Source organism: Canis lupus, chromosome 1 (assembly GCF_048164855.1).
Source record: "Canis lupus baileyi chromosome 1, mCanLup2.hap1, whole genome shotgun sequence".
NCBI classification, from domain to species: domain Eukaryota; kingdom Metazoa; phylum Chordata; class Mammalia; order Carnivora; family Canidae; genus Canis; species Canis lupus.
Window position 1 is genome coordinate 28,184,409 of NC_132838.1, and position 144,179 is coordinate 28,328,587.

A 144,179-nucleotide genomic window follows, 5' to 3' on the forward strand; every position below is an offset into this window, starting at 1 on the left:
TCTCTTGAAATTTTTTTATTTCTAGGTCTGGGGTAGGACTGGGCACATATTCCACAAGAAACCTGATCTAAATCTGAAGGTAGAAAAAAAAAATGTGTTTTTAAAGAAAATGTTCACTGAGCACTTAGTAACAGGCAAAGCAATGATGGCAAGAATATCTCAGGATGTTTGCCAGGCTTGCTGCTGATCAAACCTTTGTGAATAGCCTTTTGGGAGCCTATGCTCTTAAATCCTCAAGCTGAAAATCCGAACCCCATGAGCCAGGCTCTTCTGCAGCCTGTGACCAAGTTCTGCCCATCAGGTGCCCCAGATCTGAAAGGCGGAGTGAGAAGCAGGAGCATGTGTCCCACTTTATTTATTTATATTTTTTTCTGGTAGGGATCACAGTGACAGCTGGAGCTCCTGGCAGCAGAGGCAGAGCTTCCGGTGTCTGGTGTCAGCCTGGCCTAGGGTTGTGTCTTCCCTGGAGCAGCCTGTGGTGTTGTTTGGGGCTGTGCTCCTGGCTGCAACCTCTGAGCTTGGTACTCTGGCACTCCTGCAGCAACTTTGAATGCTCCTCAGTTACTCTGCTGTGTAAATAGGCCAAATGAGTTCTGTTATTTACAACTGAGTGCCTACATTCCTCATTTCCCCAAGCCCCAAACTCCACCCGTTTCCTCATTTCATTGTGTGGCAATTTGGTCCTGGTTGCTCAGGCCCCAAATCTTGGTGTCATCCTTGACCTCACTCTTTCTCTCAATAATAACCTAATTGGTTTTTCTACATATATTTCAACCCCCCATGGCTTATTGCTAACCCAGCTACCAGCGTGATTTTCCAAAAAATATGTCACATTATATCACTCCTCTCCTTAGAATTTTCTGGTGGCCTCCACCTCCCTGAGTAAAGTCGAATCTTATGTCCTTCTAAGGGTATCCTTCTAAGGCCCACTCCTGTATTACCTTTCTTATCAAGTAGCTGTTTCCTTCTTCACTCACTGCCCTCCACACACTCTGGCCCCAGGTCCATAAGATCCCAAATGACCCAGCTGCCTGCTTCAGCAACTCCCACCACACTGCCTTTTTGCTAGTCTCAGAACATGCCCAGACCTTCACTACCTCAGGGACTTGTCACTGGCTCTTCTTTTGCCTGGAGCCCCACCTCCCTCTAAAACACATCTTGCTTCCCACCCCATTTCCATATTGTTTAACCCCTTATTTCTTCAAATGTCTTTCCCTAACCTCCCAAGATTTAGCTGCCCTTTACACCCAATCCCTCAGCTCCTGATCTCTCTCCTCTTTTATTTCTTTGCACAACATTGCTTATTCTCCAAATATACTTGCTTATTTGCCAATTGTCTGTCTCTCTCCCCACATGAATATAATCTCCATGAAGGCCGGGACTTTGGCCCCTGCTATATGCTCAGCATCTAGAATGTTGCTTAGCTCAAGAAGTACTCTAAAAATATTTGTCAAATAATTATATAAATGAAGGAATGAATGCATGAATATGAAGGCATATGGCATTCTCTCTTCTCTGAGAGTTTATAAGGGGGTTAATACACATCACTCAAGGAACTGTTGCAAAGGCAGCAACTTTAATGGAAATCAGTCAGAAGCCTTGAAGGAAATAACTGGTTTTACCTAAATTCTTCATTTTAATGAAAACAAAAAGCATTGTGCAAGATTTAGTAAGAGCTCTTTGAAGTCTTTCCTAAGTGTGGTCAGAGACATCTATGGTGTGATTTAAGGGGTATATAATGGAATCACCTGCCCAAACCAATATTCCCTGATCTATCATAGTGTCTAAAAATTTTTTGAAGGTCTTATTTATTTATTTGAGAGAAAGAGAGAGAGGACAAGCAGTGGGGAAAGGAGAAGCAGAGAGTGGTCTTCCCACTGAGCAGGGAGACCAGTTTGGGGCTCCATCTCAGAACCTGGAGCATGACCCAAGTTGAAGGCAGATGCTTAACTGACTGAGCCACCCAAATGCCCTCAGAATGCCTAATATTCTTAATAATCATTCTTTTATTTATTCTAGAAATATCACAGGTTCTGTTTTTCCCAGCTGGGACATAGCAGTCTTCGAATCACATTTTATTTGAGGACACCGGGCATCATGTGGTACTAAGTGCCAAGAGGAAAATGATAATGGTCAGGGAGAGGGTGGTGCGGTTGAGTGTGTGGCTTTTCAGATAGGACAATTGAGGAAGTTAATGTTAGGGAGGTGACATTTCAGTAGAGGCCTAAATGAGGTAGGGAAAGAAGCCTTGCAGATGGTGTTCAAGTCACTCCTGAAGATATCTCATTGAGCAGAGAGTGATAGTGACCTCTTGGCTGTCTAGGAGATCTAGCCAGTGATTTGAAAGTGTTGTAGTACTTAAAACACCATATATTACCTATCTCATTTCACTTCTGCCACAATGCTATGAACTGCAAGAAACAAAAATTATCATTCCCATTTTCTAGTCAAAGAAACTGAAGTGATTTGCACATGGTCAAATAACTAGTAGGTAGACAATCTGGAGCAGACAGAAATTCAGTATCTTTGTATGATGGATCCCACTCACGTGGACACGCAGACACAAAAAACAGTGCACAGTTTGGGAATAAGACAGACCTGACTCTAAGTTTTTCAGTCTAGCTCTTCTTGCCATAGACAAATTACCTACCTTTTCTTACCCTCATTTTGTTTATTGCAAGGTGGGTAGACAATATGTCCAGGAACTGAAATTCTAAATGAGAATTCCAAATGAGGTTCCTGAAGCTCCTGGTCTATGATCTGATATACAGTAGATTCTTAGTAAATAAAACTTCTATTGTGGGCAGATGCTTATCATCCCAAAGATTATTCCAAGGTGGGAATAAAGAAATGGAAAGCAGGGACTAGAAAGTTTACTTCACCTTGAAGTTTTATGTGTCTGTAAAAAATTTGAAATATTTTTATTTCTTTCGCATTCAAAAGACCAGATTAGTGGGTCTGGGAATGACTGAGTTTTTCTTTAGTCCTCTGAATATCTTAAAAGTATTTCTTTCTATCTCTATTTGGAAGGCAATGTCACAGAAAAATGACCTTTGCTTTCAAGCTCTTCAGAAGGCTCAAGAGGTAGGAAAGCGTCCATTCCAGACCAATTTTTAAATTTCCCTTAAAGGAATAGGAGTGGAAACTCATAGAGTGTGTTGAATTCTATCTCTCAAATACTGTTTCAATGCACTTTTCAAGTATGTGATGTTGGGTGGTTACCGTATAATAGGATTCAAAAGAGATTTATAAACTTCTAGAGGGGTCTATGCTTCATGAATTTCTTGAGTGGGCATTTGAGTCCGGATCAATGAAGCATTGATAGTTGATGCCCTCAACAAATCAAGTGAACACACCAGATATTATCTGATCCAGATTCTGGATTACGTTACATACAATCCAGACTACAAACCTGTAGAGGGTCGGAGTCATATGTGACTCTCAATTTGCTGTAAGATGCATGATATTTGTCAATCTGTCAGCAAGGATAAAGTTTCTTTTGTTTGTTTTCTCTTCTTCAGACTCAACTAGAGGAGAAAAATGTCATTCAAGCCCCTCAGACCTCCATGCAAAGTTGTTCTGATATACACATAGACACGCACTTGCGATAAGTTGATGTTGACTTTATTCCTGTTCAGTGGGTCAGACCAAGGAACCACACCATTTATTGATGCCAGCATTAGGTAACATTCATTCGATGGAAAGGACTCTGGTAATTCTATTTAATTTCAAACAACACCTTATGCTCTGACACGGCAGAAGGGCCCGGAGTGGCAGTTGTACTCCTCATGTTCCAGTATGACATTCCCAAGGTAGGATTTGATTACAAACAGCAATAGGGAATTATGGGGAAAGAGATGAAGCACAGAGACCAGGAGACATAAAGAGATGACAATAACAAGGTTGTGAGGCAATCTGTGTTACTTTATCAGGCTGTCATCAGGCAAAGGATCCTGCTGGAATGCCTCCTTGCCTTCAGGATAGACACTCAGACCTGGTCAAGTCAGGACACTTCACAGGAGCCAAACTGTGCAGTTCCTCTGAAATGCTCAACATCCCATGCAGACTCAAATGCAATTACGAGAAATTTCCTGAGAAAACAAAATGAGAACTAAGCTTCTGTGTATTTATTTATGTGCCATTTGGAGATGTTTGGGATACAAGACACATGTCTCCTCCTACAACTCAACTTCAATCACATTTGAGCAATTATTCAAAGCTCAGCATACTCTAATTAGTTCCTTATTCTATTTATTTATGTATGTATGTATTTTAAAGATTTGTTTATTTTTTATTTGAGAAAGAGAGAGAACAGAGCAGGCAGGGCACAGAGAGAGGGAGAGAAAATCTCAAGCAGACTCTGCACTGAGTGCAGAGCGGACTGGGGCTGAAGGCAGGGCTCAGTCTCACAACCTGGAGATAACAACCTGAGCCAAAACCAAGAGTCAGAGGCTTAACTGACTGTGCCACCGAGGCATCCTAGTTCCTTACTGTATTTAAAAGTATTATTTATTTATGCATGTTCTCCTTCCTCCATTTTTTCTCTTATGATTTATACTAAATTTGTTTACTGGTAGCTATCTTTTTTTTTTCTCAGATAACTCTAAGTTTCAAGAGTTTCTCTTTTGAAGTCTTAATGCCTAGGATCATATAAGCAATAGTAATCATCATCACCATCCATGCATATATATATGCATATAATAACATACACTTGCACATGTGTCATATTGTGTGACTTACAAAGCACTTTCACACACGTTATCACATTTAATCATAATTACAACAATAACATCCAGCCCTCTTTCTCTTTCTCCTGGTTACCATGAGGTGGACACTTTACTAAGAGCTCTCCATGCAATGTTTCCAGAGAAGAAAGAGTCAAGGAATTCGAAAGGCAATGAGGAAATCCTTGAAGGGTAGTTGAACAAGCACTTAACTAGGCAGGAGTGGTCCCAGGAGGAATGGTCACACTCTGCTGTTGGTTTCTACTTATTTGGCACCGGTCAAGTGAGAACCTCAGTGTGCTCATATGCAAAATTAGATTAACACACACCTGCCCTGACTCCTTACAGAGTTACAATGAGAATCAAATTAGATAATATGTAAGAAAATATTTTGTGGCTTGCCAAATGAAGAATACATATTTTTATTGATTTTCTTTCCTACACTTGACTTTTGCCAGCATTTGTAGCATTGTCTTAAACAAAAGCTTCTATTGAATAATAGAATAATAGGAAATTGAACATTAAGTAATAGAATTGGTTCTATTGAATAATAAAAAAGATGAAAATTTGTAGAATTGTATAAGCATGTTCTAATAGTCTTTTGGCCATTTTGCTTTACTTATAATCAATACATATAGGTATCTGTTTGGCAGCCAGATACCTGAATTCAATCTATGGGAGCTGAGCTCAAAAGGAAAATGAAATCTTGTTTCTTTTTTAAAATCTTTAAATTTTTTTCAAAGTGAAATCTGCAGATAACTTGCATACAAATCACATGGCATGATTATAAGCATTTCTGATTTCTCCACCCTACTTTTGTCTACTGAATTAGAAGCCGCAGGTATCTGCTTTGTTTAGAAAACACAGCATCTGAGACTTAGCTAGGCCCACTAGTCCAGGAGCCCAGAACATACTGGCTGAGGTTTGCAAGTTGTTAGAGGACATTCGTTGTTTCTTTTCAGCAGTAACAAGATTTTCCTATCAACATTATATTAAAAGCAGATACACATTCCTATGTGAAATAAAAGCAGCACTCCATTTGTGTACAAAACTTGACTTCACTTGCTTGAAAGCACTTTGAAGTCATGTTTTCTCAGCTTTCTTTAATTGGATGGTGCATTTATAAGAGAACTTTGGAAAGAGTATTCTATTTCAGTGTTATTTCTGGCCTCCATTCAAGAAACCAATAATCTCATAAGCAGTTAAATTGATAACCAAGCAGCAACTCTCCAAATTAGAAAGGGGTCTCAACTCATTTCAAGCTATGATATTAAAATCCACAAGATGTTAGCAGTCTGTACTATATGTTGAAATAAAAAAGTAGAGATTTTGCTTTTGGTCATTAGTGAATATGGGATGATAGAGTATTATTTCAGAAGTTACCAATCACCAACCAGCTTCATGAAACAGAGAAATAAAAGAGAAGAATCAATACTTATTCAACACACATTTATTGAGTAACAACTGTGTACCTGGCACTGGTCCAGGTCTAGAGCTGGAGGAGTAAATGAAGCAAATCAAGGTTCCTTACTTCTTAGCTCTAGAAAGGGAGGCAGAAAATAAAGAAAAAGCCAATATTTAATATTTCTAAGATCAAATGCACATTATAAGATGATAAGTGCAAAGGCCAATGGTTTACTCTGAATCTATTATGCTGAAATTTAAAATTCTGGAAACTGCAGAGTTTGAAAATGATATGCTTAATCACTCACATTTATAGTCATATTTACAGTATAGTCAAAATGCATATTTCATATATGATTGATCTTTTTTCCCTGAGGCCAGATCCTGTCTCCCTTGTCATTCCTGCCCTTCTATGATGATGCCCCAGAAAAGCAGCCAATCAGGAGACTAGTTTGTTTGCTTGTTTGTTTTCTCAGCACTTTTAACTCAGGAACCAAACCAGTATGAACTGGATAGAGCATCAGAGTCATGTCTGAACTGTACCCAGGGTCTATGCATAGTTAGCTAGTTTCAAAACCGCAAGCTAATACCCATACTACCAGCATGCCGTTCTTTTTTTTCCCCTCTGCTGTGTTATTCATATTTAGAGTCGTAATATGACCCCATCCAAAAACCCTGTTGCAGAAATTTCTTGGAAAAGAACATACAGTTTATCTGTGCCTATGAAGAACCTGTTAATTGGGGAAGGGAATGGGATGGGGGGTTGTAAAAACAAAATGAACCAAAAACCCGATGAAGAGCTATACATTTTCTTTGTATAACCTGACATCATTTTAGTCCAAAGTGGGAAGTCACCTTTTTTTTTTTTTAGAAATATATCAGCAGCAAGGAAAGGATATTGCTATTCTGATCAGAATTCGGTCAGTAGGTATGTTTTGGGTTTGATTTAATTTTTCCTATTTGTCTTTCCGCCTATATAAAAATTTCCTCTAGGGAAAAATATGCCAAGGTTAAACTTTACATGGATTAACCAATTACCTACGCGTCGTAGCCTTCAGCAATTTTTATAATAAGACACCATCCACTTCATGCTAAACTGCAAAAAGTGATCCCTTTTTCATAATATTAATGCTATTCCATGGAACAGCACTATTAGAAAAAATCCCAGAAGCAAACATGGTACAAATTATGGAGCAGCTGCGGAGAGGTGGCTTCTAATCATATTGAACAAGAATAAGAACAAATAAATCAAGAAAGAAACTCCTCCACTTCTGCTGACCCACGGATGTCCATTTTAACCCTGGGTAAATATCTAGCAGCTCGCAAGAGGAGGGACACGCAGCCAGCCGTGAGGGTGACAGTAAAGCTCACCTGGGCTCGGAACACTCAGAGGGTCCAGAAGCACAGGAACTTTATTTTGAAATCCAGCTTACGTAGTTGAAACTGTCGGTTCCCGACTTTAACTCCTTGGCAGAGGTGCTAGCTGAGTGTGCACATTGCACAGACACATGGCAGCAAACAACCTCTGGGCTGTGGGCGAGGGACTCACCTCACCGCCGCTGGGCCCTGGGCTGCTGCCAAGGGCAGGTCGGGCAGGCAGTGGCACCAAAGCAGGCAGACAGGCATGACTTTGGGACAGAGAAAGGGCTGGAAGTTCAGGGTTTTGTCATCTGTGTTTGTTAATATAAAAATAGATTGTTGAAAGGTGATTGGAATTGGATTTTCAGCTCAGGCCACGTTATTAGGAAATGGCTTTGTGGCAGTAAATGTCATCTTTAGCTAGAGACCTTCAGAAAGCTGAATCGAGGTCAAAATCAAAACTTGGCAGAGGTCCCCGTGTGCTGCCCTTCTCTTGTGCCTTTTTTTTTTTTTTTTTGGTCCTGAAAGTGCTTTGCCAAACACTCCTCTCTCAAGAGCCACTTCTAGGGGAGAAGAGGGCCTCAAATCAGCAACTTTTAGGCGTAGAACAGCAGATGCTCTGTCTCAAACCTAAACATCGTCTTCTTGTTGCTCTATTACCTGAGCCCCCCAAATACTGCTTTCCATCAGCCATTTAGTTCCAACCAGTTACTGCAATGATAAGACGGTGTCCTTGAGTCTGGGGTTATTTCAAATAGGTGACTGTGTTCCACCCACATGCAGAAGGCCTAAAAATTGCAGAATCAGAGCATTTGCTGTGCTTCTCTGTGATACTATCTTCCAGGCACAAATATACTAATCTGTTAAACAAAGAGTCTTATCCAGTTCTGAAATGCTAAGTGTGTCTCACACTGGAAGAAATAATTTACAGTCATCTTTCCCTAAGTTTCATTTCAAAGAAAATGTCTTCCATTATTTCAAGAGGGAAAACTAGGAAATAGAAGATTATTTCACAAGGAGCCATGGTCCTTTTACAAATTTACTCTTGCATCTCCATTTCAGGGAGGGATGCACGTCCCTTTGCCTCCCTGAGGTCATTGCCCTGGTTTGTGCCTTAGATGTGTTTATCCCATCATCCAGACAGTTCAAATCAGGAGTGAGGTGCATTCGAGCTGGGTTTCTCCTGCCAAGAGGATAATCCTCTACTGACTGGTCAGCATTTCCATCTAGCAAGTTTGACCTTTCAGAAGGAGATGCCGCTTTAAGTTTGCACAAAATAACCTTAGTGGTGAATGAAGCCCAAGTTTGGGGTGACAATGTTGTCCCCCTCACCGCCTCCTATTTCCAGCTTTCCTTGCCTGACGTGGACATTGCAAATACAGCGTCTCTTCAAGGCAGTATTTCGTTTTGAAAACATATAGAGTTAGAGCAAATTTTGCATAATTCTATTAAAAGGCTTATACCTCAGCTTTGCAAAATATTTGAGAAAATGTGATTCAGGGGAAAGAAAGTCTTATCTTCTGGCCCAGGAGGTGCTTCCTGGAACTAAGCTTTTTAATGTCAAGAGTGCATGGTAAGCACCAAAAATTAAAAAAAATTCGAGAGACTTGAAGGGCTTCTTTGATGTCCCTTCAAGTCCCCAGTGGTCTGAAGCTTAAGACAGAGATGCATTTTCTGTTTCTTTCACCACATTGCAAATTTAGACACTGGCGTCATATTACAGTATGGAAAGCATAGGTGTGTCTCTGTAGAATCTAGAATAAAATTTATTGGCTCTTTCCAGTTGAGGACAGTTCTTGCTTTTTGGTGTCATTGCAGACTTGAGAACATCTTCCATAGATCAAATGACTCTGTCCTCATGCTTATTTTGATCATATGATGCTGCCGGGTGTTCACAGGTTGACGGCCAGTTTGGCATCCATTTTTCATATTCAGCTTCTGAGATCATACTTACAGAACCAAGCACCTCCAACAGTGTAAACATTACAATGAAAATGCTTCTAAGTATAGAGCAGGTCTCCATTAAACAGGCTGCTGTTCCAGAAGCCAATGGCTATATGTTCAGATGATGTCATACAGTCAGGAACCCTGTAAGAGAACTGCACTCGTACTGTGAATGGAGAGTGCCCACAGCCCTCAGAAGCCACCATTCTAGAACTCTCTGGAGCCTTAAGCCTACCTTCTTCTTCTTTTATTCTTTTTTTTTTTTTAAAGATTTTATTTATTTATTCATGAGAAACACAGGGAGAGGCAGAGACACAGATAGAGGGAGAAGCAGGCTCCCTGTGGGAAACCCAATGCGGGACTCGATCCCAAGACTCTGGGATCAAGCCTTGAGCCAAAGGCAGATGCTCAACCACTGGGCCACTCAGATGCCCCTGAAGTTTATCTTCTATTGGGACCTTCTATTGCATTCTTGGGGGATCCCTGCGTGGCTCAGCCAGAACATGTACAGTCTAGAAACCTCCCCTGATATTTGTCTTAATTTTCACTTCCTATTCACCTTAACTGTTGCCAGGACCAGACCCTAGCTTTTTAAGCACATAAACAAAAATTCAATTTTATTTTTTGAAATTACAAAATTTATAAGTATGTTGACAGAACAACTTTTTTTTTTAATCCATAGGTGATTTTGTGATTATAAAGTTCTGGGTAGATTTATCAAAATGGAAATTTCCAAACATTTCTTTATCTGTGCTTCTAGGATTACCTAGCAGCCACTGCTGTGATAGCATCTAGTTAGCAGCCACTTTTGTCTCCACAGTCTCTTCTGCCTACCAGCATAGCAAGGTGAATCATACTTGATTGTCAATTTTGAAGATTTTATTGGGTCTTAATTGTATTTCATATCTAATTTAAAGCCTTTCCGGATGGTTTTGTGATTCTCCTTATCTAATTGACCTTAGGCTGCATTCCTCTTTCCTGCCAAGTGATCTTCCTTGCCATGTTTTCCTCCTATCTTGCTATCCACCTATCTTGCTATCTACCTCCAAATTATATTCAATCAACCTTTAAATTATTTAGATAAAAAACACTTAGGAGAGCTTTTATGTCATTTTAAAAAGCAACTTATATTTAATTCCTAATTGCTCTGGGAAGTTATATACATTTGATCATCCATTCATAAATGTGTATGTAGTGCTTTGGTGCTTATAAGTAAAATTCACATGCTGAAGATTATGCAGACAGAAGAGTGCTATTACCTAGAGTTCCCTTTTTAGGATTAACATTGAGAATTGTGTTCTGATTACGTAATTCATAGGCAAAGTTATGTTACTCTACCTGACATGGCACAAATATTTATAATATCCAGCCAAAGTTGCCACCTGGGGACACAAAGAACAAAGAAACAAAAGTCCCAATCAAATTAGAGTTTAATGAATCCATCTCAGGCCAGCTGTGAACTTCTGATGCCAAGGCATTCTAATGAATAAACAGAGGAAAAACTTGGAGAACAAAAGTCTTCATAATTATTTGCATTCTTGGGGATCCCTGGTTGGCTCAGCGGTTTAGCGCTGCCTTTTACCCAGGGTGTGATCCTGGAGTCCCAGGATCGAGTCCCAGGATCGAGTCCCAGGATCGAGTCCCACATCGGGCTCCCTGCATGGAGCCTGCTTCTCCCTCTGCCTGTGTCTCTGCCTTTCTCTCTCTCTATGTCTCCCATGAATAAATAAATAAAATCTTAAAAAATAAAATAAAATCTTTAAAAAACATTATTTGCATTCTTTTGGTAGCTGTAATCACAGAATCTTTTTTATTGTCTGTTGCAACCTACAACTACACTCATGTTGGTGTATTTTTAAGTTGTGCTTTATTCTCTGTTGTGAGTTAGCTATGATAATTATTAAAATCAGCAAAATCTCCTTCTGAAATACATGAAGTATAATAGATATATGTATTTCAACTTAACCAGAACTTGCAGATGAATAGCAGTTCCAGGTTGGTTTTTATATAATTTAGTATAGCCATTACTAGACTGAAATACACCACACACAATATACTATATTATAAAGTATGTAGCTAAAATAGAAATATTAGAAAATCTCATAGCTAATATATTTATATATTTGTTCTTTATTCTTAAATTCCAATTTCTAAGGTAACATTTTTTTTCCTGATTATTAAAACAACACATCCTTGTTTTGGAAGAGATGGAAAAGACACAAAAATAAAAGAAAGTCAATAAGAATAATATAATGCTACAACCCAGAGACATCCATTCTGGTATTTAAGAGTGCATGTTAACGTTATTAACTGTTTTTTGTAATTTTAAATATAAATATAGTTAATTTAATTACATATATATTTATTTATTGGGTTTTTTCCCCCTGCCAGTTAGTACTTTTCAAATCACATTTTTAAGAGCTGCATAGTATTTTGCAATGCATATACTAAAATTTTTAAAAAATGACCCTTATACCCAATAAAAATTACTGTGGGTACTTACAGCTTCAAGTCATAGTTGCAATGGCAGGTCATTTGGGCCTTCCGTTTCTTATTTAAGGTAGAGCTATTATTTTCTTTGATTTGCATGGATTACCATTAGACATTCTAGCCTTTTTCTATTTGTTCTTCTCCATGTGCGAGGTCCCACCATTGTCCATTGTCCTATTTCTGCCTATTTCATGCATTTCACCTTTCTGCCTGAGTATGCCACCTTTGGCATAGTGTACAAGAGTTAAGGTAAACATCAAGGGAATTAAAAATGATTGAAAGTGACTTTTCTGAATTAAAATGACTGTTTAAGTGAGAGGTACACTTTCTTCACTATTCAGCACAGCTGTTTTGTCCCATATAACTATTATGATTTTTCCTCTGCGGCATTAAGTAGATGGATATGTGCTATTTGGAAAGAAAAGAGAACAAGAAATTAGGACAGTATGTGGTGATGGCTTGGGCTCAGTTCTCTTGGAAGCATTTTACCCAGAAGTCATGGTTTCTCTTTAGTCTTGGGCAGGGTAGGCCATGCTGTAGTAACAAATTAATCCTGAAATCTTTGTGGCTCAGAAGAATAATTATTTACTGCTCACACAGAGCAATGATGGAGACTCATGGAGACTCCCCTTCATCCATAACTCACTGATGAAAACTCCGCCTCCATTTTGTGGTGATGCCATCTCAATATGCGGCTTCCAAGATTGCTGTTATAGAGAGAAGAGGGATGTAAAGTCACACCAGTTCTTAATGGTCTAAGCCATTAAGACACATTACATGTGTCTCTCAATCTCTTGGATAGAACTAGGAACATGGGAAGGGGTGGAAGGCTGAGAAATATCCAGAGTACATGGATATTTGATAAGTGCAGTCACTGCACCTTGTCACATATCAAACTACAGAAACAAATTTTATACTTCTCTCAGTGAACTAGACAGGGAATCAAAAGATTACTGGGATCAGAGAGTCTAGAGAAACCAGTAAATCCATTAAGACCTAAGAATCAGAACGGTCCAAAGAGTACTAATGGTCAAAGTGGGAACTAACTGACCAACATGACTACTGGATAGTAGTTAACCAGATAGAGTGAAACCAGAGAGAAGATGTAGCCCATAAAGCCATGACCTTATGCCTTGACTTGGATTCTTTGCAAGTGTGGTTCCCAAACCTGGTTACTTAGGTTTAGAAAACTTCAGAACGAGCTTTAGAAAATGTTGAGTTCTGGCCTCACTGGAGAACTACTGAATTAAAATCTCTTAAAGAATATCTGACATATATTTTAAAGGCTCTTCCTGATTAGTCTGGTATATCCAGGGTTTGAAAACCATTGCTTAGAGAAGAAGAAGAAGAAGGTAGATGATATCCTTAGGAGGAGGTTCAATGACAGAGTACTTTATAGAAAAGCAAAGGGAAAAGCCACACCAGAAGTGGGCCCAGTTTATGGTCCCATTATTGGGTGAAGATCTGTATTATAAAGGGAGGTATATTCAGCTCTGAATCATGGTAACCTGAGAAGAATCACCTCAACCAATTATCTAGTCAGATACTTAGTACCCACATGGATACCATTCTTGACCACCCAGTAGGTTGGAAGGCTTTTCACTTATTTAGTCATCTGTCTCTTGGTCAAAAAATTACTAGGTAGCAGCACTGTCAAACATGCAGAGGTGTCTAAAAACAAGCCAATGCAGGTAAGTCACCAGCTTCATACAAAGTAGGAGAAGAAAATCTGACCTTTGCCTGATGGCTGGAGTTTTTACTCATCATACCTGTTTTTGCATATGACTTTTTTTATATATGTCAGGAGATAGCAAGACCAAAGCCTAGGGTAAGTGCCTAAGTACTGAACAAAGTAGTAAGTAAATATGTTCAAAATGGAGAGCTGAGTACAGAGTTTGAGTGATGCTAAGGTCAATTAATGGATTCCAAATACAAGATCACATAGCTGAGTAACAAATGCATTAAATCAGAGTTGTGAAATGGGAATCAAAACCAGGACTGGACAAAGACAGATGAGTTAGCTGGAGTCATGAACTCAAGGAAACATGAACAGCCTGTCTTAATTACAGTGAAAGTCCAGCTAGTATGTAGTTGCTTTAGTGTCACCAAAGAATGCCTTCCTACTCCATATTTTTTAAGCTGCTGGAAGCACAACTGACTATAGAATGTGCCCTTTTAGACTTATGGCTTTTTCTAGAAGACCATTTCCATGCTTTAGTTATAACCACAGTCATGGTTCATTAAGACCACAGCAGTGGGTTTTGAAAGTAATTCATCTGTTTTCCTTTTACTCCATATCACTCTGCATTTGCTTAGAAGTCCTGCAGATGGCTGGCTGGTCAAACTGGAACATTAAGGTTTGGGAGATGGCTGCTTCTTAGCCATGTTCTAGGGCATTTGGATATTTCTAGACTAAAAGAGAGAAGCCCAATAGAAAACATGCAAGGAGACTTCTTCATCTACTTGAAAAGAAACAAACTTGTTCTGTGTTGCTCCAAAAAGGCCAATACTGGGATTGCCCAGGTGGCTCAGCGGTTTAGCGCTGCCTTCAGCCCAGGGCCTGATCCTGGGGACCCAAGGTTGAGTCCCATGTTGGGCTTCCTGCATGGAGCCTGCTTCTCCTTTTGCCTGTGTCTCTGCCTCTCTCTCTCTCTCTTTTTCTCTCTCAATCTGTGTCTCTCATGAATAAATAAATAAAATCTTTTTTTTTAAAGGCCAATATTTTTAAATTCCAAAGGAGCAAACTCAAAACAAAACATCCTAAACATTATCCAACAATTGTCATTGGCTTCCTAGGTATTATTGAGCTACTGTACTTGGCCAAGTTCTAAATTTTAGGGCTGCTCAGATTTTAGTTTGGGGATCTCTTTTCTTTCTACATACTTTTTCTTTAGCATGTTGTTCAGTTCCATTGCTTTAAATGCTTTAAATGTGATAATGAACCCATTACTTTCTCCATCAAATATCATCTCTAGCTTCACATATTCAGCTGTCTTTATGACCTTTCACTTGAAAGTTTCATGAACATCTCAAACTTAATATGTGAAAAATAGAATTCTTGATTTCCCTTCTTCATCCTCCACCCCAAAGTCTTGTCATCTTTGGTTTATTCTAGCTCAGTTAATTATACCATCATGTACCTGTTATTTAGCCCCCAAATTCCAGGCCACCCTATACTTATCCCTCTCAAGCCATGGCAAACCAGTTGCTTCCAAATGGACAGAGAACATAAGTACATTATTCATTGGATTCCCTGAGACCACTGATACACAGTAATAAATATTTGAAGAATGAATGATGCAGAATGAAAATCTGGAAGAAATAATAATGACCCCCCCCCTTTTTTTTTTTGCTAAAAAACGAGCTTTTTTTTTTTTTGCTACAACTTTAGATTGCACTTCCTAGCCCTCCACTTTAAAGACCAAAAAAAAAAAAAAAACTTTCTAAATTTCATAGAAAATCTAAAGTTGTTCTAGACCCACACAAAAATTTTACCGGCTATGATAAATCTCTCTCTCTCTCTCTCTTTTGGTGAGTTCTAGCACACAAATTCCACCTGAGGTGATGATAAAAATTTCCCTATTTTTATAAGTTTTGATACATTTCAAGATAAGATTCCCATCTTCTTAATATCCAGACTAAACTAAACAGCTTGGCAATGATTCCTGAAGCCATGCTAGCAGATAAACACCGCAGGACACCATCCCAGGACTGACTAGCCACACAGACTATCTAGTGACTCTAGAATATTATTCTCAATAATCCCAAATTTACTGAGAGCTATTTTAAGTACCCTTGAACAAAAAAGACCTTATTACAATTAGCATATCTTTCAAAATAGACACACCAATGCCAAAATTCTCTGCCAATCCATATATAGCTCTTTTGAGTCCTTGATTCTATTCCTTAGAGTTATACAATTATATGGAATTATTTCATGCCAACTCCACTATTCCACCATCATTTTTAAAAAGGAAATTAACAACGATGCCCCATTTGACAAATGTTTGCAATAGGAAAGGAGCACTGTCATAGTGAAATGATAATTGAAACAATGGGAAAGCAGTGTCAATTCTCAAAGCAATTCATGATGCTCAGATGCTTCCATGTGAAGTCAGGAGATTGGGGTTGAGGAAGAAGCACCAAGAAATATTGACTTCTTTTCTACATAGCTCAGAGAGTTTTGCAGTTCTTAAGCATAACTGTTATTTTTACTGTTTGTATATCTGCACCAGACGCCAAGCTAATCATGACAAATTGCTCTTTAAATTCACAAGGCAACACCATTCTGAAACATTTTCAGAAATTATTTGCACTCCCATAATGATAGCAGGTACTTACCCAATGCTTACCAGGTGCTGATCTCACTAGAGCTAGGGTTGGACCCCAGGGGGTCTAGCACCATAAAGTGCTCTTATCCTTCACACTGAACTACCTTCTCCAAGACAGGCTATTTTAATAAGACCCCTACTTAGAGGCCTCATCTGTTTGCAGCTCACAATCGTGTGAAAGCAAAGCCACAAATCAGATCATCTCCACCACTGACAAGGGGCTTTTGAGTCACTAACATCACTTACTGGTCAACTGAAATCCACAACTTTGAAAAGAATATCACAAGCCTGGCTCATTTCAGGGGTAAAGGGAAGATGAGAGCCTCCCACCCCACCTGTCCAGGTGGACAGAATTGCAGAGGAGAATCTTGAAAGAGGTGCGGTGTAAGAGGCTAAGAATTTTGACTTGTCCTCTCCTATTTTAGGGAGTGTTTCGAATTAGAATTTTCATAATTATATTATGCAAACAGTCTTTTTCTTCACTTCTCTAGATAGCACTTCATTACCCTACCACTTTAGAAAAAGTTGATTTTTAAAATAAAGTTGATGTTTAAAATAAAGGCACTTGCTTTATTTAAATGTTTGGTGTTTCTACTTTGGGCCAACTGTGTAGACAGGATGGTAACAGAAGGGTGTTTATCCCATCCTATGGCTTCAGTGGCTCCCATAACAGGGACAGGCACCTATGGAGTAGACCAAGACTCCCAGCCAGGGAGGTGTCTAACATACAAGAGTGCCTAAAAGGCAGAGCTTGGGGAGACTGAGCCTCCACCTGCCTCTACCTGCACATCAGAGCAGCACTTCTCCAGCTTCGAGATGCATGCAAATCACCTGGGGATCTTGTGAAAATGCAGGTTCTAATTCAGCAGATCTGGAGACAGGTCTGAAGCTCTTCAAAGCTCTGCATGTCTAACAAGCTCCCTAGTGAGGTCAAGGCTGCTCAAGGCTGCTGGCCTATAGACCACACTTCTAGTAGCAAGGAGCTAGAGGCCACAGTGACTGGGACGCAGAGGGATTTTGTACACCTGTACATGTATTTTCATTGCCCCTCCTTGTTTATTCTCTTGGTCTCATATCCAATTGCATTGGGAAGAACCTCCCTCCCTCTGGTCATATGTCCTGAGGGAACATTCATTCATAAAAATAATACTGAGGCCTCTCTCTGCCTATCACACTCAAGTCATCTTAACCAATTGCCTCCAGACTTCCACAACGTGAGTATATTCTCCACGGTTACCCTCAAACCACTGGCACAGAGAGAGGAAGACTGTTCCTCTTCTCTCTGCTGCATAGTTTGAGTCTGGGTGGATGGTACTTTTATGTGGCCCCAGGGACATCAGCTCCCTGGCCCTGGGACAGCTCTATAGGTTCTGTCAGCTCCAATATTGCTTTCCACTGCTATGGGTAATAGAGGATATGGCCTATTCAAAGGTGATGCTGGGGGGCGCCTGGGGGGCTCAGTCAGTTAAGTGTTTGCCTTCAGCTCAGGTCATGATCCTAGAGTCCTGGAATCGAGCCCCACATTGGGCTCCCTGTGGAGCTCTCTCTCTCTCTCTCTCTCTCCAGCGTTCTCTCTCTCTCTCTCTGTCAAATAAATAAAATCTTTAAAAAAACAAACAAACAAACAAAAGTGATGCTGGGCTCAAAGCTGAAGGAAGACTCCAGAACGAGTGGTTCTTTGGTCCCATTGCCCAGAAAGATCAATATGCTTCTGCAAGCACAACGCGGGTGAACCCTCTACTCTGTGTCTCTGAGTTTACCAAGGGAAATGTTTGTGGGTGTGCCTCCATATCCAACTTAAGTTCTGGTTAAAGGAATCATTTAAGAATCTTTCCCTCATTGAAACGTCAGCAAAGAGGATAATTATTTGCATTGTCCAAACTATTTTCATAAAATCTCCAATGGAATTAGGAAACCCAAATATAGATGAGGTGCAATGGAACTGTCTTCCTGAGAGAAAAAAGGTAATTATAGAAAGGCCCTTCAAAGAAAAGTGGTGGAAACACTTGCTAATTTTTCCTTGAGACCTTCACAGGGCCAGGTTACACAGAGAGGAAGCTGGAGGTCTGGATAACCTATTACTTCTTTTCCCAAGGCAATTCCATGACCCGAGCAACCACCTTAGAGAGCCAAGACAATGAGTGGAATCAGGCCATGCTGAAGGCCAAGATAAACTGGGCTAATGCTCTGACTGTTCTAAATGGCTTGGAACCCAGCTGCCACCCCTATGAACATTGGCCCCCCAGACCCAGTCCCACCTTCCTGGCAGGCAAGATTCCCCCACATGCTACCACCTCAGAGAACCGTAGGACAGAAACTTCTATATGTTGCCAGATTACAACATTTTTCTGTTTCCCTGGATCTTCTTGCATTTCTCTTCAAAATTTTTTTAAACATGGCTCAAAAATCAGAATCATGTAAGAATGTACACTGAGCAGCATTGTGCTCTCCTTGTCCACACCCACTCCTGCCCTCTGGTCCACTCTAAGTCGTCATTGAGTTTCTGTTTATATTATTTCATTATGCACATATGAATAAATATTCTCATCCTTTTTCTTATTAAAAAGATAGAATTTACTGTTCTTTATTTTGCTTATTTTTCACTTAATGTATTCTAGAGATTTCTCCATAGCAGTATGTAGAAATCCTCCTTACCTTGATAGATGCATGGTATTCCAATATATGAATGTGTTAGGGTTTTCTTTCTTTCTTTTTTTTTTTTTTACTAAGCAAAGATCTAGGAGTTTATTTTTTTAATATTAATTATTGAAGTATAGTTGACATACAATGTTATATTGCTTTCAAGTGTGCACTACAACAATTTGACAATTCTATACATTACTCGGTGCTCACCACAGTGAGTGTAGTCTATCACCATACACCGTTATTACAATATTATTGACTATATTCCCTATGCTGTACTTCTCATCTCCATAACTTCATTATTTTATAACTGGATATTTGTGCCTCTTAGTCCCCTTTACCAGTTCTGCTCATCCCTTGCCAGGCCCCCTCTGGCAACCACCAGTTTGTTTCTGTATTTATGAGTCTGTTTGTTGTTTGCTCTTTGTTCTGTTTTTGATTCTACAAATAAGTGAAATCATATGGTATTTGCCTTTCTCTGACTTATTTCACTCAGCAAGGTACCCTCTATGTCCATTCATGTTGTAACAAATGGCAAAGTTTTATTCTATTTTTTCTATTGATTTCATTGTACATACCTACACCCTATACATATACATATGTATACATTGTACATATATACACCCTGTTTCTCCATTCATCTACCCATGGATATTTGGGATGCTTCTCTATCTTAGATATTGTAAATAATGCTGCAATAAACATAGAGGTGCATTTATCTTTTCAAATTAGTGTTTTCTTTTTCTTTGGGTGAATGTGTTAGATTTTATTCAGTTTACTGGTTGCTGTACAGTCTCTTCTATTGCAAGCAATGCTGCAAGCAGCATCCTTTTGCATATGCAATTTTGTTTTTGTACTGTAACCAAAGGCCAGATTCTGAGACAGGTTTTCTTGACTTAAAAAGTAAACGTATCTGTAATGTTGATAGATATTTCCAATCTCCCTTCCTTAAGAGTTGTAATATTTTATTCTCCTCCAGTAATGTGTAAGAGTATCTGTTTCTCTATAACCTTGTCAAGTGAGTGTGCATCAAACATTTGGATTTGGCAAATTCAATAGAGGACAAATGTTATCTTGATTTTAATATTCAACCTCTTATCATGAGTATGACAATATATTGTCACATCTATAAGGGACATTTAAATTTATTTTTTCTGTGAACCTTTTGTTTATGTCCTCTTTTTATGGCTGAATAATATTCCACTACATATTTTATATATATAAATAGAAAATATATATCATATCTTTATCCACTCATCAATCAATGGACACTTAAGCTGCTTCTATATCTCAGTTATTGTAAATAGTGCTGTTACAAAGATAGAGGTGTCAAATATCTTTATATTTGCAGAAATGATTTATGGAGTTTCTCCTTAAACATCATTAAATTTGACAAATTATATTAATTTATTTCCTGATGTTGAGTAATCATGGAGCAAAACTAACTTGGTTATGATGGTGACTTTTTTTAATGTATTGTTAGATTCTGATTATAATCATATGTGATATTGATCTATAGTTTTTTTATGTTAAACTTTAAATTAGATTTTGGTATCAATGCTATATTTGCTTCATATAAAGATTCTGCTTTGGACAATCTCAATAGCATTTAAATTATCTGCTCTTTAAAGTTTTAATAAAATTCTCCTTTGAACCTGGCCTCACCCCATATGTTTTATTTTCTAGCCAGTAAAGGAATCAATATTGGCTGTTGTTTAGCATAAAGTTTTGTTTCTTGCCAAAGCGAATTTGCAGAAACAGATATCAGTAAAGTCAAAGTAATGAAAGCCAAATATAAAGAGCAAATCTAGAAAGTGGTAAGAGGGGAAAAGAACACTTTACATGTGAGAGAACTATTTAATTCAATTAATAGTCAATATCTTTGAGAAACTATGGAGGCCAGCAGAGAGTACAACATCTTTTTATTTTAGTTGTAATATATTTGACATATAACATTGTGTAAATTTAGTGTGTACAATATGTTAACTTGATATATTTGTATAATGGAGCATGATTGCCATTGTAGTGATAATTAGCACCTCTATCACATTATGTAATTATCAATTCTTGCTAGGAGACTAGAACTTAATTATTCCAACCAATTAATATAATGAGACAACATCTTTAAAGTGCTGAAAGAAAAGTTTCAACCCAAAATTCCATATACTTTATTAATGGAGAAATAAAGACATTCTCAAATGAAGAGAAATTAAATAAGAGTACATAGTCCAAGCAGATCTTCACAGCAAGAAACCCTTGAGGCTGGAGTTCTGAAGGAAAAAATGATAAGTGATGGAAACCTGGATCCACAAATAAGAATGAAGAACATCAGAAATGGTCACAGAAGAGCATCAGTCTGAGTAAACAGAAAAGACTTGATTTTTGCTTTTTCATCTTAATTTCTTTATAATCAATATCACTGTTTAAAGCAAAATATATCATTATCTTATGTGGTTTGTAACCACATACTATATATAATAACTGAATATATATAATAACTATATATAATATAGTTGTAATATATATAATAACTATAATATAAAGGATCAGAATATGTCAATATGGACCTTGTATAGTTGTACATTTTCTATATTTTATATGAAGCTTTAATGCATAAATGTATGTGAACTCTGACAAATTAGGGATATATATATTGCAATCCCTAGAACAACCACGAACATGAATAATGCAAAGATGTACAGCTAAAAAGCCAATAAGAAAAATAAAATGTGGGACGCCTGAGTGGCTCAGTGGTTGAGTGCCTGCCTTCAGCCCAGGGCATGATCCTAGAGTCCCAGGATCAAGTCCCACATCGGGCTCCCTGTAGGGAGCCTGCTTCTCTCTCTGCCTATGTCTCTGCCTCTGTGTGTGTGTGTCTCTCTCATGAATAAATAAATAAAATCTTAAAAAAGAAAAAGAAGTGTAATTCTGAAAAATAAGAAAAATCAGGAAGAGGGAACAGAGGAACAAAATACAGAAAAGACAAATAGAAAACAAATAATAAAATGACACATCCAATTACAAACATATTAATAAATAAAGGTCTAAGCACTTCAATTACAATATACAGATAGAATGGATTTTAAAAAAAGCATGACCCAAACATATACTATCTGGAAGAGCTGCACTTTAAATATAAAGACAGAAGTGGATTGAAATTGAAGAGATCAAAAGGAAAAGTACCATGAAAACAGAGATATAAGAAGGCTGCAGTGGCTATCTTAAAATAAGATTTTTTTCAGAATAATTCTATATTTATTATTATTGTGGCTATAAACTGTCTTCTTATAGTCAGAGGTTGTTCTGTGCTATAAAACAAGATGGCTTATGATTAAACTTAGCTAAAATTTAGTACAGGAAAGAAATAACAATGACAAATCAGAAAAAATAAAAGGGACCATAATAAATAATAATATAACACTGAAAGTAATGGCAGCTCTTTTTAAAAGATAAAATAAAATTGGCAACGCTTTAGCTACATTAGCTAAGAAAAATTAAAGAAGCCTCAAAAACCAAAATGGCTGCATTACTCAGCCATTAGAAATGACAAATACCCACCATTTGCTTCGACATGGATGGAACTGGAGGGTATTATGCTGAGTGACATAAGTCGATTGGAGAAGGACAAACATTATATGGTCTCATTCATTTGGGGAATATAAAAAATAGTGAAAGGGAATAAAGGGTAAAGGAGAGAAAATGAGTGAAAATATCAGTGAGGGTGACAATACATCATGAGGGACTCCTAACTCCGGGAAACGAATAAGGGGTAGTGGAAAGGGAGGTGGGCGGGGAGTTGGGGTGACTGAGTGACGGGCACTGAGGGGGGCACTTGGCGGGATGAGCACTGGGTGTTATCCCATATGTCGGGAAATTGAACTCCAATTAAAAAAACAACAACAACACCAGAATGAGAAATGGAAGAGAAAACAATACAGCAGATAACCGTAGAAATACAGAGTGATAACAGGTTACTATAAATAAATATATACTAACAGTAAGATTCTTAGAAAAAAAAAAACCCAGATAATTCTTAAAAATTTACAAGTTACTAAGATTGAATCATGAATCTTGGATCCAGGAAGTAGGAAGTCTTAGATGAATAACAAGAATGGAAGTTGAATTAGGAATTAAAAATCTGCCAGCACAGAAAAACCCAAGACCACGTGGTTTCATTGGTGGATTCTACCAAATATCTAAAAAAATTAATGACAACCTTTATCAAAATCTTGCAAATAATGGAATAGAAGGAACGCATCCAAAATTAAAATAAGATTTTAAAAAGACTTAAAGAGGGCAGCCGGGGTGGCTCAGTGGTTTAGCGCCTGCCTTCGGCCCAGGGTGTGATCCTGGAGACCCGGGATCGAGTCCCACATCGGGCTCCCAGCATGGAGCATGCTTCTCCCTCTGCCTGTGTCTCTGCCTCTCTCTCTCTCTGTGTGTCTCTCATTAATAAATAAATAAAATCTTTAAAAAATAAAAAAAAGACTTAAAGAATGTCACCAGAGATAAGAAGGACATTACATAATAATAAATCAGCCAATTCATCAGAAACATGTAAGAGTAATAAATGTTTATGTGCCTGATATCAAAATTTGCAAATACTGTAGACAAAAATTATAATTCCCCAGTCATCGTTGGAGATTTTAATACTCCTCTTGAAAATTTTTTTCAAAACCTAGACAATATAAAGTCAGAAACATACAGAAGATTTTTATAAAACTATCAACACCTTGACCTAATTGACATTTATAGATCCCTACAGCAGATATTTTAAAGAATATATGAGAAGAATCCTTTCAAATGTAATATGGCATAGTACATTTGTCAAGGTGGAGAATATATCCAGCCACAAACAAGTTCTATTCAGATTTTCAAAATGATGAAATCATACCAAATATGACAGAATTAAGTTAGAAACCAATAGCCATAAGGTATCTAGAAAAACTCCAAATATTAGGAAATTAAACATTTTAATAAGACATTAATTAAAGAAAATAATCACACGGAAGTTAGAAAATATTTGGAACTAAATGATAATGGAAATGTAATACATCAAAATTTGTGGTTGATAGCTAAAGCAGTGCTTAGAGGGAAATTTATCACTTTTAATACTTTTTTAGAAAAGACAAGACCTAAAAATCAAAGATCTGCATTCCAATCTTATGAAATTAGGGAAAGAAGCAAATAAGCAGAAGAAAGGAAATCATAAAGATAAAAGCAAAAAATCAATCAAATATAAATTAAACAGAAGAAAAAAGTGTCTCTTTGAAAAGATTAATATAATTTATAAAAATTAATACAATTTATAAATATATGAAACAATGTGTATAACTACAACTTATAAAAAATATAAAATTGTATACGAGATACAAATTGCCAATATCATAACCACGGGGCATGATTTTATATTCTACAATTATTAAAAATGCAAAACAAGACTACAATGAGATATCACTTCACATGTTAGAATGGCTACCATCAAAGTAGATAAGAGATGACAAGTGTTGGTGAGGATATGGAGAAAAGAAAACTCTTGTGTTCTATTGGTAGGAATGTAAATTAGTGTGACCACTATGGAAAACAATTGGGAAGTTCCTAAAAAAATTAAAAATAGAGCTACCAGATGACCCAATAATCCCCTTCTGGGTATAGAAATAAAACAACTATCCAAAAGAAATAAAACAACTATCTTAAAAAGCTATCTTACCTCCCTGTTTATTGTGGCATTTTTTTTACAATAGCCAAGACATGGAAAAAACCTAAGTACCCACTTATGGATGAATGGACAAAGGAAATATAGTGTGTATATAGTGTGTATAAATATATATATGTATATATATACACAATGGAATATTATTTAGTGACAAAAAGAAGGAAATCCTGCTATTTGTGATGATAACATGGGATGTATCTTGAAGGTATCATACTAAGTGAAATAAGTCAGACAGAGAAAAACAAATACTGTATGACCTCACTTATATGTGGAATCTAAAAAATCCAAATTTATAGAAACAAAACAAATTGGTGGTTGCCAGAGGTGGGAGGTGGGGTGGGATGGGAGTAATGTGGGAAGGCAATCAAAAGTTACAAACTTCCAATTACTTTTTTAAAAAAGATTTTATTTATTCATGAGAGACTGACAGAGAGAGAGAGAGAGACTGAGAGACAGAGAGAGACAGAGAGAGAGAGGCAGAGACACAGGCAGAGGGAGAAGCAGGCTCCATGCAGGGAGCCCGACGTGGGACTCGACCTGGGTCTCCAGGATGGCACCCTGGGCCGACAGCGGCGCTAAACCGCTGAGCCACCCGGGCTGCCCCAAACTTCCAATTATAAGATGAAAAGGTTCTGGAGATACAATGTACAGCAAGGTTACTACAGTTAACCATGTTCTACTGTATATTTCAAAGATGCTAGATGTGTAGATATTAAAAGTTTTAATCACACACAAACACATACAAACTATAACTTTATGAGGTAATGGATGTTAACTGAACTTGTGGTAATTATTTTGCAATATATACTTACATCAAATCATTATTTTGTACATCTTGAACTAATACAATGTTATATGTCAGTTATATCTTAGTAAAACTGGAAAATATCTGAAATAAATAAATGAATAAAAATAGTCATACTTTAAAAGATCATAAGACAGTGTTATGCACAGCTTTTGCCAATAACTATGACAATCTAAATGAAATAAAAAATGTTCCTAAGAGAGGCGTGTGGGTGGCTCAGGCAGTTAAGTATCTGATTCTTGGTCTCAGCTCAGGTCATGATCTCAGCGTCCTAGGATCAAGCCCTGTATTGGGCTCCATGCTCACTGAGGAGTCTGTTTGAGATTCTCTCCTTCTCCTTTTGCCCTTCCCCTTGCTGGTGCAAATGTGCTCTCTCTCTCTCTCTCTCTCAAATGAATAAATCTTAAAAAAATTCTTAAGAAACACAAATTACCACACCTGATCCAAAAAAGAAATTGAGAATTTAAATATCTCTGTATTAGCTACGGAAACTAAATTCAAAATTAAGAACTTTTGCACAAAGAAAACTTTAGACCAGAGGTCTTCACTAGTCATTCTTATTAAATGTTTAAGGAAGAAATAAGACTATCTTAAACAAATTCTTTTAGAAAACAGAGGAAAACGCTCAATAGTCAACAAGGTTAGCATTATACTGACACTAAAAGACATCACTTTGATATGCCATGTGAACAGAAATGCTAAATTCTTTAACACAATTTTGCCAAATTAAATCCAGAAATATGTAAAAAGGATCATACTTTATGACCAAATGAGGTTGAACTTTTGAAAATAAATTAATATATTTCACCACTAACAGTGTAAAGACAAAAAATCCAATTATTTCAATTGATGCAGAAAAAGCACTTCATGAAATTTCAGTACCAATTATGAAAAATACTGTTTTCCTAAACTTGATTTAATATCTATGCATACTTACAGATCACATCATATTCAGTATGAAAACAGAATGGTTTCTCTTAAGATAAAAAGAAGATAAGGATGTCTGACTACTTTCACTGTGTCTATTCATCATTTCACTTGAGTCTTCACCAAGGTAATAAGCAAGAAAAACTAATAAAAAAAAGCATACAGATTGGAAAAGGAGAAGCAACGTTCTCTTTATATATAAAATGATGTGTATATAGAAAATTTTGAAGAATCTACGAAAAGTTTCTGGAACTAGTAAATGAATCTGATAAAATTGCATGATACAAGTTCAATAAACCAACTCTATTGTGTTTCTACATACTAACAATGAACAATTGAATTTTTAAAACTATTTAATTTAAGATTTGCATAAGAATAGTTTGGGATAAATTTACTAAAAGATGCGTAAGATCTCTACACTAAAAACTACACCACCTTGCTATGAGAAATAAAAGCAGATCTAAATAAAAGGAGAGATATACATATTCATGGATTAGGAGATTTAAGATCACTAAGATGGCAATTCTCCCTAAATTGATTATACATTCTAGACAATACACATCAAGGTCCCAATAGGCTTGTTTGAAGAACTTAAAAATCTGCTTCTACAATTTACAAGGAGAAGCAAAGGTATAGAAGAACAATAATAGTTTTGAAAATGAAGAGCTAAGTTGGAGGCCTTACACTATCCAATTTCAAGTTTTACTGTAAAGCTATAGTATTTGAGACAGTATGGAAATGGTTTAAAAATAAACAATTACATCAATGGAATAGAATCAAGAAATAGAGCCACACCCACAATTTCAATAAAAGTGCCAAGGTAATTCAATATGGGAAGGATAGTCTCCTACACAAAATATGCTGAAACAATTGTATATCTCTATAGGCTTTTTAAAAATTAACTTTGACATTTGCCTCAAATTATAAGCAAAAATGAACTCAAAATAGATCATACATCGGGATGCCTGGGTGGCTCAGGGGTTGAGTGTCTGCCTTTGGCTCAGGGCATGATCCCGGGATCCTGGAACCGAGTACCACATTGGGCTCCCTGCGTGGGGCCTGCTTCTCCTTCTGCCTGTGTCTCTGCCTCTTTATCTGTGTCTCTCGTGAATAAATAAATAAAATCTTTTTAAAAAATAGATAACAGGGATACCTGGGTGGCTCAGCGGTTGGGCACCTGCCTTGGGCTCAGATCGTGATTCCGGGATCGGGGATCGAGTCCCGCATTGGGCTTCCCGCAGGGAGCCTGCTTCTCCCTCTGCCTATGTCTCTGCCTCTCTCTCAGTCTGTGTCTCTCATGAATAAATAAATATATCTTTTTAAAAAATAGATCATAGATCTTAATATAAAAGCAATAAGACTCATAAACACATAGAAGAAAAATATTTGTGATACTGAGCTAATCAAAGATTTTTTAAAAGATTTTTTAAATAAGTCACAGAAAGTCCCAATTATAAAAGGCAGCACTGATAAATGGATCCTAACAAAATTAAAACTGAATACCCTTAGAAAGACACAATGAGAGAAATTAAAAGGCAAGCTGCAGATTGAGAGAAAATATTTGCCAAGCATATGTCTATCAAAGGGCTTGTGCCCAGAATCTATGGAGAATTCTTGTGATCCAATAGTAAGTGATCCCAATGAAAAATTTGGCAAAAGATTGATTTGAACAAATTCTTTTTGTTTGTTTGTTTTATTCTATTTTGTTTTGTTTTCAACAGACAGTGAGAGAGCACAAGTGGACGGAGAGGGAGAAGCAGGCTTCCCACTGAGCAGGTAGCCCAACGTAGGGCTCCATCCTAGGACCCTGGGATCATGACCTGAGCTGAAGGCAGACACCCAACTGACTGAGCCACCCAGGTGTCCCTGAAGAAATTCTTCACATAAGCAGAGACACAGATGACAAGTAAGCATAAGAAAATGTACTCAACATCTTTAATCATCAGGGGAATGCGAATTAAAACCACAGTGGTATCCTACCACATACCCTTTAGGATAGCTAAAATTAAAAGACTGGCAATAGCAAGTGCTGGTGAGGAAATGTGGAACCATTGGACTCTCATGCAGTTTTACTGGACCTACAAACCATTACAGTATGTTTGGAAAACAGTATGGTAGCATTCTTGAAGTTTACACATAAATTTATCATCTGATTCAACAATCCCATTCATGGATATTGAAGTGATAAATTAAAGATATGTCCACATAGAGACCCTTATATGAATATTAGAGCAGCATTATTCACAGAAGTTGAAACAACTGAATTCCAATTGATGAGTCCACATTATGAAATACTCAGCACTATCATGGAACACAGTATCAATATACATAGCCTGAATGAGCCTGAAAACATCATGTTAAGGGAAATAAGTCACACCAAAATGCTATATATAGTATGATTCTTTTATATAAAATTCTAGAAAAAATAAAATTCTAGTGTCAGAAAGAACAGTAATTTCTGAAACCAAGAATTGAAGGAAGACATGAACTTCAAAGAAGCAAGAGGGACTCTTTGAGGGGGATAAACAGTGTATATTTTTATTTGGATGATGATTATATGATTATATAGAATTGCCAAACTTATCAAACTGTGCAATTAAAAGGGGTGCATTTATTTTATGTAAATTACATGTCCATAAAGCAAGGATGGGGTGGAGGAACTTCAAACTGAATTATATTAAAAGTATATCATCAAAATTTGTGGGTTTAAACTAAATAAGTTCTTGAGGGAAATTTAAAGCTTTAAAGACTTACATAAAAAAAAGGTTTTAAGTCAATAATCCAAATTTTTGTCTTAGAAAAAGAGCAAATTAAGCCTCAAGAGGAAAGGAAATACTAAAGAGCATAAATATATAAAGTAGAAAACAATACAGAAAACTTTACAAGCTCAAATTCGATTCTCTGAAAAGATTCTTAAAAATTGATGAAGTCCAAGCAAGACGGAAAAAGAAAAATACAATGAACCAAAGCTATGACTGAAAGAGAGAATATTCCTGAGATCCATCAGCCATTACAAGGATCCTAAGAGAATACCATAAATAATTTTATGTCAATATATTTAACATCTTAGATAAAAGCTAGCCAGGTGAAACAGTAGTGGAGACTATCCTGCAGAAGGAGCAGCTCGTGCACAGACGAAAATGTGGCCCTGTCTGGAATGGCATGTAATTTTGACAGGAAGGTGGAATGCAAAGGAATGAAAAGTCGGACTGGAGAGTTCCGTGGAGGTTGACTCACACGCTTGGTCCTGCAAGCTGCGTTCAGGTCTCTGAATTTTATCCTGGGACCTTAACATATATGTGTTTTGGAAAGATCTAGGCAGCAGGATTAGGGAGAAAGGGAGAGTCAAGCTTCTATTGCAGTTATGCTGGCAAAACAGAATGGGTGCCTGAAGCAAGATGCCGCAGCAGAGAAAGAGGAGAAAGGTGAAGAGAACCAAGTTGGCCTCCCCATCTACCTCCCAAGTAGTTTCTTACTTTCCTCTGCTGGTGCAGAAGAGGGTGTAAGGGGCATCAGTGAGTCGCAGGCTTGGACTGACATAGCTGATGGTGCTTCCTGAGAGGAGAGACCAGAGGAGCAGGGCTATGTGATGCTCCTTCCTTCCCTTGGATAGAACCTCAAGCGTGTGCACTTCATCTGCTCCTAACAAGGATGTGATGCTCAGTGGGTATCCACATCGTTATTTCACATGTAATTCTGTCGTGCTTCAACAGGAATATACCATACTCTTGTCTACTTCTTTGGTCAGACAATTATCCACCCAGGAATAATTCTGATATGAATTTGCAAATTAAGTTCGATGGACAGATGAAATTGACTGATTCTTTAACCAAAAGCATCTTCCCTGGCCAAATGAATTCTGTTAGTTGAGCTATGTATTTTTAAGAGCAAGAAAATATGCATGCACAAAAAGCCCTGTCCCTTTTTCTTTTTTTTCCTTTCTTTTTCTTTTCTATTTTTTTTAAAAAAGATTTTATGTATTTACTTGAGCAAGAGAGAAAGAGATAGAGAGCAGGAGCAGTGGGAAGGGGCAGAGGGAGAAGCAGACCCCCAGCTGAGCATGGAGCCCAACATGGGTCTCAATCTCAGGACCTGAAGACCATGATGTGAGCTGAAAGCAGATGCTTGGCCAACTGAGCCAGCCAGGCACCCCTCTTCTTTTCTTTCCATTCTTTTTCTTTCTTCTTTTTGATCTTCATCTCTTTTCTTCTCTTTCCTCCCACTATCCCTCAATTTCTCCTCCCAATTCCCTCTCTTTCTTTGTTAATCTGAGAGAAAAATTTCTCCAAACTGGAACTCTTATCATTGATTGGTTTTAGCACAAACATGAGCTCTAAAATCTGGAGTCAGGTAGACATGTGATACTGAGCTTGACATTTCCATGGGGAGTTCCATCAAATATCTCCTTCTTACCAGCTCCTGCTCTTCACATGACCCACAGTTTAACTTCTGCAGAGATTACATTGTCTCCCCCAGGTGATATGCAGATACAACCTCATGGAAAGAAGTTTAAAAATAATTGTAAGCTCATTAGACATGGCAGGATCCAGAGGAGAGGGAGCTGAATGGATGAGGGGAGAGTGGATTCAGGAGATGAGAAAGGGCACATGTTTCCACTTACAAGCAAGGGCTTTAACACTGTGCCAAACAAAGCTGCTGGTGGATCAACGTAGAGCAAGCACATGAGCACACACCACTGCATTGGACTTTGACAAAACAGTTTGGCTGAAGCAATAAAACAATTTTAAGGTAACCTTTGTGGGGACTTTCAATCATTGCTCCATTGCAATCAACACATGATATACAAGGCTGATGAAAAGAGCAATGTGCTGGGAAGCCGGCCATGAACTCAAATTATGGGTTTTCCATTGACTTGCTATGAGAATTAAAAAGACTTTTTAATTCGCCCGACCTTCAATGTCCTGAGCCATCAAAAAATAAAACAATACTTGCTACCTCACAAGATTTTATGAGAATATACTGAGATCTATCTTGTGAAAAATTCCCCAGTATAAATTATTTCTATTACCATTATTATTGAGAAACAATGTTCAGACAGAGAGTATTTAATTTTAGAAAAGCAAGGCACAAAAAAAATAATTTGTGGCAAAAAAAATTCTTCTGTATAAAATGCTGACCTCCTCCTAAAATCTGACATAAGATAGTGAGCATTTTAATACTCAGTGGAGACCATTACTACAATAAAATCTTCCTGCACAGCTAATTTTTGGTTTGGTTTTTGTGGAATAACCATCACATGGAGTATCAGTTAATGGAATAAAAGCTGGAACTATGAAAATAGATTTTAGTTTTTTTTAAAAAAAATATTGCAAAAGTCATTTTGGCAGTGGAATGAACTTCTTGGCAGATATGATAGTAATAGCCCTTTGCTGTAATTGAATTATAAGAAGCATTTAAAAATTTTAGCTTTGGAGGGGAATTCATTTTTGTTTTTTTCAGCATGTATTTAATTGCTGAAAACAATATTACCTAATTTCATTTCAGCTTCTGTAACTCCTAAGCAAAAATCACGATACTTATGTAAATTTACGTAAATAAGATACAGAAGGTCATTGGGAATCAAGACCTATTTATGCTTTCATCACCAAATTGGAGCTGTAGCTCCAATTCTGGTAATGAATTTGGACAACTCTCAAGTTTCAGTTTTTGCTAATAAAGGCTACTAAAATAAACCCAAAACCTCTGAGTAAATTCAGTACATCCTAGAACATGGCCTCCAGGCAGGCAAATCTGGTTCACTGGGGATGATGATTTGATCAATGATAAGTGAACAATTACAGTCCATATAACTAGACCCTGAACATAGTCATATTCAAATATTTAATGGAATAAATATTAAAACATTCCTTTCTAATAATGATGACTAGATCTCAGAAACAGAAATAGATAGCTAGGGTTTAGTTTCTTTAAAATTCATATGCAGAGATGTAGGTTATATTTTCCATAAGACATAGCAACCTACTTAATGTTAAACTCGCTAGAGAGATTAGTGTCTAACTTGACAATTAAAATGCAGACACACAGGCACGCACACAAAGAGTGTACTGCAGCTGCTGCCCTTTGTCACTTAGCTAGTTAGAGCAGAGGACAGTTAACTCCACACCACTCTGCTGAACTGAATCTGGCTTTCTGTAGGAAATACCACAGTTATGATCTTTACAATGAAGAGCTCAAAAGCAGGGAAATTAGTTGTTTTGTCTACTTCATATTGCCATCTTCTGATCAGCATTGCACATTTAATAATAATAAGAGAATTATGACCATGTTAGGGGCAAGATAGTTTTATTACATCTATTGTTATGGGAAAACTTAATTTAACCATCGTGAAAAGAGACACAGCAGCACATGAACAAAGCCTGGACAAAAGAACACAGGAAAAGGAAAAACAGTTGGTGCTGCAGTAATGCGGCTGGGAGTGAATTTCATTTTTGTACATTTTGTTGTTGTTTTTAATGTTTTTTGTATCTTTAAACCCCTAATAGAGTAAGTAGAAAGTGCCTTTCAACCTAGGATATATACACAGAGAATTTTTAGTTATGGAAGCATAAACTCGTCTTGTTTAATTTTGTACCAGCTGTGAAAGAAATGTTAACACAAATGATACATAAAAAAAGTTGTGTTTGGGGAGTAGGTGGTTAGCTTAATCTGAGAACAATTTATTTTTGAGCATTACCTTCATCCATTTCTATAAAAGCCTCATGGTAGGAACACACAATCTAAATTCTTTGCTTCAGCAGATTTGTCAGGATGGAAGGAGACAGTTATGTTTTAATCATGAGATCACATTATTCTAAGAACTTGAAAACGATATATTTGATTTTCTTTAAGAATCTCCTATAATTGAGGGTTATTTTAATAGCTCGATAACTTGCCTTACCAATTCTGGGCTCTCACTCTCCATTCCTCTTGCCTCCCGATGTAGCAATACAGGATACATCTTCTCGAGTCCTCTTTCCTCATGAATGCTCTCCTGCTAAACACTTGGGTGACTTCCCAGTGCCTGTAGAACACTTTTGATAATTGGTTTTTTCCCCCAAAAGCTTTCTATAATTTGTTCCTGCAAAAACTATACAACCTTCTCTTCTAGATTTCCAACAAAAAACTTCAATTTCTCCTACTTGAAAATCTTCCCACAACTTCCTGCTTCCTTAAAAACTACCCTGTCTTCCACTTTAATTTCTGGACCATCCAACATGAGTCTTACCAGAGAATCACAACCCAAATTGATAGTTCTTATTTCTGAATTTCATGAAAATGTGTACACTTTTATCACCATATAAGCATAAATAGCCTTGGATTATTTTTAAAAAATTAGTATGTGTTTTCTTATTACTTTTTTTACCAGATCAATGTTCCTTAAAACATCTGCTTTTTTATTACATTTATATTGTATCTTTCTAACAGCTATTATTTCCCAAGAGTTGTTAAATTGTAATAATGTGGCCTAAGTAGACACTCAGTGAATGCACTTTGAATGAATGAAGGTGAAGATACTGTACCCAACTAGCAAGAAGGATTCTGGCTTCAACTTTGCTCTATTTTAATCATAATGATGTTGGCCAAGTCAGTTACTATTTTTGGTTCTCCTTTTTTTCATCCCTGAGAGGAGCCAGGTGTAAGAGCTAATCTTTATTCAGGCCCGTCTCACTTCTAGTGACTATCTGCATAACTCTATCGCCAAGCCTTGTCTTACTCAGCTGACTCACCTTACTCACATGGGAGCATTCAAATAGCTGGAACAAATTTAGGGAATAGGTATGAAGACACTGACCTCAGGGACTCTGACAGTCTGGCTGTGTGGCCAAGGTAACAGGCACTCTGGGACCGAGTCAGAGATCAGAGTTGGAGGTGAAGTTTATAAAACAGATATAGGGACTTTAAGCTCGAGGGAGAGAGACAAGATTGAATTCTTTGGTGCAAGCTCTTCTGAACTTTGGTACAAGCCAAAGTTCAGACTTTAAGCTGCCTGGCTGCTTGGAGAGTGCCAGAGGTCAAGATCCATCAGAGGCTAAGGTGGGGGTGTGGTTATAGGGTGGGGGTGTAGGTGATACAGTTGAGGCTGCTTCTTAAGACCCAGAGATCCCAGCTGCCCTGACTCATGCATACTCTCGGAAGAATAAAGTCTGAGGGCCTGGGCATGCAGGACTCAAGCCCAAGCTGGCCTAAGGAGTCAGGGCAAGAATGGAGTTCAGAGCCAGCCCAAGCAGGCCCTGCCTTGACACCAGTGAGGGCCACCGGCCACAGCCACAGAGGCCCGAGCTTGCATCATGACTTGAGTTTACAGATAATGATTAGCAGGTAAGCAGCAAGATTCTGCTAATGCTGGAGAAGGCAAGGCCCTTTATATCCTTAGAGAGCTTTACTACATTTACCAGAGGCCAGGAAGGCACAACCGTCCCCCAAATTCCTTTACAGAGCTGTTATCTGGCGACAGGGATGTGCCAAGGGTGTGTGAGGTACAGTCCCAACAACTGCCAGGGCATCTTCAGCTAAGTTCTGGCTAAGCATTCCTTCCAGGGGCAGGGCGTCTCTGGTGATGATGGGCTCACCTCCTCAGCTAGCCGGTGGGCACACGCACACTAATGTGAATCAATGACCACCAAGGGTGCCCCGTAGTCTCCCTCTCCTGGTGACCCTCCCCTGCTGCCTGTGGGGAACTCTGGAATGGAAGAAATAGAGACACTGAGGGGGTGGAGAATGTGGCAGGGATCCTAACTTTTTGCTTAAGGAAGCTCTTAATGAGTACCCACCTGCCTTCAGGGAACAAAACATAATTCACTTTAGTCTTTCAAATGCAGTGCTCATGACCAAATCCTGCCACCAACAATCTGTGTCCCAATGCGTTCTTCAGCAACAGCATTTTCCTGTGGACCCAGTTTCAGAAGTTCTTTCCTACAGAATCTGTTGAAGATGACAAAGAATCCAGATACTTACTGACCACATTTTATTTCTTTAGTGAGCAATTATGACATTTCTTGAGCTATTTAAATATGTTCTCTGAGTCAGGTAAAGGAGATCGTCATAGTTAACCAACAAGTCATTCTTGGGTACTTAACAATATCCTAAGCACTTAATCATACTTAAAAGTGACTATTAATGAAGCTTATAAACCATTTGCAACTCTGAAAGTGAATTTCTCTGTAGGCTTAGAGAGTATTAAGCCATTTAGATTTTACCACACAAATATTATTCATGCTTTAATTCCTGAGAAAAGAGATTCAGAAAATCAGGTTAATACTCAGTTGTCTTTTGCTAAGTTTCGCAAATACTTACTCCATCTGGGAAGCCCTGAGCTTAGGTTAAATGTTCCTGAAGTCATTCCCAAACTTCGTAACCATTAGTGACCAGTTTTTAATGATTATTAAAGAAAATGAGAATGCAAATCAAAGACATTAAAGAATAGCTTTGCTAGAATGCTGGCATTTTAGGCAAATAGGTTTTTTCTTTTTTCTCAAGAATTACTGATACATAGGAAAATGAATCAAAAGACAACCTATCCAAGATCTATAAAGAACTTATTAAACTCAACAGCAAAGAAACAAACAATCCAATCATGAAATGGGCAAAAGACATGAACAGAAATCTCACAGAGGAAGACATAGACATGGCCAACAAGCACATGAGAAAATGCTCCTCATCACTTGCCATCAGGGAAATACAAATCAAAACCACAATGAGATACCACATCATGCCAGTGAAAATAGCAAAAATTAACAAGACAGGAAACAACAAATGTTGGAGGGGATGTGGAGAAAGGGGAACCCTCCTGCACTGTTGGTGGGAATGTGAACTGGTGCAGCCACTCTGGAAAACTGTGTGGAGGCTCCTCAAAGGGTTAAAAATAGAGCTGCCCTATGACCCAGCAATTGCCCTGCTGGGGATTTACCCCAAAGATACAGATGCAGTGAAACGCCAGGACACCTCACCCCAATGTTTCTAGCAGCAATGTCCACAATAGCCAAACTGTGGAAGGAGCCTCAGTGTCCATTGAGAGATGAATGGATAAAGAAGATGTGGTCTATGTATACAATGGAATATTCCTCAGCCATTAGAAACGACAAATACCCACTTTGCTTCGATGTGGAGGGACCTGGAGGGTATTATGCTGAGTGAAATAAGTCAATCGGAAAAGGACAAACATTATATGGTCTCATTCATTTGGGGAATATAAAAATTAGTGAAAGGGAATAAAGGGAAGGGAGAGAGAATGACTGAAAATATCAGTGAGGGTGACAAAACATGAGAGACACCTAACTCTGGGAAATGAACAAGGGGTAGTGGAAGGAGAAACGGGCGGGGGGTTGGGGAGACTGGGTGATGGGCAATGAGGGGGGCACTTGGTGGGATGAGCACTGGGTGATATGCTATATGTTGGCAAATTGAACTCCAATAAAAAAAAAATTAAAAAAAAAAAAGAAAGAAACAGGAGACAATGATGGTTAAGAATGAAAAAAAACCTATTTCATTTTAGTGGTGTTTTGTTTTTAAAAAGGAAGAGGATTAAAATAAAGCACCTTCTCACCTGTTTCTTTTAAAGGTTTATTTATTTATTTATTTTAGAGAGAGCGAGAGTGTGTGTATGTGTGCTCGTGAGCAGGGGCGGGGCAGAGAGTGGGAGACCAGCAGACTCCTGGAGGACCCGGGAGCCCGACAATGACAGGGGTCCCTCCCCGGACCCTGAGGTCACCACCTGAGCCAAAACCAAGAGTTGAGCACTTAACAGACTGAGCCACCCAGGCACCCCCACCTTCTCATCAGTTTTTAAAAAAAAAGACTGAATGGTAGAACCCATTTAACAAACATAGCAACACATTAAAGCCTTCAAGATGGTAGTGAGGAGCAGGTAAACAAAGAACAAAAGAGGATCAAGGGGAAAGAGGACAGACTAGGAATGTGATCCACAGTTCCTCAAGATGTGACAAATACTGTTTTTTAAAAATAAGCAATGCTTTGGAGCAAGGGTTGGCAAACTTTTCCTATAAAGGGCCAGATAGTAACTGTTTTGTATTTTGCAGACCATATAACCTTCTGTTTCATATTGTGGTTTCTTTCTTTCTTTCTTTCTTTCTTTCTTTCTTTCTTTCTTTCTTTCTTTCTTTCTTTCTTCTTTCTTTCTTTCTTTCCTTTCTTTTTTTAAACAACCCTTTGAAAATATTTAAGACATTCTTCTCTCATACTTGTACAAGAACAGACAGTGAGCTAAATTTGACTCACAGTTGGTATAGTTTGCTGACTCCTGCTCTAGATTTCAGAGTAGGACAAATGTTGGCCAGAATCTTATGTAAAATTAAAAAATAATTATAAAATAAATAATCTAATAATATAAATAATAAAACAATATTTTATATAAATAATAAGTAGTGATTTCATGGAGATTGGCAAATAAAAGAGTTCTTGACATTTTTTTAATGGAGAAAGGTATACATATCCACTTCTTAGAAAGTGGAAATCAACATGCAAAATTTCACTTTCCCAAAATAAAGGATCCTCTTTCAAGGAATGCCTTTCTATCTGGTGACCTTTCACTAGGCCAGCTCAGAAGGCTTTGAAAAGCTTGTGTATTTCCAATAAAATCATCCCTGAGTACCGCCTCTGCAGGCAGGGTACTTTCTGCAGCTTCTGTCAAAGCCTTCTAATCTGAAGTATTGATTTCCTAAACTGGACTCTGAGGGCACACTCTAGAGGTCATTCAAGTTCTCCCCCAAATATTTAAGTTTTTGTATTTTCATTCCTAAAGATAATAAAAATAATTGATCGTTTGGGTGATCACTGTCAAAATGAGAATGGTCATAGGAGTCCAGTGCCCACTGAATTCTGGCTAATAGGAGTAAGAATGAAGAACAATGATATTATAGCAGTATTGTACCAAAACCCAAAAGCTACAGGTCAGATACCTTTTTAATACTATATGTGTGTGTGTGTGTCTGTGTGCGCGCATTTTATATATAGTATAATACAAAATCTTAATACATATATATATATATACACACAAATCAATAATAGGCTCTTTTGAGTAATATTTCATAGAACAAATTTTGGAAGCTCAATAATTCAGATCAATCATTGTTGAAATTTACTGCAATTAATGGAACTTGACTAAACTTAAGCTACCACTCTCACCACTCTTCCTTATACTATCAAATGTTCTTTTTTTTTTTTTTTTACTATCAAATGTTCTGAAGAAATGGTGAGTACTTGCTCATTGCATGACTTTTCAAAATTTAGCTTTATTTTCTTTATCTAAACATTGTATGTGATTATAACAGTGCAAAGAGATGTTTGTTTAATTCTTAGCCTTTTTATAACTGAATTTGGTAGCATTAAGGAATACACATATTTTCAAAGTATGAAAGTCGGTTCAAATTAGATAACTTATTTTGCACTTTTATTTTTTATTTTTTATATTTTTAAAATTTTATTTATTCATTCATGAGAGACACAGAGAGGCAGAGACATAGGCAGAGGGAGAAGCAGGCTCTATGCAGGGAGCCCAATGTGGGACTCGATCCCAGGACCCCGGGATCATGCCCTGAGCTGAAGGCAGACGCTCAACCGCTGAGCCACCCAGGCATCCCTATTTTGCACTTTTAATGGTAACAAGTATTTATGTAATTATTACTTAGCTTAAACATAACTTAGTAGCTGACTGCATTCATATGCTATGCAGGATTTCTAGTTAAAATATCAATATACCAGAAAGTATTTTGAATATGTGGATCTCTAGTTTACTTGTCTTTCTTTTTTCTTAAGATTTTATTTGTTTATTCATGAGAGACACAGAAAGAGGCAGAGACATAGACAGAGGGAGAAGCAGACTCCTCGCAGGGAGCCCGATGCAGGACTCGATCCCAGGACCCTGGGATCACGCCCTGAGCCAAAGGCAGACGCTCAGCAACTGAGCCAGCCATGTGCCCCAAGGGAAGAATATTTAAATAGCTTTTTCAGATAATTATGGATATTCTTCTTTGATACTATGTCAAAACTCCACAAGAGATAGTTTCTTAAAGATTAGTTGCAACGTGAAGTCAGAAATTATATTAATGCATAGCTATATTAAAATTCACTCATCTAAAAAAATTCATTCATATATCTGGCACCTTAAGCATTTTACTCATGGCTTTTGTAATATTAAGTATTGGTCACCTGGAAAATTTGGTTCAAGAATTACACAGGTCTGGGATCCCTGGGTGGCGCAGCGGTTTAGCGCCTGCCTTTGGCCCAGGGCGCGATCCTGGAGACCCGGGATCAAATCCCACTTCGGGCTCCTGGTGCGTGGAGCCTGCTTCTCCCTCTGCCTGTGTCTCTGCCTCTCTCTCTCTCTCACTGTGATGCCTATCATAAATAAATAAAAATTTTAAAAAAAGAATTATACAGGTCTTATAAATGATCATACATACCTTTATACGCTATCAAGAAAATGACATCTGTTAACATCATCACTAATCTCGTCAGAACAAAAAGCTATGTGAGTTTTGGAAAGTTGTCAAACTCAAAATGGCAGCTACAAATTTTGCAAAATTCTAATTTTCACTTGAAAGTTCAAATTTTATCATTCACAACAAATACTGCCAAGTCTTTTTTTGAAATGACAGACATACTTTGTTCATTTTCAAGAAAATGTCTGCCAGATGCCAAAGTCTGAAGAGCCATAGTTTGTCTGCCAGTTGTTCTTTCAAGTACAAATAGTGTTCCTTTTAAAAAATGGCTAGTTCAGTGTGCAAGTAATCTCCCAGGTGTTTTTCCTTGAGACAACTCACACTGCAGTAGGCAGTATTAGTGTGTTCCCGTACTTCTATCGTATCAGACAGAACATTGTCTCAAAGGTTGAGATTTAATAAAGTGAATAATGTTTATTCATGTAGGACTTTCTTAAATAAGACTGGCTCTTTTTCCTGTTTTAAATATGAACGTATGGCAGTACATACCTGCTGCAATGACAAATGGCATAGTTGTCACCACCTCTCTGCATCGGGGGAAGGTACCCACCACTGTATTTGCACCAGCTTTGGTGCAAATGTCCAACAGTGAGAAAAGCAGATCCTAGTGTATGGATTCCATAGACCATCTAGTAGGATCTTGGAGACTTCTAGGGATCTGTAGATCATACTTGGAGAATTGCTATTTTCTACCATGGGGAAATAAAAATTACAAATTAGGAAGGAGAAGAAATAAAAAGTAGAAAATATTGAAATACTGAGAACTCTTGAAATTCCTTTCTTCCCAGATATTTATTCAAGCACCTGAAATTTCTTTCTTTCTAGAAATTTCATTTAATTCACTCATGCAACAGACATCAATTGAGTGCTTTCTGTGTCCTGGCTCTGAGCTATATTTTCGAGACACAGAGGTGAATCAGAGTTCTCTGACTGGAAGTAAATTACAATCTAGAAGGGGTAAATGTGATAAGTAAACAAATTCATCCTAAAGGGCATTACTGGTTCTATAGTAAAAGTATAATATAAGAAAGGGAATGGATAACTCAACCTGAGGATGATGAGTAAAAGTTTTGAAGAAGTGGTGCAAGTTGAATTTCGTTGGTGTAGGTACCCAGCTGGCCGGCAGGGGCAGACTGGGAAGAGTAAACTGAGGGCCAAAGGCAGTGAGGCTGGAGTGGTAGAAACTACAGGTCACAGAGGCTCATGAGGCATTTGCAGGAATTCTGTGAACATCCAGGAGCCACAACCAGATTGAGGAATAATAAGATTACATTTGAGATTTAGAAAGATTACTTAAAACACAAATGATGTGTCAGAGAAAAGACAAGGGTCTCTTGCAGGACTATTGCTGCCCTTCAAATGATAGATGGCCCAAGCCTTGTTTCCTTTAGCTGTTTTCTTGCAGAATTCTTCAAGCAGGAAGTGACACTGAACTCCATGCTCACAAAGACCTCAAACACAGGAGACACACGTCAAACTCTCCTAAGGGCTCTCTTACCCTGCTCCACCTTGGTGATGGAGCTTCTGCAGCTCAACAAATATCAACCAGCTATGGAGCTGCTTGTCCCTCCTCTCCCCACTCCAATCCTTATCAGGCATTGTGGTGGTTAATTGTGTCAATTTGGAGGGTGTTTTTGGATGTGATTAACATTTAAATTGGTGAACTTTGATAAGCTGATTGCTCTTCATAACATAGGTAGGCTGCATCTAATTAGCTGAAGGCCTGAATAGAACAAAATTACCAGTCTCCCTGAGCAAAAGGAAATTCTCTAGAAGACTGCCTCCAAAGTCCATGTGCACCATCAGCTTTCCTGAGTCGCTAGCCTCCTAGCCCACCACTAGAGAACTTAGCTAATGCAACTATTATCTTGGGGGTTGCCTGTACTTGGCATGGGTTCCTTGATGGAATAACAGCACCTCCTATTTTTATTTTATTTTATATTTATTCTATTTTAGCATGACCACATTTTCCTCTGACATCTTGGTCCCAACATGGCTGTTCAGTTACTTCGGCTTTTAGTATTTCTAACATGGATTTACCCAGTATGTCTCCTTAGAATGTAAGTTACTTATTCCCTATTTTTCTCATCGTTCAATTTTTAAGTTGAACTAAATCAAGTGGAAAAGTTCCATTTAATAAGCCTTTTTAAAACCTGATATCTTACCTAGAAAAAATAAGATATTTTAGATAATTGTTTATGTGGGCTCTTTGGTTGCAAAGAAGAGATTTACTTATGCTATCTTAAGAGACAGGAACAGAGTATCATGCTCTGTGGAATGACACCCATGGAAATAAGGAAAACAGGAATCTTGACCAGCTTTCTTCTTCAAACATTTAGAATCTAAATCAGAATCTAAAAGAAGCCTCACAACCAAGAATCACAAGAACAGAAGTTTCCTGTGAAGACTAAAACAAGTTTATGTTCTGAAAAGTGAGTCAGGATTCTACATGGTTCTAATGACTGTATTATTCCCTTGCCTTCTCTCAAGTATTCTCTGTGTAGGTATATTCTACTACCATCTAGCTCATTTTCATAAGATAACTTGTTCAAAGTCTCAAGAGAGAGCATCAGATTGTCTAATTAATCACCATCATTCTTAGATGCCAGAGCTTTTGCTGTCAGACCACCACAGAGGCTGTCGGTCTAAGATTGGCCGCCTTTGAGTTAGGCATACACCCTAGTCCAAATTTTTATAAAAGATTTTATTTGCTTGCTTATTTATTTATTTATTTATTTATTTATTTATTTATTTCTGAGGAAAGGACAGAGGGAGAGGGAAAGAGAGAATCTCAGACTCTTCGATGAGCATGGATCTGATGCAAGGCTCCATTTCACAAGCTTAAGATCATGATCTGAACCTAAATCAAGAGTTGGACACTTAATTAAATGAGCCACCCAGGTGCCCCCACCCTGGTCCAATTGTCTATGGGTAGCACACTGATGTGGAATAAAAAATGGCCACCTAGAGTAACTTCCTCAGCAGAAACTGTGGATTTAGCAGTCTCCATCTGAAGAGATCATAAGCATGGCATGGCAGCCATGTCAAGGTTTGATGTGTTCTATAAATTGACCATTTTAATAGATACAATCAACTTTAGAGAACCTTAGGCAAAAGAATGAAGGAATCCTCTATCTCCTCTCTGGGGAATAATTTATCTCTTCATGCTTTCTTTCTCTCCTCTGTTCTATTCCATCCTTCTCCTCATGTTCAGTGCTCTGACCAGAGTTCCAGATGCCATTGCCGTACCTTCACCTTCCTAGCTTCACAGTACACCTCTTGTCTTCCATCTCCTTTGTTTGCCCAGAATCCTGCTTTCTGTGATGCTAATCAATGAATGCCTAATGAATCCATGAAAATGTTATCAGCTAGAGCTAATGAGAGTATGAAGTGGATACTCCTGAAACTGGGGGCAGGCCAATGTAAGAATTGAAGACCAGGAAATCTCAAATGGGGGTGTGGTGCTCCACAGAGGAAAAAGAGCTACATGTAATGCCATATAAATAGCCCCTTAGTCCACCCACATGTCGAGTATGCCCAGATTGGGTGCAGCGGAACCTAAAAAGTTAGCAAAGAACTATAAAATTGTTTGTGTTCTTGTTCATGAAGTAATTAGAAAGTTGGTAACTTCATCATTCATTATAAGTCACTCATTAAGTCAATTATTTTGTTCTAGTATATTACTGCATATCTAAAAACAATCCAATGGATATCTTACTTTTAGGCCCATTCTTTTCCCTTCTCACCTATTGTAAATTATATGAAATTAAAATAAATAATTGTTTCATTGATCTATTAACATTTAATAGAAACATTCAATGAAATGCTAAAACAAATAAAAAGAACACCAACTATTTGATCATGACCATGATTTTTCAGATGCATATATTATGTGTGTACAGTAGATAAGCTGGTAGTGCTGTTGAAAATTAGTATGATGGTTATTTTAAATTTAGATCTTTACACACTTGTCTCTAGATTTGAAGTTACTGTAAACAGAATAAGAGTTTGTCTTCTCTGTCCTTTGCAGAATTTGAGAGTGATGGAGGGGGAATAATTATGTGTGTGACAAAGGTGGGGGCTGTTATGCTACCCCACACAGCTTTACCAAATTTTCCTATTCAGGGAAACTCAAAAGGAAAAGAACAGTAACTATTAATGAAACTCTCCATGACTTGTGCTTTTTGTAAGGAGATTATAGATTCTCTGATTAAGAAAGCAAACTTTTCATCTACTTTTTAATTAAAAAAAATAGGTAGATAATAGTATGGGGATTTTTTAATATAATAATTATATTATACAAGTTTGGATTTGAATTCCATATTTACCAGACATGAAGAAGTTATTACAACTTCCTGACCTTGGTTTCTTCACATGTCAGATTGGGATATACTTGTCCTGTATGGTTGATATGGAATTAGAGATAATAGTGTCTGTCAAGTGCCCGGCACATGGCAAGTGGTCTTGGTATTGTTATTTGGAGAAGTGATATGGTAAACTGTTTACACTGAAAAGATATTCACATTCTCTGAGTTGGATGTTGCTTGAAAGCCTTCTTTCCTGCCTGGTGGCTGACTTTCCCTTTTCTTATTGTTCTAAGAATATTTCTCCATTTGGCCCATTGTAAATAGTAACAATTGTTTAGTTGTTCTATCAGAAGAGAGAAGCCTTCCTGGAGCCTGGCTGACAGAGCTCCCTGTCTGATCTGTCTAACAGCTTTGGAGCTGGAGACAAAGCACAGGGCTCTCACTTCCTCCTCTAGGAAGAGAACCATGTCCCCAACCAAAATAGATCCTCATAGTCTTGCAAACACCACCCAGAATAAATACAAAGGAAATGAGGGCAAAAATCTACTTTGGAGAATATTGAGACAGAATTTTTCCCAAAATAAAGTTTTTCAGGGCTTGTAGGAAGCAGTAATGGGTATTACAGCACATGAATCATTGTTGTGTCAATTCCAGATTATAGATTAGTAATATGCTATGTGCAGAATGGTTCTATTTTGACTGCTTGAACATGTATACATATATATATATATTACATCTAGAGAAATATGCTGATGTGGCTGCATTTATAAACAAGGATAGCTTGGTCAAAAATCAGCTTGTACCTAGTACTAACTCACCCATGGAGTTCAATATAAAATTGGTTAAGATCTTGGCATTAAAAAGAATAATAAACTTCAACTCTTTCTTGTCCATAATAAAGCTTGAAATTAAACCACATGATGGGGACACCTGGGTTGCTCAGTTGTTGGGCACCTGCCTTCAGCTTAGCTCATGATCCTGGGATCCAGGATCGAGTCCCATATCGGGTTCCCTGTGAGGAGCCTGCTTCTTCCTCTGCCTGTGTCTCTGCCTCTCTCTCTCTCAGTCTGTGTCTCATGAATAAATAAATAAATCTTAAAAAAAAAAAAAAGACGACATGATGCTTTCTGTATCTTCATACATTTTAAAATTAAAGCTGGATGCAAATGCAAATTAGTGATAAAGGTTAGGGTAATGGGGGGAGAGATGCCAATGTTAAACATTGCATTATAAGAATAATAAGTATTTAACTTTTCAGTTAAATTATTGTTAAACTCAATTTTTTCCTACTCAAATAAGATAATGATCTTTATCAGTCATAAATCTGAGAGCTTTATTCCCTAATTGGCTAATTTTCCTATTGTCTGGACTTTAGACAATATTTAAAGCTGAAAAAAATGCTAATTTTAATATAAATTCAAGGTCAATGCATTGATAATATTATTTGACAAAATTTGAAGCATGTCAGATCATGTAAGTTCCAGACGTAAAAACTCCATTTGCCTAAAAATGTCGTATTTCTTCATTCATGAAAAAAAAAACAACTTATAAGAGGGTAGCATCATGGCCTACTGTGATATTATGAAATATCTGGAGAAGAGAAACATCTACTATAGTTCTATTATAGTTTTGTTTCAGAAGCAAGGGGAAATATTTCATTGAACAGATATCAAAACCCACTATAAAGCTACTAGAATCAAAGCAGAATCAAAACAGACAGATCCATGGAAAAGAATAGTGTTCAGAAGTGGATCCAAGTATCTGGGAGTAGATGTCATTGGAAAGGATGCATAATATTAATTATACATACAATTCAAAGTAAATATAAGTGGGATTGGAATAATTGGCCATATATAAAGAAAATAATGTCAACCCCTGTCTTATATTCAAAAGTAGTTCCAGACATATTGAGAAACTGATATAAAACAAGGAACATTATTAGAGAAAAATTAGGAAAATATTTGTATAGGATTGGGGAAGCTTTCTTTAACAAGATGAAAAATTGAAGGTAAATAACTGAATAGTTTTTAAAAATTACCCATACTATAGATTGCTGTGTAGCTTGTTTACAAAGGAAGAAAATGGGAAGAGTCAATTAAATAAATATGTGTAACTTTCGTGTAGATGACCTTCCAAGAGAAAATATTTACAACACATATAAAACAATGGCTTAATATACCTGCTACACAAGGAGCTCTTGAATTAATTTTAAAAATGATAGCAGTGAACAAGCAATTCACAGCAGAGGAAATACAAAGGGCCAATAAGCCTAAGAAAAGATGTTTGACATTCACGTCAGTAATGAGGGAATAAATATAGAAACACCTGGTCATCATTTAGAGGTGAAGGGGCAGTGTTCCTGCCTGCTTGATTTAACTTCAAACAAGCCCTGGTATCCAGCATTGGTAAGGCTTGGGGGTAGTCATTACTCACGAATGCTAGGGGAAGTCCAGTCCAAAACTGCTTCAATCCAAAAGTAATCTGCCAACATAGCTTAATATATAAAAATGCAAAGAAATTTTGGTCACATTCTCAGTTCTGGGCAGTTATTGGACAGAAATAAAAGTAACGTATATAAACATATGTACAAGTATGCTAATTAGAGAAGAGAAGGAAGACCTGCGTGTTGGGAAGAGCATGGCCTCTCCAGATGGACTCACTGAGGTTCAAGTCCTAACTTGCTGTGACTTTAAGTAAGTTATTTAATCCTTGTAAGTCTCAATTTTCTCATCTGTAAAAAGGAAACAACAATAATATCAATCTCATGGAGGTCGTTTTAACACTGAATGAGATAGTGCTTAGAACATTGTCTGGTAATTTTAAGACCGTAATTAACATTGGCTGTGATCATTATTATTTGTAATAACAAAAATAACCTGGATATCCATCAACAAGGAAAATAATTGAACAAATGCTAATATTAAACCATTGTAAATAATGAAACATATCTGTATGCATGTATTTATCCAAGTTATATTAAGTAAAAAAGTACAAGTTGCAGTTTGATGTATAATGCCAATTTTGGAATAAAAGCAAAATTAAATAATTCCTCTACAAATGTGCCTATTTTGTGGTAAGATGATAATTTGAGATATAGACTATATTTTTTTCTTTCTAATGGTTTACTTTTTACCTCCTTCTACTCTTACTCCCTTCAAGCCCTTGGGCTGCTCTGGGCTTGTTCCCAACAAAGTATTGATAGACAAGAGAAGCATCTCAGCAACCAGTTTCCAAAACGTCAAATTTGCAAACATTTGAGGCTTTGAGAAGAGAAGGGGCTTCCCACTGCCGGACTGAAATAAAAATACAAGTATATAAAACACTGTACAAGGATGCTCATGAAAGGTTAGAGAGGAGATGCTCCCAGCTTGGAGAGAGACAAGAATGTATTGAAAGGAGAGTGGTGAATGTTGGAGGTGAGCCTAGAAGAGTGAGGTTGATGCCAGAAGTCACAGATAGACCCTGCACAAATGGAAAGTTCCAGTGAGGCTGGTGGGATCTAAGTCCAGAGGAAAATTGAGCCTCAGTGGAGGCCAAGGAAGTTGGCAAGAGTCCATGGAGGAAACGGCTACAGTGAGCTGGGGCTGGTACGGCCTCAGGCAGCCTGGCAGAGATTGCCATGGCTCAGGCACAGAACCACTGCATCAGACAGGGTCTGACAACAGGGACCAACACACCTGTAGGGACTGGTGGCCAAGGCTCAGATTGGGTGAAAGATGTCTCAGTATCATCCTGGTTACCAAGGAGCAACTGCTGTCCATGCTCGACTTCCCACTAATTCCTTGGTACTATATAAAAACCCCTGAAATATAGACACAAGTACAGGTAAAGAGAGTGTATTTCATACCAACTGAGACTGCGTGGCCACCTGATGAATGGGATAGAGGCTTGAACTAGAAATTAACCTGAGTTAAAGAAAAATTGTTATATGTCTTCTTTATCAAAATTGAGATTCATCAAAAAAAAATTGAGATTCATCAGTTTCATGCATGCTTTCTAGATAATTAAAATACAAATTGGTAAGAGTGATCACCTAGGGGCAAGAGATTATATAACTGGAAGGGGAAAGCAGAGAATATTAGCTTTACTTTAGATACTTCTATAGTGTCTAAATAGTTAAAATTAGTAGATATTATTTTTGTAAGTTAATCAACTGAAATAGCATCAAAGGCAAAGAATAAAAAACAAAGTTCAAAATCATTTTGTAGTAAATTATAAAAGATTCAGAATTTTTATTTTGGGCAAATTGTGCCTCGATTTATTAATTCTTAAAATGAGGGTATTGAGTTAAGTGATTTATATAATCCCTTCCTTCTCTAGGATTCTCCTAAGGCAGTGATTTTCCTGTTCTTGAAAATGTACAACAGAAATGGTAGAAAAGAGCCATATTTGTGAAAGATTTTGGATAAGCAAAGAAGCTTCTAAGTTAATGTTCTAGAGATAAGGACTACAGGAACCATAGTGGAAAACCAAACTGTTCTAAGAAATAGGGTTTTGACCGTCAATCTCAGCCCTGCCAATTATTCTTGGCATGACCTCGGGAGCAAGACAGTTTAAACACTTTGGGTTTAAACTCTTTAAACTTCTCTAAAGCAGTTTCCAAAACTGTCTGTATGTTAGAATGAGCCAAAGATTAAAAAAAATACACATGCCATACATCCAGCAGAACATGTACATGTTCATGGTGGAACATTTGGTAGTAACTCAAAACTAGAAAAATTCAAGTGTCCATCAAGAATAGAATGAATGAAGAAATCTTGTGATTGAATACTACAGAGCAGGTGTCAGCAAACTTTTTTTTCCGGTAAAGTGGCAGATAGCAAATATTTCAGCTTTGACAACTATATGGTCTCTGTTGCAACTAAACTTTGTCTTTGTATTGTGAAAGCAGCTGTAGACAATGCAGAAACAAATTAGCCTGGCAGTGCTTCAATAAAATTGTATTTACAAAACAGGAGGTTGACCTCCTACTACGCAGAAATGAAAACAAACAATATGCAATAACATAGATGAACTTCACAAATACACTGTTGAGTAAGAGAAGCCAGATACAAAAGAACACACACTGTGATTCCATTTATATAAATTTCAAAAATAGGCAAAAGCAAGCTATGGATGGTAGAGTCAGAATACAGTGGTTATCCTGGGAGGGCGGTGACTAGTACAAGTGGTGACTCGAAGGGATTGTCTTCTGGACTGGAATGCTCTACTACTGGATTTGAGACTGTGTTCACTTCATGAAAAGTAATTGAACTATATACTCATACGATCTGCACTTTTTTTCTGACATAAGCTAAGCTTTACTTCAGTGAAAAGTTTACGTAACAGCAGATATTTCAGGGTCTCACTGTAGGAGTCTGGGATAGTTGGGCAAGGTTGTGGCCTGAGGATCTGTCCTAATCCAGCCTTGAAGAGGGAAGCAACCTACACAAGGTTGCTTTATTGGCAGAGCTGACACAGAGCAAGCGGGTGGTGTTGGGCACGGGGGTGAGTCAGTTCTGCAGAAAGAGAGGACACAGTACCTGTTCTTGAGAATGGACTGGTAATTAGCTAAAGGAAGCCAAGCTTACATTCCAGACTTCAACGCAGAGTGGTATTTGCACTATCGCCTAAATATTCTCATTGGCTTCTGCCACCTGGGCAGCATCCAGTTCAGAGCTTTGCAGATTTGCAAAATTGCTGGGAAACTGCCAGAAGGCTTTCAGAACTCAGCATGAACACAGCAGCCAGTTCTCAAGGTCGATGGTCTCTGTATTCTTTCCAGCTCCTTGTGGCTCTTATCAGCGCATTGTGGTAGAGCAGGAGCATCCCGAAGTTTGGGCTCAAACAAATACAACTTCCCATTTTAGTTCTACAACGTAATGGAGAATTACTGAATTTTACTGGATCCTAATTCTTCTCATACGTAAGAGAGGCATAAAATCATCCTCTCTAAAGGTTTTTTTTTCTCTTTTATTAATTCAGTATTCATTGAACCATCATTTACGTGCCAAGCACTATTAAGTCTTTTGCGAGGATTATCTCACTTAATCCTTGTCAGTGAGGAAGGTTTATTTATGAACCTCATTTTATACTTGAAGAAATTAGAAATTAGAGAACTTAAGTGACCTGTCCAAAGTCACACAGGTAATAAGAGGTAGAACCAATTTCCCACTGAGCAATTCTGACTGGGAGCCTCGCCCTAAACCACAGTGACAATGCCTGGCAGCTATCCCTGTATCTGGCCCATAGATGCAATGTCATAAGTGTTAATTCTGAATTTCCTCTTTCCCCAAAGAGTTATGAATTGGAGCTGAGGCTTAGCAATCAGAAAATCTGGCTTCTAGTGGCTTGGTAAATCACTTTTATTTCCTTACCAGTATAATGAAAATATTGGATTAAGTAAATCTGAGATGTTTCTTGCAGGATGAATGAATTTGTACTCTACAAATGCTTGCTCCAAACAATGTTTTCATCCTCAATTTTGTGATAATTTTGCATTTGCTTCCATAATCTGAATTTGTTGGGATATTTTAAAGATAGATACTAATGCTTTACTAGCAAAACCTCTCTCTATCACACACACATCCACCTACAGTCACCTCACCCCATGCTACAGCTCCTATTTGTCCCTTTTCTTGTGACACACCTCACCCATGGCTGCAAATTCCACAAGGGCATGCTGGAAGGGGCACCTTTGGCTTGGTTTGAAAAGCAGAGGTTTTTGTTAATTTTTTTTCTGGCCTCTGTATCTGTTCTATTTTATTAATGTATGCAGTGTGGAAGTTTCTGACAGAAGCTCTCCTCAGACCTAACATGGGTCCTTAAAATGCATCTATAATTGAACAAGTGATTATTGTTAAAACAATCAATGTATTTTTGACATCTTCCCAACTTGGCAGATAATACTGGATTTTCTACAAATTGAAAAGTGATGATGGTCATGAACTTGGCAGTGATACTGCTGATAAAATAGAACCCTATCCCTTTATGGAATAGTTTCTAAGAGAAGCCAAGTTGAAATGTAAGCATCAGATTTGGGAAACACTGAAACAACAAGTAGAGGGCAGGAATGGTAAATTCACAAGATAGACTAAGGATTGCATTCATATCACTTATTTCCCTGAATTTGCCAACATCAAAAACTCAATATTTAAGAGACGATGAGTTTTGTGCAAGACACTTACAGAAATAAAAAACCAAAGTAATTTGAATAATAAATCAATATTTCCTTCTTGATACAGGATTAATAGGGTTTTGCTATAACATTTGAAATAAGTTGTAATCTGTGGAACGTGCATAGAAGCATTGCACTTAAAAAAGCATACCATAGGAAACACTGTTAATGTTGGAAAGCACAATAGCCAGTAGCGTTGAAAGATTTAGCATTCCAGTAACAAGACTTGGAATTCCCAAACACAGAAAAATTGTCATTTTTTTTCTTTTGTTTAGTTTGGTTTTATTCCAGGAAGTTAGGAGACACTAAGCGAGACAGTATAGGGGACAAGTCATGATGTGTACACTTCCTGTGAGACAGGAAACACTCTCAGGCCCTGCACACGACTCCCTACAAAGTTTGCTCTTTGTTTTCAGTTCATCCATATGTTTCTTTGTGCTTAATTCTATATACTGTGTCCAGAGGAGACAGAGAGAAAATTGCAATAGGACAATACGGCTGCAAAAGAAATTGCTCTTATAGGACCAAGGGATCAATAAAGATGCTTAACTTGGAGTTATAAAGAGATATTCAGTATAAATAGTAAGGCTACTGTAGCTTCACAAAGGAATGCATAATGCAATTTTTTAGCTCCCAAATGCTAATGATTTTACACACACACACACACACACACACGTACACACACACCTATACATATATACATATACACACATATGTGATTGATTTTCAAGTGATTGCAGATTTTTTTAAAGGCGAGCACTAAAAATAAATTTTAATAATGAGTAAACTTTGAATTTGTGTTTCTGAGCCCATTTTGGCCATGTAGACCTTGTGAATTAATAATCCAGAATACTTGCTTCATCATTTTGACACTGATTCATCCTGTTTTTTAATTTACCTATCTGGACATGCTATGAAAATTTCTTCTTAAAAACTGGAATTGGCTTTAGTATAACTATCAGATTCCATTCAGTACACTAAAGGTATGCTCCTGTTGCTACAAAAAAAAGGAAAAAACAAAATACATGTATGTATATGTGCAGATATAATGCATTTTTATATCACTAAATGATGCTAGCTGAAACTTGCAAATTTATAGTAATATGAGCACAAAATTATGGTAAAACTCTTTCTGCCTAAAAGTATTTCTGATGAAATTGTAGCAATATTATTTCAAGCCAAACCAGAGAACTGCAATAGAATGGTATGTTTTAGCCCATTTGCTATAGATGGTTTATATTGTAAAAATCCCACTTTTCTTTAGTTTTATTTTTAAGGCACATATTTGGCCACTGGTTAAGGTAGTGAAAAAGCAGCCTCCAGCATGTGAAAAGGGAATTGAAGTGTTGGCAGGGCCATGCTCCTTCCAAAGCCTCTAGTGGAGGATCCTTCCTCACCTCTCCCAGTTTCTGATATACCCAGAGATTGCTTGGTTTATTGCAGCAAAGCTCTAATCTATATCTCTGTGTTAACCATTTTCTCCATGTGCCTGTGCCTTCATATCATGTTCTCTGTGTGTTTGTCTCTCTCTTCTTATAAGACAGTGGCCTTTTGGGATTATGGGCCACCCTACTCCATATGACCTCATCTCAACTAATTGCACCTATAACAGCTTTTATTTCAAATAATGTCACTCTGAGGTGTTGGGGTTAGGATGTCGACCCATCTTCAGAAGGGAGATACAATTCAACCTGCAACAGCTGCTTTAGTAGGTACTTTAGATGCTGAGATTATAGCACAGGTAAGACAAAGTGCATACTCTTTGAGTGCAAGGAGATTGACATTAAATGAACAAAACCCAAGAGTATTAGTTGGTGATAAGTGTTATGTAGACAACTATATAATAGGGACCTACTTAGATTGAGTGGTTAGAAAGATGACTCCAGGACAACCTTTGAGCTAGAGTCCCCACAGGAAGGAAGCAGCTGTGCAAAGATGGACAAACAAGGATTCTGGGCAAAGGAAATCCATGCTCCCGGGGAGTTAGGGTGAGGGGGGTGGACTCTGTTCTTGTCCCACTGCTCACAGCAAAGTCTGTTAGCACAAATAATTTTCTTTCTTTCAATGAATTTATATATTCCTTCAAAAATTAGCTACCTAAGTTTGCACTTCTGGTAGATAGTTTTCTGTCCAGTTACTGACCAATGGAACCACAACTCTAGCAATGGGATTGTCCACGATCTGAAAAAAAGCATTCATCTTTAGTTTGAAGATGACATATTTTTTATGGGCTATGAGGCTATTTTTATAGTTTGACAGTTACATTCCAAATATAATTGTCAGCTGGAATATCATTGTGAAGAGTTATAGAAAATAGGGAAAGTATTAGTGGCTAGATAAGTTCTACTCATGTCTCCTCAAAGATGTCAGATCTGATTCTCATCCATGCATTCATAAGAGACATCACTATCATCTATCAGACAATGATCCTTAAACTTATCTTTAAATTAAAAAAAACTATGGAATATTACTCAGCTATTAGAAATGACAAATACCCACCATTTGCTTCAACGTGGATGGAACTGGAAGGTATTATGCTGAGTGAAGTAAGTCAGTCGGAGAAGGACAAACATTATATGTTCTCATTCATTTGGGGAATATAAATAATAGTGAAAGGGAATATAAGGGAAGGGAGAAGAAATGTGTGGGAAATATCAGAAAGGGAGACAGAACGTAAAGACTGCTAACTCTGGGAAACGAACTAGGGGTGGTAGAAGGGGAGGAGGGCGGGGGGTGGGAGTGAATGGGTGACGGGCACTGGGGGTTATTCTGTATGTTAGTAAATTGAACACCAATAAAAAAAAATTAAAAAAAAAAAGAAAGATCATGGAAAAAAAAAGAAAAAAAAACTTATCTTTAAATTAGAAGGGATATAGAAATCACCATTTGAGTAAATATGACTATATTTCACAAAAGCCACATTTTTCTAAAAACCCCCTTTCCTTTTTCAATTCTAGAAATTCTGAAGTATAGGGCATAGCAATCAAAAGCTGAGCTCCAAATTGTTTCCTCTCAAGGAAAATGAAAACACTGTATGACAATGAAAAATGGCAGAGAAGATTTAAGGGCCAAAATCTTTTGCACCTTCTCTGTGTCAATCTCAGGTTTACATTTTTAATACTCTTTGGAAGATTCACAGTAAAAAAAGAGCACCTTTTTTCATCTCTGTTGTATGCAGACATAAGCGTATTTTACTCACTGAATTATTAGCTTTTCCATATGCCTGTCAATTTTTAGAAAAAAGCCAAGAACTTGTAAAATCACATGTCAGAATCTGTGATTCAGGGAGAGAACAAATGCATCCAGCTCCCAGAATAACCTCAGAACTGACCCAATTGAATCTCAACTAAGGCACTTTCTAAGAACATGGTTGCTTCCTCTAACTTTCTATGAATTTCCTCAAACAATATTTCAAAAGGACCAAGGCCTTTCTTCAGATACTCAAAATTTAAAACTGCTCACCTCTTCATCAATTTTTTTGGAGTGGTGGGGGAGGAATATCATGCTACAAATCCCCCCAAATTGTTCAAATAAGGAAAGGCTTTCCTATGAAATCAGCATTTCAAGAAACTTTTGGCAACCTAACTCTTTTCTATTGAGTTATATTTTAAATAATTGCATTAAAAGAAAGACATTAGAAGAGTGAGCACAAAGTAAAGTCTACTCTATGCCTTTGGGTCATTCTAGAGTAGACTAAACACACTGGACCAGAATTCATTCATTATGGAATGGTGAAAGCTAGTCCTTACTCTCTTCCCAAACCTTGACCACCCCCACCTGTGCTTTCTGGAAGCATTTGACTCAAGCTTGGGGCATCCTGTGTCCTAGTCCCGAGTACAAGCACTATAAAGTCTGTAGCTACCAAGTGTGATCTACCAGGGCAGTGTGATCTGGTGTGATCTACCTCCAGAAAGGAGGTCATTTGTATCAGTTGGGTTTTTTTTTGTTGTTGTTGCTTCTTAAAGCCCCACAGTGACAATTTTCAGAGGTCTGAGTGAAATGCTATTTCCATGGAAGAGTTAACAAATGAATTATGAATATTTAATAATACTAGCCAACCAGATAATTAAAGGAGACTGGTAGGACCAAAGCTTCCATATAAATAAACCATGCAGAGTCCATTGTTTGTGGTTGCTGAGAATGATGATCTATTCCATGTCTTATTCCAGTGAAAGGATATTGGTATGAATATGCTTCCAGGGATAGGAAGATAGGAGTCCCAAAACACAGAGGACCCTTTTTCTTTTTCTTTTTTTTTATAAATTTATTTTTTATTGGTGTTCAATTTGCCAACATACAGAATAACACCCCATGCTCATCCCGTCAAGTGCCCCCCTCAGTGCCCGTCACCCATTCACCCCCACCCCCTGCCCTCCTCCCTTTCCACCACCCCTAGTTCATTTCCTAGGGTTCAGAGTCTTCATGTTCTGTCTCTCTTTCTGATATTTCCTACCCATTTCTTCTCCCTTCCTTTCTATTCCTTTTCACTATTATTGATATTCCCCAAATGAATGAGACCATAAAATGTTTGTCCTTCTCTGATTAACTTATTTCACTCAGCATAATACCCTCCAGTTCCATCCACGTTGAAGCAAATGGTGGGTATTTGTCATTTCTAATGGCTGAGGAATATTCCATTGTATACACAGACCACATCTTCTTTATCCATTCATCTTTTGATGGACAACTGTAGAGAAGGTATCACTTTTCTCTTCTGCTTTTTATAACACAATCAAAAAGACACCTCGTTTCTTTGGTTCTAGAAGTACATTACAGAAAGATGTATAAGAGCCTGTTGGCATTTTGCTTGGTGGTGGTTTTTCCTTTTGGGCCTCTCAAGTTCTGTACATGAGCAATTAAGTGAGGACTGAGTATGCATAGGGGGAATAAATGATTTGCCCTTGAGGTAGTTTGTAGCTTCAAGGAGCAAAAGAAAAATGCTAACAAAGGAAAGGAAATAGTGGCTTACTCAGGGTCAAAACAAACACATCTGCTGTCTTAGGGGGAACAACTTGTTGATACAGATGAAGGAGTGCTTTCTCACAGGAGAACCACAGCATCTTGGCAAGGTATTTCAGGGAATGGAACTGTGGTGAGGTGTGTTCCTCCTGGGACCTTTCATTGCACCACTCTGACTTGCTACCAAAGGCTGCCTGGGCATGTCAATTCTAGTGAGTTCTGTGCATCAGTGGGAACTGAGAATATAGAAAAAAGAAGAAAAAATCATAGATGTGGGTTATTTCAGAAAACTGGAGAAAAGAACGAGGAAAGTTATGAAGCTTGGGGAAAACATTAATACTATGAGTCACACATACCTGAAGTTTCCATCCATGTTGCAAATTCAATTTATGTGATGAAGCACACATCTTCTTTCTTTGTTTACTATTTCAGATTCTCCTTCCCACTTGGCAATTTCTTCTGCTGGATTTCAAAGCCATGATTTTAAAGCAGGCTGCGCTGACCTTGGCAGATTGGTTTGGTCATGATGGTTTCCTAGACAAGGACTACACCAAGGGGAATAGCAAGTAAGATATTTCCAGTGAAAGCAACACTGTGGTGGAGAAGTTATGAATGGTCCCCAACTTCTTGAATATGAAGCTCTACTTGGTTCAAATTTACCAGGTATATATTATCTCTTTACTGCATTTGACCCTGGCAGGTCTCCCTGGTATGAATGAGAGGAAGCTAAGTCTAGTAACAAATATTCCCATTATAATCCAAGTAAGTCAGTTGCAGAGCCTGGGGGATGGGAGGCAGTCAGGAAGACTCTACTTTATACTGACGTTCTGAAATTCAAGATGTCTTTACCTGGAGGAGGAGTTGGGAAACTATAGTCCACAGGTCAAATCCAACTCAATTCTGGAAGCTAAGAAAAATTTTTTACATTTTTAAAGGGTTGTAGAAGGAGCAGCAGCTGAGAAGCCTTAAGATACTTATCTGACCCCTTACAGAGCAAGTTTGCTGACTTCTGATAGGAGCCTGCAATTCCCCAGAGCACTAAAAATGTTTCCCTGAGACCAAGGTAAGCAATCACTGATGAGAGAAGAAAGTGGGCGTGGAGGATTCTTTGGGAGGTGTTAGGGCCAGGCCAGACAAGGTAGATGCTCCTGGTGTCTGCATTCCTTTTGGCAGAACACAATCTCATGGCTACAGCCACCTGCAAGGGAGGATGGGAACTACAGCCTACTCTGTGCCTAGAAGAAAAGGAATCCAGTTGGTGAAAATGCAGGTGTTATAAGGTACACAAGGTTAACTGCTAGAAGAATTAAATAGGCAGTCGCTAAAGAGTTCAGGAAAAAGCCAGAACACTTCAGACTGAGGTTATGAGGTTATCGCGGTGGTTTCCCAGAAGAGGTCAAACTAGGATGGTCAAACATCAAGAGAGTGGAAAATGCAGGTAACTGGAATGAGATCACCAAAAGCACAAAGCTGGAAAATTAGGCTTGCCCGGGGAACTATGTTTAACAAGGGAGGAGGCCCACAGGGGAAGTTCTGAAAAATATTCTTAGAAAGATTGGATTCAGCGAGGAAAAGGCCTTGAGTGTCAGGCCGTGGCACTCAAGTGGATGCCAACTTTTAAAAATCATTCAAACAGGGATTTTTTTTCCTGATTTTTATTTTGTTTATTTTTTGCTTAAGGGCAGCATTGTCTCCGAGTCTGGAAACTCTAGGTCTTGAGGTCAATCATGTCAAAGGCTTTATACTTGTCTCTGGGCAAAGGCTACACTAACCTTCAGAAGATAAGAATGTTAGAATTTCGAGAAGAGAAATGAAATGATAAAAACTGACCCATCTCTTTTGAAAAAAATTAAATATGTAAATCACACATTTATAAGAATATATGAGAACATTTATACTTAGTTTAAGGAACAATAATAAAACAAACATACCCACCACCAGCATAAGTAATAATAGGACATCGCCAGTATTGATGACATAACCCCACACAGCCTCCTCTTTTTTTTTTTTCTTTTTTTTTTTTCAGCCTCCTCTTTGATCACATGTCCCTCTCTCACTCCTTCCTTCCAAGAAATAATAATCCTGAATTTTGTATTGGTTGTTCCTTGCTATTCTTTATAGCTGCACCACTTATGGATGGATTCTTATAAATGTATTTTTTAATGTTACTTACTTTTGACCTTCGTATAGATAGAATCACATTATACACATTCTCCTATGACTTGTTTTTGCTCTCAATATTATGCTTTTGAGACTCATGCAAGTTATGGCCACTTGTAGCCAGAAGTTAATTTATTTGTAGACTATCTTACTCTCTGTTATCCATTCTATTCTTGAGAGCCCTTCCTCTTTCTTTTTAAATTGAAGAAAATTTGTTTTCCAAAGAACACATTAAGATGGACACAAAAACATAACAAAAACAAGAATATGGTTTAAGTGAAGGATGCATTGCTTTTTGTAGAACATTAGAAAAATCCAATGTATCTCTCCTTGGAACTCCTTGTTCTGTGGAGTGTGACTTATCATATTCAGCTTGATTTGCTATGACATTATATGTACTCTTTTTGGTGGTTTGTTTTTAAATCACCAGTTTTTGCACATGATTGAAGGTCTCTAGCTACCTTAAAGACTGTCCCTTTTCCCTTGTCCTCCTCTATCAGTTAAGAAGATTCAAGGCCCTTTTGTACTAACAGGTGTCTGATTACATTTCATGACATTTTTCACAAGAGCCCTCTTGAGACCATTTCCTTGCATACTGCAGGCTGCTGACAACATGTGGCTTGATTTTTCTCATTCGGTTCTTCTGGACATAATATAAGTCTGATAGTGATAATTCTATGTTTTTTTTTTATCTTCATTGGACTTTTGTTCTTGAGTTTATTAATGGCGTTATTTAATAATGACATAAGCCATTGTCCCCTTCATGGCCTGGCTGAGAGAATGTTTCTCGGTTCCAGTTGATGCATGCATTCCTCCGTTCACCCAAGACAGTGTGAGGATTTTGATTCAACACCACAGGAACATCCACACACAGTCCCATGAGAGAAATTTAACTGTTCAGTCTCACTTTCTAATGGAGGTTTCAAGAGTATAAACAACCAAAAAAAAAAAAAAAAGAGAGAGAGAGAGAGAGAAGGGGGGGAGTATAAGCAACCATCTGATCTCTTCCTACAGAAAGAGACAAGAAAATATTTCTGAGAGAGGTGGAACATTTTACTTCTCAACGTTCCTGTAAGTTTCTTCTCCTTTCTGTTGTATATTTCATGGGTAGGTTTCAATTCTGAATAATTAGTATGCATTTGCCTCATGAGAACCACCTGTGTTGCAAAAACTCATTTTTAAGCTTCTCTGCTTAAAGCAATCAGTTCCATAAATTATACATCCGTTATTTGGTATGCATTTTCCAATAGGCAGTCCAAAGCTGTCCCACATGAATAGTCATTTTCACATTAAAGGTAGAAGCAGCCTGGGAGCCTGATTTTCTAGGGTTTTTTCCCCCTCTCTTTTTAATTCCTTTTTTTTTTTTTTTTTTTTTTTTTTTTTTGCCAAGAGGAAAATACTCTTCTTTTGAACATCCTATTTATTCCTGATGAAAAGCTTTGTTTCTATCTTCAGAAACATCATTTTAGATTTGTGTAATCAGTTCAGCACACTGCTTCTTAAAATGATAAATAACTATCAAATTAAACTTGCAATTAAAGTTTACTAAAAATATAGGTTGCTGTAATTTTGTTGGCGATAGAAGTACAGAAGTAGAAATGATTAATGATGATTACTAATTATGCAGCTGTGCTCAGAACATATAAGTCTACAGACCCATGGTTCTAATGCTAAAATAAGGGCTTTATCCGAGAAGAAACCTTTGTAGACAGTATCTAAATGCAGCTCATTTCTAGTTAGTAAACACCCCCAGCTCCTCCTATGGCTGAGCTTGACAAAGAAAACCAGAAAAATAGAGTGTTGGAATGACCATCTCAGTTCTCCTTTCTTTTGTTGGTACTTTTTTGTTGATTGTTATATTTGAACTGAAATAATGCCATCAACATGAGAAATTATCAGGTATTAATAATGGTGAAGAAAGGATCATCTTGTTAAAACCCTGACTTCTCTCTTTCCTAAATCTTGGATAAACCATCTGGTATTTCATGTGAAAAACGGCTTATTGAGGAGACTAATAGAAATCAACTAGAGAATAAAATCACTAAATATTTAGCTTATAGACCAAAGACCTGGGTTTGATCACTTTATCTGTAACTTTAAAATAAGGAAACCTACAAATTAGGTAGTTCTCAAAAAACATTTCACTGTAAACTTTTTTTTGATTAGCACAAAAATCACATTTTCCCTTTTCTATTCTTCACTGCTGCAGAAAAATCATTATTTTAGGAAACACAATTTTACAAATAAAATTACAGAGATCTATTAAGGTTATATGAAATTGGGGGTGCCTGAGTAGCTCAGTTGGCTAAGTGTCCCATTGGTGATTGCGGCTCAGGTCATGATCTCATGGGTCCACTCAAGGCAGAGTCTGCCTGAGATTCTCTCTCTCCCTCTGCCCCTCCCCCTACACTGCTCAAACTCTCTCTCTCTCTCTCTCATAAATAAATAAATAAATAAATAAATAAATAAATAAATCTTTTTTAAAAAATAAGGAGATATGATGTTGTAAAATCTCAAACCTAGTTCTCTCATATCCTGATAATGTGTTACTTTCAGCCCCCAATACATGAGCAAAAAACAAACAAAATAAAACAGAGAGAGAGAGAAAGGAATGGGGAAAGAAAAGGGAGAGAGGGAGACAAAGGGAAAGAAAAAGAGGGAGAGAAGAAAGAACCAGAAGAAACAGAAGAGGATGTTTTCGCTTTTACAAATGGCAAATGGGATCCTGACAAGGGAAGAAAATAACAGTGATAGGGAAAAAATAACATGGAAATATGGAAACAGCTATCACCCATTAAGCATAGCTACTGAGACCACCACACTGTAGTTGTATATTTGCAGAGATTTAACCTATTGAGTCAGGATGATGCATGCACCTGTCCTTCAGAGGTGATAAAATAGATTGAAAAACTGAAAAAAGATAGATGCTTCTGTTGGAATCTACTTCCACCACTGAAGTGCAGAGTGACCTTGGCCATGTTATGAAACTTGTTTACCCTTCTTTCCTCTGGTGAGAAATGGTGACAATCTATCCACCAAACCCACCTCACAGGATTCTCTGAAGACCCAATGAAATCATTTTTTTGTGTAAAAGCTCTTTGAAAGCTGTAAAGCACCAAAGTAACATATAACATTTGACCACAAAACAAAACAAAACAAAACAAAACAAAACAAAACAAAACAAAAAAAAAAAACTGCATACCCTCCTGGGCCTGGCAGTCTCAAGTCAAACCCAAAAGGAAATGGAGGAGATGGATCATTCCCTTTTTAAGAAAAATGCAGCTTATCCTTAGCCAGATATTTAAAACCACCTTTGAGATTATCTGAGTGTTTAATATTAAGCAACGGAGTAAGCAATTTTATTTTATTCTCATAACCATAAAAATCTAAAGACTTTTTTTTTTTTTTGACAAAGTGGTTGAAAGAAATGCTGGAGGAAGGAAGCGCTCTCAAGGGACCTGGGTCATTTGACTCCCCATTACAAAGCACTGGGAGATGCCTGCAGGGAGCATGGTTCAAGAGGAGCCTGCATCTATCCTCTCTGCCTTGTCCTGAGTGATGCAGAGCAAACTGCAGAGCTGGAGAAACAGCATCTGGCCAGAGGGAAAGTGCCTGCCCTCCTGCAAGGACCAGCCAGGCGCCTCCTGTCAGAGCCTGCCAGTTAGTGGTGGCTGTCGCACATGGTTAGGACAAGGGCAGATGGACGCAGGAGCAGAACTGCTGACGTGTGGCCTTTCGCTTTGGACAGCAGCTCAAACTTCTGAGGCTTCAGAAAGGAAATAGACATTTGGAAACGGGACAACAGGATTTTCCCCTTCGACTGTTCAGGATGTGGTACTGAGTTTTGGAGGATTAAGAAAAAAAGAAGAATTTATTGCTTATTCTCTTAGGGCTCTCAAGGCTTATCAAATGTTTTATCACGTTTTTCTAATATACAGCCTTTACCCAAAAGCTTTGTTTGCACAAGGGTGTGTCCAGTCCATGGGTGGAGAATTTCCATGATTCTTTCCACTCTGTACTATGTTCCTCCCTCCTTTGTCCAGTTGTCCGGGGTCTCCGTCCACTGTGATCCTAAAATGCTTTGATTGCAAGGGTCAACTTTATTTGAGATTTTAAAGCTTCAAGGACCAAAATGGTGGGGAAAAAAATCAGAATTATTTTGGGATAGGACCAAATATTTGTTAAATGTCTATATAAAGAGCAAATGTGGCTCTTTCCTTACTTCATCAAACATCCAATTGTATTTGTTAAGTAATTATTCAGCCAATACCATGTCATAGACACCACATACCTTTTTTTAATCCTTCAATTTGGCACATTAGCTGAGATGATCAATTCTGTCACTGCAGTGGTAACATTGTTTATGCACTTAAACATCTTTCCCACTTGTGGTCTTTTCCCAACTCTTGTGTCTGAGACAGTTGTTGATAGTTGTTGTGTGCTGGGAATTTTTAGAAACACCAGCATGATTGGGTGGGCAAATATCTTCATCAAGAAGTCATGAATTGACTTGAGATAAGGAAGGGTGATTTGAAAACCTTCTTTCCGGGATCCCTGGGTGGCGCAGCGGTTTGGCGCCTGCCTTTGGCCCAGGGTGCGATCCTGGAGATCCGGGATCGAATCCCACATCAGGCTCCCGGTGCATGGAGCCTGCTTCTCTCTCTGCCTCTCTCTCTCGCTCTCTCTCTGTGACTATCGTAAATGAATAAAAAATTAAAAAAAAAAAGAAAACCTTCTTTCCCTTTGTCTCATTTGTACTTTCTCTTCCTTTAGTTCTTCTCTGTTGTGACTTCTGTCCTATAAGTCCCTGCAAATTTGACATGTCACACACACATCTATACACTACTTCCTTGTACAGAACAATTGTCTTATTATTTTGTAAGAGAAAATCATAGATTCATATGTAAGAGATAAAAGTTGATGTCAGCTCCCTCTTAGACTACAGACTTCAGAAACAAAAGAAAAGGAGAGCTGTCTGCACAAGAACATATCCACAGATTGGGACAGTCAATTCTCTCCGCTTCAGGAACTAGTCCATTCTGAAATCACAATGATCATTCACCGGCACCAGAATGACCAGCATTCCAGGCATCCTGGACAGCAAATTCTGGGACTTTCTTTTCATTAAAATGCAAAAGAATATTGCATTGCATTGGCCTGCAGCACACTTTTTAACCTAAAAGCAAATTCTAATTCTTTGAAGATGAAGCAATAAAAAAGAAATCTCAAACCAAAACAAACTTAAGTCTCTCTGGAAAACCAATTGATAAATACATTCAAACTGTGAATATATTTTCAAGCTTCTAAGCATTTATTTATTTAAAAATAATATGTGTTTCTGAAAACAACTGTCTTTTGATAATCTCCCCAGTACCAGAGCACACATAGATACTCCATGGAATCAAGGCCTTGTAGGTAAAAAGAATCATTTGTTAGATGGATTCTTCGGGAAAGAAGATCATACCAGAATCTTTTTTCTTTTTTTAATTGTATCCTCTACACTATAGTGATCTACTATAGCAATCTATTATAAGTTGTATTTGTAGTGAATTTGTAATGTGTCAACTTGGCTAGGATAAACTACCTTTCCCAGAATTCCTGTTCCAGTATGTTTCTGGTTAAGGTGGGTCATAGGAAAGATTCTTATGGAAGTGTGAACACAAATATTTGCATGGGTCCAGCTACCCATGGCCCCCACTCCTGATGGTCTTTTCTCTCTTAACCTGTACCTATGATCTCTTGGGGAACTCCTGCAACCAGGTGATGGAGGAAGAAAAAACCCAGGCCTAGTGTACACATGATTGTGCATAAATGGCAGATGCCACTTAAAGTGGACAGCTGAAAAGAAAATGCTCAGGTGAAGCATGACAGCCCTGTTCTGAGATGGCCCTGAAGGATAGTGCTGAAGGGAAACACTCTCAGGGTGTGGCACTTTGAGCAGGCGCCTGATTGTCCATTTTGCTTGGAAGGAGATGTGTCTAGAAGTGTAAGTCTACACTGATTCATGGGCCATGGTTAATATTTAGCTGGAAGGTCAGAGATTTGGAAGGAACATAATTGAAATATTGGTGACAAAAGAGATCTAGAGGAACTGATAGGCCTCACCAAATGGGCATGACATGTGATGATATTCAGGTTCTACGTGAATGTTTACTAAAGAGAAAACTCAACAGAGGAATATTTACTAATCAGGTGGATAGGATGAGCCATTCCATGGAGCCATTCCATCATTGCCCAATTGGTTCATGAATAAAGTGGTGATGGTGGCAAAGATGGAAGTTATACGTGGGCTCAGAAGCATATACTTCTGCTTACCAAGGCCATCTGGCCATGGCCACCATTCAGTGCTCAGTCTGCTAACTGCAGAAATCAACACAGAGCCCCTTACATGCCAGCATTCCCAGCTACCAGCTAGCCACCTATTGGCAGGCTGATTACACTAGATCAGATCACTTCCTTTATGGAAGGGACATGCTTTGTTCTAACTGGAATAGACACTAACTCTGAACACAGATATGCCTTGCTTGCATATAGTGCATCTGCCCCAGGAACTTATTTCACCAATGAAGTACAGCAATAGGCTCATGCAGTTTATTGGTCTTACTATATCTCTCAATGATCAGAAGAAGCTGTCTTGATAGACTGACAAAATGGCTTTTTGAAAACTTGGTTATGGTCAGTTGTCCAGAATGCAAAGTATGCTTTAAGTCATCATCCAATATATATTTCTTTTTCTCTCATGGCCAGGATTCATGGATCTGGGAATAAAGGGTGGCTATGGGAAAGGCTCCTCACACTGTTATCCCTAGTGATCTGCTAAACTTTTGCTTCTCATCCTTATAATATTAGACTCCGCTGGTCTAGAAGTCTTAGTTCCCAAAGGAGGCATGCTTCTACCAGGGGACCCAATGATGATTATATTGAACTGGTGCGCCCCTGAACAAGTTGACTCCTGCCACTGAATCAACAGGCAAAGAAGGGAATGACTGAACCCAGGCTGCTTCTGCGCAGAGGTAAAGGGGAGTGTGTCTCCCGTGCTAAAATCTTCTAAGTTGTCTCTCAGGAGTCCCATATCCTGTATTAGGTATATCGACTCAATTAGTAGGACTGCTACTGGCCCAGACCCTTCAGGAATGAAGGTTTGGTTCACCTCCTCAGGCAGAGATCGACAACTAGCTGAGGTCTTTGCTAAGGACAAAGGGAATGTGGAATGGGTACTGGAAGAAAGCAGTTATAAATGCCAACATGACCAGTTGCAGACATAAGCACTGTAATAGTTGTATTTCTTCTTTATTATGATACGACTATATAGTTACATATACATATATATGCATATAAATATATATATTTAACCAGTTACTTTTTGTTTGTTCTTTCTCATCCCCTTATTATCTAACATGTGTTAATAGTAGCTAACTTAGTATCTCAATATATAAGTTATAGGATAGCAAAGGGGAAATGTGAATCAGCTAGAACCCCACTAAGAATAAACATCACCCCAAGTCAAAAAAAAGAACTTTGAATCCTCTTTTTGGGCAAAGTTATGTGGTTTTGGTTGGACTTGGGATAGATGTATCAGGTACAGATGCACACAGACATACACACACACTCACACACACCCTAGTGTTTCTGCTTCTGTCAGAATCTAACTGTATTGACTAATACAATATTTTGGTTAAATTTTAAAAGGCTATATTCTTAAAAAATAGTTCTATTCAGATATAAATGACATATAATAAACTGCACATATTTAAATTGTACACTTTGATAAGTTGTAACATATACATGAAACCATCACTATATTCAAGCAAGTAAAAATATTCACAACCCTCAAAAATCATTTCCTTCTTTTTATAACCCCTTCTCCCTGCCTCTCCCCAGGTACCCACTGATGTGCTTTCTCTCATTCAAGATTAGTTTGCATTTTCTAGAGTTTTATATAAATGGAATCAAACAGTATATGCTCTTTTTTTTTGGTCTGGTTTATTTTACTCAGCACAATTATTTTGAGATTCATCTGTATTGTCATGTTCATTTTTAAATAGTTTAATCTAAAAGGTTAAATTCTTAATGAAAGGACTTTAAGAACAGATCACTCACAGGCACTTAGATGCAGCATGACTGGGCATAATTCAGAGAAACAGAAATTCGGCAGTCAGAGATGATATGCTGGGACCCTGTCCCAGTAACAGGAAAATCTAGAGATGCTGTCGACACGCCAGCCTCGCTGTTCGGTGGACAGCATGAGCTTCTTTGGAAAGGGCTTTGAAAGGCTGCATCAAACAGAAATCTTGGCCAGTGGAATAGGGCTGGACAGCACCATTTCCAAAGTTTGTCTAGGAGATTAGGGAGGGAATAGAATAGCCACTGAATTTTGAGTGTGGCATATTCTGAGAAAAACATGGAATGACATCCACCTGAATAAAGATGAGTCATTCTTGTTCTTACCTTTCTTCAATACCATCAACCTATAAATTCAGCAGCCCTTTGGGCTCCTTTCACCTTTTTCTGCTCTAGCCCCAGGTCCTATCACAGATAAGCCAAGAGTGACAGATTGCTCCACAGGGTCCCTTAAAGCCTTCAAATATGAGTCATGGAAAGCAACATAATGTAGCGGGCATTTGACTGAAAAGCAAGAGATCTGGATTTTAACCCAGACCTGGCACTTACTTACTAGCGTAGGACTGTGAATAAATTAGACTCACTGAGCCTCATTTCCTCAGCTGTCAACTGAAGGATCTGGACTATGTGATCTTGAAAAATCTATTCTATGTATCTAAGAGTGGAATAATAAAGTCCTGGAGAATTAACAGGTGTCATGACAAGAACCATGTAGATAACCTGAATCAAATCCCCATTTGGAACTATAGGCCCTATAGCATAACCAGCCAGCCACCTGTCATCCATGCATCCATCATCTATCCATCCAACAAATATCTAGTGAACACTAGTTTGTTCAAGACATTATGCTTGGCAAAGGAGACAAGAAGATGAACATGATCTAGCTCCTGTCCTCAAGATGCTCACGGTTCACTCAGAGAAAACAAATCTATGCATAACTAATTACAACATTTGATAATTTTAATAATAAATATATTAAGAACAGAAATGGTATTTTGGTAATACTTTGATCCTCAGAATCTTGTACAGAATTAGAGGGGACTAATTGGTTTTTTTTTCGTTGAAGTAACTGAATATGAGTACATTTAGGCCAAAGATCATTTCAGAAAGTACTTCATGAAGATATAAAAGGAAAAATTATGAATATTCATTTCAGGCATTGTCCCTTTAGGAAATTCATGACCACGCCTTTTTCTTAGCATATCTTATTGCCAGTTATATATTTCTTGTATGTACTGATTACTGTAACAAATCTTTAGAAAGAGGAAGAGGAAAGAGAACAAAACCTAATTCTATTCTCCATATAGCTAGATATGTAATCATCAATATTCCCTATTAGAAAAGGCCCAAGGGTTTCTGGGTATCTCAGTCAGTTAGGCATCCGACTCTTAGTTTCGACTCAAGTCATGATCTCAGGGTCCTGGGAATGAGCCCCATGTCAGGCTCCAAGCTCAGTGGAGAGTCTGCTGGAGATTCTTTTCTTCTCCCCTCCCTTTGCCTCTCCCCCTTCTCTCTTTCTTTCTCTCTCACTCTCTTTCTAAAATTAATAAATAAATCTTAGAAGAAGAGGAAAGAAGAGGAAAGAAAGAAAGAAAGAAAGAAAGAAAGAAAGAAAGAAAGAAAGAAAGAAAAACGAGCCTAAACTGGGAAGCCATGAACTTCTAAGCAAAGGAAACATATTTAGAATTAGCCATATTTAGGTAATTTAATTTATTAACTTGTACTCTTAAATGCAAAGGTGATGATGTTAAACCTGAGGTTTATCGTCATAAAACAAGTATATTTCTGAGGTTCATTACACAAACACTAAAATGTTTACTTCCCATCCAAGTTGTCCAGAGATGTTTTAAGTGAATACATTTCTGTTTTCATTTTTTTAAGTTTTTTTTTTTAATTTTTATTTATTTATGATAGTCACGGAGAGAGAGAGAGAGAGGCAGAGACATAGGCAGAGGGAGAAGCAGGCTCCATGCACCGGGAGCCCGATGTGGGATTCGATCCCGGGTCTCCAGGATCGCACCCTGGGCCAAAGGCAGGCACTAAACCGCTGTGCCACCCAGGGATCCCACATTTCTGTTTTCAAAACAATTCTCTTTTATTCTCTTCCATTTTACCAGAATCAAGCAGCTTGAGTGAATTGATCAAAAAGGAAGGAACAGCTTCTACTAACAGAGAAATCCTGACTGTCCTCTCTATGTTACACTGTTGAAGACACTAGTAAGTAAATGGCATATGCGTGTTTTAACTTTAAAGATTTAACTTTTCAGTGGTGGGGTGCCTGGATGGCTCAGTTGGTTAAGTATCTGCTTAAGGGTCCTGGGATCAAGCCCCATGTCTGGGCTCCTTGTTCAGTGGGGCATCTGCTTCTTGCTCTTCCTCTCACTTTTCTCCTCTCCCCCCCTCCCTGCTCATGTTCTCTCTCTCTCTCTCTCTCTCTCTCTCACACACACACACACACACACACACAAATAAATAAAATTTAAAAATCTGAGCAAATAAAGATTGAGCTCTTCATGAGATCTGAGTGAAGACTGCTCCTCAGCTGACTTCCCCATAGCCAACTATCTGGGTCATGTGACTGGCTGACCACCCCCCGCACCACCTACCTCCACTCTCTGACATGCCATCAGATCCCACCCAAAGGAGCCAGTCGTCTCTGTGAAACAATGAGCAATTCTTATAAGACACAACTGGCGCTCTGTTAACTGTGGCACAGGAAGGCTTGATAAGATCTCCCAGCCATAGCATTCTTTTGTGTCAGCAGACACAAGTGGGATGTTCCTTCTGCAGCTCTTACTGAGCAAGAGGAAGCAGCCTGTGAAGCACAATGTTCATTGAAATTGGCTTTCATCTGAGGAATCCCATGGTGGCTCCTGCTTCATGATGTGCATTCTGTCCTACAGCTGAGCTCTCCTGATGCATTTCCGCTGTTTGTTCTAAGGGGAAAGCAGCACCTTTATGAGACTCCCTCTTTTACTAGGTAAAGGGCAAAGCATTGTGCCGGGCCAAGCATTCGGTGTCAGGATGTCTCCAGTGAGTCTGGAGCCTAGGAGGAACGTTAAAAATAAAATAGAATAAAACAATTCAAGCCTCTGCCACCCTGGCTCACTGATGAGGCACTAGCTCCGTTAGGGGAGGAACCCAAAGCCGCCCTGATGAGCCTTGTAGCACGTGCATGCTTTGTCTATAGAGGCAGGAGGTATTTGTTGTTTTCCTTACTGTAGTGGGTACAATGCCACAGACCACAACAGGTGGACCTTAACTACAGATCTGAGTGCTGTGGGCCCTACAGAACGGCCCAGAAACAAATTGGACTCCGTTATCTATTGTATCTATTAAATTTCAGAGTAATTCTGGCTCTTAAAGGACAAATATGGGGATGGGGAAGTAATCCACATCAAATCATAAGTAAGAAGTCCCTCCATCTCATTGTCCTAGTTTTATAATTCAGCAGTTCACTTTCTTTTCAGAGAAAAACATTCTGCATCCAAGAGCATCTCTAATTAACAAGAGGTCTAAATCAAGTACATGGAGAAACAAGTCAACATGGGTTAGCCTAGCTTTCCTTCTTGCTGGACACCTCCTCTCATCACTCACAGCCCTTCCTTCTCTGCCCTGCCCCATCTGGACTGACCAGCCTATAGTGCAAAGGAAGATAAACAATGAACTCTCAATATGGATAGAAGAGTGAACATGTTATTTTTGTTTCCATGGCACTTTTGACTCTGTGTATACTTTTTCCTTCTGCCCCTAAAATCTGACAAAGTTAGGAAGGTGTGTCTATCTCAGCAGTAGAGGGAGTCACCGGAGAGACAGGAACCAGGTAAGAAACCCTTGAACCTCAGAGAGATCTGGCAGAAGTACATGAAGGAGAGGTCACTTGTGAGTTTCCTGGCTCAGGCCCTCTTCATGATGCTGGGCCCCTAGGCACGTGGACAAATGACAAATGACCAGTCTCCAATCTGAGCATCAAGGCTGGCTTTCCTCATCACCAGAAGCCTGAAATCCTATAGATGTCAGTGTGTTTGGAGGTAGATGTGAAAGTAGATGTGACAGGTATATAAGGAGATACTGACACCGGAGAACTTCAAAAACATGGAAGTTGTTTCTTGGAATCCAGTGTACTTGTTCTAGTCTGAGAAGAACAGACGTCAATCCTGTAAGTGACGCAGGACAAGGATGAAAATGACAACCAAACACAATTAACTCTCTCAAGAAGGAAAGATTTGAAAAAGTCCTAAGAAATGAAAAATCTGGCTAAACCCCATGAAGAGGGCCCAAAACTGTTTTCTTAATGGCTTTTCTTAGCTGAGCTAATGACAGAACTCTTGAACACATGGAAATTTTGTGAAGTGTTCTGTTGGGTATTCTTACAAAAGGACTTGTCCAAGTTTCTGGTGACCTTCCTGCTACCTCTGACGTGTGTAGCTCATCTTTGACCGGAGTAGGCTTCTGGAAAAGAGAATTTATATTAGGGATTCACTTTGGATAGAAAGGATCTATGAAACTCTCTTCCTCAATCATCCTCTTCCCCTAAATTTGGTTAAAAAAATTAAATTAAATTATAATATAAAATGGATAATTGGTGACCAATGTTTTGTAGAGGGAAGTCCTGCATCAAGTAAGATATTCTGGGGGGCTTTCTAATTTTAAGATTCTATGACTCTAGGGGGCACCTGGGTGACTCAGCGGTTGAGCGTCTGCCTTTGGCTCAGGTCGTGGTCCCGGGGTCTTGGGATCGAATCCTGTGTTGGGCTCCCCACAGGTAGCCTGCTTCTCCCTCTGCCTGTGTCTCTGCCTCTCTGTGTCTCTCATAAATAAATGACTAAAATCTTTAAAAGAAAAAGATTCTATGTCTCTAAGAATCCTAGAAGAATAATGTTGATAATTTATTTATTTTTAAAATTTATTTATTTATTTATTTTTAGAGAGAGAACATGATGGTGGGGGAGAGGAAGAGAGAGAACATCTTAAGCAGGCTCCACACCCAGCAGGCAGTCTGTCTCAGGGCTCGATCTCACATCTTGAGATCATGACCTTAGCCAAAATCAAGAGTCAGAGGTTTAACTGACTGAGCTACCCAGGTGTCCTGACTGATGCATATAGTTTCTGTTGGTGATCTCTGGATCAGAATTACATAAATAATATCCAGAGAGGTATCGCATATTAGATTAGAATACATCTAATTCAGTTCATTTTTTAGGCAACAAAGCAAAACAAAAGAAATACACACACACACACACACACACACACATATGCTAACTACCTGCTGTGTGCCCAGTACTATAGAACTTGCAGCAAATAAAAGATACATTGCAGTGTGGTCTGAATTCTATCATATAAACAGATGATTTTGGTGTAATATGCTATTTGCTGGGTAGAGCGATAGCCAGATTCACCTTGGCCCTATGGCTCTTACTTCACCTTGTGAAGGAACACGAAGGGCTTTTAGAGGAGGTAATGCCAGAGATGATACTTAGAGCTTGAAAAGTGATTATCTAGGTGAAGAAGATAGGGGAGAAGATTCTAGACAGGAAGACTCACATGAGGCAAGTAAGGGGACCTGAATCATAGGGCTTCTTCGAAGAATTCCAGTAACTTGGTGTTTTTGAACCGTCAAGAGTAAGGCAGATAAGGGCAGAGCACATCTGTGGGGGCAAGGCACAAAGTCTGTCCGGAAACTTTAAAGCTTCTGTTAGGACATAGATGAAAGAAATCAGAACGGAATTACATCTTAGCACTTTCTGATACTAAGACTCCAACAATTAGATAGCATGAGGTTGGGTTTCAGAGAAACTAAAAATTCAAGACAGAGGTTATGGTGAAATCAAAATATTTACTTAAAGATCATAAAAGGCCACTAGGGTTGAAGACAGGGTTAAAACATGATTGACATCTTGGTGAGTTCATTATGGCCTCTTAGGAGAAATTAGTTTATTTGTTTACTTATTTATATTTTCTATTTTAGAGAGAGAGACAGAGAGAGAGAGAGAGAGAGAGAATCCCAAGCTGACTTCCTGCTGAATATGGAGCCCAAAACTGGGCTCAATCTCACAACCCTGAGATCAGGACCTGAACTGAAATCAAGAGTCAGATGTTCATCTAACTGAGCCACACAGGTGCCCCTCTTAGGAGAATTTTAAAGAGAATTAGCAATGTCTCTCTCTCTCTCTCTCTCTCCCTCTCTCTCTCTCTTTTCCCCTTGGTAGCAACCAACAGGACATCTACAAAGGCCTGAATCCTGACTGCCATGAGGTATACCTAAGAATAAATGAGAACAAAATCAGAACATTAGGAAAAAGGGCGAAGGAGAGAGCCAAAATCGGCAGGATATGTGTAAAATGCTTTTAGTGACCTCAAATTATGGGATTAGAAATGGAATGAAAAGGAAATGGTTTGAAAGCAAATGATTGAATACAAGCATTTGAACTTGCCCTCTAGGAAGTAACAGGAGCAAACATGACTTAAGTTTTGTGTATTTAGAAAGTCAGAAACAAGGAGGAATATTGGGATCATTCTTTGGTTGGGAAGCCAATAGAAACTGCTGATAGAAATTGCTAAAATAATTTCAGAAAAGACAAGAAAGACCTCCATTAAAACGATAAAGTGGAGAGTTCACAGAGCCTCAGGAGGGAAGCTGCTTGAATTGTTCCTTAGCATCTTGCTTCTCCTTCCATTTGTCCCAAACCCCATCCCTTAATAACTGGGCAAGGTCAAAACCCAGACAACTCTGGAGCAGTGTGGGCCAGCTGTATCATTTGCAAGGCCTGGAAGAAAATGAAAATGTTAAACCTCTTACTCAAAAAGCAGAAAATAACATGCTATTACAGGTATTAAGATATAACACTTTTCCCATTCTTCCACAGTCTTTCTCTTGACTTGTCATGGTGTCCTTTTTTTTTTTTTTAACTTAATGTCACTATAAATAAAGGAAAAAATTAAATTATTCGTGAATTTTACCATTCATTTGTATATTGTGTATGCTAGTCTTAAACACAAATAGAAAAGCCTTTCATTTGTATGTAGAATCATCAAAACTACACAATTTGCATTTTATAGCTTATACATGCCTATGTATTTTATTCCTATCAGAAGGGCAAAATGCTGCAGAATACTAACTCAACTGTTTTATTTCCACTTCCAATGCATGTACATTCTACTGACACTCTACCTTCAACTTACAGATGGGTAAAGAAAGTCTAACAGGAAAGGCAACCATGGATTACTCTCTTTCATTTCGATCATGATTTCTATCATATATGATTGGCTAACACAGGGAAGTAACAGGAGTAAGGAAAGACATGATAGAGTTCCTTAGTTGTTTGTGTTTCTTAGAACTGCTTTATCTTCTATCTGCATTATCTTCTATCTGCATATGAAGCAAGTTCCCTTTCAGAAAGAAAAAGGGGCCTCTCCCGGTTGTCTGAATGCTCCTCCACATAGTCATAAACCTAATATGTTGCCTTGATTTGCTTCACATTTCAGTGAACTCCTGCACATCATGGGTCCACCTGAGTGCTGTACTCAGGGGTCTTTGTGACCTTTATATGAGAATGGGGCAACAAGGAATCACAGCAATCACTCACATTATATGTATCTTATCTGTTCAAACACATGTTCCATTGCCCTATTTGACTGCACTTAAAAGCATGAGTTCAAGGATAAAATTATTGAGAACCTTAAGATGGCAGGAGCAGTGCCTAAACCAATCCCGAATCCGTCCCGGAAGCCCCTGTAAACCTCACACTTTGCACAGTCAAGAAGCCAGCCCTGGGAGCAGTGGACTAATATTCCTAACTATTGTCGAAAGTAACTGCTTCTTCCCAATAATTGTTTCTTATTTTAACTACAAAGCTGTTTCAGAAAGCCTTCTGAAATTAGTAAGGTCTTCCCCAATTTGTAATTCAGCCTCATAGAAACAAGACAGTAAGACTAATAGTATAATTTATAACTCAACCTCATAGAAACTAAGGCATTAAGACTAATCAATGGCAGGGCACCACACCTGGAGAAAGCATTTAGCTGCCTAAGTCAAAGACTTTTTGTTATATTAAAAATGAAGAGTGAAATGATTTGAGCTAACATCCTAATGACTGTTATAAATTTTAACCTCATTCACTCAAGATCCTAAAGCAATGACCTATATAGCTAGTCCATTGTCTACTTTGGATTTTGAGTAGGGAAAGTTCAAATCCAGAGAGCTCCCCTAACAACCAGGGAGCAAGATGGAAAGGACAATTTAAGAGGGAATAGGTTATACTTTATCCTTGGATTCTTCAGTGTGGGGTATAAGACACTCAGATACTGGGGGCATCTGGGTGGCTCAGTTGGTTAAGCATTTGACCCTTAGCTCAGCTCAAGTCTTGATCTCAGGATCATTAATTCAAGCCAGATGTGGAGCCTACTTAAAAACAAACAAAAAGACACTGGGGCACTGAAGGGCTTTTCATAGGAATCACAGAGGTATTTAAAGATTGTTTCTTTTGCTTCCTTTGAATTTCAATGGCACCATTTTGAGAAACACTGCCTTGGAATGTGACTGGCTTTAAAGAAATTTCATGGCAATGGTATCAATATAGCTTTTTTGTATTATGTCAGTTAGTATTTATGACTTTGAGGTGTTAAAGTAGAAGGTCCTGAGGAAAGAGTTAATATTGAAGTACCCAGCATAAGGCATGCTGGACGCATTTCCTTACTAGGAAAAAAATAGGAAGGCACTCATCCAGGAACTCATAAAAGACTGCAGAGAATGTTGATTGGCAGTTTTAGCCTCTGCATCTGCAGAGTTTATTTATAGTTATTGAAATCTTGATAATCAGTGGTACAGGAGAAAAAGGAAAGAATAGATTATTGGAAACCATGCATCATTCGCAAACTTTATTTTAAACAGTTGCTTTTAAATATTGCTTTTCTATCAAAATTTCTACTAGATTGCTTAATAAAGAATAAATTTACAATTTAGTACTTAATTTCTTTTTATGTTATTTGCTGACCCACAGGAATAAATGTCAAAGATTGAGAAAGAGCATTGTTGAGTAGCCATAAGCAAATAAAAAATAACAAAAGAATGAACTACTGGTATGAAAAATGACTAACCTACTACTTTGACCCCTCCATGACTACATCATACATCTAGAGGAGCTCACAAAGAACAAAACTGGAGCACTGAGCCTGATAACTAGAGCAATATATATATTATTTATTATACATCTTGTAAATTCCAAGTCATACTTTATTATAGAAACACAAGTCCGCTCGAAATTAACAAAGAGTAATTGGCTAGAAAATACATATTGATTCTTCAGCTGTTTTTGCCCTTATTTTTTTTCTGAGTCATGATGTGTAGTTAAAAGGCCAACTCTTAATAATTCTAGAAGGGGAGTTTCTGAAAGGTCTGTTTCATTAAGTCTGTCTGTAAGGAACAGCTTCACAGAATGGATCATCTGTTTTGGACCTTGTCTGATAAAAGCCATAAGACCTTACTTGAGTGGCAGGAACTCCCTGGGGATGCACCCCTGCTTTAATATTTAAATTAATTACTGATTGATAAGAATACAAAAAGCTTATCTGATGCCTTAGGCCTAATGGATTATGGCTAGGCCTACCAGTTCTCGGAATCAGAGTCAGCCACTGTTCTATGCCCTCCAATTTGTGGCTTGAATCCAGAAAGCTGCACATTGTACACTTGAGTTCTAAAATGCATCTCAACCAATCTTAAACACTTCCCCACATTTCCAAGGAATTGCTTTAAGTGAGGCCTAGGTACTGTACTCAATTTCCTTCTAGTTAGAATAGATTTGCAGTGTTATTGCTTCAACCTCTTTTGTACAGTATGCTAAGCACTATTCAGGCAGGAGCTCATGTAATAATGGCTTAAAACCTATGAAGCAAGTTCTATTATTACACTTACTTGTCAATGAGAAAATAAGGACTCAGAGAATAAATGTACTTTGCTAAGGACATTCACCTATAAAGTTGTAGAGATGGGGCAATAACCCTATGCTTTCCTGCATTGGAGTTTGAGTTCTACTTATTATTCTGCATTGAACCCTATTTCATTACACCAGAAAATGTTAGTTTTGATAGCATCAAACAGGCTAGGAATAAAACATTTTCAACACACAGATTGCCGAACCTGTATAGGCTTCTCTAGGTTCAAATGGTTGCAGTTGCCACAGCAGGAGCTCAAAAAGGTAAAATCAGTAAAAAGGGGCAAAAGAAAGAAAACATTGGTTCTGAACAATGACATATCCTTGGAGGAGCTGTAATGTAGTCAGACTGATCAAGAAAAAAAGAGGGGAGGTAATGAGTCTCCAGAAAGAGTTGGTAATTACTTATTTATGTGCTTGTGAAGGCACCAGCAGAATTTTTACTGCTACTTGAGTTGGTTGTTACTTCAAATACCTCCCCACTACTGCATCTGAGAGTGGATTGCCTATATGAAATGCCCATCCTCCCAATAGCAAAAAATCAACGTATTTCTCACTACTCTTTCCCTATTTCTTTTCATTTCCTATCCCTTTTCCTAGTCTGCTCAAGATAAAATAATCTAGCCCACATATAAAAAGTTGACATGTCACTTATTCAAAGTAGTTAATCTTTAGTCTATAAATTCACCAACTGAATGTCAGTCCCCAAATCATCATGGAATTGGCTAGATGCTCATCACTATGCCTCTTGATAAACTTAAAGTTAGAGTTAATAAAGCAGAACTATACACCCAAATGGCACCACTACTCCTAGTATTGTTTTCCTCATGATACAAAAGATTCTTAAGTTTTTAGGACAGAGAGCTTTCTATGGAGTGATATTTTCTATTTAAATAAGGAAAAGAGAACACACATAAATTGTAGGTGCTACAGTTTTGATGGGATAAGCAAATATTGAAGTATAATATTTAGTAGCATAAGAACCTTTTGAGAAACTTCTTTTTGACTTAAAAAAAGACAATAGAACAAAGGTGATTCTTGATGGTTGAATGTAGAAGATATTTTAACTATTGTCACTTATCTTTACATGGATAAAATCCCTCTAATCCTAGGCTTCTGGTTTAGAAAGTGAGCTGTAAAGTGGGCGATTTCAGAACATTCTCCCACTCAGAAACTCTGTTAAAACAGAAGCAGAGAGATTTGGGAGTGAAAAGCCTTATGTTCATATAGTAAGTTTTCATTTGGGTAATTAAATTTACTTTTATTGGCTGCATAATCTCTTAAAAAATAATTCATATTTACTTCAAAACCTCAGGTCCTGAAACTGATTTTAGTAAAATACAGTGTCTAAATGAGATCAGTGTCCAGATGAAAGTTTTAATTTTTGTTTTGTGATGCTTGAAAGTACGGGATAGATACACTTCTATGGTCAGAGAGGTTAAAACCTGAATTATTTTTTTAAAAACTTGAATATTGGCCAGTTTTCAACACTGTGTATAGCAATACTGTCATATAAATGTGGAAATAACATTTTCAATTCATCTCAACCACAACATCAAGTGTGACTTATTTTATTTTTTCATACTCCATGTCATCAAATGATAACATTTAGTAAAGTCCTACATTTCATCACGTCCTGTCATTTCATGACAGTATCTTATAACCACAGAACTTAACAAAACAAAGCTGCAATAAGAGTTTTGGCTTTGCTTCATATTTCATTTCCTTTATATAACATAGTGTTAACAGGATGGAGAGCATTTTAATATTCCTTAGAGTATAGAATTTATTTGCCATTAATAGACATTTATATCATTGAGTGAACAAATGACACTGTGGTTCTTAATAATAATTAAATAACCCATTTAAAATAGTCTTCACTTCTTTTACTTTGAGAGCAAAATAAGCTTGAGTTAAGATGGCTTGATCATTCAAAATTATTTGATTCTCTTTTCTTTTTTTTTTTCATTTTGACCCAGAATATCAGACTTTTCTCTTTATCCATTTTACCTAACACCAAAGATTATTTATTTTCAGGATAAAATTTTCAGTGAGGTACAATAATGGTTGAAGAGTTATGTCCAACAGAAAAATCATTGGTTTGCTAGAGTTTTGCTATTTGCTGACTAAAAAAGCATTTACTGGATTTTGAGGTGTATTTTCCAGTTGCAGAAAAAGCATTTATGGAAAAATAACATTCATGTGGAAAAAAATTGACTTTTTCTGCTTCATCATCTCTACATGGAAGGAGAGATAGGGAAAAACAGTCATTACTTTCCTGGCAATAATAAAGGAAACTAAGAGGAATTCTAAGAGAATATTTTTGTTTCAAAAAAGAAAGAAGAGGCAGGATTTGAATCTATCAAGGATTAGTCTAGAAGTCAGCTGCATACATATAAAAGCTGAGCTATGCTCTCTCCTGGAGCCAGACCAAGGTCAGAAATTTCAGTTTTGATTCCTAACCTTAAAAAATTCTGACACATTTTGTATGCATAAGTACAAATGCATGCAAATCCACCATTTTATCAGCAAAATCAGTGTTTCTGCTTATTAATTTATTTTAATTAAGGAAGAGCATAACTGGAGGAATTCTTATTAGAATACAATCTACCCCACCCCTACTTTCTCTTTCTTTAGTCCTTTTGGAAATCAAAATAAACAGCTACCATCACTATAATAAAATCTAATGATGTGTGAATACATAACAAAATGCATTTGCATTTCAAAAATAAATTATCTTTAAGACTTTCTATGATACCTATTCTCTTTAAGATTTATCTCAGTCTCAAGGCCAAATATTAGCAAGTGTGGATGTCAAGATATTTAAAAATATTTAAGTCATTGCACACATTATGATGAGAATGTAAGTTGGTGAAAAAATTTGGAGGGCAACTTGCCAATATCTATCGAAGTATCTCCTCTGTTGGGAGACTTCCAGGTCACTCCTATTCTTACGACATAAAATTGAACAAACTGAAAATCAATGACCTTTCTTGGACTCATCAGAGAACTGAAGGCACAGGACAAATTGGCACCCCTAAATCTGGAATCTAGAGTCAGAGCTGAGATCTGCTTACCAGAAGCAGATGCCTGTGGAGCCAAACCAGTAGTAACACTTAAATGGCAACTTGAACAAACTGCTAGAGACTGAGTATGGTCTAGCCTGAGAGAGAGATACTCTTAGGGGTTACAGACTTAGAGCTGAAAGATGTAAACTCTCTCTGAGGGGAGTAATTAAGGGTGACAAAACTCAAGAGGGAAGTCAAAAACTAGAGGAATTCAAGGCCACCAGCACCTATTGCTATTTCAAACATTAAACACAGCTCAACTTATAGCAAATTACCATAAAACCTCTTCCTAGAGGCCCATTTACCTCAGTTCCTATTATTCAATATAATACGTATAGCTTCCAACAAAAAATTATAAGACAAGCCAAATGCAAGAAAAAACACAATTTTGAGAGACAAAGCAAACATCAGAACCAGACTTGAATGCAACACAATGTTGGACTGATCTGACAGGGAGTTTAAATAACTATGATTAATATATAAGAGAAAAGCATGGAATATGGAAGAGTATGCAAGAAGAGATGGATAATTAGGTGGAGAGTTATAAAGTCTAAAAAAAATAAATATTAGGAGCTAAAAAAATCCCTATAAAACAAAAAAATCATGGTAGTAGAAATGAAGATTTCCTTTGAGAGACTTATTGGAAATGTTTGAGAGAAGAACCAGTAAGATTAACGTTAAGTCAATAGAAATGTCTCAAACTGAAATGCAAAGAAACAAATGAAGGAAAAAAAATGTCTAAGAACTGCAGGATAATTTCAAAAAAATACAAATACATATCATTAGAATACTAGAAGGAGAAGAAAGAATGAATCAGAAGAAAGATTTGAAGTAATAATGGCCAAGAATTTTCCAAAATCTATAACCAACACCAAGCCACAGATCTAGGAAGCTCAGAAAACACTAAGCAGGAAAAATACCAAAATATACACATCTGCGAATATCATATTCAAACAGCAGAAATATAAAAAACAAAAAGAAATTCTGGAGAAAAAGTCAGAACAAAAAAGGAATCCTCTATAGAGGAACAAAGAGAAGTATTACTGTGGACTTCTCAGAACCAATGTAAACTACAAGAGATAGATTGAATTATTTATTTATTTATTTATTTATTTATTTATTTATTTATAGAATTTTATTTATTTATTCATGAGAACACACACACACGCACAGAGAGAGAGAGAGAGAGAGAGAGAGGCACAAGCAGAGGGAGAAGCAGGCTTCCCGCGAGTTGCCTGATACAGAACTCAGTCCCGGATCTCAGGATCACACCCTGAGCCGAAGGCAGACGCTCAACCACTGAACCACCCAGGCGTCCCTGAAATTATTTTCAAATTCAAGAAGAAACAAAGTTTTTCTTATAAGCAAAAACTGAGAGGATTCATTGACAGCCCTGCAAGAAATGTTAAAAAGGTAGAAAAGGGGTGAAAAATAAGTATAATTTTATAGTAGAGAAGTCTGACAAATAGAGCCTCAAGATTAGCATCAACAGTGAGAAGTCATGTTGATTGCATGCATTGCATGTCATGTTGCATTGCATTGATTGATATGACATGGTGAATATGACACTTTCCCTTTGTAGTCTTCCTCCCAAAAAGAAATAACTCTATCCTAAGAGAAAAATCCCATTTGAGGACCATTCTACAAAATACCTAGCCACTATTTCTCGAGACTGCCAATGTTACCAAAAACAACAAAAGTCTAGAACCCTGCTGAGTCAAGAGAAGCCTAAGACTAAAGTTAATGCGGTATCCTGGATGGGGTCCTGGAATAGAAAAGGGACATGAGTTAAAAACTAAAAAAAGTCTGAATAGAGCTTGTGGTTTGGTTAATAAAAACTTCTCAATATTGGTTCACTAATGTAAAATGTACCAAACAATGTAAGATATTAATAACAGGAGTATATGAAAACTCTCTGTACTATATCCACATTTTTTATTTAAAAAACTAGTCTAAAATAAAATGTTTGCTTTGTAAAAATTCAAAAGATAGAATGAAACCGTCTTTCAAATTATTTTTAAAAATACAGTGCTAGGAATTTATCCTATACATATACAAGGAAAAATATGCCTATTTGCCTAAGGCTTTGTAATTTAAAAAATCTGATTCTAAATTAAATGGCCATCAATACAAACTTGGTTAAGCAATAAAAGAGATGATTCTGCAGTCATTTAAAAAAAAAAATAGACCTGTATGTACTGCTATAGAAGAACTCCAAGGCATAGCAAGTGAAATGCAAAGGCAAGCTGAAGAACAAAGAGCTTCGAAAAGCCCATTTGAGTACATTCAAAAATTTTAATTTTCAACTTAAATGCTTGGACAGGCTTATCACAAAAAATTAGTAGCTCCATGTCCCTTTCCCTCTCTATCTCTTCTCTGTCCTGAGACAAAATCATTTTCAACCCTTTCATAATTTTTTTTAATATTTTCCTCCATATTTTTAAATAACATGTTTATGCTTTTCTTTCTTGATTTTTCCAATTTAGATAGCTTCATTATTTGTATGCTATGGATGATGAAAACTTAACTCTCTTACACCCCTATCTCATTCCTCATGTGTATTTTGTTTCCTCTTTCAATGAATTGAGGAAATGTAATAACTGTTAATAAAATTAATATTCGATGGTTATATAATGTTATGAACACTCAGTTCTTAAGCAGACTTTACTCAGTCTTCCTGGTTTCAGCTTGATATGCTCCTCTGTGTCTGGATTATCTGAGCCTTTCTGGGGTTCTATATATGCTTCTATGCTTCTACTACTACCAGTTTATGTCTTAGCTTAAGATTTAGGAATCCTTACTGTTTGCATGGGCACTTGCTGGTTTGCTAAATCAGCAACTACTTACTCATCCATCAGCTTTCCATCTTCCAAATTTTATTCCTGATGCCCTTCTCTCCTGTTCTCTGGGGTCAGATCTAGGTTTCAATTTTGTATAAAATTGTACAAAAAAGTTTGTACAGTTTTGAAAGCACTCTTCAAGAAAATGAGGATAAAATTATGAATACATAATTTGATTTGAAAGTGAATATTTATATTGAATAAGAAAATAGGATCTAAAAGTAACAAATTTTTAAAAATACTACAAATATCACAAAAGTTTAAAAGACAGAATATTTTTATTGATTAGTGGTGTGATGCAACTCTATGATATTTTTCTCCCATAATTTTTCTGACTACATACACTTTGTTTCTTTATATGAGAACAATTTTGTAACACCACTTTCTTTGGAGAAAATAAAACAGTATTTCAACCTTTTCTCTAGCATGGTTAAGCTCTTTTTCTTTTTCTTTTTCTTTGAGAGTTGGGATGCACAAAACATGTGACTTTACACACAGACATAGTTGACATTAGATGAAAATATTGTTCTGTGTTCTATAAACACAAGAAATCTTACAAGTCACAATTCAGAAAATTCTCATCAAAACAGAAAAAAATACGGTCTATATGACAGCAAATTATTCATTTACAATTTTATATATCTGATATTTGGAACAATTTTTTAGAAATTAATTTCTAGCTTTGTGTATTTTAACTATTGTTTGGGCACTACTTGGATGTGCTGGTATCATAGGAAACAATAATATTATAAAACAATCTCTGATCTTGAGTATTTGCTTTGTGATGCCTAGTGTGTTAATAAAGTGAATAGCGAAAGTATTCCTAAAATTATGACCAACACTAGGATGGATTGCAATAATATATCTTATTCTCAGAAGTTATTGCATGCAGCACAAATATATTCTAATAAACCAAAATGCAACATTCAGTCAAATAAATCCCTTAGATCTCAAAAGTGACAATAGCCACCATCCAATGCAAGGCACATTGTGATGAAGGAGAAGTCAGAGTAGAAATACACATCAATCTTAACTAATTATAGTTAAAAAGACTTACTTTTGCAAATCTTACAAAAATAAATGACCACTTGAACACCTTGCTAGAGTCCCTCTTAGAACCTTGGAAGGTACCATGCAAGCAAATAGTAGGCCCTAAAGGGAATCTAAAGCTTCATGGTAAATCCATCAGTGCTTTTTGTCTTTTGAATTTATACCCTCTAAAAAATTCCTTTATTTTTCTCTATCATGAATAAAGCTGCCATAAACATTCACGTACAGGTTTTTGTGTGAACTTAAATTTTTATTTTTCCAGATTAAAAGCCCAAGCTTTTATTGCTAGGTCATATGGTAAGCACATGTTTTTTTGTTTTGTTTTGTTTTGTTTTGTTTTGTTTTGTTTTGTTTTGCAAATAATTGCCATAACCTTTTCCAGATTAGCTGTACCATTTTGCAATCCCATCAGTGATGAATGGCTGGTCCAGTTTCTCCACATCCTCACCAGCATTTGGTATTATTAGCATTTTTTAATTTCAACCATTCTGATAAATGTGTAGTGCTATCTAATTATGGTTTTAATTTGTATTTCCCAAATGACTAATGATTCTGAATATATTCTCATATATTCATTTGCCATCTGAATACCTTCTTCAGTGAAATGTCTTTTCATGTCTTTGGTCTATTTTGTAATTGTTTGTTTTTTAAAGCTGAGTTATGAGAGTTCTTTATATATTTTAGATGCAAATCCTTTGTTGGATAAGTGGTTTGCAAATATTTTCTGAGTCTGTAGCTTGTCTTTTTATTCCCTTCACAGCATCTTTAGCGAGAAAAATCTGTTGTTGTTTTTTCTCTTCTGGACACAACCCAAATATCCTTCAATGAGAGAACAGTTAAGCAAACTGTGGTACATATATGCCATGAATACTAGTCAGCATTAAAAGGCGTGAACTGCTGATATGTGAAAAACTAAAATAATCTTAGGAGAATTATGCTGAATGAAAAAAGCCAGTCTTAAAAAGTTACATATTGTATTATTTCATGTAGGGTGACATTCTTGAAATGACAAAATTATGAAGATGGGGTATAGATTAATAGTTGTCAGAGACTAGAGAGGTGGCTGTGGCTATAAGAGGGTAGCATGAGGCACCCTTGAGCTGAAACTCTTCTTTATCTCAGTTGTAGTGGTGGTCACACAAATCTACACATGTAATAACAAGGTACAGAATAAAATACACACACACACACACACACACACACAAATGTTCTAGGGATGGTTTAATAGCAGTTATTTTGGATGAAAAAAAAAACATGGGGAAAAATATATGTGAAAAATAATAAAAAATTTAGATAGCAAAATAAAACAAAATGATATACTTAAATTCAACTATATCACTAATAGCATTGAATGTAAATGCATCAGCTAAAAGGCAGGGAGTGTCATATTGAATAAAAAGCAAGACCCAAGCTATCTCCAAGAAATTGGTTAAATATAAAGAAACAGGTTAAAATTTGAAGGATGGAAAAAGATATGCCCTGCTAAACTAGTCCCTCCCAAAAACTGGAGTGACTATATAAACATCAGAGAGGTATGTTTGAGAACAAATAATATTATCAGGGATAATTAAAATGCAATTTATTACGATCAAGGTTTCAATTAATCAGGATGTGTCAATTGCAAACATTTATGTGTCCAATAATAGACCTTCAAAATACATGAAGCAAAACCAATAGAATTATAAAAAGAAATAGACAAATACAGATTTAGACAGCAATATCTCAATAATTGATAAAACAAATAGAAAACCAGGAAGGATAAAGAAGTTTGGGTCATTGAGGAAACTTAACTAACATTTTTAGGGTGAATGATATCCTTATTAAATATACATGTGTTGACTGTGACCATGAAGAAGTTAGAAAAATAGAGGTACTATATTCTAATCATTTATACTATTTGTTGTTGCCTATCTTTTTTATCAATGTCAATTTTTGTGATCAAATGGGTCATCAGAAATCGAAAACTGTTAATGACCGTGCAGTGGCCTACCTCATGGTCTCTGTTTATAACTTTATGGTCTGCTCATTGCCTATCATACTTGCAAGATCAGAACTTAAGGGCAGCCCCAGTGGCGCAGCGGTTTAGCACCGCCAGCAGCCCGGGGCGTGATCCTGGAGACCCTGGATCGAGTCCCACGTCAGGCTTTCTGTATGATGCCTGCTTCTCCCTCTGCCTATGTCTCTGCCTCTTTCTCTGTCTCTATGAATAAATAAATAAAATCTTTAAAAAAAAAAAAAGATCAGAACTTGAACCAGGTAATCGTGGACATCTGCATCCATTTTCCTCAGCCACAGTCATAGATGGCTTTTAGAGTCTGCAAGTGAGAGAAATCTGCAAGGTCTGTGGCTCAAATTTTTCTATATAAGTTAGATCCAGAAAAGGTAGTAGAAGATTAGGGTATAATATTTATTAAGATAAATTAAAGTGAAAACTTCAGGATTGGCAGACATGTGACACAACAAAAAGATGCAAAATATGAAGACACAGGAGGTAAAGTTAAACATAATTTTTAGAAGCAAGGAGAAGGAAATGTGATGCATTTCTACAACCACGTGATAATCTTTCTTTACTTTTGATGATCTCGTGTAAGAAATCTTAAGTGGGGAAGTTAGATTATTTTGGGAGACTCATTGGCCGCCTGTTTTGAGTGTTAAGTTTTTGTGAAAATACATTTGATAGAAGTCAGATGACCCTGCTTAAAATTAGATGACAGTTTCAGTTTTTTGCAAATCCCCACTCACTGTGTCACCTTGACAACTCTCTTAACTTCTTGAAATCACAACTTTTTTGCCTATAAATGATACAAACCTGATGAGGTTGCTCAATGCAAATATAAGACATTAGAAATAATAATTTATACTGCAGAGCAACAATGTCCAGTAGAACTTTTTCAGTGATAGAAATACTCAAAAGCTTTGCTATTCAATATGATGGGCACTACCAAATGTGACTATTGAGCATGTTTAAAATATGGCTAGTATAACTGAGAAACTGAATTTTTAATTTTACAAATTTAAGTAACAAATTTAAGTAGCCACGTGTGGCTAGTGGTTACCATATTGGATATTGCAGGTGTAGAGCTAAGGAAAAAAATGCCCAATTCACTTTTTTGGGGTCTTGTTTCATATACAACAGGGAACATCAGAAAATCTATCAACCACAGCTTGTATTCTCTTCCATTTACATAAAGAAACGTAAAAATACCTGGCTTTTAACTTCCTGAGTTCATGCTCTGGAATATGGTATTAAAGAGTCCCTCTCAGAGCACTTGGGTGGCTCAGTCAATTAAGCCTTGGACCCTTGATTTCCACTAAGGTTGATTGATCTTAGGGTTGTGAGATGGAGCCCTACATTGGGCTCTGCCCTAAACAGGGAGTCTGCTTGAGATTCTCTCTCTCATTCTGCCTTTCCCCCTGCTCATGCTCTCTCTTTCTCTCAAGTAAATAAATCTTAAAAAGAGAAGATTCCATTTAGAAAGATTTCCCATTTTCCCTCTGTACTGTAGCTAAGATATTGCACTCAGAAAGCCAGATGGAGAAGTACATTCTTATTTGGAAGCAGGCAAGCAGTTTTGAGTATTTCTCTTATAGGTCTAAGATTATAGCTCACAATCAATACCTTGGATACAATAACCATCACTATGGTTCTGGGTATAAAGAAGGCTCAAAGGCTATCTCTAATAGACCACTACATGGAATAGGAAGTAATTTCTGAGCAGATCCCTAAAAAGGGTGCCGAGGTTTCTTTCCTTGACAATGCTAAATTTGCTCCTCTAGAATGGCTTAGGAATGGTTCCAACAAAAGAAAAGTAAATATAACTACAGTTTTTCAAATCAATTAAGTTGCCTCCATGTTTCCAGAGGGTTAGTTTGACCATTAGTCAACTGTTAAACTTTGCCCTTGATTTTATTGGAATGTTTTTTTGATAGATAAATTACCTGTGTCTTTAGTTTTTAGCCAAGTGTGTAGTAGTGTTTTTATTTCAGATCATGTTAGTGGAATAATTTCCATACGATTTAAAAATATTTGTCTGAGTGAAAGAAAGGTAATAACTAGCAAGGATAAAACTAATCATTCATCCATCCTTTTGTGTTCCTTTTTTCTTCTATCCAAAAATTATGAAGTAGAATCCTCTTTTTATATTAATTTATCTAGCGATATATTTTAGTTAGTGAAGGAGGCTTAGAATCACCTTTCCTGTGAGTACAATGGCAGAATTTTAGTTCTTTTTTTAATTTAATTTAATTTTTTAAATTTATTTTTTATTATAAATTTATTTTTTATTGGAGTTCAATTTGCCAACATATAGAATAATACCCAGTGCTCATCCCGTCAAGTGCCCACCTCAGTGCCCGTAACCCAGTCACCCCCACCCCCCGCCCACCTCCCCTTCCACTACCCCTAGTTCGTTTCCCAGAGTTAGGAGTCTTTCATGTTCTTATCTGTGTATCCAGTACTGGATATTTGATGTTAAATATCTAAGTCAGTTCAAATGACCAACTCAATTTTCAACCTTTCATAATATAGATAATATAGAAAAAAAATTCTCTAGATTTGCTAGCAACTTGAATTTCAAAGCTTTGTATTGTAATTGCATTTACTTTGTTTCATGCTGGGAAAGAAAATGCAATATGCCTATGTTAACCTCTTCACATATTCTTACTGACTTTCGATATTTACTCCTGTTTCCAACATTCTTGTGTGCTATGATAAAATCAATTTTAGAAGCTGTCAAATAGATTTTTTTTTACTAAATACCTTTAATAATTGCTTTCTATATTTTAGGAATTTATCTCTTTAATTACAGTGCTTTATTGTTTATTATATTCCTTGACATTTGACATTTCTTACTAGAAATGTCATTCCTTGACATTCATTGACATTTCTTATTGGAATACCTTTCTTCTTAGTACTATTCAACTATGATATAGTCTGCTTTTGTTTTTTGTTTCCTTTAAGAAAACATCAATAAAACAGGCCTCAGTGTTGCCTTGAAGATTCATTGGCATTATAGCATTTTGGGTATGTCTCCTTTTATGAGAAAGATAAGAACAATTTCTGAATTACTACTATGAATACTACTTTAAACAATCCGATTAACAAAGTTCATATTGTAAGGTAATGTGATTGGTAGACGTGATGATTCTGTCATTCTGATTGCCACGTAAGCACAACCAAATTTCTTGACGATGCAAACTCTTAAATCAAGGACTAATTAAAGCAATGATCAGGATTTTTTTAGATGGTTTTCTTATGTATTTAAGGTGTGAATTGGCTTTATTAAAGAACACTCCCTTCCCCCACCTGTCTGCTCCTAACCACACCTACTGTATAACCTTTCCATGACATCTTTCTGGTACTTTAACTTAACAAAAGGTATAACCCTATATATTGAATAAAGAGACAACTAATATCCATGTGTCACTGTGGTCATGATAGAGATAAGAACTGAAGCTGACCAGCTATAGGTCATAGGCAGCCCAATAGGAGCACTGTTTGTGCAACCTTTCCATATTCAGGCCAGAATTCATTAATATGATAACAGCAAATTGCAGTACTTCACTTTTAAGTAATGTAATAATCTCCAGAATACTTATTTAGAAGGAAACTGCTTTTGGTAATTGATACCCATTCTTAAACTAAAGCTTATTATTAGACTAAACTTTTGTATTCTTCTACCAACATACAAACCCATTTGGCCTTCTGGGCATAACCGGGCAGGAAATGACATGCTACTGGCAAAGTCCTATTCTTTGCCTTCCAAGGCCACACACAGAAAATAATTATAACCAACCATTGATTGAACCTGATGTCTCATTTTTCTTTACTGGAGTCATTTTATTCAGTATAGTACTTGGTGATAAACTATCAGAAAGATCTAACGTATCTCATGTTCTTTTTAAAAATCTCTGCACATTTTTGTGATTATGATCAGGCCTTTGACACATTGCTAATAACCTACTGTAGTACCTATTGTATCCCAAGCATGAATAGTAATTTATGGCCCAAAGTAGGACTCTTTTATAATCAAGTGTATCAGCTGCCCAGGGCTCTCTTTATTCCTGTGCCCTTTACCATTGATTCTTAAATTATTCTGGCCTGAAACCAATCCAACCATGAAAACCTTTCAAGCAACTGTTTGAAGGCACGTTGGGGGAGGTAGGCTACTGTTGAGAGAAGAAAAAAACATGATATGTTCAGGTCAATTGATGTTATAGAATGAAAACGAGAATCTAAGTCCTTCCATTTTGAAGAAATCGTTCACACTGAGCACAGAAAGTAGGCAACAGAGGTGGGAACGGAGGTGCCCTTATGACACTCTTGAGGCAAAGATTAATATTCTCTTAAGTATTTTGGTAATAGACACTTCTGCATTTTCCTCTGAAAGAGGACTTTTGTCATCAAAAACTGAGCCCAAAGGCCTAAGACTACAGGAACAAAACAAGTTTGCTTTATGCAGTTTGCCAAGTGTGGTAGGATATCATACATGTCATTACTGTGGGGATAAGAGCAGTTCATGTTGTTAATCTATCAACAATACTGCTGAAACCAGTAGCATTTGTAAAATATCTTAGGGTTCCTAGATGAGATGAAGCCATTTTTGTTTCTTTTTATCACAAACAAATTGAGGCATACCCTGGATTATGCAAATTTTAAGAACTGCAGTCCTCTTTAAAAGACAATGGCCAGAAGTTTTGTGCAAAATAATAATATTGTATTTGCAGCTAAACAGATCTGGGCCTACATGGAGATGAACTGGACAGTGAACAGAGTGCATTTGCCCTTTACAGATTCCTTCTCTACAAAAATAGCTGGTAGCAGAGGTTTGGTGAAAGAATCTAGAAAAAAATAGGAAAAAATAGGGAAAAAATAGGAAAAAAGGGGGCACTAGAGAAAAAGATATGCGCTCTTTGGGGGTATCAAAACATGTTTACTTGAGATCTCTTTTCTTTAATCCAATAAGAGTATTGGCAAAGTGTTATGTATTTGAGGCATAGTAGTGGGAGTTCTGTCACGATGTAACTAAAGATGGTAGGAAAACCAGTTTGAATAAAATGAGATCCAACTTGAACCTTTGCCCATTCCTGGAACCAAAATCAAGTCAACCCACTGTTAACGTTGAGTCATTAGGCTTTTTTTTTTTTTTTTTTTTGGTTCGTCTGTTTCTGAATATCTGTGTGTGTCTTCTTTTTTTATACTCTTAAAAAATAAACTTGCTTGTGGCATTCAGGGTGCAGTTCTTAGTTTACTACATCCTCCTGCAGTTTTAAAAGATGAGTATTAAAATTGTTATAAAAATATATTTGTGAATTTAGATGTTTTTGATTCGTGATACACTTCTTAGAACCCATCTTTTGGTGTTTCATATGGATTCTGGAAAGAGCTAACTGCTAAGAAATCTGCTTTGATAGGTTTCATTCCGGAGAACGTTGAGAAATTGAGTTGTGAAACATATTTAAGACTAGTCCCAAAGCCTTTGGGTAACCACTAATTGCTCAGCACAGCAAGGTGATGTCTGGGTTATTGGCTCATTCCAGTTTGTTCTCCCTCTCACATCTTTCACGTGAGAACATGTTCTTTTCACTTTCTGAACTTTTCAGTTCCCTTTAGACACTTTGGAGAGACAAACTACCTCAGAGTTAATCTACCTCAGTCTCCATTAACCACTGATGTAAAACCTTTACCAGAATGAGTAGAGAGAACTGAACTATGTAGGAGAGGAATGTAAGGGGGAAAATGATTAATTCATGCCAAAAACAGAATTGAAGTTACTGACATATTATACCTTTGAATATATTAAATAGACTATTAATCAACTTGATGAATCCCTTCTAAAAGTATACTGCCTGTTAAAAAAAATGAATACATCTTCTGAAAAAGGGAAGGTCTAAAGAATTTAGGAGGTCAGAGGCACTCATTGCATTTAATAGATATAGGATCATATACAGTCAATTTTATTTTTACTAATTAGCGTATATTGAAATCTTGTCACACATACACACACACACACACACACACATACACATACACACATCCATGTAATTTTCTAATCTTCTTTGGTCAAAAGGGTTGAGATGACTGTTTGTGAAACTTTCTCTCAGTGCTCCAGTCAGAATTTGTAGTTCTTTTCTCTGTTTTCTTAGTTCTTCAGATACCCCTAATGTGGAACTCATATTCTTATAGTTATCTATTTATATTTCTGTTTACCTTCACCTCCAACTAGACTATGGAAGCAAGGACCATATCTTATTCAGATTTATTCCTCAGCACTAGTGCAATGCTTAGTACATTGTCTGTGCTCAGTAAATGTACAAGTGAATGGATGAGTTAATGGAACTCCTGTGAGTCCAGTAGCCATATATGGGTTCTTATGAAAATCTTCTAACTACCCAGCCAGATCTCTGCCACAGAGAATACTGTTCTGTGTCACTAACATATCATTAAACACAGCCCAATTTGATATTACCTAGGTGGAAAGAAACTCTTCATTTAGAGCAGGTGTGAAGAGATTGACTTTCCATGGCTAGCCCAAAAAGTCAATGGCTTCAATATAATACAGGTAACACCACCAGTTAATGTTTACACTTTACTAAGCAGAGAATACTTTACTACCAAAACTGAGAGCTAAGTTTTGTTTTTTATACCTCAGAAATTAGGACTCAGAGAAGTGAAATATTTCACCAGATCACACAGATAGGATGGAGAGCTTATTAGAACTTGGATCCCTGACTCGAAATTCTATCTTTCTTCAATGCTGCACCTGATCTCAGATTGTGAAAGTGAACAGAAAAGCCACAGATATACTTTAAACTCCCTACTCACCAAGTCTTGGAAGGTCTTTTAGAATCAACACGTGTGTGTGTGTGTGTGTGTGTGTGTGTGTGTGTGTGTGTAGTCCATTATGCTCCCTAGAAACAAAATGATGTATCCATTCTGGCTTAGGTTTTATTTGAAAGGGTACTGAAACGTCTACTCATTATGAAATTATATTGCATCCACATGCTACACATTCCAGTAAAATCCTTTTCCCCATGCTTCAAGAAAAACATAACAGAACAGGTTTGTGGTTCCTGACATTAGAGAGACCTACTCTTTCTTCTTCGGCATAGCCCCAGAGTTGGAGCAAGACCAGAGAAGATACAGATCCACAGTGTGCATAGGAAGAGAAGGCCCTAGACCTCCAGGCATCCTGGGTCTAGTTTGAGTGGAGCAACAGAATCTAAGAAGAGTTCATGCCTTAGGGAGTCTCATAGTCTCTTCACATCACATCCCAAGTGGTTTGTGACTGAGATCTCCCCTGCACATGGAGGTGGGCACTGAGGTGGGCTGACCTTGGTAAGCTCAGGGAGTTCACCATGGCTTGGCATGACCAAGCAGCACTTGAATGGCTTCTGTGCCCCCTAGAGGGGCCTTGGTAGGATGTAAGAGATTGCTGAATGCCCTGTGGCTTTTCATTTGGGAAACATAGGATGGAAACCCAGCATGGATCTGCATGGGACAATGATGAAAAGTCAGTAGGACCAAGGATATCCCAGGGGATGCCCACTTTAAAAGATGATCTGAGGACCAGATGTCACTACACTTTTGAAGTGTTGGCTAGGGGTAGGCCCTCCCAGAACGTAGGCACAATTAAGAAGAATGCAGGCTAGAAATAAACCTTCTGTCAATTTGTAGCTAAATAAAGTTATTTCTACACACTTGACTTTGAGGATTTTGAACTCACTATGTGCTGCAAGCAACATTCCAGAAAATGGCTCTTCCTCAGTTGTACTGGTTTATTCTAATCAAAAGTTGGAGAGATGTGTCAATAGCTCACAAACCTTGGGATATTCCTCAGAACCTAAAAACTCTCTTCCATCTTCCTGAATCACTACTCTAACTTGGAGAACTTTGTATGTTCAATGATAATGAGTAGTAGTACTTGTACATTTTCTAAAATATCTGTAATGACATCTCATGTTTTATTTTATTTAGTTTGTTCATCTTCCAAAAAGAGCACTGTATGTATATATGCATATATAAAAATATATTTTATTGCAGGTCATCCTATTATCCCAGAAGTCAGGAACAAGAACTCCACATATCATAGGCTTTTTGTCTAGTGGTAATAAAGATTTCACTCTGTACATGGGGAACAAGATTTGGCTTGCAATAAACCAGATCTGTAATAGAGAACACTTTTATAACAGAGTTGCATTGTATTCAGAAATAGAGATCACTAATAAAGACACCAATAGAAACTATTCAACCTCCCGCTCAAATATTTGCTAAATTATTGGTCTCTCTGTGAGAACATTTTCCTCTGGCATAAACAGGAGCCATGAATAGGATGAGTGTTTGAATAGTACAAAAGTACCAGATTTCCTCCTGTTACCCAAACAGCAATAAACACCAGTGGTACAGCACCCCACACCACAGCCCCTGTCAGACAATGGAGCTCACATACAAGGGGCCAAGACGTTCAGTTCCCTGATAACATGAATGTTCAGTCCCACGTGGGGAGAAACCAACAGCCAAAGTTAACAGTTGCAAAAGTGCCATTGAAGAAAAACGGAAAGGCCTCCTTTCCCTCCAAAGCCATGGCGGAACGCAAAGGAGCTACATCTGGGTGTCTGGGCATGAATCACGTTACTGTATTAAGGAGCCGGGCACACACCCTACTACCCTTCCCTCGCCACCACAACTTGGTCCCAAAGAGTTGCCCTATTGACTTCTCTTATCAAGGCCACCTGCATTGGTGCCTGTTGGTGCCAGTACATGAAGAAAACAGACAAAACCTCTGGTTTTCTTTAAGGTAATTCTGAAGAAGTTAAAGGCAGAAATGATGATTTACATAGTCTATAAAAAGCATTTGTATATACCTTTTTAACATGTAATATATATATTATGTAAATTTCAGAAGTAACTGTCTTTGTTTCCTCTATTTTAAATGGGGAACTTAGCCACAAAGAGGTTAAATAAAAGTTTTGTGACTGAGATGCTAGTCCAGGTGTGTCTGGCTCTTGATTTTCTCATGGGAATTATGAAGATAACTAAAACAGTGGCTTTCATACCTTTCAGAGCCTGGAAATGACCATCAAATTTCTCATGAATCATCTCTTCTTGAGGCAATTTAGATATTCCCATTTTCTTTGTTCCTTGAATGAAGTGGTTTCCATTTTGTCTACTCAGAATACATAATATCTCAATATTAAAAATCAAAATATTTTTGAGATACCCTCGCTGTCTGGAGCAGATTTCAACTCCAACCCTTTGACCTAAATATCAAACTTAGATTTTGCTTTCCAGAGAAATATTTCTATTTACAATTTAAAGTCATATTAACCTTTTTGGCAGCTACATTCACATGCCCGTCAGCTACAGCCAGAGAGTTCATTTCCTTATGACAAGGAAACTTCTGGTAGCAGAGTGCGATTTGATATAGATGCTTTCAATCATGAGTTAAATATTGACAGGTTCTGAATACAGAAATTGTGCCACTTGTAAGTCATGATATGCAAAGGACTCCACTTTAATTGTTATTTTTGAGGTTAAATGTTGCATAGTATCCCAGAATGTTAAAATGATGCCTGCTGTATAAACTATTTCTTTGTAGTTTAACAAAGAGTTACTTCTTTTGTATGAATATGCCTTTGATACGCTTTTGTGATATAAATTTGTTTTGCTTTTTTTCCCTTTAGTCAGGAAGATTTTATTATTGAGGAATTTTGTTACACGGTTGTTTTATTTTGACATTCCAATATTGATTAGGTATTTCATCTTAGGAACTGTGCTTTTGTTTATATATATACATGGTTAATTTATATGCTATTTATTTCCCACATCCTGTTGAGATAGCTTCCTAGCAGACCCTCCCTTTTCCAAAAATAATATTCCCTTTCTGTTTTCAGTATAATGTTTGCAATAAAAATGAAACACAGATATACTCCAAAGATATAAGTTGGGAGTTTTGTGAAATTCTTGATTTCAGTCAAGGGATCTCAAGATAAAATGTCTTAGTGTGGTACCAAAGAGTGCTGATGTGTGGACATTTCAGAAAAACAAAGCGTGGTGGTACAAAAAAAGGAGGAACTACCCAAAGATAGAACATGCTGCTTTAGAGAGTGAGGGATTTTTTTTTCCCTGCACGTGGGTAGCTATGTGACATGGATTTTAAAGAAGGGGATAAGGAATTGGTAACTGGACTAGATTAGCATTTTTCAAATTTTGTTCTCCGAGCAGGGAGTGGGTGCTGGGAGGGAGACCAGCCATCTGGCAGAGCTCCAGGGTCTTGGCTCCTGGGCCCAACTAAACATTCCCTTTCTGCGCTTAAAACAACCAGTTTGAATCTTTTTTTTTTTTTTTTTTTTTTTTTTACATATGGTGCCTCTGTATAAACTGCCCATGGTTAAAAGAAGTTTCCAAATCAGTGGACAAGATGGTTTCTGTTGGGATGCCATTTTGTAAGGGCAGGAAAAAAGCATCTGCAAGATGACTGATATTTTTACTTGCCATAGTCCAAAAGATTCTGGAAGAACAGCAGAAAACTGAATTTAGGAAAACTAACTTCATGAGAGATGGAGGAGGCTGAGTTTAGCAACAGCTAAGAAGGGTAAATGATTCAGCAAGTTGATATACATCAGTATTTATCCACATCAGCTACCAGCTGCCTTTTGCTTCACTCCTTTGCTTCTCGACCTCCTCAGGCTCCCAGGAAACTCTTCAGTTCCACTTACCTCTTAGGTCTTAGTATTTAATGACTTCTTGAGACCCAGAAAGTGAATTTCAGCTCTTATCTGCAGCATTGGTTCTCCTTTCTGCCAGGTTGGCCTGACCTTAGATACTGCTGACACTGGGCTCCTTGGCAAGCAGATCACCAGATCTCCTATCTTATAGGCACCTATTTCTGGGTTGGGTTTACTCTGAGTTACCCTTGCAAGTTCCAGATGAAACTTTACCCTTTCCTGAGACCTGGCACTGTTTTTAAACAGGCTTTGCGACTGGGTTTCCAGAGGGCCAGGCACTATGCTGTGACATCTGCCTACCTGAGCCAGGAATGTCTGGCCTGGCTGTGAATGCAATGGTTAAGCCCCGTAGGAACTGCTCCTTTCCCATCTGGCTGTCCTCTGCACCTAGGTGCAGGTTCTCTCTCTCTCTCTCTCTCTTTCTCTCTCTCTGTCATCTTTGATCACTAAAGATGATCACTAAAGAATTTTGGAAAAAGCAGATAGAAGCAGAGTTTAGTTGTTGTTCTGGTTTTCTGTTTTATTTTATCTATTATAAATATTAAAAAATGTTTCTAACAGGATTTTAGTTCTGTTGCGGGTCAACTTTCTATTTTTCCACCTAGTTTAGTTTGTGATCAGTTTTTTAAAAAACATTTTGTTTATTTATTCATGAGAGACACAGAGTGAGAAAGGCAGAGACATAGGCAGAGGGAGAAGCAGGCTCCATACAAAGAGCCCAATGTGGGACTTGATCCTGGACCCCAGGATCACACCTTGAGCCAAAGGCAGTCACCAAGGTGTTCCTGTTTGTGATCTGCTTTTATTCCTTCTTCATACCCTAATCAGATGAAAATAAAACTCTATTACATGTCACCTCTTACATACCAATCAGAGCCTATGTTAGGCAGAGTCTAAGCAATTTATATATATTAGGTCTTTTGTACCTCATCATAGACCTGAGAGTATCACGAGTCCATTGTTTTATGGAAAGACTAAATATAAGAAAACTGAGCTACTTTTCAACAAAACACAACCTACATGTGGTAGAGTTGGAATTGGAATCCACATTTGAAACTTCAATATCTATGACATTTCACCATGTACCTCTCCAATTAAAAGAAATTCAAAAAAAAACAAAAAAACAAAACAAAAAAACAAAAAAAAAAAAAAAGAAATTCATCTCTCTTTAGAGTATTTGCGACTTTAAAACATCAGTATTTATAGGGACTTTCATTTTTTTAGGCAATCTGGTTCATATGGAAGCTAAAATTTAGGATAAGCCCCTCACCAAAATAAAATTATGAAAAAATAAAAGTATAATTTATAATCTGCACAAATATAAACAGTGAAATCCATTCCCAAGTCATCATGCTGAGGCTGTGGAGCTGTGCAAATGCCCCAGCAGCTCTCAACCCTCCCACTGCCACTACCACCACTTTCTCTCCTATCATAAACCACTTCAGTTGCAAATAGGAGTGACATCATTAGAGTGACAGCTCTGAATTTGTGATAATTTGTTTAATAAAATAAAATCCAAAATTTTCTTCGTACATATTTCAGTTGATGGCAACATGGGAATTTGTCTTGACATTGGGGTTGGCAGGTTGGAAAATGTTGTCAGATGATTATTCAAGGATCCATTTTAACTACAAGTACTGAACACCTTCCATGTATCAGACATTGTTCTATAATCAGCATAGAATTAGCTCTGTTTTTAGACCCAAATAGCCAGAGTGCCTCCCCAGATTCTGTGTTTTAGAAGTCCCCCTCCTCCAGCATCATCCCTTTCCATCAGGTAAAAGGAACATGTCTACTCAGGTCCCATCCCCAAATAAGACCATGCTCTCATCACTTGAGGCCTGGAATTCTCTGCCCTGATGACCTGAGCCTTCCTCCAGGGAAGGCACATCCTCTCCCAGGTCTATCTTCTAAAGTCTGGATAGCATCTCTGGAAAGTCAGCACTTAGGTCCAAGGAACAACAGCCAAGGGGTAATAGTTTTCAGATCAAATGGGAAGCTTGGAATTTGGACAGAGTTTGTATGTGTTCTCATAAAAAATAAGTTAACTAGGGGGTAAGAAGAGGAGAGCAGAGGGTCAGGCTGGGAGGGTGCCTCTATTTCTATGGTTGCCTTGACCTTGGGCTGCCAGGAATTCAAGGATGATCAAGTTCTGCACTCTCAAGGAATTTTCAGTCCAGTTAGAAAGACGAGCATACAAATAGATAACATTAGTCCAACACGGTGAACACGATGCTTAGAATTCTTTTAAATATCACCAGAAGGCCACTTAGGCCAAGCATGAGGATGTAGGGATTGACCAGAAAAAAATGAATCTAGAAGGATGAGTCAGGTGGGCTAACAAAGAGGGAATTGGAGTGAGAGGGACAGGGGGCATTGCAGAAGTTGTAAGAAAGAACAAAACTAGGAAAGACACTGAGGCAATACCCTGCAAGTTTGACTTATGCCCTCATATCTCACAAAAAATTCTGCACACATCTGGAAAAGAGTAGAAGCCAAATATATGTGCATTTGATACAGTCATGGTCTGGGAGAGAGACTTACACATTTCTTAGTGTTTTTGGAGCAAAAATCCTATGTGGAGAGACTAATATGAAGTAGAGTAGAGATGTCAATACATCCTGGAACAGGTTGTTTCTGACACTGTGGAGGTTAACCTTATTTTAGAAGTGACAGAGCTTTAAGCACAGACTGATAGATATGATTGAGTTAATTTTAGTTAGCCATGTGAAGGATGATTTGGAAAGCAATGAAGACTAAAGGCACAAAGAACTCGTAGGCAGTTGTTATAATACAGGAGAGCAATGATAAGGGCTCGAGCTATAATAAGTTGTAATCTCAACACACACATGGTTGTATCCCTTACCTACCACATAGTAGGTGCTCAGTCACCAATAGTTGAATGGATGAATAAAGTAAATAACAATAGGAATGGACAGGAGGATATATTTAGGAGAGACAGAAATCATAGGAATCAAATGTGGAATTGACAGGGTCAGAAGTCAAGGATAATTCTAGGATGTCTTAGTGAGTATGGGACAGATGATGCCAGTGACCAAGAAAGGATGACTTTCTGAGGGTATGATAATGAAACAAGTTTGGGGTAAGTTCAGCTCGAGGGTCAGTCCAGTACAGATGACTCTGCGGCAATAAATAGAAATTTAGAAAAGTGATTACAAGTTTTACTGTAGATCAGAATACCTGGACATTTGTTACAATATGGACTCCTGAGTGCTATCTCCAGATATCCTGATTCATATAAGATGGGATGAAGTCCAGGAATCTGCATTTTAAATAAGCATTCCAGGTGATACTAGCATAAGCTATTAGGATGATTTTTTTTTTTTTTGAGAAAGAAAGAGAATTAATTTAGCTCTAAAGTTTTGGTGACAGATTAGAAATACAGATTTGAGAATCAATGACATAAAGATAATAACCAACACTGACCACTTGCAATGTGACAAACTGTTCTAAGCATTTTTAACACGTATAAACCTCACACCTCTATCAAGTAGGTGGGTATTACTACAGATTGAAGAACTGAACCTTGAAGAGGTTTGTGAGTGGTAAGAGGAGGTCTGAACTCAAGTAGCCTACATTCATGCCCAGAACCCGTGTTCCTAACAATTATGCTCTTCTAGCTCTTCCATTCCTGTAATATTTATTGAGAGTAATCACTAATAGCAAAAGGGGTGACATTGCCCAAGAAAGTGTCATATCTATGAGCCATATACTGAATGCTAGAGAACATCAAACATGAGTATCAGATAAAGGCATAGGATTACATAAGATTGGCAAATATTTAAACCTATCCCAGAATCTTTAAGGGGTACCATATTTTCATAACACCAAGAGTGAAAAAAAATGCAGATAAATTCTTAATAAACATTCTTTATAATAATATTGATGATGGGAACTTAAGTATTTTCAGGTATCCTAAAGGACTACTTCACCAAGTTATCATTTAATGACAAAATGTAGTATTTCTTCATAATATTTTCAACTCTACTGGATTTTTTAAATTGCTGACAATGTAAGAAATAACCTGGGGACATTATAATCTACATTAAGATTTTTAAAAAATAAATATGCTTTACAGGTAAATGTTTCCTATTGATACCAATAGGAAGAACTGCTTTTAATGCTGTAGAGTCATCTAGTTCCAAGGAAAATGAGCATCAGAATGGGGATTTTAGATTCTGGTCTTTTTTGCACAATTCATCCTCAATGTCTCAGTTTGATCTCAGACTTGAAAATGAAAATGGTTTTAATACTTTCAAATACTGGAATCTTTCTAAAGTATTCTTAAAAAAAAAAAAACAAATTCTTTCACCTTGTGGGTCCATGAATTCCCAGGTGTGCTTAAAGTTTGAAGAAATAATCAACTTCTTTTTTATTACCTTGCTTCTACTCAGTCACAAGGTAGCCTTGACCAATTTGTTCAGTGTAAAAAAATCTCTTTTCCCTAGAAGGAGGTCCATCCCAAAAAGATATCCCTTATTATAACTCTGCGGGACATTTTTAAGCAAAGGAACAAGAAAATGCTTATAGTAAGCATCTATGTCAGAACCTCGAGGTAGAAAATGCAACACTGGTATAAAGCCTGTTCCAGTGTCTGCTTTAACCCATCGTGACTTACCTCTGTCTTCTTCTGCCAGAGGACAGATAAGTGAAAAAGGGTATTTTGACACAGAACATGTCACAGATGCTGGAATGACAGGTGAATATTATTTTTAAAAAACATTTTGAACTTAACTGATCACTAAATTGAAGATTTGGGGTAGGAGAAAAAGAGCATAGGAGTGATATTAATATAGTGAGGAGCAAGACCCTCATTTCATCATAAAGATGAATGTCAATGTGCAGCAATTTACAAATAACACATAATTAGGGATAGTTTTTGTAATGCAAAAATAAACCCTCTAATTATATATAGAACTGATTGTAGATAATGATAGTGATCTACTAGGAATAGATTAAAGGATTGAGATCATTTTCTTTTTTCCATCCCATTCAAGCACTGAGGTTTTCTACATTGACCTGTAGAAATGGTATTAATGAAAGACACTGAAGAAAGACTGTCTGGACTGCTGCAAGGGTTTGATTTACAAGTTTCCCAGAAACTTCCTTGTCAAGGACTTTTTAGAATATAATCATTCTCAAATCCTCAGCATATCCATCAGTCAAAAAATGAAAGAAAAGGGAGACACGTGGGTGGCTCAGTCAATTAAGCACCCAATTCTTGGTTTCAGTTCAGGTCATGTTCAGGGTCTTGAGATGGAGCCCTGAGCTCAGCAGGGAGTCTGTTTGAGATTCTCTCTCTCTCCCTCCTTCTGTTCCTCTCCGCCACTCATGTGCACTCTCCCTCTCAAATAAATAAATAAGTAAATAAATAAATACATAAATACATAAATCTAAAAAGAATGATAAGGAAAAACCCGTCATTTAGATTAGTCTTGTGACACCTAAGCAAAGGTCTTAGAACTTTGGAACATTTTTCAGAAAACTTTTTTTCCTCTTTAATTTCCATTCATTTTCCTCCCATTTCTCTCCTCTCTTCCTTTCCTTTCCTGTTTCTTTTCATGACCCCTGTACAAACTCCATCAGCCTTTTGTTTCTAGGTAAGTTATGGCAGCCAGAAATATCTAGAGAGTACTTGAGCTCTTCAGAAAACAAGTTCATCTTAAGAACCCCAAATACTCCTAATTTTTAAAAAACTATCATATATTACTCCCTGGTATGACAAATTATTCCTTTATTCAAAATGGAAAAGTGAATTAATGTAATGGCCTTGGCCAAGGATAGTGTCTCCTTTGAGCAAGTTGGGGTCATTTCCACTGAGCACATAGAATCCCAAGATGTCAGGTTCTCCTGGCCAGCTGTTACCACTGTTTTCCACTAACTGCCCACCTGAGAAGTCGCAAGAAATACAGGATGCTGAGCAGTTTGCTAATCTAATTTATAGTCTTTTGGGACAGTGTGACCCTAATTCAAAACTTTAATGACCAAAATGGATTGATTTTATCACTGGGGGAATAGAAAGATACTTAAAGTGAGATGAAGTTCTCATAAGTGACTCAAACTGGCAAAACGATAATAGTAGAAATTAGATAAAATAGAATACCCAAAGCAAACACTAAAAAATCTATGCAAAAGGATACACTCAAAACACTACAGATAAATTAAAATGGAGTTCTAAAATATTCAAGTAACCCACCCAAAAAAGGCAGGAAAAATAAAGCAGAGAAACAAGGAACAAAAGGAAACAGAACAAAAAATCAAATGAAAGATATAAGCCCTAAACTATTAGTAAGTACATTCAATGTAAATTGCCTAGATATATTAAATAAAAGACAGAGATTGGTAGAACAGATTTTAAAAATCCTAACTATATGTAGGAAGGTTGAAAAAAAGATATACGATGAAAACATTAATCAAGAAGGAAAGAAAGAACATATTAACATCATATAAAGTAAATTTCAAAACAAAGAAGTTATCTAGATCAGAGAGGGACATTAAATAATGTTGGAAGAGTCAATCCACCAAGAAGACACAGCAATCTTAAATGTGTACACACCAGACAAAGCTGCAAAATACATGAAATAAAAATAGAAAGAACCAAAAGAAGAAATAGAAAAATCTGCAAAATACATGAAATAAAAATAGAAAGAACCAAAAGAAGAAATAGAAAAATCCACAAAAATAGAAAAATCCAGCCTTCAACACCTCTCTCTCCACAACTGATAGAACAATCAGACAATTGGAAAAGGGGTTTGTGGTAAATAATATTATTAAAGATTATGGTTGTGATATCCACTGAGATAGGGATTACTGAGAAGAAGGTTTATATTGAGGAATGGAAAAGGAAATGAGCTGATTTTGGTCAAGTTAAAATATTCAAGAGCGATGTCAGAGGTGTAGTTGGATATATGAGAAGGTGAAAAGTTTAGAAATACAGATATGGAATCACCTACATACATGTGGTAATTGAAACAACAGATTTCAATGAGTTTTCCAGGAAGAAAGTATAGTGTTAGTGTTACCCATATAGTTTTTAATTGTAGGCTTGAACTTTGAGTTTTTCTTTTTTATTTTTTAAGATTTTATTTATTTATTTGACAGAGAGAGCACGCAAGCACAAACAGGGGGATCAGCAGAGGGAGAGAGAGGAGACTCTTCACTGAGCAGGGAGTCAGATGTAGGGATAATGACCCGAGCCAAAGGTAGATACCTAACCAACTGAGCCACCCAGGCACCCAAACTTTGAAGAATTCTGACATTTGATGTCTGTGTAAAGACCAGTCTATTGGGGAAAATGAAGAAGTGGTCAAATATGTTAGAGAAAAGTAAAGTGTGTGTGATGTAGACATTAAAAGCATATTGTATTTTAAAAGGAATGAGGATCCCAAAGTGAATGTTCCTGAAAGGACAATGAAAACTAGAACTAAAAAATAACCACAGGATTTCTTGACAGTGAGGTCATTAATGACCTTGATGAGAGGAATTTGTTGGAAGGAAATGGTTAGAAGCTTGGAGTAGATAAAAGAATGAATGAAAAATTCAGGACATGTAGATGAAAAGTAAAGATAGTTATTTTTGTAAGTTTGACTAGAAAAGAGAAGGATGAGGAGAGTAAGTGGAGCTGAGGGAGAGATTTTATTCATTCATTCACTCATCTATTCATTTGTTGTTTAAATATGGTCATAAGTTGTTCTATTGTGTTTTTCCCCCTGCTTTTCATTTTTCCCCCCAGAGAGAAAGATTGGACAAAATTGAGAGAAAGAGGTGAGAAAAAGAGAAAGTTGATTCTGTAACTTTTTGTTAAAGGAAAGAGGAGATGAGAATCAAAGCAAGAGCAGAGGGATTGCCCTTTCATAGGAGGGCATGCCTCTTCTTAACAGGAAAAACAAAGGAGATGCATATAAAGGTGACGTGATTGGTTGTTTGGAAGGGGGAAATTCGGGGAGTTCTTATCTGGTGTTTTTGCTTTTCTTGAATATCTTAAAAATCCCCACTTATGGAAAAACACAGACAAAGGAACAATATTTTCTGTACCAAAAAGAGAATGAAATTATGCAAAAAGGTGGGAGGAGATTTTGCTGCCAAGTCCTTATATGAAAATTTCTACAATTGTATAAAAATTAAGGCATACTGAGTATCATAGTTAGTGAACACTTAACTAGTTGTCTACATTGCAAAGAAGAAACTATCTGGAAATCCAGGATGTGTGCAGACTCTTGGTTGACAGTGACACAAACTTCTGGCTAAAATAGCTTAGGAAAAAGAAACTGCTATTATTCCTGCAATTTTTAGTTTTAGAGGATGGCTTCAGCATGTCTGTAGTCAGGCCTGAAATGATACCATGGAAACCTCACCTCTGCCTTCAGCTACATTCCTGCAGTCTCAGCTAACCCATGAAATAGCACCAGTGGAGTCTTCTGCTTTATCCTCTTAGATCCACACCCAGTAAGGAAGATCTAGGACATCTTTCCCAGAAGACCTAGAAAAATCTCCTTGGCTTTACCTGGGTCATGGGCCAATTCCTGAAATAATAACTAAGGAGGATGAGATATGTGGATAGGCTTAGGTTTGTGGTCGCTGTGGGAGGTGATTGTGAAGTCTTACAATGGGAATAGACAGATCCCCAAAGATCAAGGAAGGTCACATTTTGACTATTCAAAATACAACCAAAGAGATTAACAATCTCACTTTTCTGCCCTGTATAACCTTTGAGGTTAAAAGCTAATGGATATGACAAATTACTGATTTGAGAGTCTCTTCTGTCCTCTTTACTGTAAACTTGTCCTGAAGGTGCTAGACCCCCGTGAAATGACCAAAAGGAAATTCTAGGTGGATGAGCTCTGAATCATGTTAACCAATAATTTAAAAAAGAAAATAATGATTAGGGGAAAAAAAGATTTAAATTGTCTCTTTTTATTTAACCTTGAATATGCAGAGTTCACTGTGATTTAATATGTGAAAAGTTATACTTTCAAGTTTATTAAACATAACTCCATCAGCATATATTTCTCTGAGTAACATCCTGATATATTGAATTCCCCAAATTAGTTTTTATCAACCATAGTCATTAAACATATTTTGGCATATGACATGACTTTGTTTATATTTAGTAAAATACAAAGCAAGCTCTCTATCCAGTAAGGCTTAGGTTGAACCCAATGCAACAGTATAAAGATATTAGCAATATCAGCCCTAGTAGACTATGAGTTCCTTAAGAGTCCCAATTAAGCACTCATCATTTCTGGTGTTCCTCCTACTACTCCTGGACTTAGGGTGTAATAGGCATCAGCAAGACTATGTTGATTTGGTGCTTTAGCTGGCCTTCTCTTAAGGATTCACAAGCATCATCACTCCACTGAGTTAAAACTTTTAAAACTTCATTTTGATTAGAATCTCAGAGGTAGGGTATAATCCCTTCCTTGTTTTCCTCTCTTTATTACTTATGTACATGTATTTCTTTCTCCTGAACTATACGCTGCTTTCAGAGCAGAAACCATATCTGAAATTATAAATTCATTTATCCATTGGCTAATTTACTTACAACAAATATTCATTAATTGTCCTCTACATGTTACGAACTGTAACTATGAAAATAAAACAGATACAACCCCACGAGAACACATGTCAAGGCTTAACTTGGCCTATTGTGGCTTCTTCCTATCACTATCGTAGTATCTAGTGAAGGATGTGGTGCATAGTGGAGGTTTTAGAAATGCTTCCTTAAATTAGTTGATTCAGGAGAGTTCTACCAAATATAACCTACATCTGTAGTTACTATCATATCACTATGTAAATTATTCTTTATCCTCTTCAGTTAGCATCTAAATAATAACCACCATTTATTCAAAATCTATCAGGCAAGAGCCTTATATACATCATTTTTTAAAACATTACAACAGCCTTAAAAATTTCCTCATTTTATACGGGAGAATGCCAAGACTGGAAGAAACTTCATAAGTCTTACATGGTAAGTAGCAGAGATAGCATTTGAACCCTGGTCTGGAAATGAAGCCTACAGTCTTACTCATTGCCACATATTGGTTTCAACACTCTTGAAATATCTGCCTCTTCAGTCCTTACATTCCAATAGGCAGAACCCTGATTCTGGAAGTTCTCTCTCATTGTCCCCAACATACATTAACTTTGGACAATAGCAACATAACACTTCTAGCAGCTCAATATAAATTCATATGTTTGTTAATGTTAGTAACTATTGATCCTCTATAGTAAAAGACTGCATGCTCAGCACTGCACTCTTTTTCATCGATGAGTCATTCAACCACCTTTTTATAAATTCTGTGTTATGGTTTTATATCTCTGAGCTCAATGGGAAAAGAAGTACTTCAAGTACTCTAAGAGAAGGCCCCTCTTTGCTTACAGTTTCTGGGCCTCGAGCAGATATTCAGTCAGTGGTCAGACATGGTCTACACAGTGATCTTCTGCTCAGATGGGAATCCCATTCTTGTGCCAGTGAGCTCTGAGAACTCTGAATGATGGCAATTCTTCTCACTCTTTAGAAATTCAAGAGAGCTTTGTTCTCACTGTTCTTTTACATACACAATACCTATATTTTGCTCTTGTTTATGAAACCTATTTCTGTTGTCTGTTTTTACAACCACAATGAGGCCCTTTCCATTCTGAAATATTATCCCAGGGCTGTAGTGGGAGCAGATTCAACTGAAAGCTGGGCTTTGTGTAAACAGTGTAAAACATGTAAAATCCAAAGCCTGGTTGCTAGGCTATCAACACAATGAAAAATATTCACATTGGGTTTATCATAAAGGACCAAGGTTATGGGGGGAAAAAAAGCAATTGCCAGTGGTTCCATTGAGAGGTGGTCTCTGAGGTCAGTGTCAATGAGCATCTTCATCATTGTCTTTTTGAAAAGGTTAAAGGTTCTGAGTCCAAATGTGGGAACAAACAAAAAAATGTATACCCTGAAACAATAATCTGCAGAGACAAGACAGCGCCACAAAGACAAAGCCAGTTCAGCTGTGTTTCCTGACAACCCTGCCCAGCACACTTCCACCTCAGGCAGAGAACGGAGTTTCTAAAGAATAATTATATCAAGTGATGTCATGATGGATGGCCTCTTTCCAATGGCTTCATGGCTTATCTTCTGAGCCAGAGAGGGGAGGTAGCCTGCTGTGAACCGTTGTGGCAATATGATGATGGGAGGGGTACGACAGGTCAACTTGTGGTGTTCTAACTCATGGGAGTGCAGAACCTGAGTTCCACCCGCCCAGTTCTCTGAAATTAACCTTACATGGATGTCACTCCTTTCATAAAACAAATCTCAATATATTATCAACGTCATTTATGCATATAATTTTTTTTCTAATATTTTTTTAGCACTAGACATTCAAAGTGCTTTACATATACTTATCAATTTATTCATTCTTACAGCCTGACATTTTAAGTATTATTGTTGATCCCATTTTACAGACGAGGAAACTAGGCACAAGAGGTGAAGCAACATGTGCAGGTCACATGATAGGAAAATGGTAAAGCCAGGACTCAAACCTGACCCTGGAGCCTGCCCTTAGTTCACTCATAGTGCTGCCTTTACAGTGATTTTAAAAAAAAAAATTATTATTACTTCTAATAAATTTTTAGGCAAAGCTTATAAAAACAAATCACATATTTCTCAACAAAAATTCAGTCATGAGCTCTTCTTATAGGATGCCATAAACCTGATAATCGTTTATATATTCAAATCACACGTGATTAATGCCTTATGTCAAAAGTAAAGCAGCTTATTCTTTAAAACACAGCAAGAGTCCATCTTCTGATACCCATAGCTCACACTTAAACTGGAATATGCACACCGACATAAAACCACAGCCAGCTCACAGGAAGTATAAAATATGCCTCTTGGGAGTATCCACATTTGTATGAAGATTTGAAGGAAATTCTATGAAATCAAATATGAATATTTTGAGTTTATCTTTGTGTATGGTGCAAGAGAGTGGTCTAGTTTCATTCTTCTGCATGTGGATGTCCAATTTTCCCAGCACCATTTATTGAAGAGACTGTCTTTCTTCCAATGGATAGTCTTTCCTCCTTTATCGAATATTAGTTGCCCATAAAGTTCAGGGTCCACTTCTGGATTCTCTATTCTGTTCCACTGATCTATGTGTCTGTTTTTGTGCCAGTACCACACTGTCTTGATGACCACAGCTTTGTAGTATTAATATAAAGCAGAAAGAAGTGTTCACTTTGGCAGCACATATACTAACGCAGAAAGAAAAATCAATAAGATAAAATAGGAGATGTCCAAGAAGTGTTGAGCTTATAGCAGCTTGTTGCAAGTTCTAACTGAAGATTGAGGGTTTCTGGGTTTGTATTCATGACCTTCTGCCATCTGGAGCTGCTTGGGTAGAAAAGTCTAAGAAGCGCTAAAGAAGAAAACACAAGTGCTGTTTGTGCATAAGTAAAGTTTTGCAAAACTTTTTCTCTTGTTTTTTTTCACAGAAATATTTATAATGATTTTAATCACTTTTATAATTTGAAGGGATGGCTACAAGAATTAAATGGTACAAGTAGAAAAGAAGTTCCTGATGTGAGAGCCATAAATAATTCATCTTACACAAAGTAGAAACAAAAGCAACCAACCAATCTCTTGATTTGAAACAAATTTTTTAGAGTTATCATTCTTCTCATATTCTTAGAAGGGTAGGAACACTTAATCCTCTCTCAAGGGACCACAATGCTCACTGAACCATCTCTGTGGGCACAACAGTATCTCAAGCACTGTGGGAAGCTCCCAAGGAAAGGAGATGACATACTTTTAACCCATTAGCAGCTTCCAAGAAAATGGCACAGATGAAATGAACATAAATTACAATGCCTGGAAATACTAATACAAATGAGTATGCACAGCAGCTAAGGACAGAGGCTTGTTTTGGTAATATGATTATTTATATATGTAAGAAAGGAACTATAGAGTTTGGGTCTATTCATTTAGGACTTCAATGGCTAGCAGGTGTAACCCTCACCAATTCAAATAGGTAGGCTTACGCACATCCCTATAAATAAAGTATCTGTCAACCTTTGTATAGCAAAGCAAGTATAGACTAAGGCCTTCTCTGGATGAAAGGGGTTTGAGCTGTTATCAGATCTTGTTATTGGAGTCACAGGAATAACTCAAGTTAAATGTTCACAATCTCTCTATAAAGGAACTATCAAATACATAATTAAAGCAGTGAATGGTTGTCGGCTTTGATGGTTTGCAAATTTCACACACCTAGCCCTACCTTCCTTTGCTGCTATTCTACTCTCCCTACATTTTTTAATCCATGTGCAATGTTAAATGAATGTTCTACTCAACACTGCAAGCCAACTCAGGAGTCATCGTAGTAATATATGTAAATGTTTCGTGTTTTTAGATATAATAATACTCTTTTAGACTTTAGTGGTTAAAATATGAAGTTTGCTTTCAGGTGAAGGAAAGCCTCAACCTCAAACATGGAAAGAAAATCACCTTAATTATCTACTTTTACCAGTTTCTCCTTCCATCTGTTTGACACCTTGGTCTGGTCCTTGGTCAGGTTTTACTTAAAAAGCAAAATTGAACTAAAAGTCCATTTCAATGTTAATCACATTTAGCCACTATTTGTTTATATGTTATTGATCTCAAGAAAAACTCTAATTCAATGCAATTATATAATTGATATAATTATATAAATCTAATTCTAATGCAAGTATATAATTCTATTTTTCTTTTTTTCCTTTTTTTTAAATTCTACTTTTCAAGCAAAGCTATGACCTAATACGACTTTTTCAAATTTCATACTCAATAAATTCATGAAGCACAAGAAGTGTCGACCTTTGTCCACTACAAAAAGAATAGTTGTTTTTAAAAATTCATTAAAGACTCCTCAGTTACACTTTTAAATAGGTTGACTTTTTAAAAAGATTTTCCCAAATGAGAAAATTAATGCCATGAAAACATCAATAAATTTACTTTAAAGGGACCAAATAAATTACTATGAAAAAGAAGCAGAGACGATGTTCAAGGGAAGCACAATTATGCAAATATTATTTCTAAATAGTTTGTTGGTTGGAAGAGCAATCATCTTTTAATTAGTGTTTTATAAATCTGTTGCTATGCATAGCATTCTATTTGTGGCGTGATTTAATACATTCCTTGGTCATGTTTTTGCAGTTATAAAAAAAACAAATACAGTGTTATTTCTCCATAAGCACGTAACATAACTGATCTTATAAAAACATCGTTAGTGATGGGAAAGATGCATGCCTATACTATGACTAAGGGTAGGAGCCCAGTGACTTCCAAGAAAAAGGAGATGTACGCATCATTATGTGAATTTCCAAAGATGGGATCCATCCAGAAGAAGGCAGGAGAGTGTAAGTGTGACTTGGAAAAAGAGTCCCAAGTTAGCCTTGGGGAAGGTGGGAGTGTGAATATTGTTTGGTTTCCATTTTTTTCTTCTATCCTGCGTTATGTCTAAAAAACCTCTTGAGAAACAGTAAACTGAGAACTTTGACTATAGGGTACAAAGTTATAAGATCTAAAAATATTTTTTTTGCAAGGAGAATTATTCACATTTGAAAAAATCTTTCAGAAATTTGTTAGTGAGCAGAGGTCTACAGAACTTTACTGTTTTAAGTAGTGCTCTTTGAACTTCAAAAAGCAGAGACTTACTTGACATGGGGGAGAAGGGTGGTAGTACCAGAAAGTATTCAAACAAATCAGAATGGATCAGAGGACAGACCTTTTCAGGGCTTCTCTTCAATTCAGTTTCTCTCAAGTTCATTCTTCTTCTACCAGCTTTTTCTTTCTTCTTTACATCACTTCATAACATCATCCTGCATATGTCTTTGACTTCCTCAAGCCTGTGGCAATTTTACAGCTCCAGTAAAATTGCTTCTTGGGAATTCATTCCTTGTTTCTTACTCTAGATTTCCCAGGGGAAAACTCTAGTTGGTCCAGGTCATCTCTGTATGCCAGCCTCTGAATAAATGATGGTAAATCTGTGAATGAGCTCTCCTTGGGTCAAGCTTGTCCAATCTCTGAGCATGTGTGGGGTATAGCTCCTAGAATGACCTAAGACTTTCCAGAGCGAGGGCTATAAAGGGAGCCCATTCCTTAGAAAGCCTTGCAGCAGAACTGACAGTGACTGATAACACTAGGACACTTCATTTCTTTCTTGCTTTTTCTCTCTCTCTTTTTTTTTTTAAGATTTCATTTATGTATTTGACACAGAAAGAGAGAGAGAGAGTAAGCACAAGCAGAGGGAGCAGCAGAGAGAGAGGGAGAAGCAGACTCCTCACAAGGCTGGGAGCCCAATGTGGGGCTTAATCCCAGGACCCTAGGATCATGACCCTAGCCAAAGGCAGATGCCTAACTGACTGAGTCACCCAGGTGCCCTTAAGACACTTCATTTCTAATATCTAAGACTTTATTATCTTTTATTTTTTTAAAGATTTTATTTATTTATTCATAAGAGACATACACACACAGAGGGGGGTGGGGGCAGAGACACAGGCTGAGGGAGAAGCAGGCTCCATGCAGGGAGCCCGACGTGGAACTTCATCCCGGGTCTCCAGGATCAGGCCCTGGGCCAAAGGCGGCACTAAACCGTTGAGCCACCGGGGCTGCCCTATACTAAGACTTTATCACTAACATTTCCCAGGTTACTTCATAGTCTTCAAATTTTCCATTGAAAAGCCTGTGTAATATTCCACCAGGTAGATATACCACAATCTAGTTGAATAACATTTCCAATTATCATTTCAACCACCGAAGAGTCAGATTCCCCCTACACCTGTGTTACCCAGCCAAAAGTTGAGGTGATGACAGTAGTGTGCTTATTCCTTGGAGAAGCATTCAGTGTCTGAACTTTTTTTTTTTTTTAAAGATTTTGTTTATTGAGAGAGAGAATGAGCAGAGAGAAGGGAGCAGGGAGACAGAAGAATCCCAAGCGACTCCCCACTGAGCACAGAGCCCACTCCTAACTCCTGGTCTTGATCTTGTGACCCTGAGATCATGACCTGAGCTGAGACCAAGAGTCTGACAACCAACTGACTGAGGTACCCAGGCAAATTTGAGGTCTGATCTCTTGACCTGAAGCTCCTGCTAGGGCCAAGGAGGAGGAATGCAGAGCCCTATTCAGCAGTTTTCACACGGCGGAGCAGAAAGTGCAGTTTCTGGCACTCTGCTGGGCTTCATTCTTCCCCTTCCAGCTCTCCTGATGCCACACTCTGAAATCACACCTCAGGCCTCTAAACCACTCATAAAAGAAAAAACGAAAGTTGCTGCTCTTAGCTTTAGCATCACATGTCTTAAAACTGAAATTTCTTCCTGGATAGGAATTTGAAAGAGTAATAACAGGTGAGAGAGGGAGTGCTGGATATTAAATCACAAAGCTGCGATGTCTCAGAAGGTGGAGGTAATGTGTTATTTGTAAAATGTCATCATGCTGAGCTCATCACTGAAACCTGTCAACTCCAGAAAGAGACACGCACGATACATCTGGCTTCTTTTGTGTGTGTGTGTGCACAGCATGTGCACGTGTGTTTAAATCACAAGTGATTAAATGAGACTTGCTATTCTTCCCAACTTCACAAGTCAAGCTCAAGTTCAGTTTTGTTACAGATAGAGATAGGTAGAGAAGCACACTTACCACTACTGTAAAAAAATATTCTATGGCAAAAGGCAGTAGAGACTAGGGGCTGGTACCAACACGTGTAGGAGTGATCACTAAATTGGCAGAATTTACGTCAGGGAGATGAAAAGCATGAGTAATGTTCTTGTCAAAAAAAGACATTCTGGACTATCCCATACAAACAAGCAATAGAAAGACGCTGGAGTCCTGCCCATGCAGCCTCATGAGTAAACATTTGTGAGGTCAGTCCCAGCAGGGAGACACAGGCAGTTCCTTTCTTTGTGAATTGGAATCAATACATAGAGCCCACTGCTCATCCCAACAGAGAATAGAAGAGTCCAGGAAACCAACACAAAGCAAAAGATGTCACATCAGTTGGCTCTGATCCACTGCGGTGACTGTGAGCTGAGACGCAGGTGGGAAGAAGTGTGGTATGGAAGGACAGATGCTTACCTTCTGTCTGACCACACTGGTTCAGGCCTGCACATATTGGGAAAACCATTTATAGGGAGGGGACTGGACAGTACGGAGAGCTTTTTCTAGTTAGACATAGTAATTATCTTTTTTGTCATTAAATTGGCTTACTTTGCTTTAGATAGGATTCCTTTGTATGTCAACAGACCTCAATCCATTACTGGAGAGTTCATAGTCTTGAAAAGTCCATGCATTCCTTTTACCGCTATAATTTTTTCTGTCTTTTCATATTTTGCTATTTCTAGATTCTTTCTCCCTATTCAAAAAATTCTGGTAATATTTTTCTCTTTAAATGAACAAAAATAAGGCAAACTTATAACTTATTTTGTGTAGTTCAGCAAGCCTTACAGTCCAAGACTTCTCTTTCTTCATAGAAAGTTAATTTGGGTGTTCAACAACCTGCTTGATTCATAGTGAATTTCAAACTCTAGTCCAGTCTAATAAATCAGCCTCCATATCAGGTTTATTGATTTGGAAAAAGTTGCATTTTTATTTAACTTTTCAAAAATATCAGTTAGTGAGTTCCTAGGATACTATATCTGCCCTATCCATATTTGTCTAATCCTTAGGGCCTAGGTAAGATCTTTGTCTATAACAGGAATTCAATAGTATTGAATTAAGTAGAAAAATACAGCATTGATTAAGGTAAAAGAAGAAAATGGAACACAGTTAAAATATGAATTTGGCTAAAAATAGAAATCCAACACATGTTTCTTGAAGGTGGGTTCTCATGACATCCTCTCTCTCACACTGGGGGTAGTTATAGAGAAGTCTGGTGCTCCTACCACAGACCTAAATCCCTTTCTCTGGCTTCCTGGGCTGGAATTAGGGGCCAGGTTGGAGAGGGATGGGCTTGGCAGGCCAGACAAAGCAGAGGTAAAAGTGTTATCTGAAATCATAAAGAATGCCCTGGCTGTAAAGCTTTTAGAAGGTGATGATATTGCCAGGTGGAAACAATCTTGGCTGGGAAAGCAGAGGCTGGTTTATGGCCCCATATGTCCTTTCTGCAAGACCTCTTCCCATAGAGTTCAACAATACACATGTGAAAGACCTGCCAGTTCTGTGGTAGAATGTCATGTGAGCAGACATCAGCTGCTCAGACTGGGGACCCTGCTCAGCTTACACAGGTACTTTTAGTGTCATTTAATAGATGAATCCATCCAAAAGTAGCTATCAGATGGAGATACTCCTGAGCCTGCTGAACCAGGACTCTGCCTTCTAAATTACCAAGTGGCCCCAAGATCAGAATTGGAGGCAAGTACACGAGATCTTAGTTCTACTGGGACACAGAGGCCTCAACTCCATATGGGCCAGGAAGGAGAGATGTCACTGGGGGCAGTATAAGACATGAGTTTTCCTTTCCTGAAGGGCTTGTTTTCCAGTTTCTATTATTGTTCTCTTCTGGCTGGGAGCCCAAGAACAGGCAAGACCGACCTCCCTGGGAGTGGGCTCGTCTGCCACACTAAATAGGAAGACAGTGGGATTGATAACATTGCAAGGACAGCTTCCAGTATGGCCCCCATGGAGGGGGTATTTCTAGCAGTGAAATGTCCTGCTCAGATATCATGATGCACACATTAAGCCTTACACACAGTCAATGTGTTTGGGAAACCAGAGGGCTTCTACTGATAATCCATCTTGCAACACCCCTCTCAATCCCCAGAGGACTCATCCTAACTGTGACTGTGGCACTGGGTGAAAAGGAACCCCACAACTCAGTGAGGTACTGCCTGCCCAGAGCTGGCCATTTGAACATAGGCCTCCATATTTATAGCTTGTTCTAAGCCCTGATTAGAACATTTTTGAGCCACTTGATATAGGGGTCTTTGACAGATACTTCTATTGGCTATTTAGAGTAACATGTATTCACCACTGGCTGTGCAAAAATGGGAACACTCTCAGATCAAATTCAAATCTCCAGGGTTTACTGAGTGAGTTATCACTGATTTGGGGACTTGAAGAAATTCTAAGATCTTTTTAACTTTAATGTATTAGTAGGAGAGAAATTAGAATTTTGTCATTCTCCCAACCCTACTTTGACTCTATACACCTTTTATGTGTGGACATTTCTTCTCTTTGCCAGTATATTGTCATCTATTTATATAAGCTGTATTGGAGATTTTTCCAATATTTGTACCAAAGGAGCCCATACTCTCCTAAAAGGTGTTATGCTTATTTGCACATAGAGTTATGAGCTATTAATTCTAAAGCCAAGTCTTGAAGATAGAGAAGTCTTATATTTAAAAAAGAAGCAAAGCTGTAACTAAAACATAACACTTCATTCTATCATCAGTGTTTTTGTCTGGAGTAGAGCACTACATATTTTTATTGGGTTTTCATTTCTTCAATTTCTCTTCCATGAAGGTACAGTGATGGCATACAGTAAGTACCTGGTTAAATCTGAGTTCCCTTGAAAGCAGACTGTAAGACTCAGGTTTGCAGACAGGCAGTTCATTTGGAAATGTACATCTATGGTGCATATACTGCATACTGGGTACTTCTGCTTATTTTATCTCATTTATTTTTCACAACAATCCTGGAAGGAAATAATAATAACAGGTAAACTTTAAATGGCACGATTCCAAGTTGTTCATAGACATTTACTCAATAGTAACCATCATCAATACTCTAAGTACTCTGTTTTATAACTGAAGAACCTGAGTAGGAAGGTAGGAAAGTGCCCAACATCTTGCAGCCAATAAACAGCAGAGTCAAGGTCAAATCCAGATAATCTGGTACCAGAGACCTTGCTTTTAGCCATGAAGCTCTACTGTCTCCTGAATAGTGGGATAGTATGTTTGTTTGTTTGCTTGTTTTTTGGATTTTCTTAGGGATTTTTTAAAATTGATTTTATTTTTTAGAGCAGTTTTAATCCATAGCAAAATTGAACAGAGGGTAGAGATTCCCCATTCACCTCCTGCCCCCACACAATCAGAGCCTCTCCCATTATCAACATCGCCCACCAGAGTGGTACATTTGTTACAGTTGATGAACTTACATTGACAGATCATGATTACCTAAGTTCATAGTTTTACCTAAGTTTACCATAGTTTACCTAAGTTCATGTTAGTGTTTACTTTTGGTATGTATATTCTATGAGTTCGTACAAATATATAAAGACATGTATGTTCATGTCTTTCGAGTATCATACGGAGGGGTTTTACTGCTCTAAAAATCTTTGTGCTACACCGATTCATCCTTCCCTCTACCTTAGCCCCTGGAAACCACTATATTTGTACTGTCCCCAGAGTCTTGCCTTTTCCATATATGTCATGTAGTTAGAATCATGCAGTATGTAGCCTTTTTAGACTGGCCCCTTTCACTTAGTAATGTGTATTTAAGTCTCCTCCATGTCTTTTCGTGGCTTGATAGCACGCTCTCTCGCTCTCTCTCTCCCTCTCTGTCTCTCTTTTTAGAACAGAGTAATATTCCATTGTCTGGATGTGCCACAGATTATTTACTCATTCACCTATCAAAGGACATCTTGGTTGCTTCCAAGTTGCAGCAATTATAAATAAAGCTGCTATAAACATCCACCTGCAGGTTTTTGTGTGGTTATCGGTTTTCAACTCCTTTTGTTAAATACCAAGGAGAGTGATTGCTGGATTATATGTTCCGTTTTGTAAAAAAGTATCAAACTGTCTTTCAAATTGTCTGTACCATTTTGCATTCTCAGGAGCAATGAATGAGTGCTCCTGTTACTCTATATCCTTGTCAGCATTTGGTGTTGTCAGCGTTCTGGATTCTGGCCATTCTAATAAGTGTGTGGTGGTATTGCTGCTTTAATTTGCATTTATTTTTGATGACATATGACATAGAACATTTTTCATATGCTTATTTGTCATCTGTATATCTTCTTCAGTGGGCTACTTATTAAAGTTTTTGCCCAATTTTTAATCAGATTGGTTTTTTGTTGTTGAGTTTTAAGAATTCTTTGTATGTTTTGGATCACAGTCCTTTATTGGATATGTTTTTCTTTTTGTAAATATTTTCTGCCAGTCTGTGATTTATCTGCTCTGATAAGGTTTGATTCTCTATATCTGCCTGTCTGTCTCTCTGATATCGGGGCAGCAGTTTGCTATGTGACCTCATTTCTTTTACAGAACTAAAAGAGCTGTTGACTTTTCAGTTTTCAGTTTCAGGTCGTTTTTTGTTATGACCAAGTGGCAACTTCCAAGCTGATTATAAGCTGTAAAAGAAACCAGAAGTGAGTATGTTTATTTTACAGATCAGAAAACTGAGTCTCAGGGTAGCAGAGATATTTGCATTAACTGTCTGGCCACAACTTTTCTATCAATCACTCCTAGAGCTGCTGCAGTCTACATGGCCATATTTTGTATTGCATGCTCCGTTTCCTCCCTGATCCTCTTTGTCTAGTCATAGATAATTAGACCAAGGATGGATAAAAGGAAAGCAACCATAGACTTACTGACAGACAACCCCTGGCTTAGGGACTGGTATTAAAAACAAAATGACCTGGGCCAACCTGATCATTCCTTTTAGAAAAACTGAAATATGGACAAACACAATTTTAATCAATGAGAAGTAAGAGAAATAATTAGAGTAGACCTAAGGAATGGACCCAGAGTCACATTAATTACAAGATGGTAGGTTCACAAACAAGAGTCTTCTGAGCTGGCCCAACTGCAGCACAGCTCCAATGCCAGGCTCAACAAGACCCAGCACCATGTGGATTTTGCCTCTGGCTTTCCCCTGAGATTTATCTCCCTGAAAATCTCTACTATAAACTCTGCTGATCTGAGTTGGTGTGGGTGGAACTCTACTCCATATCACCAAGGTTTAGATGAAAACTACTATGTAGTTACTGGTGGGGCTAGACTTTAAATCCACATTTATCTGACTCAAAAGTCTGTGGACTGCCACCACCTTCCATTCAGACCAACAAATAGAATGTCTACTCTGATATGATTATATTCCCAGGTGAATTTGAAACTGCAAAAAAGCCAAAGCAGGTAGGATGTGAGGCCTAGTTAAGAAATTCTAAGTGGACACATTATAATATTTGCGATACATACACCTTAAAATGAAAGAAATATTAAAAGTGAACAGAATCTTCAGTAGTCAGAGGTCTTTTGCCTTCAGTCTCAGACTGGAGGAGCTCTACTCTGAGAGTACTTGAAAGGAATCTCAAGTATTGGAGAAGGTAAGTCTGGCAAGAGGTCAAAATAATCCAGACATGGTAAACTTTCAGTTTACTCTGCTTCCTTATTGCAATAAAAATAAAATCTGGCTTTGTTCCTGAACAAAGGAATTTTTCTGCATAGAACAATAACATATACTCTTGTACTCTTGAATTGTTTTGTTTTCTTTTTTCTAGTTTTCTATCACTTGATACTTTTATTTCCCCTTTTGTTTTTTCATAATCGCTTTGCATGATCATTTCTTACATAATTTTTACTTTAATTTTCTTTGAATCTTTTTGTTTTATATAATCACATATAATTTATTATTTTTATTTAATTTATTAAAAGACAGGAAGGAAATATAGCTGAAAAGAGAACAGCAATAAACATAGTCTTGTAGCATCTGTCATGAAAAGAAATGCTTTGCAGGAATGACACTCTTTCCTCATGTCGTGTGCCAGACAACCCCTTCATGAGCAGTTATATCATGGAAATTTATTCACCAAACAGACCACCCTTCAAGCGGGGACACAGGGATCAGCAGAGATACATCATTCACAAAGCTTCATCAATATATTTTTCTGTTTTGTTTTATGAAAGACCCATGGAGTAGCGATTCTTCTATTATTACTCCTCAGAAAGGGGCACAGTATAAAATATAAGATTTATACCAGGTTTCTGGAGTTCAGCATTTAATCTTTCTGCTTCCAACCTAATACTGATCTGATTAGCTTCTTCTAGAACAGTTATATAAGAATGACTTGAACCACTGCGGTGTTGGTCATAAGGCTTTCTTATTCAATTAAACACACACTGACAATATGATCCAGCAATCCACTTCCAATCCCACCTTAGAGAAGTGAAGACTATGTTCACACAAAACCTAAATATGGGCGTTTATAACAGCTTTGTTTGTAAGGGTTAAGAGCTAGAAGTAACTCAACTGTCCTTTAACTAGTGAATGGATGCACAAACCATGATACATTGATACAATGGATTCAGCAATGGAAATTCAGCAATGGAAAGAAAAAATTACTGAGACAACATGGAGAAAGCTTACATCTGCATTATGTTCAGTAAAAGAATCCAGACTTTAAAAGCTGTGTACTCTATGATTCAATTTATTTTTTTAAAGTTTTTATTTATTTAGTTAGTTAGTTATTTCCCCATTAGACACACACACACACACACACACACACACACACACACAGAGGCAGAGACACAGGCAGTGGGAGAAGCAGGCTCCATGCAGGGAGCCTGACATGGGACTCGATCTTGGAACCCCAGGATCAAGGCCCAAGCTGAAGGCGATGCTAAACTGCTGAGCCACCTGGGCTGCCCTATGATTCCATTTAAATGACACCCAGAAAAAGGCAAAACTATAGAGACAGAGAGTAGATCAGTGACTGCCAGGGCTGGATGTGGAAGGAGAGGTTGCCCACAAAGGGGCTGCAGAAAAATTTCTGGAGTGATGGGATATCTACATCTTGGTTGCTATGGTAATTACCCTACTGTATGTATTAGTCAAAACTCAACTGGACACTTAAAGTGATGAGTTATTCTGCATGTAAACTATACCTTAATTCGAATTTTTTTTCAAAGTCCTGGTTTTGAAATCAAACCGTATTTAAAGTTTGGCTCCTCCATTTCAGCTATGTGACCATAAGGTTACATAACCTTTCTATATTTCATTTTCTTAACTTGTAAAACAGAGCTAATAACAGAAGGTTGTTGAGAAAATTAAATAAAATTAAATAAAATGATGTATGCGATTGTTTATCATAATCCCAGGCCATACAAGTGCTCAGTAAACAGTAGCTGTTATTTTTATCCTTCCATTAAAGAGCTAAGAGGTTGGTGGGGCATAGGTTTCTAGATAGAATTATGTGGGTTTCTCTTTTAAATAGGAAGTTGAAGCTTTTTTAAAAAGCTTGTTAGAAACACTGGCGTCCCATAAAGAGAGGGCATATCCTTTACTTTTTAAGCAAAATCTTACTGTCTACATGAATTCTTTTCAATTATTTCTCTAAAATATTAGGGATGGGTTCCAAAAGTCATTTATTCATCTCTCTTGAAAGAATAAAGGCCATATTAGGTAAATTTAAGGTTTTGGAAAACATGAACAAATAGATAAATAATACTTCAGAACCTAGACCACAGTATCTTAGTTCCTGAGATATAATTCATTCAATCATCCATTCAACCAAAGAACACCTATATGCACCAAATACCACTGCCCTAAGTGTTAGAAATTCAGCAGTCACCCAAATTGGCAAAAAGTCACTGTCCACAAGGACCTTTAGTTCTACATCTAATGAGATTCAGAATCAGCTTCCTATGTATCCTATCCTCAAACATTTGAATGAGATTTCTCTAGTCCTCAGTCATTTGGAAAAAATCATGAAGACATCTCCCTTAATCACCCATACCCTCCATTGGGTCTCACAATATCTATTGCTCTTCATTTCCTCCCTCTTGGGGCTTAGATCCCCTCAGACAATGCCATACATTCTCCTTTTTTTGTTAACTTTTTATTTTGAAATAATTATCAACTCCTCGACGATTATAAAAATAATACATAGAGTCTTGTGTACCCATCACTCAGCTTCCTCCAGTGGTAAGAATCTTATGTAACTATAGTACAATCAAAACCAGGAAATTAACATTGTACAATCTATAGACTGCTGGCCATATTCAGATTTAAACTCATACTCTTTGCCCATTAGTTGAAATTTTCCTCAGCTCCCTGACCTTCTAGTACCTTTCTAGACAGAAGAGAGTTTCTCCTCTCTTGAAAACCTAAAGTTGAGTCCTCTAAGATTCACCTGGGATTTTTCAGACTCCCCTGATCAGAGATATTCTACTCAAATGCTGTTGTCACAAACTCACAATCTCAAAGTCAGTTCTGCAATGCCTCTGCCAAATCGTCATGCCAGATTTTGTTTGAAACCACAAGGACAGTTATTTCCGCCTTGTGTGAAATCATGTCCCTGCATGTCACTGTCTGAAATGCAAGCTTTTTCTCCTCTGTTTTCCCATGCTCTCACCTTCAGATATCTTGGTGCTACATCCTTTTCACCAGCCCACTCTCTCACCCCTTTCCTTTCTTCAACATTTCAACTACAGTCTCTGAAATTCCTGTTTCATGGTAACTAAATTCTCTTACAAGCACATACAGACACACACACACACACCCCACAACAAAAACACACCTTCACAGAAGGATAACTTCTTCTTAAGAATAGACTTCACAAAGTTACAATCTCTTTCCCTAGAAAACCTTACGTGAAAGATGTTAACTTTTCCTTGCTTTACATCAGCAGAATCTGGCCAAATAGTAATGCCATCAGCTGACTATGTGGCCACAAGATGATATCAGGATTCTCACAGCTGCTCAATGTTTCTTCCCAACTCTTATTCCTCCATCTTTGCATACTAACCCCCATAGCATCTGACTCTGCCTTCTATGCTCCTGATTGCTGGCCCCTACCAGCCACTTAAAATTTAACTTTTATCTTGGTACCCTATTTATAGTTTACTTCTCTATTCCATGTTCTTCTATCATACTGAATAACACTGACATCCATCAATGTCCATGTGGATGACCTTTCTAACACTACATTCTACATCCTACAGCCACAGCCACATCATGGACATGTTATAAGCCAGACTATCCTAATATGACACCTTAAATTCCAATGCCCACTCTGATCTCTCCTCTATTTTTTGAAGTATTTCACATCTACTAATGTCTTTACGTCTACTTTAAGCATTCTATCTCCTTCAGGTCCCCAATTACCCCAATTCCTCCTGATAACTCCATTTTCACTCAACTTACCAATTTCTTCTTAAACTTACTTAACTACTTCCCTAACTACTCTGGGCACCACAGCAGATGATTTGAATTCTTCATCAGCAATCCAACTCCCAGCCACCTACTTTTCTTATACTGCCGTGTTCCTGCTAAAGTTCCAATACCACATCACGTCCAAAATCTGTGCTCCATTCTTCCACAGCCAGAATGTCTAGCATTCCTAGAGAAAATGCTGAATAATCAGATTGTTGCTACTACAGATTCCTCGTCTTTAGCTGAACTCTCAGTGCCATTCAATAAACCTCTTGCTTGTTCACAGTAATCTGAATGCTTCCTTCCTCATGCCCTGCAACTGTGCCAAACCTTCACCATTCTGGGCAGTGCACCTGTACAACTTCCACTTTCAGTTGTCATGTATAAATTTAAGTGATCACTCTGATAGCAATGAGGAGGATGTGGGGAGATAGCCATCCTCCAAGATGATCCAGATGATCCTGGCTTTCTTCTAGGATTCTGTTAACATTTGTTAAGTACATGGTGAGCCAAGATTCAACAACAGACCACAAAAGAAATTGACATAGAGAAGTTTATTAGTTTCAGGTGCTGGAGAAAGTACACTCACTCCCCATGTGATCAAGGCAGAGTGTGGACAGAGAAAAAAGCAGGACTGGGGCAGATGCCTTTATTAGGAGTCAGGGGTGGAGTGCTTGGGATTTCCAGGCTAGAACCAGATTGTTTAATTTAAACCAAAAGAATGGAGTTCTGTTAAGTTCCTGAGGCCCTTGTCTAAATGGTACATAAGATATACAAGCACTGAAAGGCAGGAGAGATTGCTGATCATGAGGGCTGTTGGGGGAGTCCTATCAGGAACTTACATCTGCTTGTGACTCTGGGGCTACTGTCTAGGGCATGTGCTCGTGGGAGGAATTGGTGTCAGTTTAAGGTCCCTGCAGTCCTCTTGGCCACAAAATGGATACCAAGGCAGCAATACCATGGAGTAGGTTAGGAAATTTTCCACACCTTCTGATTGTCATAGCCCGTGTGGTCTCCTCTCTCCAACAGAGTTTGCATAATCAATAGAGTAGAGTGGACATGAAAACATGTGACTTTTGAGGCCAGATCACAAAAGAAATTACAGCTTCTGCCTGTATTACTTGCTCTGGTGGAAAGTGAACTGCTAGACCATGAGGTGATTCCCCACTCTGCGGGGAGGATTACCAGAGAGGAACTGAAGCCTCCCACCAGCAACCATACTGGCAAACGATGTGCAAGGGCCACCTCGGAAGTGGATCTTCCACCCAATCAAGCTTTCAGAAAACTGCAACCCCCAGACAACATCCCTACTACAACTTCATAAGAGATCCCCTGATAGAACCACACTGCTAAGCTTCTCTTGAATTCCCAACCCAGAGGAACTGAAAGAGAGAAGTGTTTACTGTTGTTTTAAGTCACAAACTTTAGTGTAATTTGATATGCAGCCATAGATAACCAATACAGATGGAAGTACAGGAACAGGACCAGAGGCAAGGAGATTGCGTAGGAGGTCATAAAATAGTCCAGGCAAATGCTAATTAGGGCCCTAATTTGGGTTGTGGGGTACAGATGGATGGAAGAGTAGGATCTGAGAAATATTCAGGAATATAAATGTGCATGAAATTGAGTGGATGTGGGTGTTCCAGAAGCATATAATTATTCTTGGCTTTCTAGCTTTGGTGGCTAGATGCCAAAAATTAAAATAGAAAATGCAGGAGGAAGAGTATGATTGAAGAGAAGAACAATTAACTCAGAATTGCAGCAGAATTTGAGGTCGACAGAGGTCCTACGTGTTTATTCCACCAAAGACCCCCATGGCGCCTACACCAAATGTGTCTTTCAGTCCTTAGCTTCCTGATGTGTTCTGTTGTATTTGACACCAACTACTCCTTATTTCTGCAAATTTTCTACTATATTGGCTCAAACTCTTCTGGTTTTCCAGTTCTCATACATTTTCTCTTCAGTCTCCCTCACTGCTTCCTTTGCTCATCCAAACATTGGTAGTACTCCACAGGATTTCACTTCAACCCACTACTCAACTTTCTCTAATTGCAGATACTCTACAGTGGGTGTAAGATTTATCTAAGCTTTATCTCGTGGGATTCAGCAGAATGAGGTTTTTTAAAAAAATAAAACTTGATATATTATCTCTTTTTATGGATATATTCAAATTAGTTATTTGACATATTTGTGAACTTCCTTATGCCATTCTAATTTTGTTATTACTTGTGATATTATGACTTATAATAAGAAATACATATTTGGTTTTCATTCCTATTCCTGGCTCACAGCTCCCCAAACTATTGGAATTTCCTAATTAGAGCAACAGGGGCACCTTTTGTTATATTTAGGTTTTGTCCTCTATTCCTGAAATAGCTTCAGAGGAATAAAAATGAAACAGGTGTCTTTTTGTTATTCATGACAAGTTCTTTTCAACCACACCTGCGTTTATGTTAATGGGGTGACTTTAGAAAATTCCCTAAGGATTGTGGTTTGTTGTCAGGGGAAACCAACCTTGTGATTAGGGTTGAAATTTTCAGGCCCACCTCCCAACCTTCAGGAAGAGGAGAAGGGCTAGAGATTGACTTGATCACTAACAGGCAACAATTCAATAACTCATACTTATGTAATGAACTCTTCATAAAAATCTCTAAACTACAGGTTCAGATAGTATCCAGGCTGGTTAACATGGAGGTGCTGAGACAGTAACATGCCTGGAAAGAGCATGGAAGCTCCACTCCCTTTGCCCATATATTACCCTGTGAATCTCTTCTATCTGGCTGCTCTTAAGTTATATTCTTTTATAATAAACTACTAATCTAGTAAGTAAAATGTTTTCCTGAGTTCTGTGAGCCTCTACAGCAAATTAATGGAACCCCAGGAGTGGGTCGTGGAACCTCCAATTGAGAGCTGATTGGTCAGAAACCTGGATTTGCAGTTGGCATCTGAAGTGGATGAAAGGAATGGTAGTCCTGTGAGACCAAGCCCTTAGCCTGTAGGATCTGCCACTATCTCGAGGTAGACAGTGTCAGAATTGAGTTATAAGACTTCCAGGGTTTCCATTTGAAAAATCTAAGAATATATTGGTGCGGGGAAAACACCCATACATTTGGGAGAGAGTATTGCTCTAAGTGTAAAGAAGGAAAATGAGAGTTTTTTCTTAAACATTGTTGTAATGCCATATATGAACTTTTGCAAACATTCCTGCTGCCCTTCTGGATATATGTTAAAATTAAATTTCCGTGCTTCTGTATCTTTTAACCTGAAAGAGTGTTTTTTTGGTTTTGTTTTGTTTTGTTTTGTTTTGTTTTTGCTTTGGTCAATAAAATGTGAAGAGAAGTGGCACTTATAACTTCTGCATGAAAGCATTGAGAGTTGGGGCACCTGGGTGGCTCAGCGGTTGAGTGTCTGCCTTTGGCTCAGGTCATGATCCTGGAGTCCTGGGATCTAGTACCACATCGGGCTCCCAGCAGGGAGTCTGCTTCTCCCTCTGCCTGTGTCTCTGCCTCTGTGTGTGTGTGTGTGTGTGTGTCTCTCATGAATAAATAAATAAAATCTTTTTAAAAAAGAAGAAAGCATTGAGAGTAATTGCATCATTTGCCAAGTTCTCTACCTTAATGACAATAGGATGTAGAGCTCCCATCAGACATACATACAGCATGAATATGGGGAAGAAATGAATTTTGTTATGTAAAGTCGTTGAATCTTTTTGCTATTATCATACCATGACTTAGCCCATCTTAACTGATACAACTGCAAAAGAATTCAAGGTAACATAAGAGTATGTCTTCTCAATTTCTGAAGCCCCTTATGTGAATTTAGCAATATCTGAATGTGGATCTCAAATACCTAAGTCAACTAAGCACTGCTGATGAATACACTCTCTAACATACCAATCTCAGGAGTGGAAGCTGGAGACTCCACTTGGGACACTCAGCAAATGAGAGATCAATAGTTGGTTTAAAATTATTTCTTTCAGCCTCAATTTTAAAATGTAGGCCAACTACACAGGATACTTGAAACCACTTTTGAGGGATCCCTAGGTGGCGCAGCGGTTTGGCGCCTGCCTTTGGCCCAGGGCACGATCCTGGAGACCGGGGATCGAATCCCACGTCGGGCTCCCGGTGCATGGAGCCTGCTTCTCCCTCTGCCTGTGTCTCTGCCTCTCTCTCTCTCTCTCTCTGTGACTATCATAAATAAATAAAAATTAAAAAAAAAAATTAAAGAAACCACTTTTGAATATCCTTTGAGCGATCAAGAGGACATAAAATCTTCAAGATACCATCTAACTGTGAAAATTGCTTGGAAGATACAGTGAAACATTTGGCTCCTTGTTAGTTGTAGGGCTGAAGTATGAGAAAGTTGTGAGAAAATAATTTTAATGTAGTTCTTCTATTATCTTGATTACTTATTAAATATTACCCTTTCATAGTAAGTTGCTATTATCAATTTCTTAGTAATCTGGGTAGCTTTGGGCAATATTGACCCTGAAAAATATTGGCTAGTAATTTACATTAAAATAGATTTTTCCAGGAGTTTCCATATAATACTACATGCATATAAATTTTGAAAAATAAAAGCTGGTATCAGGTGGCATGGTGAGGCCATCCTTTCAACACTTCACCTTCTTACTTACTGCCATCTAAGGAAATTATGTATGTGGGCAAAAATGATAAATAATGGAACACTCAAGTAAATAAAACTTTCCCTAATTACTGATGGGATCTTCAGTATACCCATATAATTCTTCAAATAATTACATTAGCTACATTTTTTTTTCTAGAAATATTGAAGGACATTTTTCAGCACCCTGAAGAATATAAGATGTGTCTTAGTCATCTCACACTACTATAACAAAATATCATAGACTGGGCGGCTTAAACCACAGACATTTATTTCTCATGTTTCTGCAGGCTGGGAAGTCCAAGAATAAGGTGCTGTTAGGATTGGGTTCTGGCAAGAGCTATTTGGCTTGCAGATGGCTGCTTTCCAGCTGTGTATTCACATAGTCTTCTGTGCATGTGCATAGAGAGGAAGAGACTGAGAGAGAGAGAGAGATCTGCCTTCCTCTTCTTATAAGGGTACCAATCCCAACATGAAGGGCCCATCCTCATGTCCTCATTTTAACCCAATTACATCCAAAGTTCCTGCCACCATACTATCACACTGGGGATTAGGTCTTCAATACATGCATCTTGTGAGGCCACAAATATTCAGTTCACAACCATATATTATAACAATCTTTTGAACAGTCATAGTGTAATGTACACATTATTAAGTGAAGAATTTAATATGTAGATATTGAGGTAAAAAATGTTTGATCCTGAGGAAGAAACATTTTTGCTTGCATTGTTAGATTGTTTAAGATAGAAATATTAATCAGCTTCACATTATATCCATAAATGTATTGTCTGATGAAAAAGGACCTGGACAAGAAAGTTTCCAGACACCAGGATACTAGATCCAATGAGCTAAGTATGAAGATACAATCTAACCATGTACACATCTTGATCCCTGAAGTTCCTTTTCATTACAAAATTAGACAAATGTTGCATTAAAAAATTATACATAATGTCAAAGCTGCTATTGGGTGGCATGGTGAGACAATTGGTTTTAATACAAATAATGCATAAACTTACTTATTATAAATAAATCTTTGGGATCCTGGCAATTTGCTTGGCATCTGGTATTTGCACAATATACAAGATCCTTACTCTAAGTAATAAGCAAATCATTTGTTCGACAGTTAAATAGTGAACAAGATTCTAATCAAGTGATGACAGCAGACAAGTGAATTCAGGAGGCACCTGACCTTGCCAAGGGATTTTAGGGAAGTCATCTTAGAGGAAGTGCTGCTTTGTGTCTTGAGATTTTGGTGTGCTATCCGTTGGCATTTTGGTTGGGATTTTGTTTAATTTAACCCACTTCTATTAACACATTGGAAGAATCGATCAACTATCAGCTATAATGACTTCCTATATCTTATATTCATGTGAAATGTTTGACATTTTACTATTATGAATAGCAAACACAAAACAGGGAAAGGAAAATTCATTCATTCAGCAAATTTTTACTGAATGCCTACTCTCTGTCAGGTTCTGTTCTAGCACCAGAGATACTGCAGTGAGAAAAAAAAATTGAAATTATGAACTTTACTTTCTAAAAAGCAAAGAAAATCCAAAAAGTCCAAACAAACAAAAAAGCCAAGATAAATGAATAAAAGTTACATGTTATTGGCAAACACATCAATGAAGTGATCAGGTAAAAATCACCAGCGATGTCATGTGGCTAGCCATCCCATGCCATAACGAGAAAGCACATTTCACCTCTGTACTATTCTTCCCTGAATCCATAACCCTAGTTTTATTATGAGAAAAATAGCCAAACTCACACTGAAGGATGTTCTATAAAATATCTAATATTCTTTAAAACTGTCAATGTCATGAAACATAAGGAAAGACTAAGAAACTGTCTCAGCCCAGAGGAGACTAAGGAAACATGACAACTGAATGCTATGTGGAATCTTGGATGACACTCTGGAACAGAAAAAGGACATGAGTAGAAGAACCAGGGAAATTCAAATAAAGTTTGAAGTGTAGTTTACAGTATTGAGTCACTGTTGATTTATTTGTTTTGACAAACATACCACAATGATGAGAGGTGATAACACTTAGTGGAAACTGAAACTGAATGAGGAGTATATGAGAATTTTCTGTACTCTCTTTACAACTTGTCGGTAAGGCTAAAGATTGCCCCCCCCCACCCAAGAAAAAATATCATTAAAGAATTCATATGTAGCATCTATATTAAAAAATAAGGTACCTAGAAATAAACATAACAAAACTGTCCATGACTGGAAGAGAAAATATAAAGCTTTTATTAAACAATATTCAAGAAGACCTGAATAAACAGAGAAATGCCATTTTATGCACAGGAAATTTGAATGTAATAAGGGTGTTGAATCTCCCTAAGTTAATAAATACATTCAATGTAATTTCAACCCAAATGCTGGAAAAATTTTTCATGGATCTCAAGAAATTGATTCTAAAATGTGCGTGAAACAGCAAACAGACAAGAAAAGCTAATTCCAATGTCAAAGAAGAACAGAGTTGCAATAACCTGTAGAAATTAAAACAGATAATATTTTCACAAATATTGGCAAATAAAACCAGTGGAACATGATAAAAGCCCAGAAACAAACAAATATGTGTACCTATACTATATCTCTGGAGAGAGATGGTTAACTTTTTTGGTAAATATTTTATTTATAATAAATGAACAGACACACCCCAAATCAATATTTTATCATCTATCTGGGTGTCCCATGCCATTTAGCATCAGGTACGCGGTGCTGTTAACTACAATGTGACAGTAGCCAACATTGATTACTTTTTTTTAAAGATTTTATTTATTTATTCATGAGCGACACAGAGAGAGAGACAGAGACAGAGACAGAGACAGAGACACAGGCAGAGCGAGAAGCAGGCACTGAGCCAAAGGCAGACGCTCAACCGCTGAGCCACCCAGGAGACCCAAGAGATGGTTAATGTTATGTATCAGTTTGACTGGGATAAGGGACACCCAGATAAATGATAAAATATTGATGTGGGGTGTGTCTGTAAGGATGTTTCCAGAAGAGATTAGCATTTGAATCAGTAGACTGAGTAAAGATCACCTACACCAATGTGAGCAAGGATCACCCAATCTAATGAAGGCCTGAATAAAACAAAAAAGGCAGAGGAAGGGCAAAATTGCTTTCTCTTTGCTGAACTGTGCCATCCATCTTCTCTTGTCTCAGGCATCAGAGCTTCCAGTTCTTGGACCTTCAGACTCAGACTGAGATTTATACCATTGACTCTCCTGGTTCTCAGGCCTTTGGGCTTGGACCTATACCACCAGCTTTCCTGGGCCTCCAGCTTGCAGATGGAGACAAAGAGACTACTGAAGCTCCATAATTGTGTGAGCCAACCACTCATAATAAATCTTTTTCTACATATCCATATATATCTTACTGGTACTATTTCTCCAGAGAACTCAAATACAGAAAGAGAGGAAAGAATGTTAGATTTGCTAATAGATAAATGAAAATGTAAATAAGGGAAAAGGGGTCTGAAGTAGAAGGAGGGGATAGCAAAGCCAGGAAAAGCCTCATGAGAAGGTGACTTTTGAGTAGAGGCTTGAAGGGAGGAAGTGAAGGAGAGAGGGTGGGAGCCACACTGATATCTGGAGGAAGAGCATTCAGGCAGAGAGAACTAAAAGTACAGAAAGGCCCTGGGGCACAAGCATGCCAGCTGAGTTTGAGGAACAGGGAAAAGGGCCAGAAAGTTGGAATGCAGTGGAATAAAGAGAAAAGTAGCAGAAGAATCAGGGAGGTAGTGGAGGAAACAGGCCATATGGGGTCTTGTGGGTCATACCCTAAAGTAAGGTGGGAATCTGGGAGGCTGAGCATAGAGGAGTGGCATAATCTATTAAAATGCATTCTGACTGTGTATTCAACATAGACTAGAGGAAGGAGTAGAAGCAGGATTGGTCCAAGGTAGCAGGGGGATGGGAACAATCACATTCTGACTACATTGAAAATGTAAAGCTGATGGGATTCCCGACAGACCAGATATGGGAAAGAGGCAAGAACAGGTCCAAGGATTTTGACCTGAGCCATGGAACAATGGAGTGATGATTAATGAAGAGAGGGAATAACACTGGAGAATCAATGGGAATGTCAGGGCTCAGTTTTGAACAGGTTAAGTTGGGAATGACTATAAAACATCCATGAGGAAAAGTTGATAGGCAGTAAGGTGAATGAGTTTGCATGTCACTGGAAATTCTTAACTAGAAATACAAATTTGAGAGTCAACTTACCAAATCCATGCCACCTGAAGCCATGAGACAGGCTCACTTGGGGTGATCCTAGATATTAAAGTGCAAACAGATCCCTTGAGGATCTTGTTAAATGTAGACTCTGATGCAACAAGTCTGGGGGATGGAACGTTTCTAACATTCCACCAGGTGAAGTTGACATTGCTGGCTCCTAGGGTTGAGGAGGATGGACATAAGAGGTGAGTGCAGATAGTGAGGGAAAAAGATGTATAGTCTGAATCTGGAGGTTCTTTAACATTTAGAGGTTGGGGAATCAGCAGCAGGAGACAGGAGAAAGAACCAGAAGTAAAGGAAAAACCAGGTATGTGCGTTGTCCTGGAAGGAAGAAGAAGTGGTCAACCTGCTAATGCTCTAACAGGTCACATGAGATGAGGACTGAAAAATGACCATTCGGATTAGCTGTGCATAAGTCACCTGGAACAGCCCCAGCAGAGTGGCAAGGGCTCTAACCAACTGGAAAAGGTTCAAGAGAGAATGAGAGAAGAGAAACCAAAGCCAGCGTACATGGCCAACTCTTTCAAGGAGATTCAGGCTAAAGGGAATGATTATATTTAATCATTATAATTGAAGGACTAAAGAAGGTCAGACTATCTTTAAAGGTGGGAGAAAAAATAAAATACCTGTACCATAATGGCAATAAGCCATAGAAAGAGAAAAATCAATGATGCAGAGAGGGGAGAGAGAATGCTAGAGCAATGTGCTCAACAGGACAAGGGAGGCAGGTTAAGTGCTTGAGTGAAGGGGGAGTTTTCAGCCAAGGACACAGCCATCCTTCTGTGGTTACAGGGGAGAATATAGAACATACAGGCTTCTAGAAGAGGAGAAGGTGTGGGGTTGATGAGAGCAACCTCTCCTGATTGCATCCTTTTTTTTTTTCCTTCATGGAAATAGAAGCACAATTATTAGGTAAGAGAGAGAATGGGGGGGACGTTTGACACTGGAGAAGAAAGTATGAACTCCTCACCTCAGCGAGTAAGAGCATGACTAGTTAGAGTCACAGTATGTATGATCACTGGGCAGTGTTAAGTGCCCACTTGAGATTAAGGATCAGGGGTGTAAAGTGAAGCCAGTCAACACAGTTGTTCCTCTTCTCCAGCCACATTCAGCCCTGCAGATCAAAGCACAGAGTGAGCAGAGAGCTAGATAAGCAGGACTCAGTTTAGCCACAATAAATCAAGTTTTAAAAACATTCTGGGTCTCCTGTGAGTCAACAATCACCTTAGACACTGGCATCACAAAAATAATAACAATAATGATTACAAAACTCTCTAGATGCCAGGCACCATACTAAGCTCTCTACTTGCATTGAAATCTTCACCAAAAAAACCTAAGACTGAGAATAAATACTCTTATTGTCACCATTTTAGAAATGAAGAAAAGAAACAGAGGCTAAGGTGGGTGAATGATGCCCAAACTTGCACATCTAATAAAAGAAATAACTGAAGAGTTAAACACAGGGCTCTTGATCTGCCCAGCGCCTAATGGGAAACACACTGGAAACAGGGTTAGTCCTGAGTCAATCATGGTACTTGAAAGGGATATGCAGTAGCCTAGGGGACACAGAGGAAAGCCACTTTTCTTTTAAATAAACTTAAAAAAAAAAAGGAGAGGTTTCTTTAAGATTTTATTTATTTAAGAGAGAGAGAAAGCATGTGTGAGAGAGAGCAAGAACAAGAGCAGGGGGAGAGGTAAAAGGAGAAGCAGACTCCCCACTGAATAGGGAACCCCATGTGGGCTCAACCCCAGGACCCTGAGATCATGACCTGAGCCGAAGTCACACACTTAGCTGACTAAGCCACCCAGGGGCCTCAAAAAAAAAAAAAAAGAGAGAGAGAGAGAGAAAGAAAGAAAGAAAGAAGAAGGAAAGAAAAGAAAGAAGAAAGAAAAAGAAAGAAAGAAAGAAAGAAAGAAAGGAAGGAAGGAAGGAAGGAAGGAAGGAAGGAAGGAAGGAAGGAAGGAAGGAAGGAAGGAAGGAAGAAAGAAAGAAAAAAGTTTTTAAACAAAAACAGGTAAACCCAAAGATTTTAACGGGTATGCACATTTCCATATGCATGAATATATTGATCATCCACGCTCCTGTCAAATGGCTGACTGCCCAACTGGAGAGTGGCCCAGAACGACCATGATTCTTGTTCTATGACTTCCTGAGTCTGTGACCATGGCCATCCATGCAGGCTTCCCACAAATTCCCTCCTCAAAGGTATTTTGGGAAACAACAAATTCCAGGACTTTGAGCGTGTGCCTTTATCCTGATATAGCTCCCATAACTTTGACAGGAGAGCCCATAATGGGCAAAAGATGTTTTTTTTAAAAAGGAGTTTTATTATGTTAAGTTTATTTTAAGTCCTCTTAACGTAAAGAGTTGAAAGTTCTTGTTCTCTTCTGGTTTGTGGTGCCTCCTATGGAAAGAAAATCTAGAAACGGATTCTCTTTCTGCAGTGCCTCCTTTAGAAGAGCGGCTAAAAACTTCTAGCACTGGAGACTGGGCAGGGCTAGTCCTCTGGGCCGCTCCGCTCACGCTCACGGGGTGGGGGTGCTCGGGCTGAGCGTGGAGCCACCGCCCGGGGAGCAGAGCCGGGATTCCCGCGCGCCGCGCCCGGGGAGCGGAGCCCCGGCTGGTGCCCGAAGCGAGCTCTGCCTCTCCTGCTCTCTCAGCTCCGTCTTTTCCCCATCGGGCAGAATCTGTTTCCACCGTTTTAGCGGTGCCCTAAGTCTTCAACCCAATTCCAAACATGCTTCAAACTTCATTCTTGTTTTCCCTAAACCAGAAAATCAAAGAGGCCAAGAGTAATAGCAACGGGCTCCTCCTGCACTCCGCAGAGGCGAGGGCAGGTCCCCGGGCTCCGCCGCGTGGAGCTGCTCCGGAGGCCCATGGCCCATCACCCTTCGACCGTGAAGATCCCCATCAAGGCAGCAGGAAAATGGATAAATGCCCTTTGGCGTAGCTGGGAGCTGCTCCACCCACATAATTAAGGGGCGCCCTAAATGTGGCTCCCCAGCCCTGTCACAGAACGCCCTGGTTAGACCAGGGGCTCCGTAGGTGTGTGACGCATCGAGTCCCGTTAGGGAAGCAAGCCCCTTCCCCTCCGGGTGGGCAGGAACGGAATCACACTTTAGCAGGATGTCACATCCAGGGCGCCATGCAAATGTGAAGATGTATACTTCCCTTGGGAAAGGAAGAGAGCCATAAAGGTGTCATAAAAACTGTGAAGGGTGTCCTGAGGACAAAAGGAATCCCCCGAAGTCCCCCGCCTTTCTTCCAAGGCTGCTCTCCTGGAGCGAGTCTTTCACGGTCCACTTGCGAGCACGTTCCTGTGGATCTGGGACCCCTCCCGGGGCAGGGAGCGCCTGCAGCCTCTACTGGCAACAACCAAGTTCTTGACAGGTTCTTAGACACCCCTGAGTCAAGCCGTGGGGCGCTGTCCAGGTGCCAAGAACATTGAGTCTCCACAGTGGGGAAATCGCACCCATTAACATAACAAGATTAACTAGGAGGACAGGTGAGGTAACCTCTGACTCTGTGCCAACCTGGCAACCCAGGCTGATGCTCGTGTGTTAAGACGCCCTGCCTAGCAACGCCTCTGATGGCTGGAGCTGCCTGCTTGCCTGAATATTTTTGAGCCTCACACAGAAAGTCCTAAGTGGCTCAATTCAGAAAGAACGCTAAGGTAAGATTAGAGAGAAAGGTTGTCAGTTCCCAAACCCTTCTTCAGGGGATCAAAGAGCTAAAGTCATACAGTAATAATAAAGCCCTTTGGGAAATCACAGGAGAGCAGAATAAACAAACAGGTGAGCCAGAGTGGATTTTTCCCTTGCTGGTGTGTAATTGAAAAAAACAAAAAAACAAAAAAACAAAACAAAACAAAAAAACAGAGCCATCTCTCAAGACTCTGCAAACTAGAGACTGACCCCTATGTGCCCGCACAGTGGCCAGCTAACCACCTAGTTTCAACACCTCCTGGATGCTTCTGTGTCTGCCAGGCTGACCACCATGAAAGCATCAGGGAGAAAAGCTCCATCCTTAGTGCGTCTGCTCCTGGGCTCCTGGACAATCCCCTGGTCTGATCTTCCCTGGAAAACACAGATGACTGACAGGTTGCCAGCTCATTTTGTTTCCACAATAGGACAGCTGCCTCATAAAAGTTTAGGATTCCAAGCACATTCTTTAGGATTCCAACTTTTTATTCTTAAGGAGAGTGGCAGTTTAATCTAATTACAATGTGTGGGTTTTTATAATTCAACTCAATGGTAACACTATCTACCTGGTAATAGCATCAGATCCCATAAAGGTTTCAGTCCATAAGATTGTTCTCTCCTCTCTGTCTTTGTCTCTCTGTCTCTGTCTCTTCATCTCTGTCTCTCTGTTTCTCTTTCACACATACGCACAAATACACGGACTTCAGACACCAATCACAATTCCAGGTTGTCACTTGTTCTTCTTACCGACTGGCTGTAGATTGGGGGTTCTGATAACCCCCTCCTTGGGTTCTATTGACTTGCCAGAGTGGCTCACAGGACTCAGAGAAACATTTTACTTACTAGGACACTGGGTTATTATAAAAGGACATAACTCAGGAACAACCAGATGGAAGAGATGCACAGGGCAGGGTATGAGGAGAGGGTGTGGAGCTTCCATGTCTTCTCCTAATGGGTCACTCTCCTCACATCTCCGTGTGTTCATCAAGCCAGAAACATTCTAAACCCCATCCTTTGGGGTTTTTAATGTAGACCTAATTATTTAGGCATGAGTGATTAAATTGTTGACTATTGAAGATTGAGCACAATCTCAAGCCCCCTCCCCTCCCTTGAAGTGGTGAGGTACTGAATATTCCAAACCTCAGAATCACAAAGTTGCTTCCCCTGTCAACCTGTCCCCATCCTTAAGTGCTTTCCAAAAAAGTTGCCTCTCTAACATAACAAAAGATACTTTTATTGCTCTCATCACTTAGGACAAAGATCAAATATATGTTTCTTACTCTGAGTCACAATATCACACAGCTCTTAATAAATGGTGTTGCACATCAGAGAAAAGAGATGAGTGGGGAGAGGGACCTCATGGTGGGTAAAACCTTTGATAAATGGACAAATAGTTCTGTTAAAGTAATTGGGGCAAAGGCCCTAAAAGAAAACATCTCAAGAAACTAGATTCAACAGCTATAATTTCATTGAATGTATTGCTGAGAAATTCTGAGCTTACTCAGCAGCCTGGTATCTTCTTGTGTTGTTTTTCTTGATATTTCCTTAGTGAACTGTATGTACTTACATTCCTAAACCTGAGAAGCTTGGAAAATAGTGTCACAACCAGAAAGAGTCAGGATAACTCTCTGCCCTAACCTCTACGTAAGAAATATGGCCTCATCCTCACTTAAGAAACTCCTTTATTGGAGCTTAGCATTCTTTCATTTTAAGGAACAGAGATTCTTGTGAAACTAGTTCTTCAGAAAGGCAGGGAGGACAGGATTATGTAAAATTTAGACCTCCCTGATTAAGTCCCAATAGTTCATTTTCACTTTTGTTTGCTTTGCCTTCTTAGATGTATCTTGCAGGAAGTTGTTGTGGCCAAGTTCAAAAAGGGTGTTGCTTGTGTTCAAGTTCAAAAAGAGTGTTGCTTGTGTTCTCCTCTAGGATTTCGATGTATTCTTGTCTTACATTTACATCTTTCATCCATTTTGAGTTTATCTTTGTGTCTGGTGTAAGACTATGGTCTAGTTTCAATCTTCTGCACGTGGCTGTCCAATTTTCCCAGCACCATTTATTGAAGAGACTCTCCTTTTTCCAGTGGATAGTCTTTCCTGTTTTGTCGAATATTAGTTGACCATAGAGTTGAGGGTCCATTTCTGGGTTCTCTATTCTGTTCCATTGATCTATGTGTCTGTATTTGTGCCAGTACCATACTGTCTTGATGATCACAGCTTTGTAGTACAACCTGAAATCTGGCATTGTGATGCCCCCAGCTCTGGTTTTCTTTTTCAATATTCCCCTGGCTGTTCGGGGTCTTTTCTGATTCCACACAAACCTTAAGATTATTTGTTCCAACTCTTTGAAGAAAGCCCATGGTATTTTGATAGGGATTGCATTAAATGTGTAAATTGCCCTGGGTAGCATTGACATTTTCACAATATTAATTCATCCAATCCATGAGCCAATCCATCTCTTTGTGTCTTCCTCAATTTCTTTCAGAAGTGTTCTGTAGTTTTTAGAGTATAGATCCTTTACCTCTTTGGTTTGGTTTATTCCTAGGTATCTTATGCTTTTGGGTGCAATTGTAAATGGGATTGATTCCTTAATTTCTCTTTCATCAGTCTCATTGTTAGTGTATAGAAATGCCACTGATTTCTGGGGATTGATTTTGTATCCTGTGTAACAATGGGTTATATCTGAAAGTGTCTTCTGCATAGGAACATTCTAGTCTAGAACCCTTCATTTCTCACAACTTCTCTCTACTGCCACCCCAGAGCGTGAGTAGATAGGCACGTGTCACTGAGATGTGACTACAGTGTTAGCTCTAAAAGTCCTTTTCAGAAGACAGCCTTTCGATCAATTTTAACACAACTTGTACAAAATGTGTTAGTTTACTAACTCTACTTTTGCCATGCATTGCAACCTCTTTAATATCTAGAGACTACATATTATAAAATTAAGACCTATTTGTCCAGTTTACATACAATATATACAGTTAAGTTAAATGCACATAACATATAGTGCAATTGATAAGCTGAAATTTCCTAGCACACACTAGCAAAGAATATTTTGCAATTTCTTCCCTCCCACTTCCCTCAAACCACTGAACAAGTATATTGTTCAGAGAGGTGGTTTAGCAATTCCATTTCCATAGATAATATTTCCCATCAGTTTTTAAAAGAACTGGTGCAGCCACTCTGGAAAACTGTGTGGAGGTTCCTCAAAGAGTTAAAAATAGAGCATACCCTTCGACCCAGCAATTGCACTGCTGGGGATTTACGCCAAAGATACAGATGCAGTGAAAAACTGAGACATCTGCACCCCAATGTTTATAGCAGCAATGTCCACAATAGCCAACCTGTGGAAGGAGCCTCGGTGTCCATCGAAAGATGAATGGATACAGGAGCTGTGGTCTATATATACAATGGAATATTACTCAGCCATTAGAAACGACAAATACCCACCATTTGCTTCAACGTGGTTGGAACTGGAGGGTATTATGCTGAATGAAGTAAGTCAATCAGAGGACAAACATTATATGGTTTCATTCATCTGGGGAATACAAAAAATAGTGAAAGAGATTATAGGGGAAAGGAGAGAAAATGAGTGGGAAATATCAGAGAGGGTAACAGAACATGAGAGACCTCTAACACTGGGAAACAAACAAGGGGTAGTGGAGGGGAGATGGGCGGGGGGATGGAGTGACTGGGTGACAGGCATAGAGGGGGACACTTGATGGGATGAGCATTGGGTGTTATGCTATATATTGGCAAATTGAACTCCAATGAAAAAATATACAAAAAAAATTTAGACCTTCCACCAAGCACAGCAAAGTCGCATGTAGACTGCAGCTAGAAGACACAAGTTCTCAAGAATGGGGCCATTGTTCTGCCCTTTCTCCTTCTATGCTCCATTGCACCTCATGGGGCAGCTTCTCTTGCACATCCCTCTCATTTTCCTCACTGCAGCTGCCCTGGGCTTCCTAAGAGGCAGAGGAACACTCGTGGAAGTTTCATTAATTAGCTTGAGAATTGCCTTACTTGGGTTGCCTCCCAGCTGTGCCACTCACCAGCTGTGACCTTAAGTAAGTGATCACACTCAAGTCTTGGTTTCCTCATTTTATAATCAAGACAATGCTATTTCCCACCAGCTAGGATGAGTCTGGTGGTTGGCAAAGAAGCATTTCTTAAGCCTTAGCTATGAGTATTACTGTTGCTGCTGCTATTCTTACTACTTGTAGTTACCGTTTCCCTCTGATTCTGGTTTGCCCATGGCTTTGGCTTGCCACGCACAGCAGCAGCTTCTTCCTCTGTCACTTTGTGAACTGGTTTCCCTAGAGAGCCATCTTGGTCTTACCATATTCAGTAGTCCCCATGACTTTGATGCCTGCCTCAGTTTCATCAGCAATAGCCAGGTTACACTATAGAAATGTAGTCACTTAAGACTTCAGCTTCAGAAGGGTCTGTTGGAGGGATGGTCCTAAGAAAGTATGTTTTGGATGAGACACATCCTAAAACACAACTGTTATAATCCTCCGTGACTTGTTTAAAATCCTTGTTTAAAACAAGGCAAAATATTTTCAACATTTCATTTTCCTGTTAGGATTCTAGTATATTCCCAATGCTGTCAGTAAACACTTTTAATTCTAAGGATTTCATTTATCCTTTTTTTTTTTTACCGTTAGAATGGAATCCTCTCAGAGGTTGACCCTGGGCTTAAAATATCAGTTGGCCCTAACCTAATGATATATTATCTTTTCTTTTAAAATCCACATAGTTCACCTCGGTGAGCCTTTTTCTGTTGGACACTTACCTGTTGTCATGTGATTGGTGTTGGACTCATTCCAGAGCATTGTTTCTTTTAATGCTAAGAAAAAAATCAATAGCTTTTATTAATACACATTTCTAAGCTCAAGATCCTCTATCTTTACACTGATTTTTTTTAACACTGATTTCTAATATGGGACTGGAAGTTGGCTGCTCTCAAGTTATTGGCTCAGTGATCATAAAGGATGCTCTAATTGAGTATGAAACACAGAGCTTAGCCACATGTTTTTCTTCCATTACCCATGTGATTTAATTGGCCTGTCTAAACATGCTATGACTGTAGGCACCCACACTGCTCTCTGTCACCTGGGTTACTCTTGACATCACATCTACAGCTGATAAACACCTGAACCTGGGATCATTACAGTAGTATGTTTGCGTTGGTTCCCATTAGATTCACAAGTACAGAGATGATTAGGAGAACAGATAACCATCAGTAAGCAGTTGGTTCAGGGTGGGGCCTAGGCATTGTTTTTAAATATGTCAAAACTTAGGGGACTTAAAAATTATTTTTATATTTAAAAAATTAAAATAATCTGCACAGTGTAAAATTCACCCTTCTTAGTGTGCCATTTTCAGAATTTGACAAACATATGCAGCCATGCAACCATCATAATCGAGATATAGAACAATTCCATCATCTCCCAAAATTCCCCCACCCCACTTTATAGCAGGTATCTCATTCTAAAACACTCCCAGGTAATTGTGAACCTATGTGACTCATCCAGGGTCACACTGCTAGACAGCCAGGACTAGGATCTATGTCAAGTTTTCTAAGTTTTAATTGTCTCTACACATAACACTTATTCTAAAGAATCTTCTTTATCCATGATGGTTCCCTAAGCAAAAATAATCCTATGAAAGAAACAATAAAAAAAAATAGCCACAAACTGAAATAAACCCTGAATTAAAACAAAAGGAAAAAAAAAAGCACATATATAATCCAGAGAATCCTTAAATTAGCTCAGAAGCAATAGCAAAACAGGAAGGATTGATTATACTTGATTCCCAGCACAAATTTTACTTTTTTCTTTCCTTCCTTCCTTCCTTCCTTCCTTCCTTCCTTCCTTCCTTCCTTCCTTTCTCTCTCTCTTTCTTTCTTTCTTTCTTTCTTTCTTTCTTTCTTTCTTTCTTTCTTTCTTTCTTTCTTTCCTTTCTTTCTTTCTTTCTTCAAACACTCTCTGTATTATACCCAATGCTAAAATGTACCCATGGGCAAATTACCTCTAAGTAATACCCTGTACCTTAATCTTCTCTTACTTTCCCTGTGACCTCGACAATGAAGGGGGACAGACTTGGAGAAAGTACATGCCATAAATATGTCAGGGTGACCGGCACATAGACCTGATCCAATTATGGCCTTAATGATCAGCCTTTAAGTAAAGCAGCTTTGCCTGTTTTAGATGAGCTTCCTAAAGATAGAAGCCATTTTGCTTTGGGAAGCAAATAGCCCCACCCAGGGGATAGGCCAAGCAAGACCAAGGAACTGTGAAACCCCACATATTTTTAAAAAGAAAAGCACTAGAGCTCCATATGGGTGTGCCCCCATATAGCAGTACAGTGTGTAGGAGAGATCCCTCCTGGGGGGGGAAGAGAGTTTGCTGCTTGGCTTTGCCTTTGCCAGAAGCCAAAGTCAAGAATCATTTGAAACCCTAGGCATGAACTCCAAAGACAGAATGGTGTACAACAGTCATCCCTTCTCACAAAGTGAACCTTTCATGAAGCCTAAAGTAATTTTCCAGCTAGAGACTTTTTTTATTCACCTTCTCCCTTGGCTCTATGTAAGAAATGATCCCTATGAGGGCCTCCCAATCCCAGTAGGTCTTCAGGAGTTCCACAGTCCTTGGGTCTGGATCCTCAGCAAGATCCTTCCTTTCTTTTTCCTTTGGTCACTATGCTCTCAGTGTATTGCTGAAGATGGTCTCTAAAGCCCTGGTTGGAATCCTTTATATAACTTTGAGCACAAGCAGTATTCACTGAAAAATCAACTTCCCAACCAGTAGCCTAGCTCTCCCTGAGCTGTATAGGCTGGTGTGTAAGTATCCGGATGCTGACACCCAACCACCAGGGTTTGAATCCTGATTCTACTATTTCCCTACCACATTAGGGGGCAAGTTACTTAGTCTTCTTTGGGTCTCCGTTTCCTCATCTGAAATTTGAGTGAGGTAATATTATTTGCCTCAGAGGTGTGTCGTGTGAAAATGAAAATGTTTAGCCCTCTACTTAGCACAGAGTGAACACTATCATCTCTTGGAAACTTGGAATTTTCTATACCATCATGACTCCCTTAGGAAATACTGTATCTGAAATATCTCTTGCTAAGGACAGGTGACTGAGAACCTGTAGTTACCAGGAATGTATTATTGATATAGTAAATATCTCACTTAAAAAATAGTCTTTGTAATGCTTCCCCCAAACTATTTTAAAATATAGAAAAATGAGCAATTTGCCCAGAATTTTTTAAAAAGATTTTATGTATTTATTCATGAGAGACAGAGAGAGAGAGAGGCAGAGCCATAGGCAGAAGGAGAAGTAGGCCCCATGCAAGGAGCTTGACATGAAACTTGATCCTGGGACTCCAGGACCATGCCCTGGGCCAAAGGCAGGTGCTAAACCACTGAGCCACCCAGGGATCCCCTGCCCAGAATTTTAAAGAGAGTCAGTGGCTAAAGAAATGATCTTTGGAATGCCCATATGGTTTTGCCATCATTTACCCTACGAGGACATATCACGTTTCCAGCATTCCTAACAAACCATGAGTGGTTTTTTAGATCACTTTTATTCATTGTCCTTGCTACCATTTACTGTGCCACACAAGACAAATGTATTTTCCACGTGTGCTGATGAGGCACATATATGTGATGCTAATGTTTGCACTATATTTAATTTCCCTGTAGATTCTCAGTTTTCTATGCCTTGTTCCTCAGAAATACTGAAAAAGTACCTGTGTGGAATGAAAAGTAAAATTACCGTACATTCAGACTCTGCTTCTTCTTCAAATTTGGTATGAGAAGAGACTCAGATGAAATGACTATACTAAATGAGTGATGCATTCCCTTGTTTACCTGAGATTCCTTCCATTGCATTTCACAGAACAACAGCATAAACAGATGTAAGAAAAGATCTAGAAGTGTCCTACCATGGAGAGAACATAGCTTTGAAGTTAAAAGGAGCTGGGTTGGAAATATCCCAACTGCTACCTACTAGCTGTGTGGCCTTGAGTTAGAGACTTAGTCTCCTTAAGCGTATTTTACCATCTGTCAAATAGTTGCATCAATGTCATGAGAATTGGGTAACAAATGTAAAGTATTAGTACATAGTAGGTGCTTGCAAAATTGAAATGTTTATCATTCTGAAACTCCACCTCAGTCCACTAGCATTAAGCCTCATTCTATAGATAAAACTGAGTTTTTAACTGAGTGAAAAATCAAGTTGTATGAGGTTAGGTTCTGCTCTAACACAATGGCATAGCTAAAAGTGAATAACTCTCAAGCCAGACCTCCAGAAAGAGCTCAAAGAAGGATTATTTGTAGCAGAAATTGAATGGGGTGAACAAATAGTAGCAAATATATCACATGAAAAGTTAATTTCAGGGATCCCTGGGTGGCTCAGTGGTTTAGCACCTGCCTTTGGCCCAGGGCATGGTCCTGGAGTCCCAGGATCAAGTCTCATGTCAAGCTCCCTGCATGGAGCCTGCTTCTCCCTCTGCCTGTGTCTCTGCCTCTCTCTCTCTCTCTCTGCATCTCTGTAAATAAATAAAATCTTAAAAAAAAATGAAAAGTTAATTTCAAATGTATATTTATAAATCCCGTATATAGAATAATACCTCTTTCAGGAAGACAGGTAACAATTTGTAAATAGATTGAAATGCTTTTTAAAAAAATCACTATTGCTTCCTAAACGATTAGTTGTTTGGCTTTTTCCATTTTCACTTGACTTGTTCTATGTATGTGATCAGACTACAAACTAGTTGGAGCTAGTTTTCTAAGCGCTAGTAAAACTTCCTACATCAACACGGAAAAGTTAATTAATCATAATAGCCATTCAGAACATTGTGTATGCACCAAATGAAAGGGCTTATTTTCTTACTATGATGCCAAAGACCTATGTTTTTATAGTAACCTGGTGACTGGGTACACTTGTCTAACGATATTCCCAATACCAACATTATCTGAATTTCTTTAGTCTGGCCAAGAAATAAAGAAGAGACAAGAATCCCAGTACAAAGAAATGAATTGGTATTGTACTTAAAAGCAGAGGCACCCCAGCTGATGGATGGGTAGAAGATTGATAAACAAGTCTAAAACCATGAATCCTGAGTACATATATCCAAAAACATAATTCCGTATGCCTTGTTTAATCTTTTTATCTGAAGAAAAGCACAGCATTCATCCTATATAAGAATAAGAAAACTAGGGACGCCTGAGTGGCTCAGCGGTTGAGCTTCTGCCTTTGGTTCAGGGCGTGATCCCAGTCCTGGGATCGAGTCCCGCTTTCAGCTCCCTGCAAGGGGCCTGCCTCTCCCTCTGTCTATGTCTCTGCCTCTCTCTCTGTGTCTCTCA

The 144,179-nt window shown here is 38.0% G+C and overlaps 1 long non-coding RNA gene across 8 annotated transcripts; it reads right to left on the reverse strand.

Annotated features, from left to right (window-relative positions):
- Positions 1-3,602: 3,602 nt before the first annotated feature.
- Positions 3,603-111,265, reverse strand: LOC140632364 (uncharacterized). Of its 8 annotated transcripts, none has more exons than XR_012029929.1 (8): positions 110,876-111,265; positions 56,579-56,767; positions 56,233-56,458; positions 35,115-35,265; positions 34,914-35,023; positions 33,242-33,364; positions 6,197-6,264; positions 3,603-4,091 (listed from the first exon to the last, which is right to left on the reverse strand). It is a non-coding gene; the product is annotated as an uncharacterized lncRNA (long non-coding RNA). The 8 variants fall into 8 exon arrangements; XR_012029911.1 differs by lacking the exon at positions 34,914-35,023 and adding an exon at positions 46,727-46,838; XR_012029922.1 differs by lacking the exons at positions 3,603-4,091; positions 6,197-6,264; positions 34,914-35,023 and adding exons at positions 21,040-21,195; positions 25,424-25,500; positions 30,757-30,837 and having other exon boundaries at positions 110,876-111,264.
- Positions 111,266-144,179: the final 32,914 nt, after the last annotated feature.